This window comes from Muntiacus reevesi, chromosome 3 (genome assembly GCF_963930625.1).
Source record: "Muntiacus reevesi chromosome 3, mMunRee1.1, whole genome shotgun sequence".
In the NCBI taxonomy this organism is placed as follows: domain Eukaryota; kingdom Metazoa; phylum Chordata; class Mammalia; order Artiodactyla; family Cervidae; genus Muntiacus; species Muntiacus reevesi.
Window position 1 is genome coordinate 166,762,614 of NC_089251.1, and position 144,179 is coordinate 166,906,792.

At 40.4% G+C, this 144,179-nt stretch overlaps 1 pseudogene; it reads right to left on the reverse strand.

Annotated features, from left to right (window-relative positions):
- Positions 1-23,651: 23,651 nt before the first annotated feature.
- Positions 23,652-90,197, reverse strand: LOC136164151 (H/ACA ribonucleoprotein complex subunit 1-like; annotated as a pseudogene).
- Between the last annotated feature and the right edge of the window lie 53,982 nt (positions 90,198-144,179).

The following is a 144,179-nucleotide window of genomic DNA, read 5'->3' on the forward strand; positions in this document are numbered from 1 at the left end:
TCTCCTTGTCTTGATTTCTATTGTATTTGATATTAATGTTCCCCCTCCCACTCTCTTTTACTTACTCTTTGGTTGCTATACCCTCTTCCATTAAAATTTTTTCAACCTATAACATAAAGGTTAGTGCTCTTTTTTCATTAAATGAGCATGTTTTGTAAACAACACTTAGTTGTGAATAGCTTTTTCTGTTTGCTGTTTTTTTTTCCTATTTGTTCTGTCAGTTTCTTCTTCCATTCATCCTTGTTGCCCTCTTTTGTGATTATCAAATAATTCATTATTTCATTTTATTCCTCTATTGGATTTTTAGGTATACCTCTTTACTTTTTTAGTGGCTTTCCTAAGAAATATAGTGTGCATCTGTAGTTTACAGTGTCTTTTTAGAGTAAACACTTGGTCATTTTCAGAAGGTATAGCCTTGCAATAGTACTGTTCTATTTGTTCTTCATACTCTGTGTTATCATTATACATATTACTTTTACACATTTTAAAATCCTTAGTCAATAATATAATTTTTGCCTTAAAGAGTTATGATTTTGAAGATATTAAAAGAAAAATTAGATGTCTCATATATATATGTATATTCACAATCATCACTTTCAGTGCTTTTCATCCCTTTTCATAAGTTTGAATTTCCACCTGGTATCATTTTCCCTCCAGCCTGAAGAACTTCTTTTAGAATTTTCTTAGTAAAGATTTGGTGGTGACAGATTTTCTCACTTTCCATCATGGGAAAATGCCTTTTATTTTGGGAGGATAGTGTCTCTGGATATCAAATTCTTGAATGTCATTTGTTTTTCCTTTAGCACTTTAAAGATGCCATTGCATTTGTTTTAATGGATTCTGTTACTTCTGATGAGACATTAAATATTATTTATACTGCTGTTTCCTTATGTATAATATATGGCTATTCTCTATCTACTTTAAGATTTTCTCTTTAACTTCTTTTTAACAGTTTGACTACAATGTGCCTAGATGTGGTTCTCTCTGTGTTTTTCCTATTTGCATTTTACTAGCTTATTGGGACTCTATGTTGATTTTTTTTTGCCTAATATGGGAAATTTTCTGTTAGCATTTCCTTAAAATTTTGTTCTATTCTATTTTCACTATTATCTCCTATGGATTATTGAGGTTCTATTCATTTATTCTGACTCTTTTCTCCTGTGTCCTTAACACTGGATAAATTCCATTGATCTTTTTCAAATTCATAGACACTTTTCTCTGTTCCTCTTTCTTCTGCTGCTCCAATTCTCCAATGAAGCTCATCCAGTGAATTTTTCATTTCATATATTGTACATTTCTTTTATTGAAATTACATTTAATTATTTTTTTACAATACTTCTCTGCTAAATTTGGATCATTTTTCATTATAATCATATTTACCTTAAGACCTTAAATATATTTGTAATAATGGCTTTAAAGTTTTATCTGCTCTGTCCAACAACTGGGTTATTTGGAGACCTATTACTATTAACTATTTTTTCTCTATCTCTTGGGTCAAATTTTCCTAGTTCTTTGCATTCCTACTAATTTTGGACTATATACTGGACATTCTGAATGATATGTTGCAGAGAGTATGGGTTATATCATCTTGCTGTAAAAGATGGATTTCTTTTTTCTTGGAAGATCTTAAATTCAGTTAAACTATTTTGATCCTGTCAGGATTATTTTTATTATTTGTGAAGATTGGTCTATTTCAGTTTGGGGCCAAATTGTATGGTGTACGTTTTACTATAGCATATGGTTATTATCAGCTGAATGTCCACTGTACTCAGTGTATAGTTTTTTTATTACACTGAGATGGCATTCCAGCATCTCCTAACACTGCACAACCTCAGGTATCATTGGCTAGCTCTCAGCCTTGTAGCAGGCCATCTCTGTGTGGTCTTGCAGAATCTCACCCTGTTAACAATCAGTCCAGTCCTTAACTTAAAACTCCAGTGAGTCCTCAAAAGACTCCTCCCCCACCACACACATACAACTCCCTTTTCTTATGTACCCTGCTCTGAAAATTCTCCCTGCTTCTGCAGCCTGGAATTCCAATATCTGTCTCCTCAACTGAACAAGACTGTTGTTCTGCTTGGTTTCACTTTCCTGATCTATAACAGAATACCACTGGGCAGAAAAACAGGGCAGCTGTGGAACAATAGCTGGACTTGCATGTTTCCACTCTCCAAAGGATTGCATCTTGTAATACCTCTTTCTCAGTGTCTCTATTTTGTCCACTTTCATAATTGTTGGGAAGGCAAGTTCAGTACCAGTTAAGTGATCATGACCAGAGGAAGAATTTATATAAAGAAACAAATACAAAGCAATAAAGAAAATAAGAAACATTTGTAATCTGATGCCTAGTGATTATCATTTCTTATGTTTTATTATATGCATGTGTACATATATATGTATGCATTATGTACATCATTCTCAATCTTTCATAATAATATAACTTGAGAAATTTAATTAAATATTATTTTAAAAAATACTTTTTAGACTGAAATCTATAAGAACTGATAAAAGAAATTGAAAAGATAAAAAATTGGAATTATTTTATGCTTATAGATTAAAATAATTAATATCACTGAACTGTCCATTTTATACAATGCAATCTACAGAGTCAATGTAATTCCTCAAAATGGCAATGACATATTGCACAGAACTAGAACAAATAATTCTAAAATTTGAATGGAGTGACAAAAGACCTTGAATAGCCAAACCCATCTCGAAGAAGAAGAATAAAGCCGGAAGTACCACACTCCTAATTTCAAACTAAACTACAAAGCTATAGTCGTAAAAAGAGTATGCCACTGGCACAAAAGCAGACACATAGATCAGTGGAACAGAATTGAGAGCCTAGACATAAGCCCACTTATATATGGACAGTTAATCTATGACAAGGGATCAAAGAACAGAAAATGGAAAAAGGACAATCTTGTCAATAAGTGGTGCTAGAAAAACTGGAATGTCACATGTGAAAGAATGAAACTAGACCAGTAACTTATACCATACAAGACCTTACTGTAAGACTGAAAACCATAAAATTCCTAGAAGGAAACATAGGCTGTAACCTCACTGACATCAGTCTTAGACATGTTTTTGTAGATCTGATTCCAAAGGCAAGGGAAATAAAATAAAAAATAAACAAATGGGACTATATCAAACTAAAAAACTTCTGAGCAATGAAGGAAATCACCATAAAAATGAAAAGGCAATGTACAGAATGGGAGAATATATTAGCAAATTTTCTGTTGGATAAATGATTCATATACAAAATATATAAAGAATTCATACAACTCAACAACAACAAAACAAACAACCTGATTAAAAAATGATCAGAGGCTCTGAATAGACATCTTTCCAAAGAAGACATACAGATGCCCCACAGGCATATGAGAAGATACTCAGCATCACTAATTATCAGGGAAATGGAAATCAAAATCACAATGAGATGTTACCCCACATCTGTTAGAATGGCTATTATCAAAAAGGCCAGGATTAACAAAATGTTATATAGGATATGGAAAAATGGGAACTCCAGTACACTGTCAGTGGGATTGTAAATTGGTGGAGCTACTACTACAGAAAACAGTATTAAAAGTCCTCAAAAAGTTGAGAAATGTGACACAAACACTACTGTAATGATCTATTGCACTTCTGTGTGTCTATCCAAAGAACATAAATATAATAATCTGAAAAGACAAATTCATCCCTATGTTCATTTCTGCATTATTTAAAACAGCCAACATATGGAAACAACCTGAGTGTCTGTTGCCACTTGAATGGGTAAAGATAATGTGATATATACATACATACAATGCTGGGAAAGATTGAAGGTGGGAGGAGAAGGGGACGACAGAGTATGAAATGGCTGGATGGCATCACCGATTCAATGGACATGAATCTGAGTAAACTCTGGGATTTGGTGATAGGGAGGCCTGGTGTGCTGCAGTCCATGGGGTCACAAAGAGTCAGACCCAACTGAGTGACTGAACTGATATATACACAATGGAGTACTACTCAGCCACGAAAAGGAATGGCTTTGTGACAACACACAAATGTTTGTGATAAACCTTGAGAGTATTATGCTGGGTGAAATAAGTCAGGGAAGGATAAATACCATATGATGTGACTCATATGTGGAATCTTAAAAAAATAGAACAAACCAAACAAAAACAAAAAAATAGAATAAATTAGTGGTAACCAGAGAGGAAGAGGATAGAGGTGAGAAAAATAGAGACGTGGGTCACCTGTATGGTGATTAATGTTAATTAGACTTTTGATGGTGATCACTCTGTAGTGTCTACAGATGTCAAACATAATGGGGTGAATTGGAAACTTATATAAAATGATTATTTCAAATTATATCATAAACTTCCATTTTATGACATACCTTATCCTAATCAATCCCTTGTTCTTGCAAACTTAGGCTTTTTTTTTTTTTTCACTATTTGAGATAACATTTGAGGGAACATCTTTATATATAAACTCTGGGTAAATGCCCCAGTCCTAATCAACTTTTATTGAATTCTGTAAAATGTATTGAATTTAGGAAGCAAGAATATCTCCTTTGGATTTAAGGCTTGCCTATGTTCTAAATCTGAGGTGACCTTAGATTATGATGTTCAATTTAGTTAAAGCAAGTTGGAGAAAGTAGCATTTATAGAGTGATTTTTAAAATCTCCATTCCTTTGGAAGCCTGTGGGCTCCCTAAAAAGGAACTGGACTGTTCCTGGCCAGCCCAGCATTTAATCCCAACCTGTCACTAGTTTCTATGAAGTGAGGTTTCTATTACTTCCTGGATTGCTCTAGTCTATCAGAGGTCACCATCTCCAATTTAGCCTAGATGTGGATGGGAAAATACCCTGTACAGCCCTAGCATCCAAAGAACATTGGTGTCAAATTCAATTACTGGAGAAGGAGACCTTTTTTTTCAAAGGTCTCTGAATCCATTTAAAAAGCTTCTCAGATTCCTAGCCCTTCTGCTTATGGCGAATGTATCTCCCACACAGACCTTCTGACAGCTTTTTTTGCAATTTCACATTGTCAACTGCTTTTGCGGTTGGAGTTTCATTTATTGTAAAGAGTCTCAAATGGAGGTAGAGACAGTTATGTCTTTAACATATGTCTGAGTGTGCCTGAATGAGGCGAATGTTGTAGGCACATAATGACCCAAGATGATTTCATTTCACGTAGCTTTCCTCTTTTCAGATTCCCAAACATGTTGATTTTCCAAATGTAAGATATTAATTCTGGATTGCTGTGGCCACAGTTCCCATTAACTCCCTGGTGGGCCTCTGAGGAATGAAAGTATTCTTGAAGTCCTTTTCTCATTTTATTTTAAAATTCTCTTTTGTGGAAATCCCCTACATTTCCTTTTGTTCAGTTTGGAGAGCTTTTTTCTTTTCTGTGATTAAGAACTAAATGAATTCATTTTGAATTGAGGAAATGGCACAGCATATTTTTTTTTCTGTACCTGAGAAATTTGTTTTCACAATTACATTTCAGTTAAACCACCTCACAGTCATGAAAGATTAGTGGTGTTTTCTCTCTCTGCCATACAGCCTTATAATTTGAAACATAAATGAATCAAGAAATGCAGCTTTGCAGACTGTTTTCAGTATTATAGAATATTACTTTTAACTATTGGGTCAGTCAGTCCAGGATAGATAAGCCTGCCGTTTAAATTGTTAAGAACCATTTCCAGAGAAGATACACTTTTATACTACTGATTGAGCTTCCCTTTCATCCTTTTAAGTTCAGATTTCATAATTAGAACAGGATGAACAATAGAATTCTCACAGAAGAATAAAGACATCTTCCTGGCTTCCTTTCTACTATTGCTTTTGAACATGGAATAAATGACTTAGTCCGCAGCCTTGCTAAATCTTCTATTCCTTCTCAGACAGTTATATTCCTGACCATTTCAATGAGAAAAGGGGAGGTACTCACATGGTGTTACCCCCAGACAAAACTTCAAAAGTTCAGACTAAATAGTACTAGCTCACTGTGGCCAAAAGGAATTATTTTGGAAGACAATATTCCAATATATTTAGAATATTGTTCTCTAAGAACAGTTGCCATTTTGTCTCTCCAAATATGTCCTTCTTATTCTCCTTTTCTTTTTAGTAGAAGTTTTACAAACACTGTCTCATTTTAAGCAAGTTTTTTTTTTTTTTTAAATTCTCATGAACTGAATCTTTCATTCTGACCTGTATGAATTCAGCCCATGGTGATAAACCTTGTAGAATGGAAAGTTTGATTTCAGTCGTGAGATGTCAGGGCTTCCCTGGTGGCTCAGCTGGTTGAGAATCACCTGCAATTCAGGAGACCTGAGTTTGATCCCTGGGTTGTAAGGATCCCCTGGAGAAAGGAATACCCACTCCAGTATTCTTGCCTAGAGAATCCCATGGAAACTCAGGAGCCTGGCAGGCTACAGTTCAGAGGGTTGCAGAGTCGGACACGACTGAGCAACTAAGCATGCAGGCAGGCAATGTCAAGTTTAACTATTAATAGAACCCACGTTTGGAATTGAGAAGCTACCATCATAAGAATGCTATATTATCTGGGGGAGCCAAATGATTTCCCCAGATATGGATCAGTTGAGCATCCACCTAAAGTTGTTCTGTGAACATTTAAGTTTTCGTTTTTCTTGAGACAATGCATAAGAGTGTTTGTTGGGTGTAAGTGGGTTTGCTAAGTTGTAAATGTAAACCCATTTTTGTGGTTAAAGAACTTGCCAAACTCTTTTTTCAAGGTAGCTGTATCATTGGTGTTCCTACTACCAGCCATGAGAAATCCATTTTCTCTGCATTGTCACCGGTATGTGATGTCGCCACTTTTATTTCAGATATTTTAATAGATGTGTCATGATAACTCGTCACAGTCCTTCTTTGTGTTTTCTGTTATTCCTGGTGATGGCAAACATCTTCTCTTGTGTTTATCCACCATTTATGTATCCTCATGGGGGAAATGTTACTGGCTGTGATATGTCCCTTTTCTAATTGGATTGTTTGTTTTACTATTGAGTTTTAAGAGTTTTGTACATTATAGAAGTGAGTCATTTGTCACATATGTAGTTTGCACACATAATCTTCAAGTTCATAGCAAATCACTTCATCTTATTAACAGGATCTTTCACAGCACAAAAGTTGTAAATTTTGATGAACTGCAGTTTGTTGATTTTTCTCTTTTATAGATTGTGCATTTGGTGTCATATTTAAGTATTCTTAAATAAGCCCTGGGTTCCAAATATTTTATCTTGTGTTTCCTTCTGACAGTTTTATAGTTTTACACGTAAATTTATGATCAATTTGCAGTTACTTTTTGTATAAGATGTGAGATTTAGGTAGAAGTTTATTAGTTGCCTGAGGATACGCAATTGTTCCAGCACCACTTGTTGAAAAGACCATCTTTCTTCCATTCAGTTACTCTTGTACCTTTGCCAAAAGTCGTTGGCTGTGCTTGTGTGGGTCTGTTTCTAAGATTTCTGTTCTGTTCTTTTGGTTGTTGTGTTTATCCCTCAGCCAACTTAACATAATCTCAATTATTGCCTCAAATCATGAATATCGAAATTGGATGGCATCACCGACTCAATGGACATGAGTTTGGGTAAACTCTGGGAGCTGGTGATGAACAGGGAGGCCTGGCATGCTGTGGTTCATGGGGTCGCAAAGAGTTGGACACAACTGAGCGACTGAACTGAACTGATTCCTCAGACTCATGGACCTAACATTCTAGGTTCCCATGCAATATTGCTCTTTACAGCATCAGACTCTACTTCCTCACAGGCCACTTCCACAACTGGGCATTTTCGCTTTGGTTCCGTCTCTTCGTTCTTTCTGGAGTTATTTCTCCACTCTTCTCCAGTAGCATATTGGGCATGTACCAACCTGGGGAGTTCATCTTTCAGTGTCATACCCTTTTGCCTTTTCATACTGTTCATGGGGTTCTCAAGGCAAGAATACTGAAGTGGTTTTCCATTCCATTCTCCAGTGGGCCACATTTTGTCAGAACTCTCCACCATGATCTGTCCATCTTGGGTGGCCCCACACAGCATGGCTCATAGTTTCATTGATTTAGAGAAGGTAAGGAGCAGTGGCTGTGCTTTGCTGGAGCAGCCGTGAAGAGATACCCCACGTCTGAGGTAAGATAAACCCAAGTAAGATGGTAGGTGTTGCAAGAGTGCATCAGAGGGCAGACACACTAAAACCATAATCACAGAAAACTCGCCAATCTGATCACAGGACCACAGTCGTGTCTAACTCAGTGAAACTAAGCCATGCCGTGTGGGGCCACCCAAGACGGTCGGGTCATGGTGAAGAGGTCTGCCAGAATGGGGTCCACTGGAGAAGGGAATGGCAAACCACTTCAGTATTCTTGCTTTGAGAACCCCATGAACAGTATGAGAAGGCAAAATGATAGGATACTGAAAGAGGAACTCCCCAGGTTGGTACGTGCCCAATATGCTCCTGGAGATCAGTGGAGAAATAACTCCAGAAAGAATGAAGGGATGGAGCCAAAACAAAAACAATACCCAGTTGTGGATGGGACTGGTGATAGAAGCAAGGTCCGATGCTGTAAAGAGCAATATTGCATAGGAGCCTGGAATGTTAGGTCCATGAATCAAGGCAAATTGGAAGTGGTCAGACAGGAGATGGCAAGAGTGAATGTTGACATTCTAAAATCAGCGAACTCAAATGGACTGGAATGGATGAGTTTAACTCAGATGACCATTATATCTACTACTGTGGGCAGGAATCCCTTAGAAGAAATGGAGTAGCCATCATAGTCAACAAAAGAGTCCGAAATGCACTACTTGGATGCAATCTCAAAAACGACAGAATGATCTCTGTTCGTTTCCAAGGCAAACCATTCAATATCATGGTAATCCAAGCCTATGCCCCAACTAGTAATGCTAAAGAAGCTGAAGTTGAAAAGTTCTGTGAAGACCTACAAGACCTTTTACAACTAACACCCAAAGAAGATGTCCTTTTCATTATAGGGGACTGGAATGCAAAAGTAGGAAGTCAAGAAACACCTGGAGTAACAGGCAAATTTGGCCTTAGAGTCCGGAATGAAGCAGGGCAAAGGCTAATAGAGTTTTGCCAAGAGAACACACTGGTCATAGCAAACACCCTCTCCAACAACACAAGAGAAGACTCTACACATGGACATCACCAGACTGTCAACACCGAAAGCAGACTGATTATATTCTTTGCAGCCAAAGATGGAGAAGCTCTATACAGTCAGCAAAAACAAGACCAGGAGCTGACTGCGGCTCTGATCATGAACTCCTTATTGCCAAATTCAGACTGAAACTGAAGAAAGTAGGGAAAACCACTAGACCATTCAGATATGACCTAAATCAAATCCCTTATGACTATACAGTGGAAGTGAGAAATAGATTTAAGGGACTAGATCTGATAGACAGAGAGCCTGATGAACTATGGACGGAGGTTCGTGACATTGTACAGGAGACAGGGATCAAGACCATCCCCATGGAAAAGAAATGCAAAAAGGCAAAATGGTTGTTTGAGGAGGCCTTTCAAATAGCTGTAAAAAAAAGAGAAGCGAAAAGCAAAGGAGAAAAGGAAAGATATTCCCATTTGAATGCAGAGTTCCAAAGAATAGCCAGGAGAGATAAGAAAGCCTTCTTCAGTGATCAATGCAAAGAAATAGAGGAAAACAACAGAATGGGAAAGACTAGAGATCTCTTCAAGAAAATTAGAGATATCAAGGGAACATTTCAGGCAAAGATGGGTTCGATAAAGGACAGAAATGGTATGGACCTAACAGAAGCAGAAGGCATTAAAAAGAGGTGGCAAGAATACACAGAAGAACTGTACAAAAAAGATCTTCATGACCCAGATAATCACAATGGTGTGATCACTCACCTAGAGCCAGACATACTGGAATGTGAAGTCAAGTGGGACTTAGAAAGCATCACTACGAACAAAGCTAGTGGATGCGATGGAATTCCAGTTGAGCTATTTCAAATCCTGAAAGATGATGCTGTGAAAGTGCTGCACTCAATCTGTCAACAAATTTGGAAAACTCAGCAGTTGCCACAGGCCTGGAAAAGGTCAGTTTTCATTTCATCCCAAAGAAAAGCAATGCCAAAGAATGCTCAAACTACCGCACAGTTGCACTCATCTCACATGCTAGTAAAGTAATGCTCAAAATTCTCCAAACCAGGCTTCAGCAATACATGAACCAAGGACTTCCAGATGTTCAAGCTGGTTTTAGAAAAGGCAGAGGAACCAGAGGTCAAATTGCCAATATTCGCTGGATCATCAAAAAAGCAAGAGAGTTCCAGAAAAACATCTATTTCTGCTTTATTGACTAAGCCAAAGCCTTCGATTGTGTGGATCACAATAAACTGTGGAAAATTCAAGAGATGGGAGTACCAGACCACCTGACCTGCCTCTTGAGAAACCTGTATGCAGGTCAGGAAGCAACAGTTAGAATTGGACATGGAACAACAGACAGGTTCCAAATAGGAAAAGGAGTGCATCAAGGCTGTATATTGTCACCCTGCTTATTTAACTTATATGCAGAGTACATCATGAGAAACGCTGGGCTGGAAGAAGCACAAGCTGGAATCAAGATTGCCAGGAGAAATATCAATAACCTCAGATATGCAGATGACACCACCCTTATGGCAGAGAGTGAAGAGGAACTAAAAAGCCTCTTGATGAAAGTGAAAGAGGAGAGTGAAAAAGTTGGCTTAAAGCTTAATATTCAGAAAACTAAAATCATGGTATCTGGTCCCATCACCTCATGGGAAATAGATGGGGAGAAAGTGGAAACAGTGTCAGACTTTATTTTTTGGGCTCCAAAATCACTGCAGATGGTGACTGCAGCCATGAAATTAAAAGACGCTTACTCCTTGGAAAGAAAGTTATGGCCAACCTAGATAGCATATTAAAAAGCAGAGACAGGGAATACATGTAAATCCATGACTGATTCACGTCAATGTATGGCAAAAACCACTACAATATTGTAAACTAATTAGCCTCCAACTAATAAAAATAAATGGAAAAAAAAAAAACAAACAATGGCAAGAGAGATAATACATTAATGGTAAACAAGATAAATTTGTCCTATAGCCTCTCTAGAGCTAATGGCCATGGGGAAATATTAAATAAATCTTTCTTATTAGAAAGAAAATTAAGCATACAAGTAGATAATAAAAATGACAGGTATATATTTATCATAGGAATAATATGTTTGCTTGTGAAAGGAACTAATTTAAAAAAAATAAAAAAATAAAAAGCAGAGACATTACTTTGCCAACAAAGGTCTGTCTGGTCAAGGCTATAGTTTTTCCAGTGGTCATGTATGGATGTGAGAGTTGGACTGTGAAGAAAGCTGAGTGCTGAAGAATTGGTACTTTTGAACTGTGGTGTTGGAGAAGACTCTTGAGAGTCCCTTGGACTGCAAGGAGATCCAACCAGTCCATCCTGAAGGAGATCAGTCCTGGGTGTTGATTGGAGGGACTGATGCTGAAGCTGAAACTCAGTACTTTGGCCACCTCATGCGAAGAGTTGACTCATTGGAAAAGACTCTGATGCTGGGAGGGATTGAGGGCAGGAGGAGAAGGGGATGACAGAGGATGAGATGGCTGGATGGCATCACCCACTCAATGGGCATGAGTTTGAGTAAACTCCGGGAGTTGGTGATGGACAGGAGGCCTGGTGTGCTGCGATTCATGGGGTCGCCAAGAGTTGGACATGACTGAGCGACTGAACTGAACTGAACTATGCTCTATGTGATCAATTTGATTCGTTTTCTGTGATTGTGGTTTTCATTCTTTCTGCCCTCTGATGGATAAGGATAAGAGGCTTATGGAAGCTTCCTAATGGGAGAGACTGACTGTGGGGGAAACTGGGTCTTGTTCTGATGGGTGGGACCATGCTCCCTAAATCTTTAATCGAATTTTCTGTTGATGGGTGGGGCTGTGATTTTAGGAATCAGTGAACTAAAATAGATTGGAATGGATGAATTTGACTCAGATGACCATTATATCTACTACTGTGAGCAAGAATCCCTTAGAAGAAATGGAGTAGCCATCATGGTCAACAAAAGAGTCTGAAATGCAGTATTTGGGTGCAGTCTCAAAAATGACTGAATGATCTCTATTTGTTTTCAAGGCAAACCATTCAGTATCACAGTAATCCAAGTCTATTCCCCAAGAAGTATTGCTGAAGAAGCTGAAGTTGAACGGTTCTATGAAGACCTACAAGACATCCTAGAACTAACACACACACAAAAAGATGTTCTGTTCATCATAGGGGAGTGGAATGCAAAAATAAGAAGTCAAGAGATACCTGGAGTAACAGTCTAATTTGGTCTTGGAGTATGGAATGAAGCAGGGCAAAGGCTAACAGAGTTTTGCCAAGAGAACGCACTGGTTATGCACCCTCTTCCAATAAAACAGAGAAGACTATACACATGGACATCACCAGATGGTCAACACAGAAATCAGATTGATTATATTCTTTGCAGCCAAAGATGGAGAAGTTCTTTACAGTCAGCAAAAACAAGACCGGGAGCTGACTGTGGCTGAGATCATGAACTCCTTATTGCCAAATTCAGACTGAAATTGAAGAAAGTAGGGAAAACCGCTAGACCATTCAGATATGACCTAAATCAAATTCCTTATGATTATACAGTGGAAGTGACAAACAGACTCAAGGGATTAGATCTGATAGAGTTCCTGAAGAACTGTGGATGGAGGTTCATGACATTGTATAGGAGGCAGTGTTCAAGATCATCCACAAGAAAAAGAAATGCAAAAAGGCAAAATGGTTGTCTGAGGAGGCCTTATAAATAGCTGAGAAAAGAAGAGAAGCTAAAGGCAAAGGAGAAAAGGAAAGATATAAGCATCTGAATGCAGAGTTCCAAAGAATAGCAAGGAGAGATAAGAAAGTCTTCCTCAGTGACCAGTGCAAAGAAATAGAGGAAAACAGTAGAATGGAAAAGACTAGAGATCTCTTCAAGAAAATTAGAGATACCAAGGGAACATTTCATGCAAAGATGGGTACAATAAAGGACAGAAATGGTATGGACCTAACAGAAGCAGAAGAGGTTAAGAAGAGGTGGCAAGAATACACAGAACTACACAAAAAAGATTTTCATGACCCAGATAATCACGATGGTGTGATCACTCACCTAGAGCCAGACATCCTGAAATGCAAAGTCAAGTGGGCCTTAGGAAGCATCACTATGAACAAAGCTAGTAGAAATGATGGAATTCCAGTTGAGCTATTTCATATCCTAAAAAATGATGCTTTGAAGGTGCTGCACTCAATATGCCAGCAAATTTGGAAAGCTCAGGTGTGATCACAGGACTGGAAAAGGTCAATTTTCATTCCAATCCCAAAGAAAGGCAATGCCAAAGAATGTTCAAACTACTGCACAGTTACACTCATCTCACACACTAGCAGAGTAATGCTCAAAATTCTCCAAGCCAGACTTCAACAGTACATGAACTGTGAACTTCCAGATATTCAAACTGGATTTAGAAAAGGCAGAGAAACCAGAAATCAAATTGCCAACATCCTTTGGATCTTAGAGAAAGCAAGGAAATTCCAGAAAAACATCTACTTTTGCTTTATTGACTATGCCAAAGCCTTTGACAGTGTGGATCACAACAAACTGGAAAATTCTTAGAGATGGGAATACCAGCCTTATCTGCCTCCTGAGAAATCTGTATGCAGGTCAAGAAGCAACAGTTAGAACTGGACGTAGAACAACAGACTGGTTTCAAATCAGGAAAGGAGTACATCACAGCTGTATATTATCACCCTGCTTATTTTACTTATATACAAACTACCATGCAAAATGCCAAGCTGGATGAAACACAAGCTGGAATCAAGATTTCCAGGAGAAATATCAATAACCTCAGATACACAGATGACACCACCCTTATGGCAGAAAGCGAAGAACTAAAGAGCCTCTTGTTGAAAGTTAAAGAGAAGAGTGAAAATGTTGGCTTAAAACTCAACATTCAGAAGACTAAGATCATGCCATCTGGTCCCATCACTTCATGGGAAATAGATGGGGAAACAATGGAAGCAATGACAGACTTTATTTTGGGGGGCTCTAAAATCGCTGCAGATGCTGACTGCAGCCATGAAATTCAAAGATGCTTATTCCTTGGAAGAAAAGCTGTGACCAACCTAGTCAGCATATTAAAAAGCAGAGACATTACTTTGCCAACAAAGGTCCATCCAGTCAAAGCTATGGTTTTTCCAGTAGTCATGTATGCATGTGAGAATTGGACTGTAAAGAAAGCTGATCATTGAAGAATTGATGCTTTTGAACTGTGGTGTTGGAGAAGACTCTTCAGAGTCCATTGAACTGCAAGAAGATTCAACCAGTACATCCTAAAGGAGATCAGTCTTGAATATTCATTGGAGGGACTGATCCTGAAGCTGCAACTCCAATACTTCGGTCACCTGATGTGAAGAACTGACTCATTAGAAAAGACCCTGATGCTGGGAAAGATTGAAGGCAGGAGGAGAAGGGAATGACCGAGGATGAGATGGTTGGATGGCATCACATGCTTTATTCAGATTTCCTTAATTTTTACCTGATATACTTTAGCTGTTTCGTGATACCATCCAGGATACCACATTGCAAAATATAGAATTCGAATTCCTTTCAGATACACAAGGAACGTTTACCAAAATTGACGACATGCTAGGCTTAAAGCAAAATACAGAATGCTTTAAAGGATTTAAAGCCTATGTTCTCTAATCAGAATGAAATGAAGTTAGAAATCAGCAACAGATACAAAAACTGTCTAAGTTTAGAAATTTAAAAATACTTTTCTAAATAGTATGCTCTGTCTTTGTGGTTTCTATATATTTCTATTAGGTTAAGTTTTGATTACACTGTTCAAAATTTATATTTTAACTGTTTGCTATGAACAGAGTTATTGATATCTTAGGGTCACTGAAAATCTAACACTGAGAAAACTGCGTGGGCTCAGATGGTATTTTTCAGTGGTAATTCTTGAAATTTCAGGAAGGAAGTAGAGAAAGTGAGACAGAAAGGAGCAAAAAGTCAATGGAAGAACATACCACTAACCTAGATCGCACCTTGAAAACTGGGACTTACTGCTATGGGGTCGCACAGAGTCAGACACGACGGAAGCGACTTAGCAGCAGCAGCAACTGCTGTTTGAGAAAAATGTGTATCACCGCCCTCAGAATTTTCCCACTCTTGTACAGTAAAGCAAAATAAGTGACCTCCTAAGTTCCATCCCGTTTCTCACAATACAAGTCCTGCAGCATACTGAGATTGTTAGATGAGCTGAGAGGAAAGTGGCACAGAATGTTGGGATAATGCGGATTTCACTCCCTTTTCTCCAGCATCATGACCTCGCAGGTTCTGGGTAATTTGATAGTTCTCTGATAATTCATCTTCGTTGCAAAACCTTTTTATTTGTATTGTGCTTATTTATTTTGTTCCTTTTTGTGGGATGACTAGTGTAGTACAAGATAGTCTGTTATAGCCAGAATAGAAGTGTATATGTCTTGATTATTGATTTCTAACTATTCTTCCCATTGATGTTCTCTTGCTCTGTCTGAATTTTATTATTGATTGCCCCTTGGATCTTTATTATTTCTTTCATCCTCCTTGCTTTGGGTTTATTAATAATTAGCTTTTCTTTTTCTAGTTTCTTAAAAAAAAAAAAAATATTGATTGATTTGGCTGCATTGGTTCCTAGTTGCTGCATGTGGGATCTTTGTTCCCTGACCAGAGATTGAACCCACGCGCCCTGCATTGCAAGACAGATTCTTATCCACTGGACCACCAGGAAAATCTCTTTTTCTAGTTTCTTAATACAGAATTTTAATCATTGATTTCAGATATTTTTTCTAATGTAAGTATTCAGTGCCACATCTATTTAAACACTGCTTTATCTACATCCTACATGTTTTGATATTTTGCATTAATGTTCTATGAAGACGTACAGTATCTTCTAGTGAGGAAAAAGTGAAAAGTGTAGTCACTCCATTGTGTCCAACTCTTTATGACCTGTGGTCCGTAGCCCACTAGGCTCCTCTGTCCATGGAATTCTCTAGTCAAGATTACTGGAGTGGGTTGCCATTCCCTTCTCCTGGGGTTCTTCCTTACCCAGGGGTTCAACCTGGGTTTCCTTCATTGCAGGCAGATTCTTAACCATCTGAGTCACCAGGAAGCCTTCTAGAGCTAACATGATAAAAAGACATACTCTTCATTTTAGGGGATTGGAATGCAAAAGTAGAAAGTCAAGTGATACCAAGAATAACAGGCAAGTTTGGCCTTGGAGTACAAAATTAAAAAGGGAAAGACTAACAGAGTTTTGTCAAGAGAAAATGCTGGTCCTAGCAAACATTCTTTTCCAACAGCCCAAGATATGACTCTACACATGGACATCACCAGGTGGTCAATACCAAACTCAGATTGATTATATTCTTTGCAGCCAAAGATGGAGAAGTTCTATACAGTCAGCAAAAATAAGACCTGGAGCTGACTGTAGCTCAGATCATCAGCTCCATATTGCAAAATTCAGTCTTAAATTAAAGAAAGAAGAGAAAACTACCAGGCTATTCAAGTATGACCAAAATTAAATCCCTTATGATTAAACTGTAGAGGTAACAAATAGATTCAAGGAATTAGATCTGATAGACAGAGTGCCTGAAGAACTATGCATGGAGGCTTACACTCCATGTACACTCACTGTATAGGAGGCAGTGGCCAAAACCATACCAAAGAAAAAGAAATGCAAGAGCAAAGTGGTTGTCTGAGGAGGCTTTACACATAGCTGAGAAAAGAAGAGAGCTGAAAGTCAAAGGAGATAGGGAAAGATATACCCAACTGAGTGCAGAGTTCCAGAAAATAGCAAGGAGAGATAAGAATGTCTTCTTAAATGAACAATGCAAAGAAATAGAGGTAAGCAATAGAATGGGAAAGACTAGAGAGTTCTTCAAGAAAATTGGAGGTATCTAGGGAACATTTCCAGAGAAGGCAATAGCACCCCACTCCAGTACTCTTGCCTGGAAAATCCCATGGATGGAGGAGCCTGGTAGGCTGCGGTCCATGGGGTCGCTAAGAGTCGGACACGACTGAGTGACTTCACTTTCACTTTTCACTTTCACACACTGGAGAAGGAAATGGCAACCCACTCCAGTGTTCTTGCCTGGAGAATCCTAGAGACAGGGGAGCCTGGTGGGCTGCCGTCTATGGGGGTGCACAGAGTCGGACACGACTGAAATGACTTAGCAGCAGCAGCAGGGAACATTTCATGCAAGGATGGGCATGATAAATGATAGAGAAATTAAGGATGTAACAGAAGCAGAAGAGATTAAGAAAAAGCTACAAGAGTATGTAGAAGAACTACACAGAGAAGGTCTTAATGATCTGGATAACAGGGATGGTGTGATCAATCACCTGGAGCCAGACATTCTGGAGTGTGAATAGACCTTAGGAAGCATTACTATGCACAAAGCTAGAGGAGGTGATGTAATTCCAGCTGAACTATTTCAAATCCTGAAATATGATGCTGTTAAAGTGCTGCATTCAATATGTCAGCAAATGTGGAAAACTCAGCAGTGGCCATAGGACTGGAAAAGGTCAGTTTTCATTCCAATCCCAAAGAAGGGAAATGTCAAAGACTGTTCAAACTACCATAAAATTGCTCTCATTTCACTTGTTAGCAAGTTCTTAGAAGTGCTAAGTTGCCTCAGTCATATCTGACTCTTTGCAACCCTTTGGACTATAGCCTGCCAGGCTGTTCTACCAGGCTATCCTTGAATAAGATTCTCCAGGCAAGAATACTGGAGTGGGTTGCCCTTTCCTTCCCCAGGAGGTCTTCCACACCCAGGGACTGAACCCTCATCTTTTACATCCCCTACACTGGCAGGTGGGTTCTTTACCACTAGCACCACCTGGGAAGCTAGCAACGTTATGTTCAAAATCTTTCAATCTAGGATTCAGCAGTATGTGAACTGAGAACTTCCTGATGTATAAGGTAGTTTAGAAAAGGTAGAGCCAGAGATCAAATTGCCAACATCCTTTGGATCTTAGAGAAAGCAAGGAAATTCCAGAAAAATATTTGCTTCTCTTTTCATTGATTACGTTAAGGCCTTTGACTGTGTGGGTCACAACAAACTGTGGAAAATTCTTAGAGATGGGACTATCAGACCACCGAATTATCTCCTGAGAAATCTGTATGCAGGTCAGGAAGCAACAGTTAGAACTGGACAAGAAACAACTGAATGGTTCAAAGTTGGGAAAGGAGTTTAACAAGCCTGCATATTATCTCCCTGCTTATTTACCTAATATGCAAAGTACATAATGGGAAATGCCTGGCTGGATGAATCATAAGCTGGAATCAAGATTGCAGGGAGAATTGTCAACAACCACAGATATGCAGATGGTATCACTCTAATGGCAGAAAGTGAAGAGGAACTAAAGAGCTTCTTCATGAGGGTGAAAGAGGAGAGTGAAAAAGCTGGTTTAAAACTAAACATTCAAAAAACTAAGATCATGGCATCCAGTCCCATTATTTCATGGCAAATAGCTGGGCAAAAATTGGAAGCAGTGACAGAGTTTGTATTCTTGGGCTCCAAAATCATTGCAGATGGTGACTGCAGCCATGAAATTAAAAGATGCTTGCTCCTTGGAAGAAAGGCTTCTCATACACTTGTAATACACTAGACAATGTATTAAAAAGCAGAGACATTGCTTTGCTGACAAAGGTTCATATGGTCAAAGTTATGGGTTTTTCCAGTAGCCGTGTATGGATGTGGGAGTTGGACCATAAAGAAGGCTGAGCACTGTAGAATTGATGCTTTCAACTTGTGGTACTGGAGAAAACTCTTGAGAGTCCCTTGGACTGCAAGGAGATCCTACCAGTTGATCCTAAAGGAAATTAACCCTGAATATTCATTGGAAGAACTGATGCTGAAGCTCCGATACTTTGGCTACCTGATGCTAATAGTCAACTCATTGGAAAAGAAGCTGATGCTGGGAAAGACTGAGGGCAAAAGGAGAAGAGGGTGGCAGGATATGAGATAGCTAGCACCACCAACTCAATGGACATGAATTTGAGCAAACTCTGGGAGATAGTGGAGGACAGAGGAGCCTGGGTGCTGCAGTCCATGGGATCACAAACAGTCACATACAACTTAGTGACTGAACAAAAACAATTGACATTTTCATTCAATCCCCAATATTTTCTAATTTCACTTAGCTTCCACTCTGCCCCATGAATTATTATTATTTAGAAGTGTGCTATTGATTTCCAAATTTGGGAGGCTGTCTTTCTGTAACTGATTTCAAGTTTAAATCAATTATTGACAGCAAACATATTTTATGTGGTTTCTATCCTTTTAAATGTAAGGTTTATTTTATAACCCAGAGTATGATCTGTCTTAGTGACTATGCCATGTTCACCCAAAAGGAATGTGTATTCTGCTATTGTAGGATGAATTGTCTATAAGTGTTGATTAGAGCAAGTTGTTTGTTCATGGCTTCTATATCCTTACTAATTTTCTGCCTCTGTTCTATCAAAATAACTCCTTTGAGTGTTGAAGTCTTCAATAGTAATTGTAGATTTTTAAATTTTCTCTTTCTTTACTGTAAGTTTTTTTTTGGTCAGTGTTTTTTGGCCTCTGTTGTTATGTTAATACTCATTTAGGTTTGCTGTTTTCTTGTTGCAGAACTTTTCGGCCATTATTTAATGTATTTCTTTATCTATAGTAATATTCATGCTCTGATGTTAACTTTAATATTAATATAACTACTCTTTTCCCATTAAAATTTTTAGCCCATCTATGTGCTAATATTTAAAATATGTATCTTTTAGACAGCATGTAGTGGGGTCTTTAAAAACTGAATATGGCAGTTTCTGTCCTTCATTTGATATGTTAAATCCATTAATCATTTAAACTTAATTAAAATATTGATATTGATGTGACTGAAATTTACAGTTTGTCCTCTTGCTCATAGGTTTTCCTTTTCCTTCTTTCTTTTGGATTATTTAAACTATTTAAATATTTCACATTAACTAATCTCTTTTGTATCTCTTAAGGATTTATTTGAGATTATAGTACATATCTAAATTTTCCTTGTGTTCATGTTTAAGTTTATAATTGATGATGATTTTAAAGATTTTCTCATATAAGTTTTAAATATTTTATCACTTCAAACACAGTGTACATAGAATTCCTAGAACTAAACAGGTTCCTTTACTCTCCCCTGGATCTTCATGTTACAGTTTGCACATGTATTAATCTTACATCTACATTCACTGACAACTCCAGCATTATAATTTTTGCTTTTCAGCAATCAAAGATATTATAATGAACTTGAGAAGAGAAAACTTAATCCTTGATATTTACCCAGATATTTAACATTTCTGCAGCTCTAAATTTTTTTTTTATTAATTTATTTTTATTTGGAGGATAATTGATTTGCAGTATTGTGTTGATTTCTGCCATACATCAACATAAATCAGCTGTATCTATTCATATGCCCCCTCCTTCTTGAGCTTCCTTCCCACCTCCCATCCCATCCCACACCTCTGGGTAGTCACATACCATTTAAGGGACTTTCCAGCTGGTGCAGTGGTAAAGAATCTGCCCGCCAATGCAGGAGGTGCTAGTTTGATCCCTGGGTTTGGAAGATCCCCTGTGGGAGGAAATGGCAACCCACTCCCGTATACTTGCCTGGGCAATCCCATGGACAGAGCACCCTGGCGGGCTACAGTCCATGAGTTCACAGGGTTGGGTGGGGCTGAAACCATCATTGCTAAATTTGGTATGCTAATTTTTAAAACTAAGGTAGAATGTATATAACATAAAACTTAGCATCTGAATCATTTTTAAGTGTGCACTTCAGCAGTGTTAAGTACATTCTCACTGCGGTGCAGCCCATCTTTGGAACTCTTTCATCTCGCAGGATGGAGATTCTGTACCTACTGAACCACAGTTCACCATCCCTCCCTCCCCCCAGCCCTGGTAACCACGGCTCTCCTCTCTGTCTTTATAATTGTGACTGCCCCGGCTTCCTCATATGAGTGGAGTCACACAGTCCTTGTCTTTCTGTAACTGACTGGCTCATTTCACTTGGCCTCTTCTCCTCAAGGCTCATACATTTTAAAGCACGTGTCAGAATTTCCTTCCTTTCTAAGACTACTAATACTTCCTTGTGTGTGTGTGTGTGTGTGTGTGTGTGTGTGTGTATGTATATAGTACATTTTGTTTACCTGTTCCTCAATCAATGAAGACTTAAACTGCTTTCTACATCTTGGCTTTTGTGAATAATACTGCTCTGAGAATGGTGTACAACCATCTCTTTGGTATCCTGCTTTTAATTCTTTTGGATACACACCCGGAAGTAGAATTGCTGGATCATTTTTGATATGTACTGCACCATTTTACATTCGCACCAACAGTGCACAAGGGTTCCAGTTTCTACAGATTCTTGCCAACACTTGCAATTTTCTATAGTAGCTGTTCTAATGACTGTGAGGTGGCGGCTTTCTAATATTTTAGTTTGACTTTTTGCTTCTCTTTTCATGAAAAGTGTTGGCCTATAACACTGTCTTTCATTATTTTTGTCTATTTTTTATCAAAATTATTCTATTCTACATGAAATGAGCTAAGGAGCTTGACCTTTCTATTCTCCAAAAAGTTTTGCTTTATAGAGGGAGTAGCATTTCTTAATATTTGGTAAATCTTTACATTTAAAATGACTTCTCTATATGCTATTCTTTCTTTTTTATTTTTAAGAGTGTTTATTTGTCACATCCATTTTTTCCTTCTGATCAGTTTTTTCCTTTATATATACATTATATAAAACTAGTACTTCCCTCCATGTACAGCTTTAGCTGTGTCCTATGAATTTTGATATAAAGTTATCATATGAGCTTGGTTATTTGTGTTGTTCTGTTTAATATATTCTATAAACTCTGCATTATGATTTTCCCCAAAACTGGTGAATATGGCAGTTTTAAAATTCAAAAAGCATATGCTTTATTTCTAATTTTAATAAGCAGTGGCCTATATGAAACTAAATTTTTATAAATTAAGAATAGTATAAATAAATGTATCTGCTCATATTGTGTTTTAATGAGTGAATGCAAATAAAAATATGGATGTTTATATACGAGAAAGTTAAAAGTAGTTATCCCTAAGTGCTGGAATTTAAAAGTGAAAGTGAAGTCACTCAGTTGTGTCCCACTCTTTGTGACCCCATGGACTATAGCCTACCAGGCTCCTCCGTCCATGGGATTTTTCAGGCAAGAGTACTTGAGTGGGTTGCCGTTTCCTTCTCCAGGGGATCTTCCCGACCCAGGGATTGAACTCTGGTCTCCCGCATTGTAGGCAGATGCTTTACCCTCTGAGCCACCAGGGGAAGTTGGAATTTAAAAAGGTATCTTTAATTATTTTTGCATTTTTCTACATCTTCTTGATTTAAAACGTAGATATGTATCTTTATTAGAAAAATAGAGCTGTTTGCAATTTATTGGGGATAAAAAAGAGCTTAGATGAATTTAAACTATCCATATAAAGAACCCATTTATAACCCTCTACAGATTATAGAGTTCAGATTTTATTCACTGAAATATCAAAAATGAAATAAAATTTTAAAATCCTATTAATTCCTTTGGCATGGATTTAAGGCAAATATGTGATTATTATAAACTTTTTGTTTATATTTGAAGAGATCCTTTAGTTCTTTTTTTTTAGTTTTCTCCAATTAAAAAAATTTTTATTTATTTTTCATTTATTTTTATTAGTTGGAGGCTAATTACTTTACAATATTGTAGTGGTTTTTGCCATACATTGACATGAATCAGTCATGGATTTACATGTGTTCCCCATCCTGAACCCCCGTCCCACCTTAATTCTATAATTGTTGGAAATCAGAGAATTTCCTTTCTTTAGAGTTCATTTAAAAAAAAAACTTTGATTTATTTTATTCAGTATTTCAGCATGTTTCTAGTTGAAGGATGAGGACTGAGTCTATAGGGTCATGAAATCTGGAGGTTTATGTCTTGTTTGCTTGCTTGTTTGATTGTTAATATATCTGAATCAGTACAGGATTATTATGTCCTGCAGGACAGAAATTAGATATTATTATTTATCTCTGTATTCCTAGACATAGAACCTAGCATATTATAGAAACTTAAAAATGTTTCATTAATGGTTATTGAAATAGGTAAAAAAATATAAACTTCTAGCTATAAGTACTACAGATATAATGTACAGTCCGACTGTAGTTAACACTGCTGCGTGGTATACATTAACGTTGCTAATCGAATAGATCCCCGAGTTCTCACCACAAGGAGTATTATTTTTAAAGAAATAAAACACTTTATTTACAAAATTCGAATATGCTCCAAATAAAAGCTGTCCCTTTATTAAACACCCACAAAGTTCCGAACATTGTACAAAATGTTAAAACATTCATACTCTTTTGAAGCAAAGTTGCCTGTTCTGCCGCACTCATTTTTGCCTGACGTTGACATTTTAGCTCCACTTTTCTTAAATGACCAGTTCTTCAAAATTTGCTCAAGAAACAAGTTTCTGATCCACTGAAGTAAATTATGAGGTTAATGCAGAAGTCAACTGGTGAAGTTCTGTCAACTGTTACACTTAATGTCCTCTTCCTCGGAAACCACCACCCCCTCTTCCTCTGAAACCTCCACCTCCTCTTCCACCTCTAAAACCACCACCGCTACAATATTGTAAAGTAATTAGCCTCCAACTAATAAAAATAAATGAAAAAATAAAATAAAATAAAACCACCACCTCTGCCACCTCTGCCTCCCCCTTCTCCTTGACCTCCCCTGCCACCGCCTCTTGGAGGCCCCTTTTCACCAGGAGGTCGAGGTAGAAACCTCTGCAACGGCAGCAGCTTATATGGGTCTATATAAAACTTCTGTAGTGTTTTAAAGGAAGATGCTTTCATGTTCTCTGATAATTTAACTGAAACATAAAAATCTGTAAGCTGTCCAAATATTTCACCCACTTTTCCAATTTGTTCTTTGTTTTCTAAATAAACTGGAGCATTGAAATAAGGTACTTTATTTTCATCGGTGGTACATTTACACACTATGTCATCTTCACAAGGATGCAGGAACTCTCCTAATAAAACTACTTGTTCTGGAGATCCTTGATCTTGGCCTTTGTTAAAGCCTCCGCGGCCGCCCCCTCGTCCGAATCCTCCTCTGACGCCGCCGCCGCCTCTGAAATTGCTGCCACCTCCACGTCGGAAGTGGTTGTTGCTGCTGCCGTCTCGACCGAAGCCGCCACCTCGATTAAATTCCTCCGCGACCTCCGCCTGGAAAAGACGTGCTCGCTCCTACCGGCGCCACGTGCGCCTCAGGCCCGCGTGCTCACACCCACACGCCGGTACTTCCGCCTCACGCGAGCCTCTTCGGCCACCGTACCGGGACCAATCACCTGGAAACTCGAATAGCTGGTTTAGAAAAAGGCAGGCACCTGCGGAAGCAGGTACGCTGTAGCCTGTCTGAAAGAGCCTTCAGTGCTGGAAGAGTATCAGTAATATCTCAACATCAGCCGTTACACTACGACAATCAGCTTTCCTTGCCTATGGCGAGCAGAACAAGGAGTATTTTTTTTCCTTTTTTTTTTTTTAACTATATGAAGTGAGGGATGGTAACTAAACTTATTGTAGTAATCATTTTGCGATATACGTAAGTCAATTCATTCTGCTATGTACCTTAAACTTTACAAGGTGCAGTATGTCAATTGCATCTCAATAAAACCGAAAGGAAAAAATAGAAAAGTGATTTATATGGAGATGCTACTTTTAACTAGTTCTTCCCTGAACTTAAATTCCTTGAGGGCAAAGACTGCATCTCAGAGTCTATTACATCCTCAGCACATCGCTGGGTACCTAGCAGTGCCTCAATAAATATTTGTTGGATGAATGAATGGTTGGCAACTTGACTGTGATCTTGTTCAAGATCACTTGTTATTGAATCAGATGAATTTATACCCTTCTCCTTATTTGAAGGGCGAGCACAGGTAAAGAAAACCAGGATATCAATACTTTGCTTTCTAATCAACACTACTCCATCTGTAAGTCAGACTTATATTACACTGTCCTTCTTTTTATCTATTCTCATCTCTCCTGCAGCACTTGTGTTTACTCTTCCGAAATCAGTAAGTAAGAATTCTTTCAATATAGGCTCAATGGACCGGGACCAACAGAGACAGTGATGTTCCAGTTTAACTTCAGTTTATACTTTCATAGCCCCTTGAACCTCTTCTTTTCCGAGCTTTGCTTTAGGCCCACTGCTGAGAAAAATTTTATGAATCAATAAAAGACCCTCAAATTTTCCCTGTATTAATAATTCCTTACTCTCTACATTTGACAGTGTGCTGACAAGCAAGATTTTTGTGTTTGAGTAGCATTTGCTCCAGGCAGATTGATAGATAGTGCAAATGCCCTCTGTTACCCTCTAGTTGATTGACACACAAGTAGGATGAAGAAGTACCGTGTTTTGTCTTATTGGTCCTTGTACTTGATAACTGTAGGCATATATATGTATATATTATATGGTTCTGATTTTAAATTGTGATCTTTCACATTTTGCGAACTTTCATTCTGACTGATTTCCCCTAATTCCTTTGTATCACCCCATTATACAGACCTATGAACTTGCACACATCGAAAGCTGATTCTAATGCCCTCAAGATTATGCACAGGAGATGAATGATGCTTTGGTATTTCAGTGAGTAGATTTCCTTGGAAGGCGTACAAGAGAAACCAGACTGACATTAAGCTCTGTAGTGGGTTAAGATGTGTTTTGATATACTCGTAACATATATTCATCTGAGTTCCTTTTTTCTTGGGGATTAACATTTACATTTTGACATTTATTCTTTCAGATTTTCTTTCTTAGCATTCACTCATTCAATACAATGTGTAGGTATATATATATGTGTGTGTGTGTATGTATATGCATAAATATTTATATTTGCACTTCTCTATGATCATAATATGCATAGATTTTAACCTGCTTTTCCCACTGAGATCTTTCATTCAACTCTGAATCAATGTGCCTTTGTATAAGCAATTACCTTACCATCTAATATCAAAACACATTTTCCTTCTAAGGCTTTTCTGTGTTTATTATATACTGTTTTGTAACACCTCTTCACTAAGCGAGTGCAAGGCACAGTCTGTAAATCTTTAAGTGAAAACCTCCAAAAGGAGGAATGGAAATATGAAGGCAAGTGAGAAAGAAAGCAAGAGTATAAAAAACAAACAAGGGGGAAGAGATGGCATGTAGCTTTGGAAATGAGGGAGTGGGTCACCTCATGTTTTGAAAATTACTGGATCTCAAGTTCTTCCGGTTCTCTAAAAACATTTAGCTGCTTTAACCCTATTTATGTTACCTCACAATATGTGATATGGTCTCACAGAAGTTCCCCCGGTGTGGGAGATGCTGCTCTCCCCTCAGGCAATGGCTTAGGTCAGCCCCTTCTGGCCTTCCTGCCCTCCTATTTCTTCCCATGTCTGCTAAGGGACACTATGTTGAGGCTAATTTGCATGACTTTCAGGCTATTTTAGTGTTTTCTTAGCTGGTTTGGGCTGCTTTAACAAAATAACCATTTAGAGTGTGTGTCTTAAACAATAGAAATTTACTTCTCATAGTTCTGGAGACTGGAAGTCTGAGGAGAGGGTGAGGGCAGGGTTGAGTTTTGGTGAGGACTCTCTTCCTGATGTGCAGAAGGCCACCTACTTGCTGTGTCCTCACGTGGCAGAAAAAGAGAGGAGGCTCTGGTCTCCTCCTCTTCCTAGGAGGCTACCAGTCTGATCACAGGTGCTCCACCTTCATTGTTGTGGATGTTGTTCAGTCGCTAAGTCGTGTCCAACTCTTTGCAACCCCGTGGACTGCAGCATGCCAGGCTTCTCTGTCCTTCACCATCTCCCAGAGTTTGCTCAAACTCATGTCCACCAAGTTGGTGATGCCATCCAACCATCTCATCCTCTGTCGTCCCCTTCTCCTCCTGCCCTCAATCTTTCTCAGCATCAGAGTCTTTTCCAATGAGTCAGCTGTTTGCATCAGGTGGCCAAGGTATTGGAGCTTCAGCTTCAGCTTCAGTCCTTCCAATGAATATTCAGGGTTGATTTCCTTTAGGATTAACTGATTTGATCTTCTTGCTGTCCGAGGAACTCTCAAGAGTCTTCTCTAACACCACAATTTGAAAGCATCAGTTCTTCAACACTCAGTCAGCCTTCTTTATGGTCCAGCTCTCACATTCATAGATGACTACTGGAAAAGTCATAGCTTTGACTAGACGGACCTTTGTCAGCAAAGTGATATCTCTGGTTTTTAAAATGCTGTTTAGGTTTGTCATAGCTGTTCTTACAAAGAGCAAATGTCTTTTAATTTCATGGCTTCATTCACCGTCTGTAGTGATTTGGGAGCCCAAGAAAATAGAATCTGCCACTGTTTCCATTTTTTCCCTATCTATTTGCCCTGAAATGATGGAACTGGATGCCATGATCTTAGTTTTTTGAGTGCTGAGTTTTAAACCTCCATGACCTCATCTAAACCTGTTTGCCTCTCCAAAGCAAATACAGTGGGTATCAGAGCTTAAACAATTAGTTTTGGGGGTGGGGGGGACATAGACATTGAGTCCATAGCATTTTCTTAACACTTAAAGGTTAGAATTCCCTGATAAACCAAGAATCTTAATGATCTTGTGAAGGAAACTCATCAATGCAACTTAGCTGCTTCATTAGAAATAAAATCGAAAATTAGAAGTGATGGTATTTTGAATGCAGGCTTGATACTGAGGAATAAAGCAAAGGAATAAAATCACTACAGCATATCTTAGAGGGTCCTGAACACAACGAACTCCCTACAGAAGATGATGAAGATGCTGGGGCAGGTGGCGAGGATGTGATCACAGAAACGAATTGCACAGAGAAAGGACTCAGCACTCAGAACAGAGGGGTGAGGTGGGAAGTACCATAATTTTGTAATGCGGAGCATATGATAGCAGAATTCTGAGTCTCTGTTTCCCAGCAGCAAAGTAGGGAGTATACTCTTTGAGAGGTTCATCCCACCTCTATAATGCGTGAAAAACTCTGGAAAGCCTTGGATGCCCTGGAATAGCTTTATAAACTCTCAAAGCAGTAGAAACTCTTTTAATTGACATGTCCAAAGTTGACTCACTAAATGAACGAGTGATTTCAACTGTTTCTTTAAAAGATACTGACTGATGCCCCCCACCCAGTGTAGGCTCTAGGCTCCTTTTTAGTATCTCACCCACATCGGCTCCTTCTAGATCTAAGAGTCAGTGGGTAGATGCTAGTTGAGTTTGTTATTGTAACAATATATCTTAATTGAACATTATATGATATAGTGAAATATAACTGTGAACATTGTTGCTGTGCCCATGAAAACAAAGTTAAATATTTGAATAAGAATTTGAAAAATTATTAAAGCTTTGCTGTTGTTTTAGGTGTGAATTAGAAGAATTTAAATTATCAGGAAATTTTTGAGAGATCAACTCTTCCTTCCATATTCTTTCCCAAGGGGCCTTGCATTGCATCAACTTTAAAGAAACTGAACTTAGAAGTCACAGACTTCTAATGAATTGAATCACACTCAATTCACATTGAGTGTGAATCATGCTTTTGAAATGGTAAAATGGTGTGGAACTTTAATCACTGGTCATCCATGTTGAAAGCAGGGATTGACTATTGATTAATCAAAAAATATTTTTACTTAAAACATGAAATATGTGTATATTTCACATATACTTTACATATATTATTGCTTTCATATATAATTTTAAAACTGATTCTCTGCTTTAATGAACTATTTTGATTAAATGACTATGGTATTCTACAATATTTCACTAAATAAACTGTGTGGGTCATCTGTGAAATAGGATTTTCAGAGCAGTCACCACAATATCATATCCATTCCTAAAGCTAAATGCTTAACTTGGTTCAGAAAGGGATGGTAAGCTTTTAATTTTTATTCATACTAACATACACACACACACACACACATACATACATACATACATACATACATACATATATACATACATAGGCCTTGCCACCCTTGTAAGAGCCAAGTCTCAAAAATGTCTCATTAATACATGCTCACCAACAATGAAAGAATAATACCATTTTAGAAATGAAGACTAAATTATGCAGAACAAAACAAAATAGTCATGGTCTGAAGAGTAATTGGGAACAAAAAGATTAGAACTGAGACAATAGGAAAAGAATATATTTAAAAAATGGATGTGGAGAAAATGATATAGAGAAGAGGAGAAGGAAATTTAATATTTCTATAATTGAAATTCCCCCAAAAGAAAAGAAACACAGTGGAACAAAGAACAAATATCAAGACTATAATTCGTATCATTTTTCTTGAAATGAAACAGATGTTAATGTGTTACCAAAAGTGAAAATTGACCCAAACTGTGAACGCAGACTCAACACTGATTGCAATATTTGATTTGGAAGACAAAGCAAGTGTCTTTATGGCACTCAGGTAAAGAAAAGCCCTTTCAAGGGAAAGAAAATCAGGTTGGTTGGCATCAAGCTTCTCAACAGCAACATCCTATAGCAAACATCATCAAACAATTTATAAGGCATCTGAAGAGGAAAAGTGTAATCTGAGCATTTTATATGCAGGCAAGCTGCTCACAGTTATAAAGACAAATAGTTCTGAACATATATTGCTAAGGAATCCACTAGAGAATGAGCTTTGGCCAAACAAGATGAGATTGACACAATTTTGGGAAAAGAACTAGTGGTACATTTTAAATATATCTAACTCGGAGGAAAGTTATAAGTAATTGTAATAAAATAACATGTACATTTCTCCAAGCCAGGCTTCAGTAGTATGTGAAACGTGAACCTCCAGATGTTCAAGCTGGTTTTAGAAAAGGCAGAGGAACCAGAGACCAAATTGCCAACATTCACTGGATCATAGAAAAAGCAAGAGAGTTCCAGGAAAACATCTATTTCTGCTTTCTTGACTAAGCCAAAGCCTTTGACTATGTGGATCACAATAAACTTTGGAAAATTCTGAAAGAGATGACCACCTGATCTGCCTCTTGAGAAACCTATATGCAGGTCAGGAAGCAACAGTTAGAACTGGACGTGGAACAACAGACTGGTTCCAAATAGGAAAAGGAGTATATTGTCAAGGAGTATACGTCAAGGCTGTATATTGTCACCCTGCTTATTTAACTTATATGCAGAGTACATCATGAGAAATGCTGGGCTGGAAGAAGCACAAGCTGGAATCAAGATTGCCGGGAGAAATATCCAATAACCTCAGATATGCAGATGACACCACCCTTATGGCAGAAAGTGAAGAGGAACTAAAGAGCCTCTTGATGAAAGTAAAAGAGGAGAGTGAAAAAGTTGGCTTAAAGCTCAACATTCAGAAAACTCAGATCATGGCATCTGGTTCCATCACTTCATAGGAAATAGATGGGGAAATAGTGGAAACAGTGGTTGACTTTATTTTTCTGGGTTCCAAAATCACTGCAGATGGTGATTGCAGCCATGAAATTAAAAGACGCTTACTCTTGGAAGGAAAATTATGACCAACCTAGATAGCATATTAAAAAATAGAGACATTACTTTGCCAACAAAGGTCCGTCTAGTCAAGGCTATGGTTTTTCCTGTAGTCATGTATGGATATGAGAGTTGGACTGTGAAGAAAGCTGAGCGCCAAAAAATTGGTGCTTTTGAAATGTGGGGTTGGAGAAGACTCTTGAGAGTCCCTTGGACTGCAAGGAGATCCAACCAGTCCATCCTGAAGGAGATCAGTCCTGGGTGTTCACTGGAAGGACTGATGCTGAAGCTGAAACTCAGTACTTTGGCCTCCTCATGCGAAGAGTTGACTCATTGGAAAAGACCCTGATGCTGGGAGGGACTGGGGGCAGGAAGAGAAGGGAACGACAGAGGATGAGATGGCTGGATGGCATCACCGACTTGATGGACATGAGTTTGAGTAATCTCTGGAAGCTGGTGATGGACAGGGAGGCCTGTAGTGCCGCGATTCATGGGGTCACAAAGAATCGGACACAACTGAGTGACTGAACTGAACTGAACTGAACATGTATATTTTATACCCTCTGAAAATACAGAAGTAATATATCAATAAAAATGGGAGAATGGGAAAAATGATTGAAAGTTCTGTAAGATCATACTTTTCAGAGGTGATAACTGGGAGTCCAAAATTATCATCTAAAGCTGACAAAACAGGCAGTAAATGTTTTAGCTTATTGTATAGCACAAGGCAAAATAAAAGACAATAATTGTATTGCTTAAAATTAGGTGATGAAGGAAAGGAAAGAGGCTTACAAACTAATTGTTGCTTTTAATAAGAAACTAATATATAATATCTAAAGCAAAGAGAGAATTAGGGACATTATATAAAAGTTTAATGTAAAGTAATTCCAAGAACAAATAACTTTCTAAATATTAAACAAGAAAACTAACAATAGCAAACCAAATTGAAAAGACAGAGCACATTGTGAATATTAAACATGCATATTCATACATACACACAAATATAAACATAATATGAATTGGTATTACAGCCTAGCGAACATACTTATCTGTTACATGAGTAAATAAAAATAGACCTAACTCACTTAAAAAAACTCAGATTGGGTTACAAAGCACACATAACTCTATGCTATATTCAAAAGAGAAAACTAAAAACGATTAAGAAAAGTTAAATAGCAGGACAAAGTTATGCCAGGAAAATGCAAACAGAAATAGAAATAAAGATTATAATCTTAATATCAAACAAGGAGGAATTCGAGCCAAAGAGCATTAATAATGACAGAAATGAGACCTTATAATGTTCAAGGCTACAATTCAGACAAGATAAAATAATTAAGAATATTTATACAGCAAATGACAGTGGGAACTTCCCTGAAACAGAAAACACAGCAGATATAAGAAGTTCACTGATTAACTGGAGGCTGAAACTCACCTCTCTTAGTGTTAAAAAAAGAGCCCAAACAATAAAAGAACACAATAAGTTAACTCTTCTGGATATATTTCAAATACCCAAAACTCTTCCTACTTTTTAAGTGCTCATACATCCTTCACAAAATAACTGATCACATGCCAATTAAGACAAAGAAAATCTCAGTAAATTCTAATAAAGTAGAAATATAAAAATAGCACAGCAAAATTATCTGGCAACCATGCATTGAATCTACAGTTCAATTCAGAACAAGGCCCTCTCATTTAGAAAGCAAAATAAAAGTGCTAATTATTGGGTCAAAGAGGGAATGCAAACAAAAAATACAAAATTTAATATTGATGAAACATATGTCAGAATTTTGGAATATAAGTCGTTTTGCAAATGGTCATGACATAAAATGCTTAGATCAATAAAAAATAAAACAAGATAAGATACATATCTGATGTATGTATCACATGACTCCAAATGTTGGAGAAGCAAAAGAAAATAATTATGAAGATATAAGCATAAATTTATGAGTTAGAATACAGAGAACATGTACTTAATCACTTCAATATTTATTATTAAATTATATCTGTTATTATATAAATAATTATTTATTAATAATAAGAAAAGGTTAGAAATAGCACAAATACAGAAGACCAGGTGGATGACTGACCATGTTGACACAACGTGACTTTGGAGGCATAGGAGGCAAACAGGGAAGATCTCTAAGCACTTATATGCAACACATTTATTAACTGGAAAAGCAAGGTGCAGAATGGTATAAAATGAAGAGAATTTAAAGGTACAGTTTCTTCTACTCCTTTTTTCCATCAAGAAGCCTTGGAGGTCCCCAGGAGAAACCGACACAAATGATTTGTTGTCAGGGTCCAGGGGGAAAGAACAGGGGTTGGCATGAGACATTTCACTCAATGCATCGTTAAACATTCTCTTGGGGGACCATCTTAATATAGGAAAAAACAATACAAAGAAGTGAGCCAAATACAGGCAAATAAGAGATATGTTTTCCTACATCTCTGGGCTGAGAAAAAAAGAGCTTGTGAGAAGGTTGAGTGCGAGCCTGGCTATCATTAACCCTTCGGTGGGTGGTCACAGACGGGGAGAAACCCAACTGCTCTATTAACAAGCTGAGTAGTGTCTGTCAACAGCAGCTGCCCCGTCTCATCTGGGCCTTTGTCAAGGGGACTGTGCTCCTGGTTGGACCACCCGTTCCCTTCTCCCCTGCCTGCCATCTCAGGATGCAGAGAGGGAGACAGACTCTGATACTCTTCCTTCTTCCTCTGGGCCGACCCGCCCACCAGCTTCCCAATGGGGACTGAGAGATGGGGGCCCTGAAGTGTGCTTAACATTGCCTTATCTGAATTGGCTTAAAGTTCGTGTATGTGTGATCCGTGAATGAGTATACTGTATATTTAGATAAGTTCGCCCACAGACACAGGCACACACCCAAGGAAGAATTTTTAATCAGAGACTGGCAGTTTGTCTTTTTTTAGAAATCAGAATCTGTTTTCCTCACATAGTAGGAACACAAAATATCAAGGAACTCATGAAGCTCCTGAATTTTATTTTTACACTCACAATTTCGAGAAGAATCTTAACAGATTTAGTCCAAATTTAGTGTTAAAAAAAAAATGCTGCTCTGGGACTGCAAATGTAAGTGCCAAGTTTCAATCCACAGCAAATTTTTACAGCTGAGCTGGCAGGTCTTTAAAGAGGTCTTGTCAAAACAGAAACCTTCAAGAACCAAAAAAAAAAAAAAAAAAAAGAAACACCTCACCTGCCTTACCACTAATGTCTCTGGGTGTAGAAGTGAAGAGATATTACACAATATTACAGAGTTAGAAGGCATACACCTCACTCCAGTACTCTTGCCTGGAAAATCCCATGGATGGAGGAGTCTGGTGGGCTGCAGACTATGGGGTCGCTGAGTTGGACATGACTGAACAACTTCACTTTCACTTTTCACTTTCATGCATTGGAGAAGGAAATGGCAACCCACTCCAGTGTTCTTGCCTGAAGAATCCCAGGGATGGCGGAGACTGGTGGGCTGCCATCTATGGGGTCACACAGAGTCGGACACGACTGACATGACTCAGCAGAAGGCATACCTGTGGCAAATGAGATGTCTCTTTATCTTCTTCCTTCCTTCCTTTTCTCCAAGAAGAGAATTTTTAGTAACACAACAAATGGACATAATCATTTTATTAATAGAAAATACCTGATTAAGAGTCCCTTGGACAGCAAGGAGTTCAAACCAGTCAATCCTAAAGGAAACCAACCCTGAATATTCATTGGAAGGACTGATGCTGAAGCTGAAGCTCCAATACTTTGGCCACCTGATGCGAAGAACTAACTCATTAGAAAAGACCCTGATGCTGGGAAAGATTGGAGGCTGGAGGAGAAGGGGATGGCAGAGGATGAGATGGTTAGATGGCATCACCGACTCAATGGACATGAATTTGAGCAAACTCGGAGATAGTGGAGGACAGAGAAGCCTGTGTGCTGCAGTCCATGGGGTCACAGTCAGTCAGATACGACTTAGTGATTGAACAACAACAATTAGCATTTTCATTCAGCTCCAAATATTTTCTAGTTTTGCTTATACTGACTAAACAACAACCACCACCCAATCAAGGTTTTGCTGGGAGGGTGATTCATATTAGTAAGAAAAATCATATTTGTTTAGACTGCAGAAGCTCTGCTCTGGACTATCTGAGTCAGAAATCCTTGCTCAGAATCTTCCTTTGGAGATGATGGAATTTTGGCTGGGTGGGGAGAGGGAGAGGGATAATGTTGAAGAGAGAGATGAGAGGTGCAAAGGGAACAGTCTAGGGGGCTGCTCTAGGATGCCTGCCTCAGGTAGATCACCTCTGACAGACTTTTGTGTGGACCCTGCCTGTTTGGTGACTGACTCTGGAATGGTTGGTCGTGTGGAAGTGGCCTGGACCTGCCCAGACGGAAGGTGTGATTCTCACTGCATCACTTCCTTCACTGTAATTGACAGGGCATCACTTCCTTCACCCTTCACTCCCATGGCTCTCTGGAGTCTAACAGTTGGTCCTTAAGAGAAAGAAGAGGGTTTGTGTTTTAGGTATTGAAAGCAAGGTAAAAGGACGTCGCAAGTTTTGATAGATTTGGAGGCGGGGTACACATTTTACCATTAAAATTCTTTTTAATTGCTCTCTAGATTAAAGCATAAGCATAAATCAATGAAGTTAAACGTCTTAATAGTTGTCTCTTAATAGTGTTTTCCAGTTTCCTTTGATGCCCCTTCCCTGAAACAAAGAAAACAAATAGAAAATAGTGGGATATAAATGTATTTTCAGCTTCCCGGCGGCACTAGTGATGAAGAACCCACCTGCCAGTGCAGGAGATGTAGAAGATGCAGGATCAATCCCTGGGTCGGGAGTATTCCCTGGAGGAGGGCTTGGCAATCCACTCCAGTATTCTTGCCTGGAGAATCCCATGGACTCAGGTGCCTGGTGGGCTACAGTTTATAGGGTCATAAAGAGTTGGACACAACTGAAGCAACTTAACACACACACACACACACACACACACACACACACACACACATTTTAGTTATGGGGTTGTAGATAGTCAGAGGGTGAAGGCAGAGTTCCCAGACTCCCAACCTCCTCGAACACCTTTAAATAAACACCTCTTTCTCTCTTTCCCTCTCTCCCAAGGGAAATGGCACAACTCTGTTCTGCTTTCACTCCTTCGGCCTTGATCCTCTGAGAAAGGGATCTCCCCTTCTCCTCCGCTGTCCTCTGCCTCGCCTTCCCCGCACCTCTTGCACCTTTCAGGCTGGTGTCTTTGTCCTCCAGTCTAGACCTGTCAGTGATAAGCACCACAGAAACCCTTCATGAGAGGCCTAGGCGCCTCAAATCTGCAGAATCCTACCTGTATATAAAAACCGGCTCACAAATCTCTTCCTGTCTCCTCTCGCTAAATGCCTGGTGTTCAATATCTGATTCCCTCTGCTTGATTTGTGATGTCCCCAGCATTCCTGGGAAAACCTCACCTGTGTAATGAGAGCAGGCCTTCCTGTCTCGTGTTTTTTCCTGCCGATACGTCCCCTTCTCAACTTAGCTCTGTTTGCTTCCCTGCATCCCTGGAGCCTTTGGGCGGACATGGATCATCAAAACTCCAACCTTCCTCATGCACTTAAAAAGAAAAAAAAACAAAACAAAAAACATGTAGCTGCAAACAAACCAGAGAGACCTGGGAATTAAAGACAAATCGACTGGCAAGTGGCAGTTCTGTTGGGATATTAAAAAAAAAAAAGGTGAAAAAAATGGTTTCAGTCTCTTAATTCAACAAGCCCAGTTGAGGTTATTTTGAAAGTCACTAACTGCTCTGGCTGTAACAGGAGTGTCGACCAAACGAAATCATTATTCCCTTCTTGTTGAGTTTTTCTTATTGAAGTTTCTAGCTCTCTACTCTCTGGTGGTAAAACAGTAGCTACAAATAACATCCTTAAAGGTGGCGTTCTCTATGAGATGACTTTTTTTTTTTTTCCTAAATAAACTTTAGCACCTTCATCCTCCAGGAGGAAATGTTAGCAGAGCCAAGATGTGGAAACTTCTGAGGGAAACTTTTAGAATTTGTTCCCTTTGGAATTTGTGTCAATTATAGGGTCAAAAATCAGGTGCAGTGGTAAAGAACCCGCCTGCCAATGCAGGAGGTGCGCGAGATGGGGGTTTGATCCCTGGGTAGGGAAGATCTCTGGAGGAGGGAATGGCAATCCGCTCCAGTATTCTTGCCTGGAGAATTCCATAGGCAGAGGAACCCTGGTGGGCTACAGTCCACAGGGTCTCAAAGTCCGACATGACTGAGCATTTACAGTACGGTAATAAGGCCACATGCAGTGCCAACCCAGTCCCTTCTATGGGCTACATATCACTTGCTTTTTAATTTCCTTTTGCACACAGGTTATGGGAAGACTTTATGTTCTATGGTGATTCATATATGAAATATAACAATATTCTTTCCCTTTTGTTTCCCCTCCATGCTCCCAAATCTGCTATCTACAGTTCTACAGCAGAGATCTTTTCAATCACACATTTGGTTACTTTGCTTTGCCCGTTTGTAACCTCCGAAGTCTCCCCCTCAGCTGCTGCAGACATGGCCAGATGATTTCATCCTGCCTTCAGACGGACTGAAACGGACTCCCTAGAGACACGGGTGGGGGTGGGGTGGGGAGAAGGATTCGCAGGCTGCCTCAGGGTTCCTGGGAGTGCTGTGATCCATTAGCTATGCCTGCTGTAGACCTGGGAAGAAGGTGCGGTGGTGGGAATGTCATACTTAGGGTACTGTGTTTAGTCAGACCATGGCCATGGCATCTGTCTCCACAGGATATGCCACTGTTAAGCAGTACAGAAAATTCTTCCCGTTTTCTAAAGACAACATTATTTCCAGGCAATTTCAAGAGTGATCTAAGATTCACTTCTTAGAGAAATCATTTTTCTCCTCTCTTTGATTGTTGACCAGGTCCTAAGCCTATATGCTGCTGTTGCAAAAACTGTGTTTTTGCCTCTACCATTATTCTTAACTCACTGTTTGAGGATTACCTATGAAGGTGACTGATACCTTCATGAGGTAGACTTCAGAAGCCTCTGAGGGCTGGAGTGTTAAATTTTCTCATTAATTACCTAGCATAGGGCTTGAACTCTTAGTTGGCATACAATAATTGTTTATTAAAAAAATAATAAATGCATGAATGAATGAATGAATGGCATATTTCTTATGGGGTAAGAGGAAATAAAACAGAACTTACTGGTATTTGTACTTTATAATAGCCATACAAGCAAATGTCAAAAATGAAATTCTAAAAAAATAACAAATGGAACTGTTGGATGATTTTAGTAACTTCTAGTAACATTTTTTAGCATTTTTTGGTACATTGATTTAGTGTTAAATTCAAGATTCAAGGTGGTTCTTTTTTTTTCCTCTTTTTTTTTCTTGTAATATTCTTGAACCCTTCAGGTGAAAATCAGCTTTCTATTGCCTGTCTTACTGTTTCTTCAAATAGCATTCATATGTGTCTTAGTCAGCTTAGCCTGCTATAACAAAATACCGTAGATTGACTTAAACAACAGATATTTAGTTTTCATAGTTTGGAGGCTGACAAGTCCAAGATCAAGGTGCTGACGGATTGAGATTCAGATTCTGATGAGAGTTCTCACCCTGGCTTCTTCCTATGACCTCACTTGATGGAGACGGGAGAGAGAAAGCGTGGTGTTTCCTGGTTATTCTTATAAGGGCACTGTTCCCAGTGCTCCATCCTCATGACCTGTCTACTCCCAAAGGCCCCATCTCTAAATCCCATCACATTGAAGGTTAGTGCTTCAGCACATGGATATATATATACACATGTATTACATGTATGTATGTGTGTATATATATATAGTGTGTGTGTATATATGTGTATACATATATATGTATATATGTATACACATATATGTATATATATAGTGTATATATGTACACATAGGTATATATGTATATATATAGTTCTTCCTTGGTGGGTAAGACAGTAAAGAATCTGCCTGCAGTACAGGAGACAGGGATTTGAACCCTGGGTCAGCAAGATCCTCTAGAGAAGGGAAGGGCTACCCACTCCAGTATTCTTGCCTGGAGAATCCCATGGACAGAGGAGACTGGTGTGTTATAGTCCATGGGGCCACAAAGAGTTGGACATGACTGAGTAGCTAACACTAGCTCTATAAATACATACATATGTGTGTGTGTGTATATATATATATATTTCCTTTGTTTGTTTACCATATATACTTATATATGTAAATAGAGTAAATATGGATTCCCAGAGTTCTTTACTATATTTATTCACTCTTCAAATATTTACTGATCGCCCACTATATTCGATGTACTGGGAAAACAGTGATGAAAATACAGATGTAATATACAACCTGATGCAACTTATAGCCAGATTTGCCCTGCCTACATTTCTCCAATTTGAATGCCTTGATGAACTTCTGTTAGCAGTTATCTTGTACCCATTGACCATCCCCAAGAAAAAGAAATGCAAAAAAGCATAATGGCTGTCTGAGGAGGCCTTACAAATAGCTGAGAAAAGAAGAGAAGCTAAAGGCAAAGGAGAAAAGGAAAGATATTCCCATTTGAATGCAGAGTTCCAAAGAATGGCAAGGAGAGATAAAAAAGCCTTCCTCAGTGATCAGTGCAAAGAAATAGAGGGAAAAAATAGAATGGGAAATACTAGAGAACTCTTCAAGAAAATTAGAGATACCAAGGGAACATTTCATGCAAAGATGGGCACAATAAAGGACAGAAATGGTATGGACCTAACAGAAGCAGAAGATATTAAAAAGAGGTGGCAAGAATACACAGAAGACCTATACAAAAAAGATCTTCACAAACCAGATAATCATAATAGTGTGATCATTCACCTAGAGCCAGACATCCTGAAATGTGAAGTCAAGTGGACCTTAGGAAGCATCACTATGAACAAAGCTAATAGAGGTGATGGAATTCCAGTTGAGCTATTTCAAATCCTAAAAGATGATGCTGTGAAAGTGCTGCACTCAATATGCCAGCAAATTTGGAAAACTCAGCAGTGGCCACAGGCCTGGAAAAGGTCAGTTTTCATTCCATCCCAAAGAAAGGCAATGCCCATGAATGCTCAAACTACCGCACAATTGCACTCATCTCACACGCTAGCAGAGTAATGCTCAAAATTCTCCAAGCCTGGCTTCAACAACATGTGAACCATGAACTTCCAGATATTCAAGCTGGTTTTAGAAAAGGCAGAGGAACCAGAGATCAAATTGTCAACCTCCGCTGGATCATCAAAAAAGCAAGAGAGTTCCAGGAAAACATCTATTTCTGCTTTCTTGACTATGCCAAAGGCTTTGACTGTGTGGATCACAATAAACTTTGGAAAATTCTGAAAGAGATGGGAATACCAGGCCACCTGATCTGCCTCTTGAGAAATCTATATGCAAGTCAGGAAGCAACAGTTAAAACTGTACATGGAACAACAGACTGGTTCCAAATCGGGAAAGGAGTGCATCAAGGCTGTATATTGTTACCCTGCTTATTTAACTTATATGCAGAGTACATCATGAAAAACACTGGGTTGGATGAAGCACAAGCTGAACTCAAGTTTGCTGGGAGAAATATCAATAACCTCACTTATGCAGATGACACCACCCTTATAGCAGAAAGTGAAGAAGAACTAAAAAGCCTCTTGATGAAAGTGAAAGAGGAGAGTGAAAAAGTTGGCTTAATGCTCAACATTCAGAAAACTAAGGTCATGGCATTCGGTCCCATCAGTTCATGGCAAATAGATGGGGAAACAGTAGAAACAATGGCTGATTTTATTTTTCTGGGCTCCAAAATCACTGCAGATGGTGATTGCAGCCATGAAATTAAAAGATGCTTGCTCCTTGGAAGGAAAGTTATGACCAACCTACACAGCATATTAAAAAGCAGAGACGTTACTTTGCCGACAAAGGTCCATCTAGTCAAGGCTATGGTTTTTCCAGTGGTCACATATGGATGTGAGAGTTGGACTGTGAAGAAAGCTGAGCACCGAAAAATTGGTGCTTTTGAACTGTGGTGTTGGAGAAGACTCTTGAGAGTCCTTTGGACTGCAAGGAGATCCAACCAGTCCATCCTAAAGGAGATCAGTCCTGGGTATTCATTGGAAGGACTGATGCTGAAGCTGAAACTCTAATACTTTGGCCATCTCATGTGAAGAGTTGACTCATTGAAAAAGACCCTGATGCTAGGAGGGATTGGGGGCAGGAGGAGAAGGGGATGACAGAGGATGAGATGGTTGGATGGCATCATCGACTCAATGGATATGAGTTTGAGTAAACTCCGGGAGTTGGTGATGGACAGGGAGGCCTATTGTGCTGTGATTCATGGGGTCACAAAGAGTCGGACATGACTGAGTGACTGAACTGAACTGAACATGAAAGTTACTAATATCTCTTTGAAATTCTTATTTCAATTCTTTTAAACTAGTATGCAAACGTGAGATTACTGAATCACTTGATAATCTTTGTAAATTTTTTTTTTTTGAAAACTGAGTGCCCTTTTGCATAAGTTACACTGTATTGCATTCCTACCAATAGGTGTAAAGGTTTCAGTTTTCCACTTCCTCACTGACATTTGTCGTCTTTTTTTTTTTTTTTTTTTAATATTATTTTATTAGTTGGAGGCCAATCACTTCACAACATTTCAGTGGGTTTTGTCATACATTGACATGAATCAGCCATAGAGTTACACGCATTCCCCATCCCGATCCCCACTCCCACCTCCCTCTCCACCCAACTCCTCAGGGTCCTCCCAGTGCACCAGGCCCGAGCACTTGACTCATGCACCCCACCTGGGCTGGTGGTCTGTTTCACCATAGATAATATACATGCTGTTCTTTTGAAACATCCCACCCTCACCTTCTCCCACAGAGTCCAAAAGTCTGTTCTGTACTTCTGTGTCTCTTTTTGTTTTGCATATAGGGTTATCGCTACCATCTATCTAAATTCCATATATATGTGTTAGTATGCTGTAATGTTCTTTATCTTTCTGGCTTACTTCACTCTGTATAATGGGCTCCAGTTTCATCCATCTCATTAGAACTGATTCAAATGAATTCTTTTTAACGGCTGAGTAATATTCCATGGTGTATATGTACCACAGCTTCCTTATCCATTCATCTGCTGATGGGCATCTAGGTTGCTTCCATGTCCTGGCTATTATAAACAGTGCTGCGATGAACATTGGGGTGCACGTGTCTCTTTCAGATCTGGTTTCCTCAGTGTGTATGCCCAGAAGTCATTTGTCGTCTTTTTAAAGAAATAATAGCCACAGTGACAGTTATTAGGTGGTTTGCATTTTAATTGTAATTAGTGACATTAAGCATTTTTTTGTGTATCTGTAGACCATTTGTATGTCTTCTTTGGAGAAATGTTTATTCAAATCCTCAACCCATTTTAAAATTGGGTTATACAAATGGGACCTAATGAAACTTAAAAGCTTCTGCACTACAAAGGAAACTATAAGTAAGGTGAAAAGACAGCCCTCAGATTGGGAGAAAATAATAGCAAATGAAGAAACAGACAAAGGATTAATCTCAAAAATATACAAGCAACTCCTGAAGGTCAATTCCAGAAAAATAAATGACCCAATCAAAAAATGGGCCAAAGAACTAAACAGACATTTCTCCAAAGAAGACATACAGATGGCTAACAAACACATGAAAAGATGCTCAACATCACTCATTATTAGAGAAATGCAAATCAAAACCACAATGAGGTACCATTACACGCCAGTCAGGATGGCTGCTATCCAAAAGTCTACAAGCAATAAATGCTGGAGAGGGTGTGGAGAAAAGGGAACCCTCTTACACTGTTGGTGGGAATGCAAACTAGTACAACCACTATGGAAAACAGTGTGGAGATTTCTTAAAAAACTGGAAATAGAACTGCCATATGACCCAGCAATACCACTTCTGGGCATACACACCGAGGAAACCAGATCTGAAAGAGACACGTGCACCCCAGTGTTCATCGCAGCACTGTTTATAATAGCCAGGACATGGAAGCAGCCTAGATGCCCATCAGCAGATGAATGGATAAGGAAGCTGTGGCACATATACACCATGGAATATTACTCAGCCGTTAAAAAGAATTCATTTGAATCAGTTCTAATGAGATGGACGAAACTGGAGCCCATTATACAGAATGAAGTAAGCCAGAAAGATAAAGAACATTACAGCATACTAACACATATATATGGAATTTAGAAAGATGGTAATGATAACCCTATATGCAAAACAAAAAGAGACACAGAAGTACAGAACAGACTTTTGGACTCTGTGGGAGAAGGTGAGGGTGGGATGTTTCAAAAGAACAGCATGTATATTATCTATGGTGAAACAGATCACTAGCCTAGGTGAGATGCATGAGACGAGTGCTCAGGCCTGGTGCACTGGGAGGACCCAGAGGAGTCGGGTGGAGAGGGAGGTGGGAGGGGGGATCGGGATGGGGAATACGTGTAACTCTATGGCTGATTCGTGTCAGTGTATGACAAAACTCACTGAAATGTTGTGAAGTGATTGGCCTCCAACTAATAAAATAAAATTAAAAAAAAAAAAAAGAAAGAAAGAAGAATTTACAAGAATGAGGAAACCCGGATTACAGTTTTCATTCTTTTTTTAAAAATATTTATTTTTGTTTATTTCATGGCACCAGGTCTTAGTTGTAGCACAAGGATCTCTCCTCTTCCTTGCATCATGTGAACTTTTATTTGCAGCATGTGGGATCTAAGTCCCCAACCGGGAATCAAGCCTGGGCCCCCTGCATTGACAATGCTGAATCTTAGCCAGTGAATCACTAGGGAAGTCCCCCAGTTATCATTCTGAAGTTTGCTGGCATTAGGCACCCAGAATTATTAACTATTACATATAATGCCTGGTGAACTAGACTATAAATTAGACCATGGTACCATCCCACTGTCCAGAGGGACAAAAATGATGCACTCTTCTTGGGAATAAAGAATAAAAATATATCATAATAATGATCATTATATATAACTGTCTTCATCTTATACACTTTCTGATCAAGGAATATATATACATTCTTATGTCATTTTAAACCTTAGAATTAGGATACAACGGGATATACTGTAAACACTTACTTAGTGCTTGGAGAGAGAATAAATGTTGGATGAATAATTGAAAAAAAAAATAAAATTGGGTTATAAATTTTCTTGCTATTGAGTTATAGGAGTTCTTTATATATTTGCAGATTAATCCCTTTTATGATATATGATATGCAAATATTTTCTCTCATTTCACAGGTTGCTTTTTATAGACATCCCATGTTCATGATTTGGAAGACTTAGTATTATTAAAATGTCCATGCTACCCAAAGCTCTCTACAGATCCAGTGGAATTTCTATCAAAATCCCAGTGGCATTTTTTTTTCAGAAATAAACAATCCTACGTTCCATATAGAACTACAAAAGACTGCTTCTGCTGCTGCTAAGTCGCTTCCGTTGTGTCCAACTCTGTGCGACCCCATAGATGGCAGCCCACCAGGCTCCCCTGTCCCTGGGATTCTCCAGGCAAGAACACTGGAGTGGATTGCCATTTCCTTTTCCCATTGCTTGAAAGTGAAAAGTGAAAGTGAAGTCGCTCAGTCGTGTCCGACTCTTAGCGACCCCATTGGACTGCAGCCCACCAGCTTCCTCCATCCATGGGATTTTCCAGGCAACAATACTGGAGTGGGTTGCCATTTCCTTCTCCAGTAAAAGACTAAGGGTAGCCAAATAATCTTGAGAAGGAAGAATAAGGCTGGAGGCATTAACTTCCTATTTCAAAATGTGTTGCAAAGTTGCAATAATCAAAATAGTATGGTTAAGGCATAAAGTCAGACATAAGAGCCACTTCACTGGAAAAGACCCTGATGCTGGGAAAGATTGCAGGCAAAAGGAGAAGCAGGAAGCAGAGGATGAGATAGTTAGATAGCCTTGCCAACACAGTGGACATGAAATTGAGCAAACTCTGGGAGATCGTGAAGGACAGAGGAGACTGGTGTGCTGCAGTTCATGGCATGGCAAAGTAGGACACAGCTTCATAACTGAAAAGCAATCAGTCAATGGAACAGAATAAAAAACCCAGAAGTAAATCCATGAACATATGGTCAACAAATCTTAAGGATGCTAAGAATGCACAATGGGTAAAAGATAATATCTTCAACAAAAAATAAAAAGACTATTTTAACCAAAAGAATTAAATTAGACTCTTATCTTACACTGTACACAAAAATGATGCTCAATCTGGCTTAAAGACATAAGCATAAGACCTGAAACTATAAAACTCCTAGAACGCAAAAGGGGGAAAGCCTTTTGATGTTGGTCTTGGCAATAAATCATTCAAGAATTCATTCATGGATAGGACACCAAAATTTCAGGCAACAAACACGAAATAAAAAAGTGGGACTACACCAAATGAGTAAGATTCCATATGAGGGGAACTATCAATGGAGTGAAATGATCCAATTTACTATTATCTTGGGGAACTTGCTCTAGGAGGGTAGAAGTAAGTGTGTGACTATTTATTCCCTGTTGTTGTGTGACAATAACGTTACATTTTGTGCTTTCAAAATTGATTCTCAAAATAGCTTTATGAGCAGAGTTATTACAGTCTTTCTATGGATGAAGAAGAATCAGAAAGTTCTGCTGTTTACTCAAGGCAGCCCAATCTGAGAAACCGGGGTGCTTGCCAAGACTTCAACAACTGTTGGGTGTCTCTTAAGTCCCCTCTGCCCCACAAGCCATGCACAAGCCTTCCTGTGTTCTCTTTTTCTAAGACAAGGATGATGAAATGGTGGCCAAGAGTACTGGTTGGTAGACTCTGGTAGTAAATGGAAACCTCTTCACCTCTCCTGTCACCTGCTGGCTCAGATCTTTGCAATTACTCATCTGTTTTGCATTTCTGGTGGGAATTATGAGTAAACTAAGGGCTAGATCAGTAGCAGGAGGATAGAATTGTGCAATCCTCATGTGGATCTTTTGGATAGCTCGATGGGCCCAGTCTACTGTGCCTCGCTTTGAACCCCCTGCTTTCTACTTTCTTGGACTCCCCTCTCCATCCTCTTTGCCCCTGCACTCAAAAATGTTTTAATACTGTTCACTCTCTTCTCTCACCCCATCCTCCACTCTGAGCCTTCTCTCTACTTCACCAATCTTTTTTCCCTTAAAAAATGCTTCCTCCCAAGTGAAAATGAATAGGTAGGCTTCCCCTGAGAAAAATCCTCTCTTGCCTGAATAGCTATGCTTTTCCTGAACTATCAGCCTGTTTTTATCTTGTGGAAACTGAACTGTGTAACTTATCAAGTTTTCTTCATTGGGTTCTCTGTTAGAAAAGTGAGAACCAAGTTCATTAATTTCCTGTAGCAAATACCTGGCTCTCTATCATAGTTATTATTTTATTAACCTCATTTGAGGGTTAGCTTAATATCCCTGACTGTGTGTCACTTTCTCCATTCTCACTTATTTTAAAACAGGCTCTCTTGCTATAATTTATGTATCTTTCTAGGCTACTAGAATCTTGTCTGGAGCAAAGTGAGGGGAGAAATAGTTTTATGGGAAACTACACTTGTTTTTCAATGTTTTGTCTCTCCTATTCCCTTGCTTATGGAATCTTTGACTTTTTAAAATTGAAATTATGGCCATTTGGAATAAATACTGTATCTTCTGATCTCCTTTGCAAGGTGTGGTTTTGGAATCAGATCTGACCAAGAGGGATCTTTGGAAGTATCACTGTGTGACTTTGGGGAAGTGTCTTAAAAGGGAGGGCATATGCCCTTACTGTTTTTCTTACTGCTTGTTGAAATGTGAGTGTAATGACTGGAGCTCAAGCAGCCATATTGGTTCATGAGTCAATAGCCTAGGTTAAGAAGCAATAATATAGAAGAAACCTGGTTTTCTTATGGTTATGAAGTGTCCTCATGAGTTCTGTATTGTCTGCTTCTATGCTGTCTACATGAGAAAATGAAACTTGATATATTTAATACACAGTTAACTGGGTTTTATTTCAGTTGCACCAAGACATAATTCTAATATGATGGACTTCGATCTTGCAGGTTCAGACAGAGAATGTATCTGCCATGACATGACTTGAGCCCTGAATAGACTAAATTTCTGTGGGCAGTAAGAATGTCTTTAAGGGATTTGATTCTTATATTTGTGCTGCTACTCATGTTTTTATGAAACTGCATTCTTATATTTTTCTCCTGTATTTATCACTCTTGCAATTGTATATATTAGACTAGAACTCTTATAATCTTTGCACAATGCCCAATACGGTGCATATGGTTCCACATACATCCCTACTTTCATGCAACCTTCTTTACTTCTTCTCAATGTGTCTTCTGGAAAGACTCATAACAGGTTGGACCTTTGCATCTTGTTTTTTTCACAAAGGTAAGTAAAAGATCATCTGGTTGAGGTGATAATCCATAAAACTTTAACAAAGCCTGAAAATGATAAGTCCCATGAGAGAAGCTGAGATAAGTAGAATTTGGGTCCCATGGTGCTTTATCTGGTTCCTGGTAATCTCTTTGATCTCATCTTCTGTTCTTTCCTCTCACTTACCCTCCTCCAGCCAGAGTAGCCTACTTGCCACCCACAAACATATGCGCCTAAGGTACTCCTGCCTAAGGGCCTTGGCACATGCTATTCCCTCTACCAGGAATATTGTTCCCTCAATTTATAGCCTTCTCTCAAACTGGACCTTCAGTCTTGTGTCTCTGTTTTATTTTCCTCCATGGCCCATGTCAGTAAGGGACATTCTGTTTATTTAACCTGTTTATTTGGTTATTGCCTCTCTGTACTGATTGCATATGACTGCAATTGACTGCATGCGACTCTACTAAGGATTTATTTATTTATTTTTTGTTTACTGCCAGACCTCCAGAATCTGTAATAAGGGTTATAATATAGTGGGGACTCAGTAAGTATTGTTTGAATGAATGAATGAAAGATTCAAAGAGAAAGTATATTTCTGATGGCAGTTTACTTGTAGTGGTGGTATTTAGGTTTGAATTTGACATGTATGGTAGAATTAAGTTGGCATGAAGATGCTTTCCAGAGCACTGATTTTACTGGCTAGCAACTGGAGACAACTTAGATACTTACATTAGAGGATGGGGATGAGTAAAAGTAAAAATGCAACAGATGGAGATAATGACCTAGATTTACAAGGCATTACACTCAAAAGGAGGCAAATTGAAGAGATCAGAAAACTACTATAACATAATATCATTAATGTAAGTTTCAAGTTCACAAAAACAATATTCCATGTTTTACAAGAAATGTATATATATCTAGATAGTATTATATATATATATATATATGTAAATAAATATATACATACATAGATATCATAGAAGGATATGTATTGTGTGATTGGAGATGAAAAAGACGTGAGGATGAGAGATAAGTAATACAAACAAATATAAACAGAAGAAGGACCTCACAGAGACCTTCAGTGAAGTATGCCAGGCCTAGAGGGTTCACTTAACTTTCACACTGGTCACACAGCACTAAAAACAAATGGAGGGAAATTCTCTGGGGACCAGGAGGCTAGAAGAAAATGGGAAATGAGTATCCTCATACTGATAGAGCCATGGCCAGGAAATACCAAGGAAAGGAACAATTAGGACAGTAGTGGGTAATAAAGATGGAAAGATAGGTTGGGCCTAAAATTTAAAGAGACCCACATGCTAGGCAAAGGAGATTTTCTCACTTCATTAAACAAGGAGGAACCATTAAGAGTTTTTGGACAAGATGAAATAACAGGAAAATTAATGTAGTGTGTAATGTATTAGATAAAATAACAGATTCACAGGCAGAGAAAAAGAGTTAAACAGGAGAATGCAATAGTCCAAGCAGGAAGTACTGCTTAGTGTGAACCTAGAAAACAGTGATATGAAGAAGCCTGTGATTTAATCTCTATCTGATATTTACAAATTTTGATGAATTGCATACATCTGCCTGTGTTAAAAACTAGAGGAAGGAATCAAGTGTGGGATATTTAAATGACCTCTGTACAGTCCTTTGGTGGGAAACCAGCATGGGGACAAGTGCTTTGACATCTTGTGGGTGTTACATAAAATTCAGAAGGAACAGAAAGGACTACATTTGGTGCATGCAATGGAATGACTAGGGCTTCCCAGGTGGCTCAGTGGTAAAGAATCTACCGACAACACTGGAGATGCAGGTTCCTGGATTTGATCCCTGGGTTGGGAAGATCCCCTGTAGAAGGACATGACAACCCCCTCTAGTATTCTTGCCTGGGAAATCCCATGGACAAGAGGAGCCTGGCGGGCTACAGTCCATGGGGTCTCAAAAGAGTCAGACATGGCGACCAAACAACAATAAATGTAATAACTATGTGAGTTGCCATGTAGCTGAAAACACAGTTGTCGGGACCTGAGGACAAGTCTGATTTTGGTGGAGAAAGCAAGCAAAGGAAACTAGAAATGTTCTACCTTCATGTCTAAAGAAGCTGATATATGATTAACAGCTAAAAGCTGGTGAGCTGTTTTAGGGGTAGATGCTTTTGGTTTGTGGGAGAATCCTATTTAAAATTATGCCAAGTCACTGCAATAGATAGGTAAAGTAGGCTGTTGGGCACATGAGATTAGTATTTGAAGAATCCAAGGCTGTCACTATTGATCTGGGACCCACTCTCTCAGAGGGGACTGTCAGAGCCGTGGTCATCACCATGGTTACAGAAGCAACAGATCAGAATGCATTTGTGTGATGGGACTGACCAACAAGGGGTAGATCTTTCTAAATGTGAAGCGATGGAAATATGAATCATGAATTTTTCTAACAGTAGAAGATTAATAACTTAGCATATTTTTAAAAGTAAGCTCTTTTAAAAAGGGGAATCTCCACGAAGGCCCTATGAAGCCCCATCCAGAAGCTTTTGGCTGAGAAGTCATATAAAATGCTCTGGAATGAAAAGTCATAGGAAAAAAGCAAAAGGACAAGAGACCAGAGTAAGATTTTCAAGTCAAATTATAGGGAAACTAGAGTTTGGAAATGGTTAAGCTGAAATCAGATCAGGTGACACTTATATTTCTGTTCAAGGGTTGTACTGAAATTCAAGGTCTGAACTGGAGCAGGGTTGGTCCAGAGAGGACCATTTCTGACAGAGGGATGGGTCCTTTGTAAGAGGACGTGCTCTTCAGAAGCTTCCTCACTGAGATGTGCAGGGGAACCTTTCCACCACGTGGGAGATGGCAATGTATTCTGTCTGCATTTTATCCTCATTTACAGATAAGCTGACATTACTTTGCCAACAAAGGTCTATATAGTCAGTTATGGTTTTTCCAGTAATCATGTGTGGATGTGAGAGCTGGACTATGAAAAGGGTGAGTGCCGAAGAATTGATGCTTTTGAACTGTGATGCTGGAGAAGACTCTTGAGAGTCCTTTGGACCACAAGGAGATCAAACCAGTCAATCCTAAAGGGAATCAGTCCTGAATATTCATTGGAAGAATTGATGCTGAAGCTGAAGCTCCAACACTTTGGCCAACTGATGCAAAGAGCCAACTCATTGGAAAAGACCTTTAGAGAAGATTTCCTAGAAGGGGCAACAGTTTTGCTTTGGTTAAAAGGGTGTGAGAGAGTTTGTTAAGATGGGCAGGCAGAGTGAGGCCTGGGGTGAAACTCTTTAGGCCACGACATGTGCAAAATATATGGATGTTTGAGAGTGGATATGTTCAGGGAATGCTGGCTTAGTGTTCATGGCAGGATTGTTGAGAGATTAGACTGGAAAAAAGCAGGCAGGGGTCAAACAAAGCAATTTCTGTTCTCTTGTAGAATTTAGTCTTCCTTACATTTGAAACTGAACCCATTGATGAGAGACGGTCCTAATTCCAAGATACTAATTCTAATGGTTCCTATTGATTATTAATTGATAAAAATTAACAACCAGTAGTCTCTGAGTCGATTTTTATCTATGGCACTTATAAACCCGCATTGCAGTTTGACATGGAAAATAACTTTAAAGCAACTGCCCTATTACTTCTTAGTTCATTACCGTCAGAATTGATTTGAATCCAGAGTGGTGTCAGAAAAATGGTACAAAGTGAATCTGGTCTCTGAGCTTCATCTTAACAAAGACAACACACCATTTAAAATTTCCTCCTTACAAAAAAGGAGCTATTGCTTTTACTATTGCAGGATGTTAAAATACCTGTCAGTACACCCTTGGCCACAACTATGACTTCACATTTTTTTTTCTGAAAAAAAAAAAAAAAAAAAAATAAGGTAAGAGAAAGGACATGGATGAAAATCTTAGGGACCATGAGATTGATTTTGTTTTCATTAACTGTGCTCAGGTTTCTTCTTAAACACTAAGATTATACAGAATGCAACACTTTATTTAAAACTAAAATGTCAGTTGTTGTGTTTGGTATAAAAATGTAATGACTCCAGGACCCACTGACGATTTTCAGTCTGAGCTCTGAGACTGTGCTTCTTGTTCAGTTTTTAGACTCTCCACAAAAACATTTCTATAAAAAAATATCCTCAACTAAGGAACATGGGGGAACTCCAGGCTCTTAGCTGATCTCGGTGAATTGGCAAGCTTGGAAAAACATTTTCCAGCTGATTTTCAGTTACAGCATTAGCAATCAACAAATATTTTCTGAACTTGCACACACACATTAGGGATTTCTTAAATAAGATGCTAGAAAAATAGGATGTGCTATTAAGGGCAGTGTGGACCCTGCTTCTTCATGGAGACATAATATATTTGTTTTCACTCTTTAATATAGCCTTGTAAAAGCACCACGAACCTTTTGGGGGAAAATGATATCAATCAAATAAACATCCCTTTATGTAGTCTCAAAGAGAACGGTACAATTTAAACTATAGGTCACTATTAAAGGAAATGGGCTCCATCCTCTATGGTGTGTGTATGTGTTTCTATTTTGAGGTAGCTAGAAAGTTGAGTTAAAAACAATGTGAGTGGTTAACTTTTCATGTTTCTTTCTTTGCAATACTGGATTTTATCCCTCTAGTATGTAAACAGTGTACTGTGAAAGAGGAAGGAAAAGCCTACTCTTCCCATAGCATCAGGAGATGCCAGTGAGCATTGCTGTCATCTGTGTCACTTGGAACTAAGTGTATAATCACTGCTGAATCAATTTTCTTTATCATTGCAGTGGATGTGGGTCTGATTCACCACACCAAAGATATTTGGCTCTGCTAGTCAAAAGATACCTAGGAAGAGTAGTGTCTGCAATCCAGCCGCCGAAACCATGAGCCATGGGGATCCGAGGCTGGGATTTGGGGGTGCACAGATGGTGGTGCTGCTAAGAACCCACCTTCCAATGCAGGAGACGCGGGTTCCATCTCTGGGTCAGGAAGTTTTCCTGGATTAGGAAATAGCAACCCACTCCTGTATTCTTGCCTGGAGAATCCCACGGACAGAGGAAGTCTGGTGGGCTACAGTCCACAGGGTCGCAGAGAGTCAGACACAACAGGCCTGCAGCACAACAAAGAGATTTTGCTGCAAAGGGGTGTTTAGACCCAGCTAAGTGAGTTTCTGAAGATTCACTCATTTTTTCTTCCTTTTTCTTTTTAACAAGTTCATGTTGACAGTGATTTCTTTTGATTTGTGTTGTTGGGAATGCGGACCTTGTATGTTTCTCATCCTTAATCAAGCCTGATAGATGAGAGATTCTTTCTGGAGTTAAAGGAAAATTAATAAAATTGACCTGAAGCGCCTATTTGGAAGTGAAACACAAGTATGAGCTGACTGTTTAAACTTTCCCTTCTGAGGGGGAAGTCTTCATGGAGTGTATACACGTGCAAGTGTGTGCGTGTACATGCGTGTCTGAACTCTGCTGGCGAAAGCCTCTGCATCCTCTGCCAGGGAAGGAAGGGCTCCGCTTCCTTTTGTGTGGAGCGAGGTCACACCCAGTGGCCAGTTAGGTTAATGGCACGTGTGTGTTCCCCGAGGTTACCTGAAAAAGAGCAGCTGGCCCCAGCCGCTTCCCAGAGTGGGTGCCAGAGGCCAATTTGGATAATAGCAGAACCTCCGTGTTCCTTTCCTTTGTTCCTGAAGGTGGAGCCTGGGTAGGAAAAAGCCCCACACCATTCATGATGTTAACAATAGCGGCATTAACGTTCATTGGACTCCCACTGGGTCTGTTATTCTTTAAATGAGGGCCCAAGAATATAATGAGATGGATTTTCACAGGCTGAAACAAAGAGGGATTGCTTTTTATTCTTATTTCCCTTTATTTGGGCGTAATTGAAATATGTTGAACTTAACTATTCTTTTCATTTTGTTTTATTTTTAAGTTGGGGGTGGCAATTGCCAATAATATTTTTTAAAAAATGACTGTAACTTTTTAGCATACAAATCGAGGCAGAAACCCTAATTATAAGTTTTTAAACAACTAGTTGACACAACTCCAAACTGACATATCCTCTAGGAGCACCAAAATGACACTTGCCTTTCTTGTGAGCTTGCTTTTAAAAACTCTCTTAGTAGACACCGCTGAGGTCCTGTTTTCACTCAGGGGCAGGCATGATCTGTGGGGAAAACTCTGGGAAGTGAGTTTGTGACATGTACCTTCTTGCTAGACTGAGGAGAAAGTGGAGTTTGTGACCATGCGAGATGGCTTACCAAGTGAAAATTCAGCCCATTTCTTTTTAGGAGAGAGCCTGTTACAGGCTTCCCAGGTGACCCGAGTGGTAAAGAATCCACCTGCCAAGTCAGGAGACATAGGAGATTTGGGTTTGATCCCTGGGTCGGGAAGATCCCCTGGAGAAGGAAATGGCAGCCCACTGCAGCATTCTTGCCTGGAGAATCCCAAGGACAAAGGAGCCTGATGGGCTACAGTCCACATGTGCCTGTTACAGCCTTGTTCCTTGGGCTGGAGATACAGTTTTCAGACTCTATGAGGTTTGCAGGGCATCCTGTACAGCCAGGTTCTCACACCTGCTCTGATACTCATAGTTTAGAGCCTAAATTAAGCCTCATTTTTCTATGAATAATTGAACTGACCCTAGGACTTCTAGTCCATAATGATCTCTCCTGTCTGAAGTTCAGTCATTAGCACTTTTCAGAAAAAAATAGGGACTTTAACCACTCAAATCAAATCGAACCTGAGAGACCATGGTCTGAGTCCACAGCTCTGCCCCTAATGAGCAGTGGAACTTGGTTTGAAAATTACTTGGTTCCAACCACAACCTGATTTCCTTCTATAGGTTCAGGCAGTTGCACTAGAAGGTACATATCTTCCTTCCCGTGCCTTTAGAGGCTAACTTTAATCACACCCTCTCTCCTCTTAATTCACTTCTGCAACTTGATTACTTTCTGCTTGAAGTTATTCATTTCTCGATGAAGAATAGCTCTTTATGCTGAGCCCTGCAGTCTCTAGGCTGGTGCTTGGATCCCCTGGTCCCCCACCACCCCACCCTCGTTTATGTGCTTCTTATGGATCCTGTGCGTGCTAAGTCACTTCAGTCGTGTCTGACTCTGTGTGACCCTATGAACTGCAGCTCACCAGGCTCCTCTATCCATGGGATTCTCCAGGCAAGAATACTGGAGTGGGTTGCCATTTCCTTCTCCAGGGGATCTTCTTGATCCCAGGGATCGAACCCTCATCACTTACATCTCCTGCATTGGCAGGAGGCTTCTTTACTAGGGATCGAACCCAGGTCTCCTGCGTTGCAGGCAGATTCTTTACATCTGAGCTCCTCAGGGAAGCATGGATCCTCTGCCATGTTGTATTACCAAGGTTCACGTGTGTGCAAGGTGATACCTGTTCTTGTTTTATGTTGTCCTAACTCCAGGATCATCCCCCACTGGTTGCTCAGAAGTGGGAGACCCGTAATACTTTACTATTAAAAACACAACCCTGACTTCATTGTTCACGTTTGCTCCTCCTTCTCCACCTGACTCTTGCCAACGTGACCTCTTCCGAGAAGCTGTTGTGGCCCCAAATGACTGGCCTATTTGAAGCATTTCACCAGGAAGACGTTTAACGAGGTTACATGGAAAGTAACATGGCATTCTTGTTGCTGCATAAAGATAGACTTACTTCCTGTTGTGCCTCAAAGCAGGTGAGATATTTTCCTGCCAGAGGAACTTTGAAATCCTTCTTTGGCCATAGTGATAACAAAAAACAAAAAAACAAAACAGAAAATCTGATATACTGATAAGAATGCAGGTGCCAAAGAGAGCATCAGTACAGCCACAGTGAGCACATTTTACCAGCTGGGGCAAAGTCACTGCCAATAACCAGCTTTGGTAGAATTTATAAAAAGAAAATCTTCACCAGAAATCCAAGGTTAAAGGCTCAGTGCTTAAAGACTGAAGTTTGACTAAGTGGGTAATAGATGCTAAGAGAAACTATATTTCTTAGGCAAGAAGACCATACTTTTGATCAGTGGTTCTCAAATTTTAATCGTCAAAATCACTTTGCTATCCCCTGGTCAATCTGAGTTTCTGATTCTGTCCATCTGGGGTGGGGCATGAGAATCTGCAGTTTTTAACCCTTTCCCAGATCATGTTGATGCTGCCCTTCCTAAGATCACACATATCTCATACAGTCATTGTATTAGATGAGCTTGTATTTTTGAAATACTCAGATCATGTTGAGTACTCAAAAAATGTAACAAAAGTTTTAGGAGCCTGATTTTCAGAATCTTTTCAATTACTATTACACATAATGTCTGGATTCTGCTACAAAGGTTAGACCAAATCAGATAAACGCTACATAGAATTTTGTTTGAACAAAGCTGATTACTGTCTGATTATGCTATCTGATGCTCTGTCGCACTGTGATTTTACCTGCCTATTAGAGAATGCCTTGCTATATTTTAAGACCTGAATTCTTTGCCCCTTGAGGGCATGTGTCTAGACTTATTCTGGTTCTCCGACTGGAGCTAATCTCTAGTTGGTGCTCAGGTTGTGGGTTTATCTCTATCATTGCCCCTCTAAGCTAGATAAGAGGGGCTTCCCAGGTGGCGTTAGTGGTAAAGAGTCTGCCTGCCAATGCAGGAGACCTACAAGACACAGGTTCGATCCCTGGGACAGAAGGATCCCCTGGAGGAGGACATACCAACCCACTCCAGTATTCTTGCCTGGAGAATCCCATGGACAGAGGAGCCTGGCAGGTTACAGTCCAAAGGGTCTCGTGGAGTCAGACACTACTGAAGTGACTTAGTACAAATGCATAACATAGATGAGAGGGGCAAGAATATGGCAGACACAAAGAAGAGACATCCTCTGGTCCCTGGGAAACGTGTTCAGCATGCGTATTTAGATACAGAGAACAAACATCTAGAACACACAAAGAAATCTTACCACTTGATAATAAGAACACAATACAATTTAAAAATGGACAAAAGTTTTGAATGGAAACTACTAAAGCTATCTGAATGGCCAGTAATCACATGGAAAGATGCTCAATTATCATTAGCCATTTGGGAAATGCAAATTAAAGTCTTAATGATAAACCATTTCTCCCACTAGAATGGCCGAAATTAAAACTGTGGACAATACCAAGAATGTGGAACTACTGGGTCTCTCCCTCTTTGCTGGTGGGAATGTAAAATGCGATAACCACTTTGGGAAAGTTTGGCCGTTTCTCACAAAATAAAACATCTACTTACCATACAAACCAGAAATTCCATTCCTAGGTTTTCACCCAAGTGAAACAAAAGCTTATGTTTTATTCATAAAAGCCCCAAACTTGAAATTCCCCAAATGCCCATCACACATATTGTGGCATATCTCACAAACACAGAAATGAAAACTTTCAAAAGCATTATGCTAAACAAAAAAACAAGACACAAGGTAATGAATACTGTATTATTCCTTTTATATGAAATTCTTAAAAAAATCTAAAACATCACAATTAAAAGTAGATTGGTGGTTCCTGAGACTGGAGGTGGGACGATGATGAAAAGTTTCTATATCTTGATTGTGATGTTACTTTTCAGTTCAGTTCAGTCACTCAGCCGTGTCTGACTCTTTGCGACCCCATGGCCTCCCTGTCCATCACCAGCTCCTGGAGTTTACCCAAACCCATGTCCATCAAGTCAGTGATGTCATCCAACCATCTCATCCTCTGTTGTCCCCTTCTCCTCTCGCCCTCAATCTTTCCCAGCATCAGGGTCTTTTCAAAAGAGTCAGCTCTTCACATGAGGTGGCCAAAGTATTGGAGTTTCAGCTTAAACATCAGTCCTTCCAATGAAAACCCAGGACTGATTTCCTTTAGGATGGACTGCTTGGATCTCCTTGCAGTCCAAGGGACTCTCAAGAGTCTTCTCCAACACCACAGTTCAAAAGCATCAATTCTTCGGTGCTCAGCTTTCTTTATAGTCCAACTCTCACATCCACACATGACTACTGGAAAAACCATAGCCTTGACTAGACAGACCTTTGTTGACAAAGTAATGTCTCTGCTTTTTAATATGCTATGTAGGTTGGTCATAACTTTCTTTCCAAGGAGCAAGCGTCTTTTAATTTCATGGTTGCAATCACCATCTGCAGTGATTTTGGAGCCCAGAAAAATAAAGTCAGCCATTGTTTCCACTGTTCCCCATCTATTTGCCATGAAGTGATGGGACCAGATGCCATGATCTGAGTTTTCTGAATGTTGAGCTTTAAGCCAACTTTCTCAATCTCCTGTTTCACTTTCTTTTTTTTTTTTTTAATTTTTTTTTTATTAGTTGGAGGCTAATTACTTCACAACATTTCAGTGGGTTTTTGTCATACATTGACATGAATCAGCCATAGAGTTACACGTATTCCCTATCCCGATCCCCCCTCCCACCTCCCTCTCCACCCGATTCCTCTGGGTCTTCCCAGTGCACCAGGCCCGAGCACTTGTCTCATGCATCCCACCTGGGCTGGTGATCTGTTTCACCATAGATAATATACATGCTGTTCTTTCGAAACATCCCACCCTCACCTTCTCCCACAGAGTTCAAAGGTCTGTTCTGTACTTCTGTGTCTCTTTTTCTGTTTTGCATATAGGGTTATCATTACCATCTTTCTAAATTCCATATATATGTGTTAGTATGCTGTAATGTTCTTTATCTTTCTGGCTTACTTCACTCTGTATAATGGGCTTCAGTTTCATCCATCTCATTAGAACTGATTCAAATGAATTCTTTTTAACGGCCGAGTAATATTCCATGGTGTATATGTGCCACAGCTTCCTTATCCATTCATCTGCTGATGGGCATCTAGGTTGCTTCCATGTCCTGGCTATTATAAACAGTGCTGCGATGAACATTGGGGTGCACGTGTCTCTTTCAGATCTGGATTCCTCAGTGTGTATGCCCAGAAGTGGTATTGCTGGGTCATATGGCAGTTCTATTTCCGGTTTTTTTAAGAAATCTCCACACTGTTTTACATAGTGACTGTACTAGTTTGCATTCCCACCAACAGTGTAAGAGGGTTCCCTTTTCTCCACACCCTCTCCAGCATTTATTGCTTGTAGACTTTTGGATAGCAGCCATCCTGACTGGCGTGTAATGGTACCTCATTGTGGTTTTGATTTGCATTTCTCTAATAATGTGTGATGTTGAGCATCTTTTCATGTGTTTGTTAGCCATCTGTATGTCTTCTTTGGAGAAATGTCTGTTTAGTTCTTTGGCCCATTTTTTGATTGGGTCATTTATTTTTCTGGAATTGACCTTCAGGAGTTGCTTGTATATTTTTGAGATTAATCCTTTGTCTGTTTCTTCATTTGCTATTATTTTCTCCCAATCTGAGGGCTGTCTTTTCACCTTACTTATAGTTTCCTTTGTAGTGCAGAAGCTTTTAAGTTTCATTAGGTCCCATTTGTTTATCTTTGCTTTTACTTCCAATATTCTGGGAGGTGGATCATAGAAGATCTTGCTGTGATTTATGTCGGAGAGTGTTTTGCCTATGTTCTCCTCTAGGAGTTTTATAGTTTCTGGTCTTACATTTAGATCTTTAATCCATTTTGAGTTTATTTTTGTGTATGGTGTTAGAAAGTGTTCTAGTTTCATTCTTTTATAAGTGGTTGACCAGTTTTCCCAGCACCACTTGTTAAAGAGGTTGTCTTTTTTACATTGTATATCCTTGCCTCCTTTGTCAAAGATAAGGTGTCCATAGGTTCGTGGATTTATCTCTGGGCTTTCTATTCTGTTCCATTGATCTATATTTCTGTCTTTGTGCCAGTACCATACTGTCTTGATGACTGTGGCTTTGTAGTAGAGTCTGAAGTCAGGCAGGTTGATTCCTCCAGTTCCATTCTTCTTTCTCAAGATTACTTTGGCTATTCGAGGTTTTTTGTATTTCCATACAAATTGTGAAATTATTTGTTCTAGTTCTGTGAAAAATACCGTTGGTAGCTTGATAGGGATTGCATTGAATCTATAGATTGCTTTGGGTAGAATAGCCATTTTGACAATATCGATTCTTCCAATCCATGAACACGGTATGTTTCTCCATCTGTTTGTGTCCTCTTTGATTTCTTTCATCAGTGTTTTATAGTTTTCTATGTATAGGTCTTTTGTTTCTTTAGGTAGATATACTCCTAAGTATTTTATTCTTTTTGTTGCAATGGTGAATGGTATTGTTTCCTTAATTTCTCTTTCTGTTTTTTCATTGTTAGTATAGGAATGCAAGGGATTTCTCTGTGTTAATTTTATATCCTGCAACTTTACTATATTCATTGATTAGCTCTAGTAATTTTCTGGAAGAGTCTTTAGGGTTTTCTATGTAGAGGATCATGTCATCTGCAAACAGCGAGAGTTTCACTTCTTCTTTTCCTATCTGGATCCCTTTTACTTCTTTTTCTGCTCTGATTGCTGTGACCAAAACTTCCAACACTATGTTGAATAGTAGTGATGAGAGTGGGCACCCTTGTCTTGTTCCTGATTTCAGGGGAAATGCTTTCAATTTTTCACCATTGAGGGTGATGCTTGCTGTGGGTTTGTCATATATAGCTTTTATTATGTTGAGGTATGTTCCTTCTATGCCTGCTTTCTGGAGAGTTTTAATCATAAATGAGTGTTGAATTTTGTCAAAGGCTTTCTCTGCATCTATTGAGATAATCATATGGTTTTTATCTTTCAATTTGTTAATGTGGTGTATTACGTTGATTGATTTGTGGATATTAAAGAATCCTTGCATTCCTGGGATAAAGCCCACTTGGTCATGGTGTATGATTTTTTTAATATGTTGTTGGATTCTGTTTGCTAGAATTTTGTTAAGGATTTTTGCATCTATGTTCATCAGTGATATTGGCCTGTAGTTTTCTTTTTTTGTGGCATCTTTGTCTGGTTTTGGAATTAGGGTGATGGTGGCCTCATAGAATGAGTTTGGAAGTTTACCTTCTTCTGCAATTTTCTGGAAGATTTTGAGTAAGATAGGTGTTAGCTCTTCTCTAAATTTTTGGTAGAATTCAGCTGTGAAGCCATCTGGTCCTGGGCTTTTGTTTGCTGGAAGATTTTTGATTACAGTTTCGATTTCCTTGCTTGTGATGGTTCTGTTAAGATCTTCTATTTCTTCCTGGTTCAGTTTTGGAAAGTTATACTTTTCTAAGAATTTGTCCATTTCATCCAAGTTGTCCATTTTATTGGCATAGAGCTGCTGGTAGTAGTCTCTTATGATCCTTTGTATTTCAGTGTTGTCTGTTGTGATCTCACCCTTTTCATTTCTTATTTGGTTAATTTGGTTCTTCTCTCTTTGTTTCTTAATGAGTCTTGCTAATGGTTTGTCAATTTTGTTTATTTTTTCAAAAAACCAGCTTTTAGCTTTGTTGATTTTTGCTATGGTCTCTAGTTTCTTTTGCATTTATTTCTGCCCTAATTTTTAAGATTTCTTTCCTTCTGCTAACCCTGGGGTTTCCTCTTTCACTTTCATCAAGAGGCTCTTTAGTTCTTCTTCCCTTTCTGCCGCAAGGGTGGTGTCATCTGCATATCTGAGGTTATTGATATTTCTCCCAGCAAATTTGAGTCCAGCTTGTGCTTCATCCAGCCCATCAAGGCTGTATATTGTTACCCTGCTTATTTAACTTATATGCAGAGTACATCATGAGAAACGCTGTGCTGGATGTTACTTTTACCTTTTGCCGAATTTCATAAGGCTGTATTCTCCAAATGGGTGGGTTTTATTGTATGTAAATTGTACCCAAATAAAGTTGAAAAAAAAGCTAGATAAAAAGAATAAGATTTTAAATATTTTGCTCTTTAAACTTCAGTGTCAAGGGTGAATCTTCAGCCTCCTCATTTAAGTGACCTCTCTGGAAGTCCTCTCAGAGTTCAGCCAACTGACCTTCTCTGGTTGTACCAGGACCCTGAAGGCATCCTAGTCCATACAGACCTTTCTGTTCCTTTTTTCATCTCTGCTTTTATCTGAACTGTGGCCAGAGAATCTTCATCTAGGTCTTTTGATTATGTTTTAAAAATGGGGAATGATTTTAGAAGATCTTGTTACTGACTAATGATGAGGAAATGTTAAAAAAGGAAGGCATATCTTCACAAAAGAGTATCTTTATCTATGTATGCATGTCGGTTGGTAGGTATCTACCTATATTTTCTCCCAGGGTGTGGATTACCTTTTCATTCTCTCAGTGGCATCCTCGGAAGAGCAGAAGTTTTCTTTTTAATCAAATGTATTGTTGGTTTTTCCTTTTATATTTAATTTTTTGTGTGTCATAAGAAATCTTTACCTATGCCAAGATTGTAAAGATTTTTCTCCTGTACACATTTCTAGAAGTTTTATGCTTTTACCTTTCACGTTGAGTCTTTAATACATTCCAAATAGATTTTTGTGAATGAGACAGGGCTTGAGGTTCCTTTTTTCCATACCAAAGTCCAGTTGTTTGGCACCACTTGTTGAAAAATCTATACTTTCTCTATTGAAATGTATCAATGCCTTTGTTAAGAATTAATCGACCACATGAGTTTAGATTTATTTCTGGAATCTATTCTGTTTCATTATTCTGTGTATCCTTACACTGAAACCATGTCTTAGTTTCTGTGCTTTTAGAACTTTTGAACTCAGTAGTGAAAGTCCTCCAATTTTATTCTTTTCCAAAATTGTTTTGGCTCAGTTCTATGTCCTTCATATATCCCCGTACATATTTTAGAGTAGCTTTTTAATTTTTGTAAAAGAATCTGATGTGATTTTAATCAAGATTGCCTTGAAGCTGAGATCAATTTGGGGAGAATGCTTATCTTAATACTGTGTCTTCCAATTTATGAAGATGATGTATTGTTCCATTTATTTATATCCTTTATTTCTCTCAGCAATGTTTTCTGGTTTTCAGCACATAGGTCTGACACAAACTTGGTTCAATTTATTCTTGACTACATTTTCTCATTTTGTTTTTGATGCCAGTATGAGCTTTATTATTTTTTTTTAATTTTCAATTGCAATTGTATATTGCTGGTGTATTGTATTGCTGGTATGCGTTTGAATTTATATATTGACCTGACCCATGACTTTATTAAATTCACTTAATTTTAGTAGAGTTTTTTAATAGATTCCTTAGAACTTTATATATGGACAATTGTCTTTCTTACTTTAAAATTGTGTACTTTTTATTGATATTGTTGCTGTTTAGTTGCTAAGTCCTGTTTGACTCTTTGCAACCCCAAGGACAGTAGCATAGCAGGCTCCCCTGTCTTTCACTATCTCCTGGAGTTTATTCAAACTGACGTCCATTGAGTTGGTGATGCCATCCAACCATCTCATCCTCTGTCACCCCCTTTTCCTCTGGCCGTCAATCTTTCCCAGTATCAGCTTCTTTCCCAGTAAGTCAGCTCTTTCCATCAGGTGGCCAAAGGATTGGAGTTTTAGCTTCAGCACCTGTCCTTCCAGTGAATATTCAGGGTTGATTTCCTTTAGGATTGACTGATTGGATCTCCTTGCAGTCTATTGATCTCCTTGCAGTCTAAGGGCCTCTCAAGAGTCTTCTCGAGCACCTCATAATTTGAAAGCCTTAATTCATTGGTGCTCAGCCTTCTTTATGGTTCAACTCTCACATCCATACATGACTATGGGAAGCACATAGCCTTGACTATACGGACCTATGTCATGAAAGTGAAAGTGAAAGTCACTCAGTTGTGTCTGACTCTTTTCGACCCCATGGACTATACAGTCCATGGAATTCTTCAGGCAAGAATACTGGAGTGGGTAGACTTTCCCTTCTCCAGGGGATCTTCTCAACCCAGGGATCGAACCCAGGTCTCCTGCATTGCAGGTGGATTCTTTACCAGCTGAGCCACAAGGGAAGCCCAAGAACACTGGAGTGGGTAGCCTATCCCTTTTCCAGTGGATCTTCCTGACTCAGGAATTGAACTGGGGTCTCCTGCATTGCAGGCGGATTCTTTACCAACTGAGCTATCAGGCAAGACCTCTGTCATAAAGGGACCTTATTGAACTTCAGTATAATATTACATCATAGTGAAGAGTAGTGAGAGCATATATCCTTATCTTTTCTCTTCAGGTGAAGCATTTTTTGTTTTTTTACCATTATGTGAGGTTTTCTACAGATGCCTTATGTTTGGATATGGAAGTTTTCTTGTATATCTCCTTTGCTGAGAATTTTAGAATGCTTGTTGAATTTTCCAAAATGCAACTTATGAATCTATTGAAATACTTCAGTGATCTTTTTCTTTATTCTGTTAATGTGGTAAATTGCATAGATTGATTCTCCAATGTTGGGCCAACATTGCATTCCAGAATGAACTGTGCCAGCTCATGACATCATAGTCTTTTCATACATTGCTGGATTCTATTTGCTAATATTTTGTTGGTGATTTTTGCACATATGTTCATAAGGGATTTTTACGGTTTTCTTTTCTTGGAATGTCTCTGTTAGTTTGATTTCAGCATAATGGTGGGCTCATGGAAAGGTTTGGGAAGTGTTTGGTCCTCCTGTATTTTCTGAGAGTGTCTTTGTTTAAAGACTGGTATTAATAATTTCTTAAATGTTTCATAGACTTTAGCATTAAAGTCAGCTGGACTGAAGTTTTCTTTGTGAAAATATTTTGATTATGAACTTAATTTCTTTACTAGATCTGGGGCTACTTAAATGTTATATTTCTTCTGCAGTCAATTTTCTTACATTGTGTTTTTTGGGAAATCATTAATTTTTCATTTAAGTTATCAAATTTACTGGCCTAATAGTGTTCATGATGTTTGCTTTTTTAACCATCTAATTTCTGCAAGAATTTTAGTGCTGTCTTTTCTATAATTCTTAATTTTGGTAATTTATATTTTCTCCTCTAGTTTTTCTTTTTTTTTTTTTTTTTTGGTAAGTATGCTGCTGCTGCTAAGTTGCTTCAGTCGTGTCCGACTCTGTGCGACGTCATAGACAGAAGCCCACCAGGCTCCTCTGTGCCTGGGATTCTCCAGGCAAGAATGCTGGAGTGGGTTGCCATTCCCTTCTCCAACGCATGCATGCATGGCAAGAGATTTATCAATTTTATCAGCATTTTCAAAGACCCAACTTTGTGTCTCTTGTTTTTTGTTTTCTACTTCATGCGTTTTTTACTATAATCTTAATTATTTCTTTGCTTCTGCTTTTTCTGGGTTTACTTTACTTTTTCTGACTTCTGGGGATGGAAACTTAGATTCCTGCTTTTACAGCTTTATTATTTTGTACTATGGGTATTGTTAGCAAATTTTTGCCACACACACCACTACTGGCTTCCATTTGAGAGACAGAGAAACTGAGGCTCAGAGAGCTTGTAACTCTTCTAGGGTTAGAGGGCTACAGTGGGTGGAACCTAAATTCAGACCCAGGAAGCAAGTCTCCTCAGCCTGCTTGTGGGCCCTTGAAACCCAAGGATGAGAGAGAGGCATTGCACCTTGACTGAACTGGAATGGTTCCTTCAGTCATTTTCTGCATGCCTCCCAGTGGATTCTTTTCTCCAGCTTCTTTCTTCCCTTCTTGAGCAGGCTGTATGATGAAGGATGCTAGACATCACCAGCACATGCTTGGGGAATTCAGATCCCAGCGGGTGGCTTCCACACTCCTGTCAAATGAGGCCTGTTTTTAATGCAGCACCATCAATTATTAACCCCACTTTCTGTTCCACCCCACCCCACCCCCCAACCCCCCCACACCCTCACTTGCCTTCCTCCCTCCTCCAGCGTGGATGCTCGAGGGCTGCTGGGTGGGGATCTCACTGTGATCAGCCAGCCAGTCTGTAACATCCAGGGGGCTGCGGGGACAGGAGGGCAGGAAGTTTTCAAGGTCTGTGCTCCAGGCTGTGTGAGGCATGGGCTACTCCCTGAAGAGCCCTCTGCTTATAATTGCCGAGTTTTTGGCATGTGCTGCCTGACAAAAGAACAGATGTTTCCTTCAAGAACAAAAGAACAGGGCATAGCTGTTGGCCTAACGGTTTGCCACGAATAATGTTGAATGGGGAAGCAACAAGTCCTAACGAGAATGTCCCTACAGGATCACGCAGCCAGTGCCAGGAATCAGAGTGAAATGAAAGGACTCAGCGCTGCTTTTACGTTTTAATGGGCCGAGTGCTGGTTGTTTTTAGCCCCTTTAGATAAGAGGCAACTGAATGTTCTTTCTAGCTGTGTTCAGGAACCGTGTAGCTGGACGCTAATGACGGCTTCATGAATTACTTGACGAGATCCCAAGGATGTGCGGTCATTTTAGAAATGCAGTTAGAAGATGACTTACAGGCTCTGCTAAACCTGCGGCCTCGGCGTGCAGCGCATATATGGAGGAAGCCTTCCCTAAATCACGGCTCTCCGTCAAACGAAAAACACCAGCGCAAGTTTTTCTCTTCTTCATTGCTGGCTAGAACTTCAAAGCACCAAGAGCCCACACACACAAATGAAAAACAACAGGCCTAGCTTCAGAAACCCCCCTCACCCGCCCACCCCCAAATCAGCAAGCCTCTCTTGTTAGAAACCTCCACCCATCACATCACGTGTCACCCAAGCTTCAGCATTCCTGAAGTATTAATAGTTCCTCCGAGTTTTTGTCTCTGAAGATGATCTTTGAGGTTGTCCTTGGCTTTCGCCCAAAAGAAAGAGTTTCTTTTCCCCAGCCTCCTATTCCAACTTTTTTTTTTTTTAATTAGCAGAAGTGGGCAAAATATTCTTTTTATTGTCTTAGCTTCTTTTACCAGGAATCAGTTATCACACAAAGAGACCAGTGTTAGAGTTTTGTTAGGTCATGGTCAGATAAGAATATTCACAGCATCTCCTGTTAAAATCTGTGCTCTGTCAATATGGTCTTTGCAGACCTCTCCTCCAATCTGCTCCGGACTTGAGCTAGAGGGACAGTACAGTCCAATGTTTCATCTGGGCGGTTCTAGCTTGTGTTTGCAGTCCTAGGTTATCCCTCTTCTCCTGACATTCTGTTTGCTGCTTTAGACAATTCATTACATGATCATAATCTCTTTAGCAAATGTTTTTGAAGATGTTTATCATTATTCTGACAATTTATATCAAATTTTCTGGTGTTGTCCTAATACTGGTGATGTGGGACCATAACACTTGGAGTGACTTAAAGTTTTCATAAAGTGAATCTCTTTAATTATGTATACATTTGAGCTCATATCATTTTCCTTTACGTATTATTGATGTAATGTGATTAGGAAAATACTTTTTGGAAATTTTAAGGTTTTAAATTCAGTAAGGTACATAACAGCAGTTGCAAGTACTCTCATATTTGGGTTCTAAACGTGGGTTATATTTTGGGTTGAATACCAGCTCACGAATACATTAAAAAACATGGCTATATTATGGTTTTATTTCTTATAAGGTGTAATGTATAATGATGTATTCTGTGTTATAGAGACCAAATATCAGCAGCAGATTCCTTTAGAAACTGGGAGGGGGCGGCGATGAATTACACGGTGACAAATCTTAACATTCTAAGATGGTGGCAGAATTGATTTAGGAGTTTCTATAGAAAATCGGTCAGTACAAAAGTCAGAAGCATCAGTGTCTACTGCTAGGCTAGTCTCTAGTCAACAGTGTGGCTCTGGGTAACCAGCTTCCTCCTTCTGTCACAGTTTCTAATCTGCTCTTGAGAGTCCCGTGGACTGCAAGGAGATCCAACCAGTTCATCCTAAAGGAAATCAGTCCTGAACATTCAATGGAAGGACTGATGCTGAAGCTGAAACTCCAATATTTTGGCCACGTGATGCAAATAACTGACTCATTGGAAAAGACCCTGATGCTGGGAAAGATTGAAGGCAGAAGGAGAAGGGGATGACAGAAGATGAGATGGTTGGATGGCATCACCGACTCAATGGGCATGAGTTTGAGTAAACTCTGGGAGTTGGTGATGAACAGGGAGGCCTGGCATGCTGCAGTCCATGGGGTCGCAAAGAATTGGACACAACTGAGTGACTGAACTGACCTGACTGAACTGTTCCCAAATGCTTTCTCTATGACCCCTCACAGAAGTCTGGTAAAGATAAACCAGCCTCTATTTGGGATAGCGCTTTGGAAGTATCAATACAACATGTTATACATGTTACTGTAGTAGTACTTTATATAATTCACTGTGATTCAGTGACAGCCATATCGCAAGATGTTAGAACTCTTGGCCTCTGCAGGACAGCACTCAGGTTGAATTAAAAGTTGTAGTTGGAAGGGCCCAACTGCTAAATGACTAATTTTCATGTTCCAGACTGTGGGTGAAATTCCAAAAGTGTCTCTGTTTTATTTTCATGACTTGACACTAAAACTTAATAAAGGCAAATATGCATCAGTTGCAATTCAAAATTGAACTTCCTGAATGACTTGGGGCGGGAGCAAAAGATAGATATGAGGGAGCGGAAAACTTACATTTCTATGATGATTATGAAATAGTGTTACAAAGCTGAAAGCCATGGAAATTGAGCTAATGAAAATGGTTTACTACAACCAACTGAATTCCTGTGATTGGAAGCAAACTAGGACTTTGTGACTGTATTTGGTTCTCTCCCTTCTTTTCAGAATACTGGATGCCATAGCTTCAGGGAATACACACTGCTATGTTGATTTTGTTCAGTCACAAGATCATGCCCAACTCTTTGCCACCCCATGAACTGTAGCACGTCAGGCTCCTCTGTCCTCCACAATCTCCTGGAGCTTGTTCATACTCATGTCCGTTGAGTCAGTGATGCCATCTAACCATCTCATCCTCTGCCACCCCCTTCTCCTCCTGCCTTCAATCTTTCCCAGCATCAGGATCTTTTCCAATGAGTCAGCTCTTCTCATTAGGTGGCCAAAGTATTGGAGCTTCAGCTTCAGCATCAGTCCTTCCAATGAATATTCAAGGTTGATTTCCTTTAGGATTGACTGGTTTGATCTCCTTGCAGTTCAAGGGACTCTCAAGAGTCTTCTCCAGCACCACAATTTAAAAGCATTAGTTCTTCAGCTCTTAGCCTGAAATGTTTACATTTTAGTTAATAACAAGACACATACCTATCCCTATTTAGTCCAGAATGAAAGTTCTGGCTTGAAAATATCCCTGAGCAGATGAAAAGGAAAAATATAAAAACCATAGAAGTCCAGGACTGCTGTCCTGATGGCTGATGGGCAAGTGATTGGATGTTGTTGTTTCTAGCAGGAATGATAACTTGAACTCAAGTTATTTCCCCCTTTTTCCTATGACTTCTTATGAGTGAAGGCTTATATTGTCAAGGCAGCTACTGTGTCAAGAATCCTAGTCTATGACAATGGGTTTCTGGGAGAGTTAAGTGTCCCTGGTAGGGTGTCGATATACCCTAGGTTGCCTAGGACAGTTGGGTTTGTGCTGATGGCCCAGCGTGATTATTCACAGCACCCCCTCTGGATCTGGGTGACAAATTACTTGATCACACCACCTCTCCTGGATGCTGAGCACACAACCTGGGCTTTAAGTATTCTCACCCACCCGGTGACATCAACCCGATACCAATGCATGACATCGGGGTGGACCCAGAAGTCTTGATGACAGTCATTTTGTCAGTCTGTGCTCTGCCTTTTCATACATATTCCCAAACTAATTGTCTCACTAAATTCGCTAAGTGCGTTTTCTGGCTGCAACATTTCTATTTGGGAAAGATGCCAGAATTGTCAGCCAGTAAAGACTTCAGCCCTTTCTTGGCCAATTTGCCAAAAAAACATCAGAGGGAGTTATTGATCCTTTCCCTTGTACTCATTCAGCTAATTTTTTTCTTCAGTTTCCTTTCTTTTCTTCTTCTTAAGCTGACATCCAATAAAAGCTATTTCTTTCAGGTGCCAGCTCCGTGTCAGCACCGGCACCATTCACAATATGAGCTGCTGGTTCCCCTTTGCTCTACAAAACCCTTTTTCTTGTTTCTATTGACAACTCAGGTATCTGTCAAGCTTGCTTCTCTCCTGTATTTATTCCTCCTCTTCCTTGGGTGACTGTGAGCCTTAACTGATATATTCCAGTCCACATGGATTACACTTGGATACTATTGCAAGTTACACTTTTTTTTAAAAATTACACAGTATACAAGTTATCGGGGCAGTCTTATTTTATACTTAATTTGTAAAAGAAAGTCTAGAAGATTAGTCAGGGACATTTAAATAGCTAATTAGTTTCTCAACAGGAGTAAGTTTGGGATTTGGCTTTCAGAAATAGGAACTATTCTTTCAAAATCCCTGACACTGGCTCGAGCTACGCGCCCCCTTGTGAGAGCTCTTCACCTCCGGCCTTTTCTTAGCTGGAGGCCCAGTCTCCTGCAGTCCTATTAGGTAAGATAAAAGAAGGAGGCCTTGGGAATTGCAGCAGAATTACCAGAGAGATGAGCCAAGTGGTTATGGGGATAATAAATATTTAAGGTATCTGGGAAGCTGCGAAGAACGGATACTGACAGCTGTTAGCAGATGCTGGTGAGCACCATGCAAACAGAGTTAGGCTGGACAAATCTGCCGCCTATTTGCTGAATTATCCCAAGGACAGCTCACCCGTCCACTTGAGCCTGCTGTGCAGAGCTGCCCTGATGACTCTCGAATTCATGGTCACATGGACGCTCCACAGTGAGCACAAAACTGTGGACCGAAGGTGACCAGATGTCAGCAGAGCTCTCACTCCATTATGGGTCAGCAGGAGAAGAGCTGCGACCAGCATCACATTTCCTACATCGACAGTGGAGGATGCTGCTTGTCAAACAACCTCGTCCAAATGCCTCATTCCTTTTGATGCTTCCTGATGCTGCTTTGTAGAATTTCAACTCCATGGGAGCTCCAACTAGCAATCTTTTCTTTTTCTTGTCATTTTTTTCCTTCTTCCTGCCCACTCCTCTTTCTGGTGGCCCTGAGGAGTAGGACTCCTGAGGTTACAAAAGTCAATTTGGGTGAGAATTACTTGGAGCTGCAAAAGCAGTGTTGATATGGTGATATATAAGTAATTTACAAATTGATATATGCATTCTAAAAATATGCCTGTGAAATTTTTGTAATTCTAAAATGGGAATGGAACCAAAATGTTTAGTCAGACATGATAATTATAGCTAACATTTATTGAATGCTTACAATGGGCCAGCTACTGTTCTAATTGCTTTACATTTATTAGCTAATGTAGTTCTCACAATAGTCCAATGAGACCACTATTATCACTATTTTACAAAGCAAGGAACAAGCACCAAGAGGGTGGAACATACGGAAAGTCACAGCTGATGGATGATGGAATCAGTGCTCTTAAGGGCAGACTGTGCTGCCAAACAGTTTCAAACTGCCCCTTCACATTCAGAGCTTTGCAAGGATAGTTCTCATCAGACATGAAGAACAATATTTGAATTTCTTGCCTCAGAAGTGTTAGTAGACGGGAAATAACATTGTAGAATAGATTATCGTATCATATTCTGCTAATGCTCAGTCGTATCCAACTCTTTGTGACCCTTTGAACTGTAGCCCACCAGGCTTTTATGTCCATGGGATTTTTAAGGTAAGAATACTAGAGTGTGTTGCCATGTCCTTCTTCAGGGGATCTTTCTGACCCAGGGATAGATCCTGAGTCTACTGTGTTTCCTGCATTGCAGGTCTATTCTTTATCTGCTGAGCTGTTGGGGAAGTCCAGAAAAGATTATGGCTGGATATTAATTGCCTTGCTTATGTGTGCATTAGTTTCCTAGAGCTAGTCAGCTTAAAACAACTAATCAGCTTAAAATAACAGAAATATATTCTTTCACAGACCTTGGAGACTAGAAGACTAAAGTCAAGGTGTGGGAAGAGCCCTGCTCCCTCTGAAGACTCTAGGGAAGAATCCATCCTTGCCTCCTCCAGCCTCCAGTGGCCACCAGCAATCCTTGGCTCTCCTCGGCTTATAGATGCAAACCTCCTGTGTCTGCCTCCGTCATCACATGGTGTTCTCCCTGTCTGTATGTTTGTGTCCAAATTTTCTTTGTATGAGGACACTAGTCATTGAGTTAGGGTCACCCTTATCTAGTATGACTTCACCCTAACTTGGTTACATAAGCAAAGACTCTATTTCCAGATAGTCATGTTCACAGGGGCCAGAGATTAGGACTTGATCATATCTTTTGGGGGGATGCAATTCCACTCACAGCAATATGTTTCAGAAAATTTATTTTATTGAAACATGCTTGATTTACAATGTTGTGTTGGTTTCTGCCGTATAGCAAAGTGATTCCATCATACATACACACACACACACACACATATATATATATATATATATATACATTCTTTTTGTATTATTTTCCATATGGTTTATTGCAGGATATTGAATATAATTCCTTGTGCTACATAGCAAGACCTTGTTGTTTATCTATTCTATATATAATAGCTTGCATCTACTAACCCCCAAATCCCAGTTCATTGCCCGCTGCCTCCAACCTTGGCAAGTACAAGTCTGTTCTCTGTGTCCGTGAGTCTGTTTCTGTTTCATAGATAAGTTCATTTGTGTCATATTTTAGATTCCACATATCTGTGATAACATATGGTATTTGTATTTTTCTTTCTGACTTACTTCACTTAGTATGAGAGTCTTTAGATCCATCCATGTGGCTGCCAATGGCATTATTTCATTCTTTTTTAATGGATGAGTAATATTTCGTTGTGGGTATAAAGATACACACACACACATACCACATCTTCTTTATTCGTTCATCTGTCAATGAACTTCTATGTTGTTTCCATATTTTGGCTATGATAAATAGTGCTACAATGAACATTGCGGTATGCAACTCATAACAATATTCATATCTGCTTCAGTTCAGTTCAGTTTATTTCAGTCGCTCAGTCGTGTCTGACTCTTTGCGACCCCATGAATCACAGCACGCCAGGCCTCCCTGTCCATCACCAACTCCTGGAGTTTACCCAAACCCATGTCCATCGACTCAGTGATGCCATCCTGCCATCTCATCCTCTGTTGTCCCGTCTCCTCCTGCCCTCAACCTATTCCAGCATCAGGGTCTTTTCAAATAAGTCAGCTCTTCACATTAGGTGGCCAAAGTATTGGAGTTTCAGTTTCAACATCAGTCCTTCCAATGAACACCCAGGACTGATCTCCTTTAGGATGGACTGGTTGGATCTCCTTGCAGTTCAAGGGACTCTCAAGAGTCTTCTCCAACACCACAGTTCAAAAGCATCAATTCTTTGGTGCTCAGTTTTCTTTATAGTCCAACTCTCACATCCATACATGACTACTGGAACAAAACCATAGCCTTGACTAGACGGTCTTTGTTGGCAAAATAATATCTCTGCTTTTTAATATGCTGTCCAGGTTGGTCATCTTTCCTTCCAAGGAGCAAGCATCTTTTAATTTCATGGCTGAAATCACCGTCTGCAGTGATTTTGGAGCCCCAAAAAATAAAGTCAGCTAATGTTTCCTCTATTTCCCCGTCTATTTGCCATGAAGTGATGGGACCGAATGCCATGATCTTAGTTTTCTGAATGTTGAGCATTAAGCCAACTTTTTCACTCTCCTCTTTCACTTTCATCAAGAGGCTCTTTAGTTCCTCTTCACTTTCTGCCGTAAGGGTGGTGTCATCTGCATATTTGAGGTTATTGATATTTCTCCCGGCAATCTTGATTCTAGATTGTGCTTCCTCCAGCCCAGTGTTTCTCGTGATGTACTCAGCATATAAGTAAAATAAGCAGAGTGACAATATACAATCTTGATGTACTCCTTTTCCTATTTGGAACCAGTCTGTTGTTCCATGTCCAGTTTTAACTGTTGCTTCCTGACCTGCATACAGATTTCTCAAGAGGCAGATCAGGTGGTCTGGTATTCCCATCTCTTTCAGAATTCTCCACAGTTTATTGTGATCCACACAGTCGAAGGCTTTGGCATAGTCAATAGAGCAGAGATAGATGTTCTTTTGGAACTCTCTTGCTTTTCAATGATCCAAAGGATATTGGCAATTTGGTCTCTGGTTCCTCTACCTTTTCTAAAACCAGCTTGAACATCTGGAAGTTCACGGTTCACATATTGCTGAAGCCTGGCTTAGAGAATTTTGAGCATTACTAGCTTGTGAGATGAGTGCAGTTGTGTGGTAGTCTGAGCATTCTTTGGCATTGCCTTTCTTTGGGATGGAATGAAAACTGACCTTTTCCAGGCCTGTGGTCACTGCTGAGATTTCCAAATTTGCTGGCATTTTGAGTGAAGCACTTTCACAGCATCATCTTTTAGGATTTGAAATAGCTCAACTGGAATTCCATCACCTCCACTAGCTTTGTTCATAGTGATGCTTTCTAAGGCCCACTTGACTTTACATGCCATGATGTCTGGCTCTAGGTGATCACACTGTTGTGATTATCTGGGTCATGAAGATCTTTTTTGTATAGTTTTCTGTGTATTCTTGCCACCTCTTCTTAATTTCTTCTGCTCTGTTAGGTCCATACTGTATCTGTCCTTTATTGTGCCGATCTTTGCATGAAATGTTCCCTTGTTATCTCTAATTTTCTTGAAGAGATCTCTAGTCTTTCCCATTCTGTTGTTTTCCTCTATTTCTTTGCATTGATCGCTGAGGAAGGCTTTCTTATCTCTCCTTGCTGTTCTTTGGAACTCTGCATTCAAATGGAAATATCTTCCCTTTTCTCCTTTGCCTTTCGCTTCTCTTCTTCTCACAGCTATTTGTAAGGCCTCCTCAGGCAGCCATTTTGCTTTTTTGCCTTTCTTCTTCTCGGGGATGATCTTGATCGTTGTCTCCTGTACAATGTCATGAAACTCCGTCCATAGTTCGTCAGGCACTCTGTCTGTCAGGTCTAATCTAATGCCCTTAAATCTATTCCTCACTTCCACTGTATAATCATAAGGGATTTGATTTAGGTCATACCTGAATGGTCTAGTGGTTTTCCCCACTTTCTTCAATTTAAGTCTGAATTTGGCAAGAAGGAGTTAATGATTTGAGCCACAGTCAGCTCCCAGTCTTGTTTTTGCTGACTGTATAGCGCTTCTCCGTCTTTGGCTGCAAAGAATATAATCAATCTGATTTCAGTGTTGACCATCTGGTGATGTTCATGTGTAGAGTCTTCTCTTGTGTTGTTGGAAGAAGGTGTTTGCTATCATATCTGCTTAGCCCTTATTATTTCCTAAGTTCTAATTTGGGAATAAGTCAGTAAAGATATTTTCCCCATACAATTTCTTTTTCCTTTAACACATGCACCTAATTCTTTTATTTCCTCCTTCAAACAGCATCTACATTACCTATAGATACTTTTCCCATAAAAACAAGCAGATAATACCCCACTTGAAGCACCTAGGATCACGTTGAAGCAGTTTTCCTGACAGACTTTTAATAGCACTTCTATTTTGTCTTAGCTGCTTTTCGTTTCTCATCCATAGTAAGTATAACTGTAGCTTAGTAGTCATCTTACAGTAGTCATTATGCCACAGGGACTTCTCCATTCTATAACAAAAACTTTGGTTATGACTTAATCTACCTCAAAATTTCAACAACTAAAAAATACATAATTTAACCACTTTTGTATTTAACAGGTTGTTTCCATTTTTTCCTTTGCTTTAATACTGCAATGAATATTTGTGCATATATCTTTTTTGTTGCTTTTGATTTTTTTTGGAAGGGAAATTTCTAAAAGAATATGTTATTTGGTATATCTTGATGACTTATTGTTTGATTCAGATTGGTATTGGGATAGCAGAATCCTTCCAATATTGTTATTATTGAGCTTATCATTTAAAATTTTGTTTTAAATCATCTTTAGTTATTTTAATTCAAAGTTGAAAAACAGGACTGCTTATCTTTCTTTCACAGTTGTTAAAAACCCTTGAGAAGGAAGTAAGATTGAATTAGTTGCATAACCCAGTATTTAAAGTTTCCTGAGTTGATATGGTTGCAATAAGTTTTGTTCATAATGTTCACATTTTCAAATTTCATAGTTAAAATTAGGTAAGAAATTAAAATACATATGCTGTTTTATTAGCATAATTATGAGTTTGTGAGAGAAAAGACCCAGGACGTGTAACTTCTTATTTTAATTGAATAGCATTGTTGAAGTGTCTGCTAAGCTTGGTGATATTTTCCCCCTAATTTGCCGTGGTAAACACATGTCCTAAATACTCACTACAAACTTTTTGAATAGAAGATGATTCACCCCTTAATGAATTCATAAGTATCTGCTTAAGTTAGCTGTAGTAAATAAAATTGCCACCATATCATTCACTTTCCTAAGATGACTGCTGCTAAATTAATTTGCAGGTTTATCAAATTTCATTATGATTTAAAAATGTATAGTGATCCACATTGATTATGAATTTCCCTTTACATGGGATTTCTGACATGTGAACATTTAAGATAGTGTGTATAATTAAAGTTCAGGGCTTCCCTGATAGCTCAGTTGGTAAAGAATCCATCTGCAATGCAGGACACCCTGGTTTGATTCCTGGGTTGGGGAGATCTGCTGGAGAAGGGATAGGCTACCCACTCCAGTATCCTTGGGCTTCCCTTGTGGCTCAGCTGGTAAAGAATCTGCCTGCAATGCAAGAGATGGGTTTGATCCCTAGGTTGGGAAGATCCCCTGGAGAAGGGAAAGTCTACCCACTCCAGTATTCTGGTCTGGAGAATTCCATGGACTGTATAGATCATGGGGTCACAAAGAGTCGGACCTGACTGAACAACTTTCACTTATGGTTCAAAAAGTATATATCCTCAGTGATAGATGTTTTAAATCATGTCTACTTTATGTCAGTTATTTATTGTGATTGAATCCAAGAGTAGTCTGCTGAGGACTGACTGGCAAAATGGGATTTTATTTAACCATTATACTTTATTTCAAATTAATTATGTTTTTCCAATTCTGCTATTTTTTACTGAAAGCATGGAGTTAGCCCCAAACTCAGAGTCAGTCTGGATACTCAATCTTATGTTTATTTAATGCCAGTCTCCTTGTTGGCTTCTACCCACAGACGCAGAGTTGCCTTAGGTTTAGGAGACCTGGCCACTGCCAAATAAGACAATAACATCAATCTCTATGTACTGAACTCAATATATAGTAGGTCTTGATTCTGGTGCTCTTCTAATCCCAGAACCACACCACAGAACCAAGCAATCACACTTCCTTCTTATATATATATATATATATATATATATATATATATATATATGTGTGTGTGTGTGTGTGTGTGTGTGTGTGTGTGTGTGTATATACATGTGTGTGTTTGTGTATATTTAAATTTCCATCTTATCTCTCATGTTCTAGTCTTGTTTTGCAATTCTAAAGTGGGTGGATAATCAAATGTTTGTAATAGAAAAGTAAAAAGAATGCTATTATAACTAACTTTAACTCCAAAAGGGAGAATCATCATTTATTCTTAGGCCAGATACCTTTTTGTTTAAGTGAAATATCTTGGCTGAACACATGCTGCCACATTTGAATGCTCAAGAGACTGAATTGGGAAGAAACAGTGACCCCAAGAGAGAGCAGAACTCCTTTGCCTGAAAAATGAACTTGACTTTGTGCAGATGGGTGAGGCAGAAAAGAGGGGATGGGAAGGAGAAAGGGTGAGAATGGGAGGGGCCATCTGGAAATCTGAGGAGATGCTTAATTTCTCTTAATGGTCATGACCAGAAGAAATTAGAAAGACAAGGAAGGTCTAACATTTAATTTGAACTTGTTACTTTAGTGTGTTCCTATTTCCATCTCTCCATGTCTTTGGGGAATCCAGAGAAAGAGCCCGTGTTCCCTACTGGGGTTGACATGAGCGCAGTGAATGGAAACTAGGCAGGAAAGATATTCTACTTCTTGAGAAATAATGCCCTTGGTTTTATGGACCAATCACTCCCTCCCTTGAACTGTGTTTATTACAGAGTTCTTCCATTAGCTGAGAAGGCCTCTATTTGAGTCGACACTATTCCCAGATAGTTTTGTCTGATCCCAGATGGTTCACCTGAGGGTAGCATGGCTTGGCCTCAGCTTGTCCAGCACCAAGCCAGGTCCAGGAGGCTGCAGGGCATTGCGCATCACGCAGCTGACATTCAGGTCCACACTGACTGCAGTCTGCCACATGGGGCTGTGGAACCTTCCAGGGCCTGTGATTCCAGTGTCTACCTGCTTACTCTTGAGCTGTTCCTGGCCACGTGGAACCTGCTGGTCATCAAGATCCCAGTTTAGACAAACTGGTCCTTGGACTCTGTTCTCTCACTTCTCTGGTATTTCTTCTTTATGCTTTTTCTGGTTTAAACTCTATGTTTTGGATCTACCTCCATATTTGTCTGTAGAAAAACAGATGCCCACTCATGTTCCCTGATAAATAGTTCGCCTTTGCCCACAGCTAAAGGATAGCCCCTAAATTTTCAGTCTTGGCCTTCCGTAGAAGGACTGTCAGAGGCTTCTCCCTAATTATTACACAAAGTAGGACTCAAACCAGATAAGGACTCAGGCCTGTGTCTAGCAACATCCCTAGACACAGCCCTCCTGACTAAGCTACCACTCAGCATTGGTTCAACTGGCTCCATCACCTCATTTTCCCCTAGTGCCTTGCAAATAAAATGCACTCAAAGTACATTTCTGAATAAATGGATGAATGTTTTATTCTGATGGGAAAACAAAGGGAAGAAGAGAAATGGCAAAGGCATTCTAGTTGAAAAGGAATGCTATTAAGGCTAAATGTATTCATTTGTCTTTTTACCTAATAGGCAATAAAAGATTGCCCCGTTCGAAGAGAAACTCAAGGCTGGATGAGATGCCAAAGGGACTTTTGTACAAAGTTTCCTGATATCCGTAAGCTTGTCATAGTTCCCCCTGGAGCATCTTTTTTAAAGTTCAGAGGCATCAATTATAGATGCAGGAGGAAAAACACAAAAAAGGGAAACAAAAACATAAAGTTATATTCAGCAGAAATTAAGTAGGAATAGAAATTCATTACAGAGATACCTGCCTTTACAACAGGTTTGAATTTTTATAGAACACACTCTAAATTATCCATTAGTGTTTGGGAGAGAGGCTTGAGATGTGGAAACAAGCAAGCAAAGAGCCATGATTTAGGCTTTGGTCCATTATCTATAAGTTATTTTATCTTAAACAATCACCAGCCCGTTGAAGCCTCATCAGGGCATTGGAAATAAAAATCATTGCTCTACTTGCTTCCAGAAATAATATTAATTATCAAGATGAAGATAATAGTAACTGGTTCAGTTCAGTGGCTCAGTTGTGTCTGACTCTTTGTAACCCCATGGACTACAGCATGCCAGGCTTCCTGTCCATCACCAACTCCCAGAGCTTGTTCAAACTCATGTCCATCGAGTTGGTGATGCCATCCAACCATCTCATCCTCTGTCGTCCCCTTCTCCTCTTGCCTTCAATCTTTCCCAGCATCAGGGTCTTTTCCAATAATTTAGTTCTTTGCATAAGGTAGCCAAAATATTGGAGCTTCAGCTTTAGCATCAGTCCTTCCAATGAATTTTCAGGACTGATTTCCTTTAGGATTGACTGGTTTGATCTCTTTGCAGTCCAAGAGACTCTCAAGAGTCTTCTCCAACACCACAGTTCAAAAGCATCAATTCTTTGGCACTCAGTTTTCTTTATGGTCCAACTCTCACATCCATACATGACTAATGGAAAAACCATAGGTTTGACTAGAGCGATCTTTGCCAGCAAAGTAGTGTCTCTGCTTTTTAATATGCTGCCTAGGTTGGTCATAGCTTTTCTTTCTAGGAGCAAGCATATTTTAATTTCATGGCTGCAGTCAGTCATCACCTGCAGTGATTTTGGAGCCCAAGAAAATAAAGTCTGTCGCTGTTTCCATTGTTTCCCCATTTATTTGCCATGAAGTGATGGGACCAGATGCCGTGATCTTAGATTTTGGAATGTTGAGTTTTAAGCCAACTTTTTCACTCTCCTCTTTCACTTTCATCAAGAGGCTCTTTAGTTCTTCTTTGCTTTCTGCCAGAAGGGTGGTGTCTTCTGCATATCTGAGGTTATTGATATTTCTTCCAGCAATCTTGATTCCAGCTTGTGCTTCATCCAGTCTGACATTTCATATGATATACTCTGCATAGAAGTTAAATAAGCAAGGTGACAATATACAGCCTTGATCTCAATTTGGAACCAGTCTGTTGTTACATGTCTGGTTCTTGACCTGCTTCTTGACCTGCATACAGGTTTCTCAGGAGGAAGGTCAGATGGCCTGGTATTCCCATCTCTTTCAGAATTTTCCACACTTTGTTGTGATCCAAACACTCAAAAGCTTTGGTGTAGTCAATAAAGCAGAAGTAAGTGCTTTTTGGAACTCTCTTGCTTTTTTGATGATCCAACGGATGTTGGCAATTTGATTTCTGGTTCCTTTACTGTTTCTAAATCCAGCTTGAACATCTGGAAGTTCATGGTTCACATACTGTTGAAGCCTGGCTTGGAGAATTTTGAGCACTACTTTGCTAGCATGTGAGATGAGTGCAATTGTGTGGTAGTTTGAGCATTCTTTGGGATTGCCTTTCTTTGGGATTGGAATGAAAACTGACCTTTTCCAGTCCTGTGGCCACTGCTGAGTTTTCCAAATTTGCTGGCATATTGAGTGAAACACCTTACTAGCATCATCTTTTAGGATTTGAAATAGTTCAGCTGGAATTCCATCACCTCCACTAGCTTTGTTCATAGTGATGCTTCCTAAGACCCAATTGACTTTGTATTCCAGAATGTCTGGCTCTAGGGGAGTGATCACACCATCGTGGTTATCTGGGTCAAGATCTTTTCCATGTAGTTCTTCTGTGTCTTCTTGCCACTTCTTCTTAATATCTTCTGCTTATGTTAGGTCCATACTCTTTCTGTCCTTTACTGTGCCCATCTTTATGTGAAATGTTCCCTTGGTATCTCTAACTTTCTTGAAGAGATCTCTAGTCTTTCCCATTCTATTGTTTTCCTCTATTTCTTTACACTGATATTTGAGGAAGGCTTTCTTATGCCTCCTTGCTATTCTTTGGAATCTGCCTTCAGTTGGGCTTATTGTTCCTTTTGTCCTTTGTCTTTTGCATCTCTTCTTTTCTCAGCTGTTTGTAAGGCCTCTTCAGACAACCATTTTGCCTTTTTGCATTTCTTTTTCTTGGGGATGATCTTAATCACTGCCTCCTGTACAATATCATGAACCTCTATCATAGTCCTTCAGGCACTCTGCCTATCAGATCTAATCCCTTGAATCTATTTCTCACTTCCACTATATAATTGTAAGGGTTTTGATTTAGGTCATACCTGAATGGTCTAGTGGTTTTCCCTACTTTCTTCAATTTCAGTCTGAATTTGGCAATAAGGAGTTCATGATCTGAGCCACAGTCAACTCCCAGTCTTGTTTTTGCTGACTCTATAGAACTTCTCCATCGTTTGCTACAAAGAATATGATCAGTTTGGTTTTGTTACTGACCATCTGATGATGTTCATGTGTAGAGCAGTCTCTTGTGTTGTTGGAAGAAGGTGTTTGCTATGATCAGTGAGTTCTCTTGGCAAAACTCTGTTAGCCTTTGCCCTGCTTCATTTTGTACTCCAAGACCAAACTTGCCTGTTACTCCAGGTATCTTTTGACTTCCTACTTTTGCATTCCCGTCCCCTGTGATGAAAAGGACATCTTTTTTTGGTGTTAATTCTAGGATGTCTTGTAGGTCTTCATAGAACTGTTCAATTTCAGCTTCTTTGGCATTAGTGGTTGGGCATAGACTTGGGTTACTGTGATATTGAATGGTTTGTTTTGGAAATGAACAGAGATCATTCTGTCATTTTTGAGATTGCACCCAAGTACTGCATTTCAGACTCTTTTGTTGACTATGATGGCTACTCCATTTCTTCTAAGGGATTCTTACCCACAGGAGTAGATATAATGGTCATCTGAATTAAATTTTCCCATTCCAGTCCACTTTAGTTCACTGATTCCTAACATGTTGATGTTCACTCTTGCCATCCCCTGTTTGACCACTTCTAATTTACCTTGATTCCTAGACCTAACATTCCAGATTCCTATGCAATATTGTTGTTACAGCATTGCATTTCACTTCCATAACCAGTCACACATCCACATCCACTATTATTAATAACTGGCTATTCATAGTAAATAACTTCTTATTAATAGTAACCTGTCAATAATTATACTCCTTTAATATAGTTGTTTTGGGTTAAGATTGAGTGAGGTGTGGTCCTTACCCAAACTTGGGCTAGGGATTTGAGATTTCTACTGGGAAGGGAAGTTGTAGGATGAGAATGTTAGGTCTTGGGCAGAAAATAGGATTTAAAGAACCATAGCCAGTCTCATGTCTATGAAAATCTTTGTTGTTTCTACTTGAATAAAACAATAAAGAGAGCACACTGGGCTTCCCTGGTGGTCAATGGTTAAAAAAAAAAAACATCTGCCTGCCAATAAGAGACACAGGTATTTGATCCCTGATCCAGGAAGATCCCACATGGGGCATAGCTATTAGACCCATGCTCTAGAGCCCAGGAGCCACAACTCCTGAGACCTTGCAGTGCAGCTACTGAAGCCTGAGGGCCCCAGAGCCCATGTTCTGCAGCAAGAGAGGCCCCCACACCACAGCTGGGGGGTGGCCCCACTCCCCGCAACTAGAGAAGAGCCTCTGCAGCAGCGAAGACCCAACACAGCCAAAAATAAATAAATAAATAAATAAAATTGTCTAAAAAAGACAGCCCACTAAGAAAAGGCAATCTAAGTGCCATTTTACATTTATAGCAGATGGATGACTCTGGGTCCTAAACTTTCTAAACCTCAGTGTCCTCATAAATAAAATGACAAAAATACCGACTCATACATTTGTACATCTCCTTTCAGCCACTTCTTTTCTGCTAGACACTTTCCAGGATTTTTCAAGGAGATTATTTTGTTTTGCTTTATTTTTTCTTTCAAAGATGTATATATTAAGATGCGCTGTTTTTTTTTTTTTTTTCTATACAATCTTTTTACAAGAGACTCAATGCCTCTTGGATATTCTTGGGATATTTTCCCAGTCCTGCCCCCCCCCCCGCCCCGCCCCCTGGGCTCTCCCAACCTCTAAAATTCCCCCCAAATGCAAGGTAGCTGAATGCTTTAGCTGGGAAAATCTTTAGTTCCATACACATCTTAAGTTTTTTTTTTTTCCTCATAGCTATCATTAAAGTGTGCTTCTAAGCATGAGTTGACTTTTCCTATTTTTCTTTTCTGCCACTTTCATCCCCCCACCTCCTCGCAACTCAGCCACTCCACAGCTGAAGGCTGAGATGCAATCTTTTTCAGTTGGAATGAAATGTTAAAATGTTGAAGATGCCTCAAAGCCATGTTGAAATAAATTGGTATACACTAGAACTTCGTGTAAGAGAATCTCTCATTTTTAGGAGGTTTGTTATATTGGCTTAACTGCAGGTGCTTCCTTTCATGGGGTAAGGAAACTTGATCCAGACTGGGAGTCTAGTGGCCTGAGGGGCAAATTGCAAATCTGGTCATTGGAGAAAGTCATAGCATCTGACGACTGCCAGCTACACCAAACTCAACACCCCAGGAGGAAAAGAAGCTGCCTCCTCTCCTCCTCCTAGCCCTCCACATTCCTGTTCTCCTCTCTTCTAAACCTATGTGAAAGGAAATCAGATCCACTTTCTTAAAGGAATTCTCTCTCTTCCGAGTTCACTTTAAACCTATATATGTAATCTTTCAGACTATTATCACCATGACAATTTGATATGGACTTGGCAAAATTAGTGACAAACATTATTTCACACTTTTGATTCCAAGGTAGTAGTCAATGTTCAGTGTCAAGACAGTTTTACCCATATTTTGAAGGTTAGGAGAAAACATTCACTCAAGTGGAATGTCTCTGCAGCACTGTGATTTCCTTCTTCTTCTTTTTTTTTTTTTTTATAGTTAACTACTCTTTAAGTTCACACCTGAAGGACAGGTGAGGGTAAGTAGGGTTTCTTATTTCAGTTCTATCAAATGTTGAGCACTAATTACATCATCAGTTCAGTTCAGTTCAGTTCAGTCACTCAGTCGTGTACGACTCTTTGTAACCCCGTGAACTGCAGCATGTCAGGCCTCCCTGCCCATCACCAACTCCCGGAATTCACCTAAACCTATGTCCATTGAGTCGGGGATGCCATCCAACCATCTCATCCTCTGTTGTCCCCTTCTCCTCCTGCCCTCAATCTTTCCCACCATCAGGGTCTTTTCAAATAAGTCAGCTCTTTGCATCAGGTGGCAGAAATATTGGAGTTTCAGCTTCAACATCAGTCCTACCAATGAACACCTAGGACTGATCTCCTTTAGGATGGACTGGTTGGATCTCCTTGCAGTCCAAGGGACTCTCAAGTGTCTTCTCCAACACCACAGTTCAAAAGCATCAGTTTAAAAAAAAATTAAAAAAAAAACATTAATTATTCTGCACTCAGCTTTCTTTATAGTCCAACTCTCACATCCAAATTAGATGATCAGATCTCTAGATTTATAGCACAAATGCACAACCACACATGCGCATATGAATAATTACAGCAAACATTTTTCTTTTCAAAGTGATCAAATTTTAAGTTAAAAAAAGAAGTCAGCATCTAACAAATAATTAAATTATTAAATCAGAGTTGATTATTCACATTTATGAATGCTTTTACTTTTTGGCTTTAAAGAAGTGCTCAAATCAGGAAGCTTTCAAGTTTCTACCATGCAGTAGAAGTTAGTCATGTATAATACAATGATCTAATATTAGACAGCAATGGATCTTATATAAGAAGTGAAACAAGTTAGAATTGAAACGATTTCATGTGAATGTGAGGGGGTTGGAAATATTTTTAAAAGAATGTTTCTCATTGTTGCATGGATAGTGAGAGTAACTGCCAAAATGTGGGCAAAATGAGAGAATTATACAATGGGAGGAAAGAAATCAAAACATGTAACATAATTTTGAATCTATTGTTATCAGACCTTTTTTAAAAAATTAATAATAAAATCGAGCAGGTGGAGTGATTCAGTTGATGACTCAGGAAGACCCATAGGAAACTTCAAACCGTTTAGCAAAACACTCTTCCTTAGCATAAATTTCAGTTTCTTTAAATGGTCTTCCAACAGAAAACTTTATCTGTAAGGAGATCTGTCCACTGGGGTTAGCATCAAGCCCCCTAGCCCCATCTGACTCCAAACCTTTATGACAATGATAGACTCCTGGGACAGATTGTTGTTCACACACTGTCTTTCAAACTCAGGAAAGCAAATGTTTTTAGGGCATAGCCTAGCAGTCCCCTGGGGAGAAGGAGATGTGGGGGATTTAACCTAGGAAATGGCCTCTATTTTGTATCTTTTTGTTTTCTTTTATTAAAATTTTTTTTCAAATTTAGTTGATTTACAATGTTGCATTAATTCCTGCTATCAGCAAAGTGATTCTGTTGTACATATACACATATATATGCATTCTTTATCATATTTTTCCATTATAGTTTATCACAGGATATTGAATGTATTTCCCTGTACTGTACAGTAGGACCTTGTTGTTTATCTACTTTGTATCTTAAATCAAGAAGGAGATCACTCTTGGTTTAGGCCTTTACTCTCACCTGTGCCCTGAAATGGTTTTCTAACGTGTCTCCTGCTCAGTTCTCTCCCCTGTGTTCCCAATATTATGCAACAAGAATTTTTTTTCTAGACTGTCATGGTGATCATGATGAAAACTCCTCAGTAGCCAGTCCACGGCCACCCCAGGTTCTGGCGACAGGGATCTCCTTCCAGCTGCTTTCAGGCTCTGTCCAGCCTTGAGCTCCGGGGACACACTGTGGCCCCATCAGAGATACCCTCGCTTCATCTATCATTTCTTCTTCGTCCTTTCAAGCATTACCTTGAGGTCTTCTCTGATCTCGTAACTGACATGCCGTCCATTGCGCCTTCCTCTCTGTTCTCACGGTGTTTTCTATGCACCTCGTTTAGCACTTTATGGGGTTCTACAATCTATCACATGGCTCCTCCACTTCTGGATTGTGCGTTCCTGGCCCCTATGGACCAATCTTTCTGTTTTGGTGACCTTAACATCCCCTGGGCCCCTGCTAGGTTTCAGATGAAGCCATGCGAAGGGTTTAGTGTAGATTCCGCTGGCTGATGCAGAACCTCAGCTTTCCTGATGGAATCTCTTCTTGACGTTCTTGGCCTCCGGAAATGCCTCCTGTGGGTGGATGTCACCCACCAGGCCTCCCTGCTTGCACTTTTGTGGAATCCGTACAATAGGGACTAGGGCTGTGTAGGAGCCCTATCCAGGTTCCAACTCCTCAAGGCCTCAAATGTCTTCTCATGCCACCCCTACTGGCCCCAGAAGGTCCTGTGTTCTGTGTAGCGATGGGGGCAATGTTTTCTTCATCTCAAGGGTCAACCTTGGTCTGTGGGGCCAGAGCCAGACTCAGAACCACATACTTGATTCTCTCTATTGTTTTTTCTGCAAATCAACTCCTGTGCAGACGCTCCGGAGGAGCCATTTACCAACTGCTTTATCAAATTCACCCAAGATGTGCATCCAATTTCCATCTCAGTGGGGAGCCCCCAGTGCATTTTTATTTCCCTCATCACTTTGACAATGGCTGGTATTTAGGGGCTTTTCTAGGCATTTCTGGGGCTCTCTAAAGAAGGCTTTCATGTTCCTCAAAGCCTGCCTATTGACACTGGCCAGTTGGCCTGGGATTCAGTACCCAATGCTTCCATTTTTCTTTGTGCTGATCGTAATCCATACCCTTGGAGCTGAATTCTCAGGCTGAACCTTACTTCTGGCTAAACCTTACTACTTTAGCCTTAGCTAAAGGCTGGGGAGTAACCTATAGAAAATAATACAAAGCAAGAAAGAAAACTCTTAAAACCAGACACTGGAAACAGCTGCCTCATGAGGGCCTCTCAGACCTGCTTTGATGAACTCTCTGAGAACCTCAGAAAATAAAATATTTTATTCTAAATGAAAACCACATATATCAACTGTGCCTTTTTGTACATTATTAAAATTTAGATCTTCATTGACATCTCAGCTCCCTCTTCTAGGAAAAGATGTTTACTTCGTTTTGACATATTTGAAGGGAATCCCTAAAATAATCCCACAGAAACACAGTGATAATTTGCTTCCATATCCCAATCTCCTTTCAGAAGATACACTTTCAGTTTCCAAGCTGTCAAAACCTCCTGGGAGACCCTCACTCACAGTACGGGTGGCACAACCCATGACGAATCAGTCAAGGTGCCCCTCTGTTATGATAGGGATGTGTCTAGGATGGAATGTTATGTTTTAGAAATGCTGATCTGGAAAAGCGTTAGAGACCTCACATATATTACCACCATCATATGGACAGAGGAGCATGGCAGGCTACAGTCCTTGGGGTCGCAAAGAGTCCATGGGGTTACAGAGTCCATGACAGGCTACAGTCCATGGGGTTCAGACATGCCTGGGGTGACTTAGCACAGTAAAATAATAGATCATATTAGTAATGATATTATTTTTATTCACCACTAGACTTTTAAATGGAAATTTGTCAGTATTTTGCCACAATCCTTTTTCTGAAAAATGTTCATGCCAGATGTATTTCAGAGTCCAGAATTATTCCAATTTTATAATTTCTGTAACATTTCCAGTGAGGTAAGCAGTGCCCCTAGTCAGACACCACCATTGCAGATGAGGGATTTTGTGGTCAATGGCATAAAAGCAGCAGTGTCCAAGGCAGGTTTTGGAAAACATTCTGAAGAGACAGCTGACACTCATCCTTGCTCTCTGCATCTTCATCCTTGTCTCTATTTGGCTGCCTAGAAGATGCATGCTGCCATCTTGGATTCTGAGGATGAGGAATGAGGAGTGTGAGCTGAAAGGATCATCAAGCTTCATTTGCATAAGGAAGAAAGCAATTTTTATCTTTTAAGCCACCATTATGTGTGTATGTATGTATTTTCTGTCACATATAACCAAAGTGAAAGAGAAAGTCGCTCAGTCATGTCTGACTCTTTGAGACTCCATAGACTATACAAATAGATGGGGAAACAGTGGAAACAGTGGCTGATCTTATTTTTCTGGGCTCCAAAATCACTGCAGATGATGATTGCAGCCATGAAATTAGAAGACGCTTACTCCTTGGAAGGAAAGTTTTGACCAACCTAGACAGCATATTAAAAAGCAGAGACATTACTTTGCCAACAAAGGTCCATCTAGTCAAGGCTATGGTTTTTCCAGTACCCATGTATGGATGTGAGAGTTGGACTATAAAGAAACCTGAACACTGAAGAATTCTGAACTGTGGCATTGGAGAAGACTCTTAAAGACCCTTGGATTGAAGGGATATCCAACCAATCCATCCTAAAGGGAATCAGTCCTGGGTGTTCATTGGAAGGACTAATGTTGAAGCTGAGACTCCAGTACTTTGGCCACCTGATGCAAAGAGCTGACTCATTTGAAAAGACCCTGATGGTGGGAAAGATTGAGGGCAGGAGGAGAAGGGGTCGACAGAGGATGAGATGGTTGGATGGTATCACCAACTCAATTGACATGAGTTTGGGTGAACTCCGGGAGTTTGTGATGAACAGGGAGGCCTGGTGTGCTGTGGTTCATGGGGTCGCAAAGAGTTGGACACGACTGAGTTACTGAACTGAACTGAGACTGTACAGTCCATGGAATTCTCCAGGCCAGAATACTGGAGTTGGTAGTCTTTCCCTTCTCCAGGGGATCTTCCCAACCCAGGGATCAAACCCAGGTCTCCCACATTGCAGGCAGATTCTTTACCAGCTGAGCCACAAGGGAAGCCTAAGAATACTAGAGTGGGTAGCCTAACCTTTCTCCAGAGAATCTTCCCCAGGAATCGATCCGGTGTTTCCTGCATTTCAGGCAGATTCTTTACCAACTGAACTATCAGGGAAGCCCACACACAACCTAACCTAACCCTAAATAATTCAGATCTAATAGAGAACGTAAGTTCTAGATTTGTAATTCCTTACTGGACTGCCACATCTCAATTTGTGTATAGAGAAAGCCACATATCAGTGTATTATATTTAGAATGCATAGTGCAGATAATTAGATTTTATCCATGAAAACAAGAAGACACCACAATAGAATCCAGAGTAGAGTAGGTCCTTTATAGGCTTGAGGTGGGCTCTCTTTATTTTCCTCATTTATTTTTGGAATGACAGTTGTTTTTATTTTTTTAAACAAAACAAAACATGTTATACAAAATTAAGTCATCATAGTACCAGAAACTATTCCCTCATCCTAATGGTAACTTTAACAAGTAGTTTATTTTATCTCCACGTTTCTAATTCTCACTGCATTGGTGATTAAACAGTGACCAAAAGACACATTCAGCTCAGAGCAGTCAAGGAGAGGTACCTACTTGACCACATTTACTATGGAGAAGGTTAAGAGCAATCCTAGAACAAAATTTCTTCTTATTCATTTAGGGCTTGATTCTTCCTGTGCATGGACGTCACAACTATTATGTGTATCTAAATTCCGGTTGCCCATAGCAGAATGGTTGACCACTCTCAACAGCTCATTCCAGACTCCTTTAGAACTTTTTTGAGAGGTCATGGTTGGCAGAGTCTGGAACAGAAGGGCTCCAAACAACTCTGAGTCAGGAGCTGCCAGTGTTGGCATTTGGCTGCTCTTATTAATGGATTTTATTGCTATTAGTATTTTTAACAAAATATTTTCTCTCCTAAAAAGGCCCAACTTATCCTTCAGTCTTATTTTATAATTAATGCATATGCTTTTCCAAGATAGCTCCTTTGACTAAGGGCTCAGATGGTTAGCATGCAGCACTCATGATATATATACTGTCTGTGCATAATGAAGCTTTTTCCTTGTTACCACAAGCTCTCTTGTGCATGCATTGGTTTGTTTTGCCTGAATGCCTGGGGCAGAGGTCTGCAAACTCTGCCCTCGGAACTGGTAGGATTCCACAGAGATCTCTCATGTGCTGCCAAGGAATATAAGATGGTTCCTGATCCCACTACCTACTTTTCTCATAACAGATCAAATTTTGTCTACTTTATGTACTTTACGTATCAGACTACCATGTACACTTCTGTTTGAATGAAAGGGTTCTGCTGCTGGAAGATAAAATAAATTGAAAAGTACTGGCAGGGGGAAAATCCATCACTGCTATTGAAAAACAGCCTCTGATGTATATTCCATTAAGTGTGGATAAACATGACTGGTAATAAAGCATTTGAAGTACAACAGATTAATTTAATCAGTTTTGATATGTCATGGGTCGATCGAAACAAAGAAAATAGGTTATTACTTTCTGTTCTTAGCAGGAAAGCCGTTTTCCAATACTTTCCTTGTGAGTTAGGGATGCTGGGAAATCTAAGGGGTTTCAGGGCAGAGAGATTTAGGAGACACTCGTGTCCTGAGCTGCTGCAGTGACCTAAAGAAGACTGAATCTATTTCCACGATGCTTACCGCAGGGTAAGACATAGACACGGAGGGTGAATTGGATGGATCAAACTCTAATTTAAATTAGGAAAGTGTAAGTAGAATCATTCTTTCCTTTCTGAAGGACACGAGACGACTGAACCTCAGCATGACTATCTTGACCACATCCATTTATCTGGATTTTATTAAGGCCTTTGGAGAAGCCCCTCAAGCACCATCAGGTTCCCCTTCTCAACACAGTCTGACCATCTTTTTCTCCTTCCTCGTTGAGGCAGTTCTTCCCTTAGCATTCTCTGCCAGTCTCCTTAGTGTGTCCCACCCCTTTGCTCTCAGCTGCTGCCCTTGTGTGTCTGAGATGAAGCCTCTAAGAGGGATCCCCCTCTGTTCTTATTTCCATCCTGCCTAGCACTCAGGGAGCCTGATTGCCCTGGTTTGCCTGGAATGGAGGTGCTTACTGAGACTTGGCACTTTCAATGCTGAAATGAGGAAGGTCCCAGGCAAACCAGGGAGTTGGTTATCTCACCAGCATCCATACTCATCTTCTTATCTTTGGCAACTGACTACCTTTAAGACTCTGTCTTTGGCTCAAGAAAGCTCACCAAGAACCTGCTTGAGAGGTTCTTTGTTGTAAATCCCTGAATTCTTGCTCTCACCATTGAACTGTCCAGATTCTTCAGCTCATACCTGGTTCTACTCAAATGACGTCTCACTGCTGGCAGGTCCCATTTGTCTGTCTTGCTTCTGCTGAGACCTGCTAGATCAGAAAAATTCCTCTGTCCCTGCATTCTGGTCAGTACTTCTGTGGCTGCAGCTCCTGGTGATGATGCCTGGCTTGGCAAATCCTGGCTCTCCACCTCCATTTTGATGCCTCTGGGTGTTGACAGGTGTATCATCTGTCAGTGGCCATTGAATGCATTTATATCAGGAGTGAATTGAAATTAATAATAACCTTTATGTTCAAATTCAAATAAGTCTCTCTACTCTTAGCAAGAACTAAAGTCTATAAGATTCTGGAGCCCCCGGTAAATCATCAAAAGGGGATGTGATGTTCAGAAAAGTTTAGGCTGTTTTGGTTAACCTTGAAGTGAAGTCGCTCAGTCATGTCCGACTCTGCGACCCCATGGACTGTAGCCTACCAGGCTTCTCCATCCATGGGATTCTCCAGGCAAGAATACTGGAGTGGGTTGCCATTTCCTTCTCCAGGGGACCTTCCTGACTCAGGAATCGAACCCAGGTCTCCTGTACTGCAGGCAGACGCTTTAACCTCTGAGCCACCATGGAAGCCATGGTTAACCTTAGTAACTGAAAAGTGGGCTTCCCAGGTGACATTAGTGGTAAAGAACCCTGCCAGTGAAGGAGACTCAAGAGACATGAGTTTGATCCCTGGGTCAGGAAGAGCCCCTGGAGGAGGAAATGGCAACCTACTCCAGTATTCTTGCCTGGAGAATCCCATGGACAGAGGAACCTGGGGGGTTACAGTCTATGGGGCTGCAAAGACTCAGATACAGCTGAGCACACAGCACACACACAATCTAAAAGCTATCGCCTGATCAGGTAATGGGAATGGTGGCAGTTTTCCAAAGATAAGTCCTCTGAGCTTTGCATAATGAGTCAAGTCTCAGTTTTGGTTGACGCGGCATTGGGGACTGAGGAACCCTCCGGGTGATTAGTGACAAGGCTCTTACTTAGAGAGGACACAGATGAGGAATAACACGCTCTCACTGTCTCTCAAAAAGAATTGCTGCAGCAGGTCATCCTTCATTCATGCATCCACTCAAGAATTATTTTTGAGCCAGTGCAGGCACTGTTCCAGGCCCTGGAGGTATGGTGGTAACCAAAATAGACAAGTTTCTTTGTCCTCATGGAGCTTACCAGTGAGGGAAAGAGGCAGACAATTAACAAACAAAGAAATAAAATGCTGTTTTTGTGATCCAGTCACTCAGTCGGGTCCAACTCTGCAACCCCACGGACTGCAGCACACCAGCTTCCCTGGCCTTCACTTCTCTGGGGTTGGCTCTAACTCATCTCCACTGGGTCGGTAAAATGCTGTGGAGAAAAGTAAAGCTGGTAATGGAAAAGCATGAGGCTTGGAGAGGGGCTGAAGTTTTAAAAGGGCAAAGGGCATCCTCAATGAGAAGGTGATATTGACGCAAAGACGTGAAGGATGTGAAAGGGCCGGTCACACGGACATGGGCTGGTGGAGGGAGGGGGTTACTGTCAGAGGAGGGGCATCGAAGCCAGTGTGCTGGTCAGAGGGAGGAAGGGGGACTGAAGACAGCAGTGCCTTGCTCTGAAGCCTGCCTGGCTGCAGACTGGCCCAACAGGCCCCCACCCATCTGGGTTGCGTGGTACGACCAATGCCCCTTTTCCTGGGCACTTCTCTTTGCCCATTGTGGGCCATGGAGCACAGACTAGGCAATGGGTTTGAATCTTAGCCTGTATCTAATTCACAAAACCCATGTGACCTCTTTTGGCCCAGATTTCCTCATCACAGGATAGAAGGTTGGGCTAGTAGATTTCCAGTTCCTCCCCTTCCCAACATTGAAGTTCGCTGTTTTTTCAGAAGCACACCTTAAAATGACAGCATTTTATTTCATATGCTAATATGCCCTTTTCTAAACAATTTATTGTGAACATCCTTAATACCTACAATATACAAGCAAACAACAAAAGCAAGAGCTTTTGAGCTACAATGAAATATTTTGCATTTTATTATTAGTATTAGTATTATTGTTGGCACATTTATAGCAGAAGCTTGGTTAGAGGAGAAGACGAAGCAGAATTTAAGGAAATTCAATGAGACTATCATTTCCCTGTACAACCACTAAATTCTGTCACATCGATTAGTTCTTTTTTTTTTTCCTAAACCTCAAAACATGTGAGATAAAGTAGAGGAAAAAATAACACCAATGACTTTGACAGCTGAGGAAACTGACAGTGAGTAAATTTCAGGACAACATTCAACCAGTTAATGGCAGAAGCAATATTAGGAATGATGTCTCTTGGGTCTGAGTCTTATGATTTTTCTACCAAGTTGCAGTGAGAAGCACAGAGGCATTTAATGAGAATGTCAGCAGACATTGTCACTAAAATAACACCAGTGACGAAGCTGAAACAGTCAACTAGCTTTTGGCTCCTTGATTCTAGGCTGTGTGACTCCTTACTGCAACATACTTTCTCCCGTCTTGGGTGACCTTCATTCCTCCCACCTGCAAACACGGATGGAACACGCAAATTTAGCACAGTCCAGAGGGGAAAACAGGATAAGACATCTTCAGTGCACAAGTGAGATGGGGGCTGTGTGCAGGGAAAACTGCTGGGGGAACCCGTAACAACTGTGGACTGCGAGCTGGAGAAGGCTTCACAGAAGATGACATTTCTGCTGGCTTGGAGGAGATGAGCAGGAGTCTGTCTGCCAGGCGCAGAGAAGAGCAGACGCCACGGAGGCAGGCATCACAGACAAAGTATGTTTCCGGGGAAGCGCGCGGCACGTGGCATTCAGCGGTGATCCATCCTGGTAGGGCCCAGAGTAGGCTGTGTGTGGAAGGGGAATGACTGGAGAGAAGTGTCCTGAGATAAATGTCGCATATTCTACGTTTTAACATCTGGGAGGGGCCTCAAAATTCTCATGTCTCTTATGGGTGGGCAGTCCGGGTGTCCTGCTGTTTTCTCCCTCCTCCCCGGGGTGTGAAGTGACCTTGAGGCATCTCTTCATTCTCTGCCCTCCTTTGCTGTCGCATCCTTTTCTACCTCTGATCACCAGGCTCCAAGTAGGTACACGCTTTCCTCTTCTCTGATTTTCTCATGTTCCAGTCCTTCTGAGAACGCTGGGTTATCACAGATATGTGGTTATTTCTAACTCAGTTCCTCTGAGTGCCAAAATCCAGGAGGGAGCATTGGGCCTGATGGAAGGCCTTCCTCACAGGGGCTTAATGTTCTGGGAGGGCCCCTTACCAAGGGCAGAGCGTGAGGACTGCCAAACATGCCCATCTCTCACCCGCCGTGCTCCTCAGGAGCTCCAGAGCCACTGCTTCTACAGAGAAGACTCTTAATCTCTGAACCTAGAAAAAAATACCTGCCCCTGGACCCATAATATACTCTTCCAAGTTGAAAAAAAAAAAAAAAAACAACAATCGTTCTCTTTAAATGGGGTAACATCTCTGGAATATATCATTCCCAAAATAAGATCCTCCAATTTGGAAAAATCTAGCTGAAATAAATGAAAATAACAGATGGAAGAGAAATAACAGAAGCTTTCCAAAGAACAGCAAGAGATATGACGGGGGGAATCATCTGTCTAGAAAATGGTACTCAGTTGTACTTTTGAAATTAAAGGTACATTGACTTCTGAAGAGATTGCGATGTTTCTCTTGACAGTTCCCCTTTACACATTATGTCCTTTCAGGGCCAAGGTGAGCGCAGGAGAGGTATGGCTTGCTTTGCTATTCCTGTGTCTCCCATTCGTGCACTTTCCATCTGTTCAAAGGTGTTAAGATCAACCGTTCTGGTCTCCTGGATAAAGGCTTGGGCTTTTGGCAGAGCGCTGGATAAATACAGACTCGTGCTGTTAGCATCGGGATGTTTAATAACAGATTTTTATGCCCTCTGAGGCTTGCCTGAGTGCAACCGCAGGCAATCCGGGCCTCCCCCGCAGCCTGCTTGGGCCCATGACAGCAGGGCTGGGCCTCCCATCCCAGCTCAGCTGCGGGCGCCCGGCGCATGGCAACAGCACGCGCATCCTCCGCCAGCTCCTCCCACGGTCCTCCTCTGGAAGAACACAGTCCGGCTCCCCCCAGAGACAGAGGAGCCTACGGGTTACATAATTCATGACCACATTCCTCCTTTTCCTTTAACTGTGAGCCCTGGCACACTGCCTACTCCCTGGGTTGCCTGCATACCCCTGGCACTGCACCCCCTTAACCTCCCTCCTGATGACCCAGGAAAGCCTTTGAGGGGTCCATGCACCCTGGGGCACTAGGTGGGGCTTTGTCCTTGGCTCCTCGGGCACCCTTTCCAGCTGCTGGCCTTTCCCTTGGGTTGCTGAGAGAGGTTGATGCCTGGGAAGGAAGGGGAGAGTTGGTCAAACCATTGAGGTCTCCAGTTCCTAAGCTGTTGTGTCCCATCTAGTGAAGGCCACCTCTCACTTAAGTTTAGGAAGAATGGGTCATGAGCCACTAGTCTTTTTCTCCTCCCCTTGCTGACCCTGTTGCCCCCCTTTCTTCCCCCAGCTCTCTGCACCCCTCCACAGACAAAAGCACTCCTGGCTGGAACGCTCATTTAAAATGTCCCTGTAGAAGGAGAAGAGAGAAAGAGAGAGAAAGGTATCAGGACCATTTCAGCAGTCCAGCATTTCCCATGGGAACTTGCCACTTAATGTTTCTGAGATTTAGAAGGTCCTGCAGAGACAACTGCTTATCAGTCTCAGAGGAGGTGTATTTGCACCTTAGCCCCCCCGGTGTCCTGGAGAAAGCTTCTGAGACTAGGGTGAGATTCACTAGGGTGACATGGCCATCATCATTTATTTACTTCCCACTTCTTACAGAATAGGCGTGAAGTAACTTCAGGGCAATTTTAAAATGGGGCAACTGGAGCATCTCCCTGAAGTTTCCATGTAATCTCTTCCAGAGTGAAAGCTGAAGAGAGGTTCCTGGAAACAAGATACCGTAGAGCTTCTAACTTTCCCGACTCCTCCTTTCACAACTTCATAAGGTCTTAGAGCAACAAGTGATATAGGTACATCCTCACTCCCCAGTGTCAGGGGCAGGTCCTGAGGTCCATGTTCCCTAGTTACCATCTGAGGCAGGGAGTTACCCATCACTCAGCTTTCTGAAATGCCTTGGCTCTTTCTGCCCTATTCCTCACCATCATAAGCTGGCAGGTGACGGCTGTGAGAGAAGGGCAAGGAGGAGGTGCTGAGAGCTAGAATGAACTGTGGTGTGGAGCAGAGTGGAGAAGAAGCAGGCAGCTAACTGCCCCCTGGAAATTCCCAAGCAGACAAACTGTTGGAGCAATACTTTGGCATCGAGTCTGAACGTTAGGCCGAAGCGGTACATCTGCTTGCCATCAAAGCCTCCCAGATCATTGCTTTTCTTTTTGTTCCCTCCAGCTGCTAGGAAAGAGCATGTTCTTTCCTTATAGTCTGCATCTTTGGAATTTGACATCACTATTCTGCCTTCTGCAGCAACATTAACTCAACAAAGACAGCAGGCCAGGGGAGCCAATCTTTTTCTGCAAGGAGACGAGAGAGACTTTGAAGAAGAGCAAACTCATGTCACTCTGTGTGAGGAAGACTTTTTTCGCCTGTCTCCATTTCTTGTTTTTCACGTTGTTTTTTATCTTAATCATCAAAACATCTGACAACATTGGACAGTTGCCTCCCTCAAGTTGTCGGTGGCCAGTTGTTTTTTCCTGATGAGGTCTACCCATCAGAGGTCAAATTCCTGTCTAGTTGATCCATGGAACCCAGGTTCTTGCTACTAAACTTCAAAAAGGATGTAGCATCCTCTGTGCCCATTTACTCCCAGTCACAGTCCCTTGCTTCTGCTTCTTAATGCATGGCTTCTCCCTTTGCTATTCTGTTGCAACTGCCCCTGTAAAGATCACCCTTGGTCCCTGAATTGTAGACTGTTTCAATATCTGCCCTCTTTAACTCTCTGCAACACTGGCACTCCTTCCTAAAAATGTCCCTTCCCCCTTTTCAGAGCCTCTCTCTTCTCTACTTCCTGCCCTAGAAAGAGGGTTATCTCTCACAGCTTTATCTTCTTCCTTTTTTCTCTCCCCCTTGGTAATTCCATCCACACCATGATCTCCCCATTTACCTCTCTGCCTCCAGAGTTGAATCATGCCTCTTATGAAGCAGTGCATGTGTGCATGCATGAGTGTGTGCTAAGTCGCTTGCATGCGTGCATACTAAGTCGCTTTAGTTGTGTCTGGCTCATTGTGACCCTGTGGACTATAGCCCAGCAGGCTCCTCTGTCCATGGGATTCTCCAGGCAAGAATACTGGAGTGGGTTGCCATTTCTTCTTCCAGGGGATCTTCTGGATTCGGGGATTGAACCCACATCTGCTGCAGTTCCTGCCTTGTAGGCAGATTCTTTACCGCTGAGTCACTGGGGAATCCGCCTCCTCTCCTCGTAAGCATCTCTAAAAAACTGTCTACCAAGCAACTCAAACTCATGTTTCTAAGTGAACTTGCCTACTTTTCTCCAACTGATCTATGTTCCCTATTTCCAAGGCATTCAGGACCATCACTGAAACCTTTAATTTACCTTCTTTCCATTCCATTCCCATTTTCATTACCCAACTTAAGCGCTTTTTATCTATTGTCCACATCATTGCAGTGATGAAGCTGATGTCCTTTCCTCCATGCTTCTCTCTACTCAAGCATCACCATAGTTTGCACACTACGGATAGGTCTTCCAAAATATAGCTCTGGTTATGCTTCTCTTCCTGTTCAGCAATCTTCGGTGATGGCTCTTCATTAACTCTCAAGTTACATTTTGCCTTAGCTTTTAATATGCTTGGTGATCTAATGTCAGTCTACTTTTTCATTTTTGTTTCCTACCACTCAACTAAAACCTAAATGTTTGATATTTCCTCTCTATAGTTTATATTTCAGGAGTGTTTGCCTCTACCTTAAGATGCATGGCCGTTAATGCTGTTTTAAATTTTTTATTTGATAATTCCAGCACGTGAGTCTTTTCAAGTTTGGGACTATTGATTGTCTATTATGATAACTGGTCAAATTATCTTGGGAATTTCAATCTTCCTCCTGAGTAGAGTACCACACTCTATTCAACCTATTCTTTCCGCATTTCCTCCAATAATTAGAATTCAGAATCTCACTTTTCCTTGAAGGATTCCATGTTTTCATGAAGTTTATGTTGATTGTCCTATTCTCCCTTTCATTTCAGAATACCCGTTATGGTTAATACTGATAACTTGGTGTTATCACACTTCAATGTATTTTAAAACTATGGTGTATAAGTTACTTGTCCTGCCAAACTCCTAGAAATAGGGAAACCTGCCTTACACATTTTTTGAATTTCCTCCAGCATGTATTACACAGCCTTCCTTGCCTAGTAGGTGTTTTGTTTGTTAGAGAAATGGAATTCATCTTGCTTTTTCTTACCATACTTGGTTAACAATCAAAACTACCTTTATCTCCTTCTCTCACTCCTCCTCCTCCCCCTACCCCATTTATATATAAAACACAGACTGCAACCATATGGTGCCTTTCTAATCACACACTCGTAGGAGAGGAAGGGACATGTTCTTATAGACTACCGAGCCTTCAGCTGTATGAAACAATTCTAACTTAAGAGTAGATGGTTAATTTAAAGTTTGTAGTTTCAGTGTTATTCTGGTGGACTCTTGAACTCCTTTATAAGGAAGTTGAATGATGGACACGTATCATAAAGATTGTGTTAATGTAACTTTACAAAGATTTTAACCTATAATGCCATTTAACAAACTGGAAAATCAAAAGCCCATGGTGGGTGAAAAGTGAAAGTGTTAGTCACTCAGTTGTGTCCGACTCTTTGTGACCCCATGAACTGCAGCCCACCAAACTACTCTGTCCATGAAATTCTCTAGGCAAGAAGGCTGGAGTAGATATCCACTCTCTTCCCCATGGGATCTGACCCAGGGATCAAACTTGAGTCTCCAGCATTGCAGGCAGATTCTTTACCATCTGAATCATGAGGGAAACCCTCATGGTGGGTGCAGGCTAAGTTGCTTCAGTCACGCCTGACTCTCTGCAACCCTGTAGACCACAGTCCGCCACGTTCCTCTGTCCATGGATTTCCCAGTCAAGAATATCAGAGTGGGTTGCCATTTCCTCCTCCAGGGGTTCTTCCTGATCCAGGGATCAAACCTGAGTCTCTTATATCTCCTGCATTGGCAGGCAGGTTCTTTACCACAAGTGCCACTGGGAAGCATAGATATAATTCTTGAAGGAACATTACTTTCTCTTAACTTTAAAGTAAATGCTGTTACAATTAGAAAAAAAGTCCGTTAAGTGATGAGTAAGAAATAACAATGGGAGAAGCCAATAGACAAAGTGCTCTATAGAGTGAGCCTATGACATACTTCTAGTATCAAACAAGTGGAGTTGGTCTTCCTACACCTACTGCTTCTCTTCTGTTGCACTTATAAAAACACAGACCTCTGGACAGAATACAAAAGGCAGTTACCTGAAGACTCAGAATAGTAACAGCAGTCAGGCAGGGGAGAGGAGTCAAAAATTTGAAAAACAGTCAGTACTGGTTGTTACTGAAAAGTCCAGTGGTATAAAAACCATAGAGAAAATGAAAGAAACTTTAAAAGAAAAAAGTAGTGATGAACTTCTGGCTAGACTGACAAAGGGAAGATGAAAGACACTACAAATGACAGAAATCAGGAAGAAGAGGGAAGCATTTGAAATATAAAAAGTTAATAATACAGTTTGTGATGAAGAAATCTTTGTGACTTGAGGTTAGACAATGAGTTATTTATTGTTGTTGTTCAGTATCTATGTTGTGTCTGACTCTTTCCAACCCCATGGACTGCAGTACGCCAGGCTTCCCTGTTCTTCACCATCTCCTGGAGTTTGCTCAGTTCATGTCCATTGAGTCAATGATGCTATCTAACTGTCTCATCCTCTGCTGCCCCCTTCTCCTCCTGCCTTCAATCTTTCCCAGAATCAGGATCTTTTCCAATAAGTTGGCTCTTCACATCAGGTGGCCAAATTATTGGAGCTTCAGCTTCAGCATCAGTCCTTCCAATGAATATTCAGGGTTGATGTTTTTTTAGGATTGACTGGTTTGAACTTCTTGCAGTCCAAGGGACTTGGACAAGAGTCTTCTCCAGCACCACAGTTTGAAAGTACCAATTCTTTGACACTCAGCCGTCTTTATGGTCCAACTCACATCTGTACATGACTACTGGAAAAACCATTCCTTTGAGTATATGAACCTTTGTCAACAAAGTGATGTCTCTGCTTTTTAATATGCTATTTAGGTTTGTCATAGCTTTTCTTTCAAGAGGCGAGTGTCGTTTAATTTCATGGTTGCAGTCACTGTCCACAGTGATTCTGAAACCCAAGAAAATAAAATCTGCCACTGTTTCCATTTTTTCCCCCATCTATTTGCCATGAAGTGATGGGACCGGATGCCATGATCCTAGTTTTCTCAATGTTGAGCTTTAAGCCTGCTTTTTCTCTCTCCTCTTTCATCTTCGTGTTTGTTTTCTTCTTTAGTTCCTCTTTGGTTTTTGCGATTAGAGTGGTTAAGTTCAGTTCAGTCGCTCAGTTGTGACTGACTCTTTGCAACCCCATAGGCTGCAGCACGTGAGGCTTTCCCTGTCCATCACCAACTCCCAGAGTCCACCCAAACTCATGTCAATTGAGTCAGTGATGCCATCCAACCATCTCATCCTCTGTCATCCCCTTCTCCTCCCGCCTTCATTCTTTTGCAGCACTGGGGTCTTTTCCAATGAGTCATTTCTTCACAGCAGGTGGCCAAAGTACTGGAGTTTCAGCTTCAACATCAGTCCTTCCAATGAACACTCAGGACTGATTTCCTTTAGGATGGACTGGTTGGATCTCCTTGCAGTCCAAGGGACTCTCAACAATCTTCTCCAACACCACAGTTCAAAAGCATCAATTCTTCGGAGCTCAGCTTTCTTCACAGTTCAACTCTCACATCCAAACATGACCACTAGAAAAACCATAGCCTTGACTAGATGGACCTTTGTTGGCAAAGTAATGTCTCTGCTTTTTAATATGCTGTGTAGGTTGTTCATAACTTTACTTCCAAGGAGTAAGCGTCTTTTAATTTCATGGCTTCAATCACCATCTGCAGTGATTTTGGAGCCCAAAAAAATAAAGTCTGCCACTGTTTCTACTGTTTCCCCATCTATTTGCTATGAAGTGATGGGGCTGGATGCCATGATCTTAGTTTTCTGAATGTTGAGCTTTAAGTCAACTTTTTCACTCTCTTCTTTCACTTTCATCAAGAGGCTCTTTAGTTCTTTTTCACTTTCTGCCATAAGGGTAGTGTCATCTGCATATCTGAGCTTATTGGTATTTCTCCTGGCAATCTTGATTCCAGCTGATCTATGGGGTACATACACACATGATGTACTCTGCATAGAAGTTAAATAAGCAGGGTGACAGTATTCTGCTTTGATGTACTCCTTTTCCAGTTTTGAACCAGTTCATTGTTCCTTATTTGGTTCTAACTGTTGCTTCGTGTCCTGCATACAGATTTCTCAGGAGACAGATAAGATGGTCTGGTATTCCTGTGTCTGAGAATTTTCCACAGTTTGCTGTGATCCACACTGTCAAAGGTCTTGGTGTAGTCAATGAAGCAGAAGTAGATGTTTTCTGGAATTCTCTTGCTTTTTCTATGATCCAGTAGATGTTGGCAATTTGATCTCTGGTTCTTCTGCATTTTCTAAATCTAGCTTGTATATCTGGAGGTTCTCAGTTCATGTACTGCTGAAGACTAGCTTGAAGAATTTTGAGCATTACCTTGTTAGTATAGAAAATGAACACAATTGTCTGATAGTCTAACATTTTTTGGCATTACCTTTCTTTGGCAATGGAATGAAAACTGACTTTTTCCAGTTCTGTGGCCACTGCTATTTTCCAAATTTGCTGACGTATTAAGTGCAACACTTTAACAGCATCAGTTTTTAGGATTTGAAATAGCTCAGCTGGAATTCTGTCACCTCCACTAGCTTTGTTCATAGTAATGCTTCCCAAGTCTTGCTTGACTTCACACTCCAGGATGTCTGGCTCTAGGTGTGTGACCACACCATTGTTGTTATCATTAAGACCTTTTGTTTTGTTTTAATAGTTGTTCTGTGTATTCTTGTCACCTCTTCTTAATCTCTTCTGCTTCTTTTAGGTCCTTGCTGTTTCTATCCTTTATTGTGCGCATTTTTGCATGAAATGTTCCTGTGATATCTCCAGTTTTTTTGAAAAGATCTCTAGTCTTTCCTATTCTATTATTTTCATTTATTTCTTAGATTATGAGAAATCTGAGAAAATAAGATATTTGATTTAATTATCAATAAAATTGATAAATTTAACTTCTTTGAAATTAAAAACTGGTTTTTCAAAGGACACTAGTGAAGAAAATACTAGCCATATGTTAAGAGAAAATATTTTCAGAGTATATATCTGTTGAAGTACATGTAAGCCAAATATATAACCATTTCTCAAAACTCAACAATAAGAAAGTGAGTATGTTAATAAGAAATGGGCAAAGGATTTGGAAAGATATTTTTAGCAAAGAATATATATGGGTGGCATTTAAGGACCTGAAAAGATCATTCAACACTGTTAGTTATTCAGTTCAGTTTAGTTCAGTCACTCAGTCGTGTCCGACTCTGCGACCCCATGAACCTCAACACGCCAGGCCTCCCTGTCCATCACCAACTCCCGGAGTTTACCCAAACCCATGTCCATCGAGTCGGTGATGCCATCCAACCATCTCATCCTCTGTCGTCCCTTTCTCCTCCTGCTTTCAATCTTTCCCAGCATCAGGGTCTTTTCTAATGAGTCACCCTTCGCATCAGGTGGCCAAAAGTATTGGAGTTTCAGCTTCCACATCAGTCCTTCCAATGAACACCAGGGCTGATCTCCTTTAGGATGGACTGGTTGGATCTCCTTGCAGTCCAAGGGACTCTCAAGAGTCTTCTCCAACACCACAGTTCAAAAGCATCAATTCTTCAGCGCTCAGCTTTCTTTATAGTCCAACTCTCACATCCATACATGACCACTGGAAAGACCATAGCCCTGAATAGATGAACCTTAAGATAACTCAAATTAAGCCATGATGAGATACCACCATACAATTATTGAAATAAGAAAGAAAAACAAACAAAAACTAACCTGATAAAACCAAATGCTGTTGAGGCTGAAGAGCAATTTGAGTTCTCATACATTGCTTGTAGAAATACAACGTGATAGGGCTTCTTTGGTGAACAGTATGATGTTTTTATGAACTAAAAATACATTTAGCATATGACAGTAATCTCACTCCTAATTTACTAAAGAGAAATAGAAACTTATTTTCACACAAAAACTTAAAGATGTGTTTTTATTACAGCTTCTTTCATAATTTAGTCTCCAAATTGTGGACAGCCCAAGTATCCTCCAAGTGGTTTTATTAGTTTTAATTTATTTGTTTAGTTTATCCCAGTCCTGTTATAACAAAGTGCTATAAACTGGGTAACTTAAAACAAAACAACAGAAATTTATTTCTGACAGTTCTGGAAGCTAGAAGACAAAAACCAAGGTGTTGGCAGGGTCATAGCCCCTTGGAAGGCTCTAGGGAAAAATCCTTACTTGTCTCTTCTCAGCCTCTGATGGCACTCAGCAATAATCCTTGATGTTTCTTGGCTTGTAGACGCTTCTCCCATAGGTCCATCTCCATTTTCACATAGCCTTCTTCCCCACGTCTCTCCCATGTCCCTGTATTCAAACCTCTCTTTCCCTTTTCTTATAAAGATGACAGTTATTGAATTTAGGTTCCTCTCTAAAGTGTATAGTCTCATTTTAACTTGATTCATCTGCCCAGCCCCTAGTTTCAAATAAGATCACGTTCACGGGTAATGGCAGTTAGGAGTGGAATAAATTTTTTTTTGGAGACTTAAGTCCACTTGTTAAACTGAGGATGGGATAAATACACTGTAGTGTAATATGCAATTCTAGAATATTACTCAGAAATAAAAATGAGTGAACTGTTTATACATGCAACAACATGAATAAATTGGAAATGCATTGTACTAATGAAAAAAAGCTACATATTGTATGATTGCATTTATATAATACTTTGGAAAATGTAAAATGACAGAGAGGGAGAACAGGTCAGTAGTTGCCATAGGTTAGAGGAAGAGGGAGGATTTGATCACAAAGGGGCAGCGTGAGGAAACATTTGCAGTGAGGTTTCTGGTTTCCTGGTTGGGTTGAATGTCACACGAGTCTGTGTATTTGTTAAAACCCATAAACCATCTACCAAAAAGAGTAAATTAAAAATAGAAAGCATACCTGGAAATTGGACTTATTTTGATGATTTTTTTGCAATATATGCAAATATCAAATCTTATGTTGTATATCTGAAACTAATAATGTTATATGTCACGTATCTCAATTAAAGGAAATAGAAAGCATAAGGACAGAGTTTGGAGAGTATAGAAAGCCAGATGCTCAAGGAGGATCACAGATGCAGTGAGACAGAGATTGCTCTGAAGGATGGAACTTTAAGGAAAGAGAGTAGTGGAATAAATACCTTTTTATAAATCTCGTTGATGGCATGAAATATTTTTCCTGCTTCAGCATTAAAAGAAAAGTTCTGTTTGGATGTGTGCTATTCATCAGTGCCTTTGGAATTACATTTTTGTTTGTTTGTTTTTGGAATTAAACAATTTTGAGTCTGGCTAAGAGAAGAGCAAGTTTATTATTGGTTATAAAGTAATCAGGGGCTTAAATGAGTTGAGGCCCTTTTTCATGTCAGTTATTTTCAAATGTGATGCACAACTTTGTCCCTGGAATGTTGAGCTAGGATGAGTTTCCTACATACAAGAGCACAAGGTATACCATCTATATATACACATTTTCAAAAATCACTTCCACGTGTATTTTAGACCATCAAGGAAAGAAGCAAAATCCAACATATAAGACAGGAAATTTCTTGGTTTAAAAGAATCTGCAGAGTGAACCTCAATAATTATAAATGTAAGGATTTATAATGTTTGAAAGTGTCTAACACTTTAGTGTGATTTTAAAACCTTTGAAAGAAAAGTTACATAATGTAAAATTATAATTCAGTGGAACAAAAAGGTTTAAATTTTATATTTAAATTCATGAATACCAAGAATTAAAATGTGGTTGTGTAGGAGAGGGGCTGTGGGAGAGCAGAAGGAGCAGCAGGCAAAACACTTTCCCTCTTGACTTGGGCAACCTTAGAAATAATGGGTAAGCAATTCTGTTCCGCTAAAATATATTCTCCCTTTTTCCTTACTGAGGAAAACCCAGTTTTGTCCAGACTGACAAAGTACCCAGATAAAAATCCTCTTTGCTAGCCTCCTTGCAGAGAGAAATAGCGTGTGGTGGAGTTCTAGGCAGTGAAACGGAAGGGAGAGCTGACTGAGGTTTGGGGTGAGTGTCACAGCACGGTATAGACAATGCCTCTTCCTTCCTGTGTGTTCCTTCTCTGTTTTCTCTTCCTCCTCTTTCTTTCCCTTGCTCCTTCCCTCCTTTTTCTTTCCATTTGGAATGTGGATGGGAGGTCGAAGATATACCCATCCTTTTGGACATTGATGGCTTTGTGGGATGAAAGCTTATGCTTAGGATGATGAGACAGAGAGAGAGAGGAGGAGCCTGAAATATGGGGGACCCTGGGGAGCAGCTGCACACGTCCTCACTGTTCTGACTTCCTGTTTCATGAGAACAGTGAGTCCTGGTCTGGGTGATTTTTCTATTTCAGTAATTGAACTCAGTCCCTAACGAACAATGTTTTTGAATGCATAAATCTAACCACTGTGAGAGTCATAAATAAAATATATACTTACCCACTACCAAAGAAGATAAAGGTAGAAAAATGTTCTCTGAACAGCAAAAAACCAAAAATCATCTCCAAAGAACTTAAAAATAAAAGTGATAAAATGATAAAAATAAGTCCACATAGATCATATATGACAATAGAGAACAAAGATTAAAGTAAAATAAAACTCACTGTAATCTGTTTAGAGGAGTTGCTTCTCAGTTAAGAACGAACAGAAAAGTTAAAATCTTTTTCAAATATCAGGGAAGCAGCAACAGCAAAGCATATGTGATGGCAGAATTAACATCAGACAAACAGAAATTGAGGCACAAACATTAAGACAATGTTCCTTTATTTAGATAAAATATACATTAATTATGAAAATGTTCTTTTAAGAGACATTTATCTAAACTAAACACATTAATTAAAATTTATTAGAAGAAAAAGATGAATTGATTGAAAAGTCTTGTTAAAGTCTTTAGGATACTCTTCAATGATCTTGGAGATAAAAAACAAATAATTGCATAAAAAATTTCAATAACATACTTCAATAATATACTTGAGATTGAAATAATGATTTATCTTATGCTAAGAATGCATGTTCTTTTTGAGGGTTGAGTGCATTTTCAAAACTAAAAAATTTTAAGAATATCTTAGGTTATATATGTATACATATCTTAGGTTACCACTGACTTTTATGCAGTTGAAAAGCACAAAACTTGAGTTGTGTGGCACTGCAAACCACATTTTGATGATCTGGGAAATGTTCCTAATATTATGAAAATACAATGTTGTGGAAAAAGTACAGTTCAAAATTATGTATCTTCTTATGCAAATTTTTTTAATGTGAAGAATGAAATAGCACAATTTTCACAGTGGCTACCTTTTGTGAAATTCGAGGAAATATAACTTCTGTACTTCTGAGCTTTATGAATTTTCTACCAGTGAGTAGGTACTATATTTAGAATACATGAAAAACAGTCATCCGTCATAACAACAGAAAACCAAACTGAATGTACAGCAAGAAGTAATCTTTTCAGCATGTGTCTGTGTGTAAATTTATAGACATGAAAGTTTGAAAGAAATATGCTGAAGTATTAACAGTGCTTATCTTAGAGCTATGGGCTTTATACATTTCAACATTTTCCAAATTTTCTGCAATGAATATCCATTATTCCTCTAATTGGGAAAAATAAGCACTCATTAGAAGCCCCCCTCTCAGAATGGCATAGAGGTTCATGCTTCAGAGCACACTGTCTTTCCAAATATACAGCAATTTAAGATTAAACATTTTTTAAAGGAGCATAGAAAAAAAATAGCTGGGCTTAAAAAACAATAGTGATTTACTGTGCTGAGTGGAGTTGACCTATAGATCTATAAGCCAGAAGAGGGGATCCATGGCTGAGAGTTTAACTTCGGTGGGAACTAACATCTAAATGTGTTCCCTATAAGACAAGCCTGAACAACAATGATAAAGCAAGCCATGTAAACCACACTCATTGATTAGAACCTAGGGTACCACCCACTCCCCAGGCCCCATGTCCAAGAGAGGCATCTGGACATGTGGCACCTGACCAGCCTAGGATCTATGAGAACCTACTGCCTAGACCTGTAGTACTGGGAGCAAGGATGGACTAGGACAAAATGACTACTACATGTCCAAGGAATGAGCTAGGTGGCCAGCTGGGTGGCCGGCTGGGTGGCCAGTTGGACTGGAGGTTGGATCTGGGATAGCCCTGGTATCACCATGGATTAGGAGCCCAGAAATGTCATTTTTAGAACTAGCTCAATGGTGATGGGTGTGCTGAGAAGGAGGCAGAGAGAAGTGGTCACAAAAGTTCCAGACAGAAGTGGAGGGGTGGTTATTAAATGAGGAGCAGAGAGAAAGAGAGATAGAGAGAGAGAGAGGAAAAAAAAAAAAAAAAGAAAGATTGAGAGAGAGGGGAGAGAGAATAACAGATAACGTCTCAGTCAAAATTCCTAAACACATGTGTCAATCTAAAGAAAGACCCAATAAGCTCATCAGTCAAGGCATGAGTTCATTCCATATGAGTTGTTGCAGTGGATGTCGAGGAAGTCCAGTAAGCTCAGCATTAATCCTGTCCATCATTCATTAGAACTTCTTTAGGGAGTGGTCAGTGCCTGTTAAAGGCTTCCCAGGTGACACTAGTGATAAAGAACTCACCTGCCAATTCAGGAGATGCAGGAGACTCAGTTTCCATCCAAGTGCTGGGAAGCTCCCCTGGAGAAGGGAATAGCTCCTCACTCCAGTATTCTTGCCTGGACAATTCCATGGACAGAGGAATCTGGTGGGCTCCATGGGGTCTCAAAGAGTTGATGGAACCAATGCAGCTATTCTAGTTTTCTAATGTCTGGTCTTGTGAAGTGCTTAGTGCAAAAAAGGCTAACTTAACATGGTTATATATAATTTTATATATAACAAAATTACACATATTTTTTACAGATTAATCAAAATAAAACTTTGTAAGCCTTATCTCCTATTTGGGAAATAATTGAAAGTAGATAGCCAAGGAGAACATTCTACACCTTTAGTGATCTTATGACTCAACAAGACACTCAGGTTCCTACCTTGTGAGAGACTCGGTGATTTAATAACTTTTTAGAAAGTCAGAGGTCCAAAGGCAAGTGTTTGTGCAGAAGTTATCATTACTTACAAGGGCAGTGCTGCCTTGGAGTTCAGCCTGATTCTGCTTCCTCAGAGGACTCCTCAGGAGATTGCATGATGGGACTCAGTTTGACCCTACAACCCAAGAGGTCACTGAATAAAAGTGCTTCTAGGGAGCCACCTGTTCAGTTCAGTTTAGTTCAGTTGCTCAGTCGTGTCCACCTCTTTGCGACCCCATGGACGGCAGCACGCCAGGCCTCCCTGTCCATCATCAACTCCTGGAGTTTACTCAAACTCATCTCCATCGAGTCAGTGATGCCATCCAACTATCTCATTCTATGTCATCACCTTCTCCTCTTGCCTTCAGTCTTCCCCAGCATCAGAATCTTTTCAAATGAGTCAGCTCTTCGCATCAGGTGGCCAAAGTATTGGAGTTTCAGCTTCAACATCAGTCCTCCCAATGAACACCCAGGACTGATTTCCTTTAGGATGGACTGGTTGGATCTCCTTGCAGTCCAAGGGACTCTCAAGAGTCTCCTCCAACACCACAGTTCAAAAGCATCAATTCTTCAGTGCTCAGCTTTCTTTATAGTCCAGCTCTCATATCCATACCTTGACTAGATGGACCTTTGTTGGCAAAGTAATGTCTCTGCTTTTTAATATGCTATCTAGGTTGGCCATAACTTGCCTTCCAAGGAGTAAACGTCTTTTTATTTCATGGCTGCAGTCACCATCTGCAGTGATTTTGGAGCCCCAAAAATAAAGTCTGCCACTGTTTCCACTGTTTCCCCATCTATTTGCTATGAAGTGATGGGACCAGATGCCATGATCTTTGTTTTCTGAACGTTGAGCTTTAAGTCAACTTTTTCACTCTCCTCTTTCATTTTCATCAAGAGGCTTTTTAGTTCCTCTTAACTTTCTGCCATAAGGGTGGTGTCATCCGCATATCTGAAGTTATTGATATTTCTCCCAGCAATCTTGATTCCAGCTTGTGCTTCTTCCAGCCCAGCATTTCTCATGATGTACTCTGTATATAAGTTAAATAAGCAGGGTGACAATATACAGCCTTGATGTATTCGTTTTCTTACTTGGAAACAGTCTGTTGTTCTGCGTCCAGTTCTAACTGTTGCTTCCTGACCTGCATACAGATTTCTCAAGAGGCAGGTCAGGTGGTCTGGTATTCCCACCTCTTTCAGAATTTTCCACAGTTTATTGTGATCCACACAGTCAAAGGTTTTGATGTAGTCAAGAAAGCTGAAATAGATGTTTTTCTGGAACTCTCTTGCTTTTTCGATGATCCAGTGGATGTTGGCAATTTGATCTCTGGTTCCTCTGCCTTTTCTAAAACCAGCTTGAACATCTGGAAGTTCACAGTTCACGTATTGCTGAAGCCTGGCTTAGAGAATTTTGAGCATTATTTTACTAGCCTTTGAGATAAGTGCAATTGTGCGATAGTTTGAGCATTATTTGGCATTGCCTTTTTGGGATTGGAGTGAAAACTGACCTTTTCCAGTCCTGTGGCCACTGCTGAGTTTTCCAAATTTGCTGACATACTGAGTGCAACACTTTCACAGCATCATCTTTTAGGATTTGAAATAGCTCAACTGGAATTCCATCACCTCTGCTAGCTTTGTTCATAGTGATGCTTCCTAAGGCCCACTTGACTTCACATTCCAGGATGTCTGGCTCCAGGTGAGTGATGACACCATCGTGATTATCTGGGTCATGAAGATCTTTTTTTTGTACAGTTCTTCCCTGTCTTCTTGCCACCTCTTCTTAATATCTTCTGCTTCTGTTAGGTCCATACCATTTCTGTCCTTTATTGTGCCCATCTTTGCATGAAATGTTCCCTTGGTATATCTGATTTTCTTGAAGAGATCTCTAGTCTTTCCCATTCTATTTTCCTCTAGAACATAATTCCACCAAGTTGTGCCCCTGTAGGACTGTCTGCGCGCTTCCTTCTGGCTGCTCCTCCCAGAGGCTCACCTCACCTCCACTTCACCTCCATCTGCCTGTAGCCCGGGCTTGGTGATCTCCAATTCTATTTGCTGTCTCCTGAATCTTGCCACTTGTGCCCTTGAACTCATGCTTTCAGTTGGACTCCCTGTTTCAGGAGCATGTATGCCAGGGGCTGTCTGGGAAGGGCATTTGGGACACACGCTCTGAGCTGTCCTCCAAAGTCTTGTCCATAACACTCATCCCTAGACTTTCTCATACCTGGAGATGGCTCCCATCTCCCCAGAGCCACTTCTCAGCTGTTTATCAGGATGACTTTTGGCTCTCCTTTAACAGAGCTTTAATCTAGGCCTAAGAGAACCTGACTGTCAGCCACAGGGTATCCCCCTAACAAAGGTAGGAAATAGAATAGAATCCCCAGGAAAATAAGTTACTCCTCTCTCACTGCCTGACTCCATTTCCCAGGGTTCAGATGGTAGCTGTCTGAACCGCTGATGAATCACACAGGAGAGGGTGTGGCCCATTTCCCTCTTCAGTAAAAACAGAGCAAGGAAGAAAGGGTCTGACCTGTAGCAAAGAGAATTTTAGGTAGACTGTCAATAACAGTTTTCTACTATCAAAGATTGCTAATCATTAGAATGCCCGTGAGAGATACTTTTCTAAGTGAATAGATCCACCAACAACTGATCCTCACGTGCCCATCCTCTAGGGGCTGAACATTCAGAGACATCTAAGAAACAGTCTCCGTGGGCTTATTGGGTTTGGGTGATGGTTCTTCTGCAGGAAGATTTCTCAACCTCCTCACCACTGATATGTGGGACCAGATACATTTTTGTGCCAGGAGGCTGTTTTGATAGTTTGAGATAGGGAGCAGCATCCTTGGTCTGTACCTACTAGAAGCCATAACAACCCGCCCCCCAAGTAGGGACCACTCAAAATGTCTCCAGAAATTCCTAAATGTCCTCTGCGGAGTGGGCATGGGATTGAGGACACAAATGCCCATGTTTGAGAATTGCTAGTCGAAGAATACATTAAAACCCACCAATCCTGATTTTTCCCTCATGGGACGTGGATTTCAGGGAGAGAGAATTCTCTTCATAAATGCTTGTATCTTGAACTGACCAACTAAACGGGTAAACGAAGATAGAGAGGAGGCAGTAACCTGTTGGAACCCCAGTGTTATAACCCTGTCAGGCAGAGTTTAGTCTTCCCCTAAAATAACATGATGGAACAAGGGCTACAATCCCTCATGGAGGATAGGGAAGGCGCCTGTAGTGATCAATCGCATCCAATGTAGCATTAAGGACCAAGAAGGCAAGCCGTGAAAACAAGTCCTCACTGGCACCAAATAAAAGGTTTTAAACCACATGGAGCAAATCGTTCTCTGCACTGTGCCAGGAAGGAATCTGGAAGGGACACAATTATGGAGATTATGACTAGAGAGATGATTAGAGACTTGGGGAATTCTTTTTTCAAGGACTTGCTAAGGAAATGGGACTGTAATTAGAAAGGGAAGCAGAATGAAGGCTCCCCCCCCCCCCCTTTTAGGTGAACTAAAAAGCTTCTGTAAATACATAACAAGAACCTACGAAACTTCCAAATCAGTGGGAAAATGTTCTGACTTCAAAAGTCACTAATGAATACATCCTAAAGCGAAGTATACTGCATGTGAAAAATCAGTCTCTTGGTTACCTGTCATGTCCAAGCCTTCAGGAGTTTTAGGTGTTTCCTGAAATGGCAGATGACAAGCGATTGAAATGAAAATTCTGAATAAAATTAGGGCAGCCCATTAGCCCAAACAGGGGGAAACATGGTAAAAGATTTAACAGATTTGTGAGCTGTGATAGTTTGTCATTGATATTCTTACTTTAAAAAAAAGTGTAGAAAGTAATTTTGGCCCTTTTTTTTCGAGGGGTGGGGTAAGGGGGGTGACTGGTGGATAAGAACCCAAGCTAAGATATGAGGTTTTTCTCTTTTGGCAAATTTCAAAGATATGAAAGCAGAATTTTTGGCACTCAAGAATTGAGAGGCAAATGACATCATATGGCTTAAGGGAAATAGAGAGCTAAAAAAGTACATTTGGAGACTTTCAGAAGCTGGCTGCCGCTGAAATAATTTTGAATTTTTTTCCAGTAAATTTAGTTGTCACAAAAGGTGCTAGATTGACAGCCCCACAGAGGAAATCGTGCAAGTCTGGGGGACGCGATGTCAACTCCTGACTGAGAGCATGATGGCCAGGATCTCTGCATGTCGCCCATCAGAGCTGGCCTTCTGGGGGCAACTACCCACCTTAGTGACACATTGGGGAGAGATAAATGATACACCTGCAGTCCTGCTGTCTTGTGGAGAGGAGTAAAGCAAATTCTCATCAGCCAGACTCAGTTTCTGGAGCCTTGTGGCATCCCAGAGTGTTACTGGGGTGAATTGGAGTATTATTCACCTGGGGATCAGTGTGGCTCCTCTCTGGAAGCTTCTATGTTAGCACTGCATTCCCTAGAGAGTTCATGGAAATGGTATCATCTTCGAAACATGGCAGATGAACTCAAACACGGAACACAAAGATGGTGAGAAAGGATGAGTGGGCATAGTATTGCCCCCAAAAACCATTATGAACTTCTTTCCCTACCCCCAGTGAGTGAGGGAAAAACAATGGCAAATGGAGACCATCCATGGTCAAAAGCTGAAGTGGCACAAACATGGAGGAGAGGAGTTTTTCTGTCCTCCCATGCCCCCCAAGTCTGTTAATTCTCAACAACTGTCTGATAGCGTGTGGCTTTGCAGAGAGATGGCGAATGAAAAGTCATGTAAGAAGCATCCTTAAATGGGAAAAAAAGGATGACAATGGGATAAAAATAAAGAGGAAAGGATAGAAAGTGCACTCTTAGAAATGGGAAAACTCTGAAGGCACCACACAAAAAGTCAGGATGAGTAACAGTGATTTTCTGTAACATCTGACCTGTGTTCTGATGTTGTGTTCCGTCCTCCAAGCTGAGCTCTGGACTGTTTGGAAAATTCACCTTGGTGTTGATCCTCAAGTTGGAAATACAGAACTGGGCCATGGGCTATGCTCACCTATGTGTGTGTGTATTAGTCGCTCAGATGTGTCTGACTCTTTGTGACCCCATAGACTGTAGCCTCCCAACCTCCTCTGTCCATGGAGTTCTCCAGGCAAGAGTACTGGAGTGGGTTGCCATTGCCTCCTCCAGAGAGTCTTCCTCACGGAGGGACAGAACCCAGATCTCCTGCACTGCGGGCAGATTCTTTACCATCCGAGTCACTAGGGAAGCCCAGCTCAGCTATATATTAATATCCAATCTATGTCCTACTTTTCAAGTTTTCAAGTCTTGATTCAAAATATTTGATTTCCTTCCCTTATTGTCTGCCATGGTGCTGGACTGTCCACAGCCGTGACCAGCTAGGACCTGTGTTAAGCTTTCCCCCCTGTAACCAGCTCAGGAATATTGCTTTCTGATTGCCGGCCCCTCCTTGTACTTCCTCTCCAGGTTCCACCCCCCCCACCTTACTTGTTCCAGGATCTCACTCAAACTGAAGAAGAGAAAAGTTCTGAGCAGTGGAAACTGAGAATTCTCTCTCTGTTTCCCTTCCCTGTTGCCCTGAAACCATGGGGATAAATGCCATCTACTACTTGCCCTCTGATTTACCAGCTCAGGTTTTGTTTTGTTTTTTCTATTCCTTCCTTTCCCTTTGGTTGCAGGCTAACCCTGGCACTTGTGGACTTGATTTTATCTCCTTTTGTTTCCCCAAAGTCTGCTACATCAATTATTCCCTCTTTTTCTTAAATCTTCAGTTACTCTTTCTCTACACTGGCTTCTTCTGCCTCCGGCCACAAATATACTTAGATATCCTTCATCTTTGGAGAAAACCTATCCTACAAAAACTTCTGTGTCTCCCTCAACTATTATCCTTTTCAAACTCCCTCTGAAAGGAATGCTTCTTTTTCTTGACCTACACTTGACACATCAACACAATTTGATTCTGCTGCCAGCCCCGGCCCCTCCCCACCCCTTTCCATGGACACTGCTCTGGGAAAGGTCAACACTGATCAGCTCCTAATAGTCAAATCCAGTCATCTGCTGTGGTCTTCCTTTTACCTGGCCTCTCAATAGCCTGACTTCAGCATTTATTTTTCCTCCTTGGAAATCTTTCCTTCTGATGTTCCTTCCACTATGGATACTCATTCATGTAATCCTCACTGGTGCCTTGCGTGCGTGTGTGTATGTGTGTGTGTGCACGCGCGCGTGCATGCACACGCTCCATCATGTCCTACTCTTTGTGACCGCATGGACTGTAGCCCTCCAGACTCCTCTGTCCATGGGATTTTCCAGGCAAGAATACTGGAGTGGGTTGCCATTTCCTCCTCCAGGGGATCTCCCCAACCCAGGGATCAAACCTATGTCTTTGCGTCTGCTGCATTGCAGGCATGTTATTTACCACTGCACCACCCCCAGCACCTTTCCTCCACCTAAATGTTGACTCTCCCCTTCACCTGCTTTGCTTCTCAGTCTATAAGTTCTGTCTGGGCAGTTCTATTTACTCCTTTGTTTTCAATAGTGTCTTTCCTGTGTGTGTGTGTGCAGTTACTCAGTCGTGTCTGACTCTTCGCGACCCCATGGACTGTAATCCGCCAGGCTCCTCAGTCCATGGAATTTTTCAGGCAAGAATACTGGAGTGGGTTGCCATTTTCTTCTCCAGGGAATCTTCCCAATTCCGGGATTGAACCTGAGTCTTTTACAGTCTCCTACATTGCCAGGCGAATTCTTTATACCACTGCACCACCTGGGAAGTCTTCCCTGAGAATGACTTTAAAATCATATCTCCAGTCCTGACCTTCTGCCTGATCTCCCCTCTAGTATTTCCCATTGTCTTCTGATAGTTCACATTCAAAGCGGTCAAAAACTGAGCTCATTATCCCAGAATCTAGAGTGCTGCTTGGCATGAGACGGTCTTGCTGACACAGACCAGAAGAGCTTGCAGGTTGGCCACATCTGCATTCTCCTTTCCCCTGGAGAGCTCAAAATCAGGCAAAAACAAACTGGCAATTCCCATCCTGACTTATTTCAGATTCTTCACTAATTCTGTAATTCCAGAGAACAATGAATTCAAACTCTTATATAAACAGATGTGTTGGCCCACTTTGTTGTAGGACCAGAAGGCCTTGAGCAGCCTGACTTCTGGGCCTATATAGAATTGCTAGAAGCTTCAGAATTATATCTGTGTGTCTTAATCTTTTCTTGTTACTTCCCTTCAAAGAGATAACAAGCACATCCTAGAAATTCTGGCTCTGGAATTCTGCATGGATGTACATTGCTGAGTCTGTTATGTGTCAAGGTTCAGCTCTGCTATTTTCCTACTACAGCATTTATTAACCAAGTTCTTTTAGTTTGGGTTCATTATCCTTTCTGGTAGAGACTGACAAGTCAGTCTTGACCCGAGATTTTGAGAGGCAGAGGGGGGCACTCTGTCAGCACGTGGTACCCCCAATCTCAGATCTCATCAGATGAATGGTGGCTCTCCTGAATGCGTGTCTCATGAGACCCAGAGAGCAGAGCAGTAGAAATGTGTTTAGGGTGAAGCTCTGGGGGCTCACCCCAATCTCCTTTAAAATACAAGGTGTCTGTATCACAGTGGTCACATCTTTAGTTAGTGCCTATTTATAGTAAAGCTTAGTGTTAGCAGTGGTTAGTTGGGGCTGCTTGCAGCATTCCTAAGGCTCTTTGTGGGGTAGTGCGTGTGTGTCCTCAGCCATTCAGTCATGTCCAACTCTTTGTGACCCCACGGACTGTAGCCTGCTGGGTTCCTCTGTCCCTGGAATTACCCAGGCAAGAATACTGGAGTGGGTTGCCATTTCCTACTCCAGGGGATCTTCCTGATCCAGGGATCGAACCTGTGACTCCCACATTGCAGCCCAAGAATACTGGAGCCTATACCTTCTCCAAGGGATCTCCCTGACCCAGGAATCGAATCTGGGTCTCCTGAATTGCAGGCAGATTCTTTACTAACTGAGCTATCAGGGAAGCCAAAGGAGTCTTGAACCAGTATTAAAAAAAAAATCAAGATTAGGAGACATTCGGGACACAAGGACAAACACTACTGCACTAGTTTTCCTTGGGGTCAGCAAAATCACCCCAAGATTTCTGGCAATAAACAGCTTACAGAGCATCAGGGGGTGGAGGATTCATTAGTTCCCTTGGGAGCACTGTTCTATATTTGGATTTGTGCCGCATCAGATCTAATAATGATAAAGATACCTGTGGATCAAGCTCACATCAGGTTGTCAAGGTTTTATATTAATATTAGAAGTGAGTGTTACCAATGGAAGTTTTATTCTATGGATGGAGATGAATGTTGGCGTCCTTCTAAAAATACAGAGAGCTTCCTGGCTTGATGGGAGGGCAATGCAAACAAGGATAAAATACACAATGATTGATTCCATAATTCCTTTCTGTCTTTAGTATTTTTATCTGGACCCACATTTGAAGGTGTGGTTAGGAGATCTATCAAAGACAGATGCCAGATGCTGCTCAGGGGGAGCTGAGCAGAGAGGTGGAGAGGGGGAAGGCAGGCAGGCTGTGCATGCAGGAGGGTGGCATGGCTCTGCTAACTCTTGGAGAGCACTTTCTAGGGAGACACGTGGAACCTTGCTTAATCCTCTCGTGGCATTTCCATCTGAATGCTCTCAGATCTTTTGAACTCAACGCTTTTATCTTACACTGACTCAGTGATGCAGATGAGACTGTCCTGTGAGCCAGTCATGTCACCAAAAAACCCTCTGTCCTCAGCTCTTATTGTCGTAATTGCATCTGCTCCGTCAGGCATTGGAATTGACACAGCCCGATCAATAATGACGAGTCTTAAGTGAGGAACCTTTCTGGGAGACGCTGCCACGGCATTGCAGATTTACAGATATTTTCTCATTCAATTAAGAAGATGGAGACTGTTCAACTCCTGCTGGCCTGAGACCTAGACTTCCTGTAACAGACTTCTACCCAGCTAAATTTGGCTGCAGAATTCCTTCAGAAGAGAAATTTTGGGCCTTGGCCCCTGACTTGACGCCCAGTGCTTTAAATACTCAAAGGAACTGTGTGTGACGCGTAACAGAATGTCCTTCCAGTCTACCGGGAAGACAGTCTCCTCTTCCAAGCTCTCCTTCTGACAACGTTGTTGGCAGAAGGGAAAATGGTGTCCACGAATGACGTCTCTTAACAGCTTGTATCTTCTCTTTGTGACCAAGGAGAGGGGATCGCCCAAACTGTACTGTCCCATAGAGAAGCAGAAAGGGTTCAATCTGAGTATGGGAAATAATTTGAATTTCTCAACTTGGTTATGGTTATGATATAAACTCTGTCTACCTACCATGGACAGAAGGGTTTCCAACTGTAGAAGAGGCCTCGAACCTGAGGTGGAGACCATGCAGGTGAAAGGCAGCAAGAGTAACTGAGATACCCAGGGTTCAAGGGTGTAATCATTTAAGCAATTAATTCTGTTAAGGTATAATACATACACAGCAGAGTGCTCAAATATTACTTGTATAGTCTGATGAATCCCCCCAACCCCACATACCCAAATCAAGTCATACGATACTGCCAGTATTCCAGAAAATTCTATCTTATCTTCTCCCAGTAAATACCCACTAAAGCATGAAATTAAAAGACACTTACTCCTTGGAAGGAAAGTTATGACCAACCTAGATAGCATATTAAAAAGCAGAGACATTACTTTGCCAACAAAGGTCCTTCTAGTCAAGGCTATGGTTTTTCCAGTGGTCATGTATGGATGTGAAAGTTGGACTGTGAAGAAAGCTGAGCACTGAAAAATTGATGCTTTTGAACTGTGGTGTTGGAGAAGACTCTTGAGAGTCCCTTGGACTGCAAGGAGATCCAACCAGTCCATCCTAAAGGAGATCAGTCCTGGGTGTTCATTGGAAGGACTGATGCTGAAGCTGAAACTCCAATACTTTGGTCACCTCATGAGAAGAGTTGACTCATTGGAAAAGACCCTGATGCCGGGAGGGTTTGGGGGCAGGAGGAGAAAGGGATGACAGAGGATGAGATGGGTGGATGCATCACCAACTCGATGGACCTGAGTTTGAGTAATCTCCGGGAGTTGGTGATGGACAGAGAGGCCCAGTGTGCTGCAATTCATGGGATCACAAAGACTCAAACATGACTAAGCGACTGAACTGAACTGAACTGAACTGAAAGCATATCATTACTTTGAATCTTTCTTCCCCATACATTACTTTTGGCTGTTTTTGAATTCTTTTGTATTTTGCTTTTTTCCTCAACATTGTGTTGGTGAGATTCACTATAATGCTGTTTTTAGATTAAGTTTGTTCCTTTTTATTGCTACTTAGTATGCCACTGTATGAATATACTGAAGTATATTTACTTATTCTACTGTTGATGGACATTTGAATTGTTTCCAATTCTTGGCTCATGAAAATAACTGCTGTGAATATTCTTATACCATTGTATACATGGTCAAAATATTCCCCAAATGGTTATAATAACTTATATTTCTACCATCACTGGAGGAAAAATTCAAATGTTCTCCATTTTCATCAATACTTAGTATTTTTAGTCTTTTAAATTTTAGCTATCTTGACAAGTGTGTAAGTGATAGCTCATTGCGGTTTTCTTAAAAAGAATTATTTTGATGTGGATCACTTTTTTAAAAGTCTTTTTTGAATTTATTACGGTATTGTTTCTGTTTTATGGTTTGGTTTTTGGCTGTGAGGCATGCAGAATCTTAGCTTCTCCACCAGAAATTGAACCTGCATCCTGCACTGGAAGGTGAAGTTTTAACCATGAACTGCCAGGGAAGTCTCATCATTGTGGTTTCAATATGCATTTTTCTAATGAATATACCACTTTGTGTTGAGCATCACTTTACGTGCTTATTGGGAATGTGGATGCCCCATTTTTGAAGTATCTGTCCAAGTGTTTCTCTCATTTTGAAAAACTAGATTGTGTAGTTTTTTCTTATGGATTTGTAGTAACTCTGTGTATAGTCTAAGAATATTGTGCCAAGTATACGTATATGGCAAATATCTTCTCCTAGACTATTAGTTGCTTCAAAAGTGTTCTCTCTCCAGAACTCTCTCCTGTTGACACTGATGGTTATGCATAATTCCAGCCTTCCAGTACTGAAATCCAATGGAAACAAGGACTCCCCAATGGGGGTGTGGACATTCTCATATTAGGGGTTATCCAATGGGAAGGTGCATTTTCTGTGAAGCTGTCCCTGACCCTCTGCACCTCATGTTCTTGCCTTGTGTGCATGTCTGCTGGCATACACATCACATTGCAGCGGGTGTCGTGTGAGTCTCTCCATCGGGCTATGAGCTCTGGGAGCCCCAAAATAGCTCTTTTTATCCATGCAGCCTCAACAACCTACTTGAGGCCAGGCGCAAAGTCTTCTTCATTATTACTCAAATGCCATGCTTGGAGCAAATAAATGAATGGGATGATTTTAAGCATGGAAGGGACCTGACCGTATGTGCGTTTTAAGTAGGTAATTCTGGCAACAGTACAGAGAGAGAGAGGCAAGCGGTCTCAAATATTAAGTGGCAATTTAGATCACACTGGTTTAGACAGTAAAGTCAGAAAAAAATATGCTGAACACTAACAGAAAAGGTCTGCCTGTGTTTTTCTTCTACAGCTGAGAGATGCACAATCAACCTCAAGGCAATGATGATGTCAAATTTTGTTAGAAAATTTACCGGCTTTAACTCTGATAGATGACAATACAAGACCAAATAATAATAATAAAATAATAATAATAATAATAATAATAATAATAATAATAATAATAACAGATTTGTCACCAAGCCCCGGATGCTAAATGCCAATTGAATGATAAAGATAGTCAAAGCTAAGAGTTCAGAGGAGCTGGTAATTATGAGTCATGATGATCAGGATTTTACAGTCGAGTTTTCCCTTAATAGGGCTTCCCTTGGGGCTCAGCTGGTAAAGAATCTGCCTACAATGTGGGAGACCTGGGTTCGATCCCTGGGTTGGGAAGATCCCCTGGCGAAGGGAAAGGCTACCCACTCCAGTATTCTGGCCTGAAGAACTCCATGGACTGTACAGTCTATGGGGTCGTAAAGAGTCGGACGTGACTGAGCACCTTTCACTTTCACTTTTCACTTTTTCCCTTAATATTTTGATGTTAGCTGACATGTATTTTTTTAAATTATAATTATGATAGAAATCTGGGACTAGAGTGAGTTGAATGAGAAAATATTAAAGATGAAGCTTGCTGTTTCTCCAATCTCTCAGCCTAGGTATCAACCCTGGGGAGGGAGTGATGAAATCTTCCAGAGTCATAAGGATCAGAACCTTTGAGCTTGGAACAGAAGCTGTTCACTGCAAACTGCCGGTTCTTGGGCATGGGTGACTCACCCTCTCTGGGCGGTGGGCCCTCCCTCTGTGCTTCTGGTGGGTTCAGTGGATCTAGCCAAGAGGATGCGCTGTGGGCCCCTGACAACTCTGACCTAGGCTTTCTGGGGCTTGACACGTGGGGGACTGCATGGCTTGGAAATTCTTAGGTTATATTTTTAACTCAGAATTGCTAACATTCAGAAGATCACACCAACTTTAATTAACTTAAAAAAAAGAGGTACGTTCCTTTTTATTATTGCAGTAAAAGATACATAACACACAAGTTATTATTTTAACCAGTTTAAAGTGTGCAATTTCATGGTTCAAGTACATTCACACCACTGTGCCAGGATTACCACCATCCATATCCAAAACTTTGTCATCTTCCCAAACTAAAACTCTGTCCCTGTGAAACAACCCCTTCTCTTTAACTCCTCCCCCTAGTCTCTGGCAACCACCCTTCCACTTCCTGACTCTATGACTTTGATTACTCTTGATGCCTCATATAAAGGTAATCATTCAGTACTTGTCCTTTTGAGGTGACTGGCTTATTTCACTTAATAATGTCTTCCAGATTCATCCATATTGTAGCATGTGTCAGAATCTCCTTCCTTTTCAAGACGAGGAATATTTCATTGTATGCAGGTACCACTTTATGTTTATTCCTTCATAAAGTTTAATTATATTACTCCTACTTCTCTGAAATGAATATCTATATTTATATATCTTTTAATATATTATCATAAGAAGAAATAAACTAAGGAGGGAGGGGAATGAACATTTATTGAGAAACTATTATATGCTTGGCATTGAGCACTATTCTTTATATTGCATGTTGGACCACAAAGCTCATTCATTTCTCATTTCTTTGCTGTCCATAAGACAAAGCCCAGCAAAAGTCAGCACTGTCCAATTTTGAAATGCATAAAGTTTATATTTGGTTATTCCTTTCACTTTTACCATCTCCCCACTTTCAGTACCATCTCCCACATCTCCAGGCAATCTTTCATCTGAGTCAACCCTGATTCTAGCATTATTTTTTTTTTTTTTTACTTTTTAATTTTTTTATTTTTCAGTGGGTTTTGTCATACATTGATGTGAGTCAGCCATAGAGTTACACGAATTCCCCATCCCACACAAATTCCCCATTCCCCATCCCACCTCCCTCTCCACCCGATTCCTCTGGATCTTCCCAGCCCAACAGGCCCGAGCACTTGACTCATGCCTCCCACCTGGGCTGGTGGTCTGTTTCACCACAGATAATATACATGCTGTTCTTTCGAAACATCCCACCCTCCCCTTCTCCCACAGAGTTCAAAAGTCTGTTCTGTACTTCTGCGTCTCTTCTTCTGCCCTGCATATAGGGCCATCGTTACCATCTTTCTAAATTCCGTATATATGTGTTAGTATACTGTAATGTTCTTTATCTTTCTGGCTCACCTCACTCTGTATAATGGGCTCCAGTTTCATCCATCTCATTAGAACTGATTCAAATAAATTCTTTTTAATGGCTGAGTAATATTCCATGGGGTATATGTACCACAGCTTCCTTATCCATTCGTCTGCTGATGGGCATCTAGGTTGCTTCCATGTCCTGGCTATTATAAACAGTGCTGCGATGAACATTGGGGTGCACGTGTCTCTTTCAGATCTGGTTTCCTCAGTGTGTATGCCCAGAAGTGGTATTGCTGGGTCATATGGTAGTTCTATTTCCAGTTTTTAAAGAAATCTCCACACTGTTTTCCATAGTGACTGTACTAGTTTGCATTCCCACCAACAGTGTAAGAGGGTTCCCTTTTCTCCACACCCTCTCTAGCATTTATTGCTTGTAGACTTTTGGATAGCAGCCATCCTGACTGGCGTGTAATGGTACCTCATTGTGGTTTTGATTTGCATTTCTCTGATAATGAGCGATGTGGAGCATCTTTTCATGTGTTTGTTAGCCATCTGTATGTCTTCTTTGGAGAAATGTCTGTTTAGTTCTTTGGCCCATTCTTTGATTGGGTCATTTATTTTTCTGGAATTGAGCTTCAGGAGTTGCTTGTATATTTTTGAGATTAATCCTTTGTTTCCTCATTTGCTATTATTTTCTCCCAATCTGAGGGCTGTCTTTTCACCTTACTTATAGTTTCCTTTGTAGTGCAAAAGCTTTTAAGTTTCATTAGGTCCCATTTGTTTATCTTTGCTTTTATTTCCAATATTCTGGGAGGTGGGTCATAGAAGATCTTGCTGTGATTTATGTCGGAGAGTGTTTTGCCTATGTTCTCCTCTAGGAGTTTTATAGTTTCTGGTCTTACATTTAGATCTTTAATCCATTTTGAGTTTATTTTTGTGTATGGTGTTAGAAAGTGTTCTAGTTTAATTCTTTTACAAGTGGTTGACCAGTTTTCCCAGCACCACTTGTTAAAGAGATTGTCTTTTTTCCATTGTATATCCTTGCCTCCTTTGTCAAAGATAAGTTGTCCATAGGTTCATGGATTTATCTCTGGGCTTTCTATTCTGTTCCATTGATCTATATTTCTGTCTTTGTGCCAGTACCATACTGTCTTGATGACTGTGGCTTTGTAGTAGAGTCTGAAGTCAGGCAGGTTGATTCCTCCAGTTTCATTCTTCTTTCTCAAGATTACTTTGGCTATTCGAGGTTTTTTGTTTTTCCATACAAATTGTGAAATTATTTGTTCTAGTTCTGTGAAAAATACCGTTGGTAGCTTGATAGGGATTGCATTGAATCTATAGATTGCTTTGGGTAGAATAGCCATTTTGACAATATTGATTCTTTCAATCCATGAACACGGTATGTTTCTCCATCTGTTTGTGTCCTCTTTGATTTCTTTCATCAATGTTTTATAGTTTTCTGTGTATAGGTCTTTTGTTTCTTTAGGTAGATATACTCCTAAGTATTTTATTCTTTTTGTTGCAGTGGTGAATGGTATTGTTTCCTTAATTTCTCTTTCTGTTTTTTCATTGTTAGTATATAGGAATGCAAGGGATTTCTCTGTGTTAATTTTATATCCTGCAACTTTACTATATTCATTGATTAGCTCTAGTAATTTTCTGGAAGAGTCTTTAGGGTTTTCTATGTAGAGGATCATGTCATCTGCAAACAGCGAGAGTTTCACTTCTTCTTTTCCTATCTGGATTCCTTTTACGTCTTTTTCTGCTCTGATTGCTGTGACCAAAACTTCCAACACTATGTTGAATAGTAATGGTGAGAGTGGGCATCCTTGTCTTGTTCCTGATTTCAGAGGAAATGCTTTCAATTTTTCCCCATTGAGGGTGATGCTTGCTGTGGGTTTGTCATATATAGCTTTTATTATGTTGAGGTATGTTCCCTCTATTCCTGCTTTCTGAAGAGTTTTAATCATAAATGAGTGTTGAATTTTGTCAAAGGCTTTCTCTGCATCTATTGAGATAATCATATGGTTTTTATCTTCCAATTTGTTAATGTGGTGTATTACATTGATCGATTTGCAGATATTAAAGAATCCTTGCATTCCTGGGATAAAGCCCACTTGGTCATGGTGTATTATTTTTTTAATATGTTGTTGGATTCTGTTTGCTAGAATTTTGTTAAGGATTTTTGCATCTATGTTCATCAGTGATATTGGCCTGTAGTTTTCTTTTTTTGTGGCATCTTTGTCTGGTTTTGGAATTAGGGTGATGGTGGCCTCATAGAATGAGTTTGGAAGTTTACCTTCTTCTGCAATTTTCTGGAAGAGTTTGAGTAAGATAGGTGTTAGCTCTTCTCTAAATTTTTGGTAGAATTCAGATGTGAAGCCATCTGGTCCTGGGCTTTTGTTTGCTGGAAGATTTTTGATTACAGTTTCGATTTCCTTGCTTGTGATGGTTCTGTTAAGATCTTCTATTTCTTCCTGGTTCAGTTTTGGAAAGTTATACTTTTCTAAGAATTTGTCCATTTCATCCAAGTTGTCCATTTTATTGGCATAGAGCTGCTGGTAGTAGTCTCTTATGATCCTTTGTATTTCAGTGTTGTCTGTTGTGATCTCACCCTTTTCATTTCTTATTTGGTTAATTTGGTTCTTCTCTCTTTGTTTCTTAATGAGTCTTGCTAATGGTTTGTCAATTTTGTTTATTTTTTCAAAAAACCAGCTTTTAGGTTTGTTGATTTTTGCTATGGTCTCTTTAGTTTCTTTTGCATTTATTTCTGCCCTAATTTTTAAGATTTCTTTCCTTTTGCTAACCCTGGGGTTCTTAATTTCTTCCTTCTCTAATTGCTTTAGGTGTAGAGTTAGGTTATTTATTTGGCTTTTTTCTTGTTTCTTGATGTAAGCCTGTAATGCTATGAACGTTCCCCTTAGCACTGCTTTTACAGTGTCCCATAGGTTTTGGGTTGTTGTGCTTTCATTTTCATTCGTTTCTATACATATTTTGATTTCTTTTTTGATTTCTTCTATGATTTGTTGGTTATTCAGAAGCGTGTTATTTAGCCTCCATATGTTTGAATTTTTAACAACTTTTTTCCTGTAATTGAGATCTAATCTTACTGCACTGTGGTCAGAAAAGATGACTGGAATGATTTCAATTTTTTTGAATTTTCCAAGACCAGATTTATGGCCCAGGATGTGATCTATTCTGGAGAAGGTTCTGTGTGCGCTTGAGAAAAAGGTGAAGTTGATTGTTTTGGGGTGAAATGTCCTATAGATATCAACTAGGTCTAGCTGGTCCATTGTATCATTTAAGGTTTGTGTTTCCTTATTGATTTTCTGTTTAGTTGATCTATCCATAGTTGTGAGTGGGGTATTAAAGTCTCCCACTATTATTGTGTTACTATTAATTTCCTCTTTCATACTTGTTAGCGTTTGCCGTACATATTGCGGTGCTCCTATGTTGGGTGCATATATATTTATAATTGTTATATCTTCTTCTTGGATTGATCCTTTGATCATCATGTAGTGTCCTTCTTTGTCTCTTTTCACATCCTTTATTTGAAAGTCTATTTTATCTGATATGAGTATTGCGACTCCTGCTTTCTTTTGGTCTCCGTTTGCGTGAAATATTTTTTTCCAGCCCTTCACTTTTAGTCTGTATGTGTCTCTGGTTTTGAGGTGGGTCTCTTGTAGACAGCATATATAGGGGTCTTGTTTTTGTATCCATTCAGCCAATCTTTGTCTTTTGGTTGGGGCATTCAACCCATTTACATTTAAGGTAATTATTGATAGGTGTGGACCCGTTGCCATTTACTTTGTTGTTTTGGGTTCACGTTTATTCAACCTTTCTGCATTTCCTGTCTAGAGAAGATCCTCTAGCATTTGTTGAAGAGCTGGTTTGGTGGTGCTGAATTCTCTCAGCTTTTGCTTGTCTGTAAAGCTTTTGAATTCTCCTTCGTATCTGAATGAGATCCTTGCTGGGTACAGTAATCTAGGTTGTAGGTTATTCTCTTTCATTACTTTCAGTATGTCCTGCCATGCCCTTCTGGCCTGGAGGGTTTCTATTGATAGATCAGCTGTTATCCTTATGGGAATCCCTTTGTGTGTTATTTGTTGCTTCTCCCTTGCTGCTTTTAGTATTTGTTCTTTGTGTTTGATCTTTGTTAATTTGATTAATATGTGTCTTGGGGTGTTTCGCCTTGGGTTTATCCTGTTTGGGACTCTCTGGGTTTCTTGGACTTGGGTGGCTATTTCCTTCCCCATTTTAGGGAAGTTTTCAGCTATTATCTCCTCGAGTATTTTCTCATGGCCTTTCTTTTTGTCTTCTTCTTCTGGGACTCCTATGATTTGAATATTGGGGTGTTTCACATTGTCCCAGAGGTCCCTAAGGTTGTCCTCATTTCTTTTGATCCTTTTTTCTTTTTTCCTCTCTGCTTCATTTATTTCCACCATTCTATCTTCTACCTCACTTATCCTATCTTCTGTCTCCGTTATTCTACTCTTGGTTCCCTCCAGAGTGTTTTTGATCTCATTCATTGCATTATTCATTTTTAATTGACTCTTTTTTATTTCTTCTAGGTCTTTATTAAACATTTCTTGCATCTTTTCAATCTTTGTCTCCAGGCTATTTATCTGTAACTCCATTTTGCTTTCAAGATTCTGGATCATTTTTATTATCATTATTCTAAATTCTTTTTCAGGTAGATTCCCTATCTCCTCCTCTTTTGTTTGACTTGGTGGACTTTTTTCATGTTCCTTTACCTGTTGGGTATTTCTTTGCCTTTTCATCTTGTTTAGATTGCTGTGTCTGGAGTGGGCTTTCTGTATTCTGGAGGTCTGTGGTTCCATTTTATTGTGGAGGTTTTACCCAGTGGATGGGGTTAGATGATTGGCTTGTCAAGGTTTCCTGATTAGCGAAGCTTGCGTCAGTGTTCTGGTGCGTGGATCTTGATTTCTTCTCTTTGGAGAGCAATGGAGTGCCCAGTAATGAGTTTTGAGATGGGTCTATGTGTTAGGTGTGACCTTGGGTAGTCTGTATGTTGACGTTCAGGGCTATGTTCCTGCGTTGCTGGAGAATTTGCGTGGTATGTCTTGCTCTAAAATTTATTGGCTCTTGGGTGGTGGTTGGTTTCAGTGTAGGTTTGGAGGCTTTTGGATGGTCACTTATTACTTAAAGATCCATGTAGTCAGGAGTTTTATGGTGTTCTCAGGTTTTGGGCTTAAGTCTCCTGCCTCTGGATTTCAGTTTTATTCTTCCTGTAGTCTCAGGACTTCTCCAACCATACAGCACTGATAATAAAACTTCTAGGTTAATGGTGAAAAGTTTCTCCTCCGTTAGGGACACCCAGAGAGGTTCACAGAGTTACATGAGGAAGGGGAGAGGGAGGAGGGAGGTAGAGATGAGCAGGAGGAGAAAAAGGGGGACTCAAGAGGAGAGAGACAGATCTACGAAGTTATCTGATCCCAGAGTGTTCTCCGTAGCCCAGACACCCACAAAGATTCACAGAATTGGATTGGGAAGAGAAGGGGAAAGGAGGAAATAGAGGTGTTCTGAGGTAGAAAACAGAGAGTCAAGATTGGGAGAGAATAATCAACACACTCCTGAATAAAAATGGGAGCTGAATATTGGATTCTTAAATGTTCACAATTTATATCATATACTGAAAAACAAAAATTAAAAATCTAGAGTAGAGGTTAGACTCTTAAAAAATACTATATTAAAAACAAAAACCAAAACATTAAAAAAAAAATTTAGAAATATATATGAAGTTTGGTTTAAAAATAGGGCTTCTCTTCTTCTTCTTTTTTTTTTTTCCCTGTAAGGTTATAGTGTATTGAAAATGAAAATTAAGGAGTAGTAAGAGGAGTACTAGATGACTTTAAAAGAAATGAGAAAAAGAAAAATAAAAGAGAAGAAGAAAAAAGAAAAGGGAAAAAAAGAAGAAAAAGGAAAAAAAAGAGAAAAAAAATTGTTTTACCTAATAAAAAAAATCATAAAAATCTTATGAAAATGAAAGTTAAGGAGTAATGGGGGAGTAATAGGGAATTTTAAAGGAAAATAAAAGAGAAAAAAGAAAAAAAAATTCTTTTTTCTTACTTAAAAAAAAAAAAGAAAAAAGAAAAAAATATATCTAGGAATTTCTCTGGAGCTGTTTCGGTCAGTGTGGGTTCGGCTCAGTTTCAGATATCTCCTCATTCCAGCTTATACTTCTCGATATCTATAGGTCCTTCCAGTGAAGTCGGTGTTTTCTTCAGGGATTTTAATCTGTTGCACCGGTCCCTTCTGAAGCGGTTCCCTTTGTTTATTTGGCTTCTGTTGCCGGTTTCTTCCGCGCCTAATTTCCGCCCTGACACAGGTGGGCGGAGGTGGATTCTTATTCAGGTAGCTAGTTCCGTCGCGCTCCGGGGTGGGGCTGGCGCTGCAGGGAGGGGCTGGGGTTATTTTCTCCGTCTGGGCTGCTCAGGCTCTAGGCGGTTCCAGCCCTCGGGTGATTCACAAAAGCGCGGAACACAAAGCTGCGCCCGCGGTTTGTCCCCACACCGCACGAGTGGCTCAGGCAGCCAGGCGCTTGTCGGGCGCTCTCTCCCCCGGTGCGGCGCGCCTTCCGCCCTGTGCGATCCCAGCCTCAGTTTCCGCCGCGCCAGTCGGGTGCGTGCGCCTTCTGCCCTCCGCGTCCCCAGCCCCAATCCCGCCCGCACTGGCCGGGTGCGTGTACTGTGTCTAGCCACGACCCTCCTGGTGGATGTCGACCATCCAGAATCTCCGGAGGTCTTTGATTAGAAGGCGGAGGCCCGTTTGCAGTGTGGCAGGGAATGCGGTCCTTGGGGCGGAGCCTGCCCCCTTCCCCCTTCCCCCCTGCCTCCTGCCTCCGGTGGGGCTGGGCCAGTCCGCAGCCTGCGGGCTCTTCTCAGGACTTTCTCGGTCCCTTTGTTCTGCGAACGGCTGGCAGTGTGTTCAGGCCGGTTAATTTTCTCTCTCTTTTGCTGTCCCACAGTTCAAGCTGGGAACTCACAAAACCTCCCTCCGATTGTCCTCAGGGCACTCAGGCCCGGACCCTGCCCCAAGCAATGCCGCCCGCTCCTCTCCGTTCCGCCCCCACTTGCTGGTGGCGGATGCGGGCGTCTGGGGTACTTTTCTGCTGGGAGTTGCTTTTAGGCTCGTAATCTGTGGGTTTTATTTATTCTATCCCTCCCAGCCAGATTCAAACTCCGAGACTCAAACACTTCCCCCAGGCCCGCCAGTGCGAGGGTTTCCCGGTATCTGGGAACGTCCTCTATTAAGACCCTTCCCTGGACGGATCTCCGTCCTTAGCTCTTTTGTCTCACTTTTTAACTTTTATATTTTGTCCTACCTCCTTTCGAAGACAATGGGCTGCTTTTCTGGGCGCCTGGTGACCTCAGCTAGCGATGAGAAGTGGTTTTGTGAAGTTTGCTCTGCGTTCAGTTATTCTTCTGATGAATTTGTAGGAGAGAAAGTGGTCTCCCCGTCCTACTCCTCGGCCATCTTGGCTCCTCCCTCTGATTCTAGCATTATTAAAGAGGAATCATTTTCTTTTATTGAATAAGCACATGGCTGAATTACAGAAAATCATATGATTACTTCAATCAATGCTGAAAACATTTTAATTCTTCACATTAATTATTTTAAAAAACCAACAGCAAACTGAAGCAAAAAACCTTAGCAAACTGAAGGACAACAGCCAACTCCCTTGACCCCAAATTCTTCATCTGTAAAATGGGAACTGGGTCTCTCCAAGTCTTAAACTTCCCTTCTCTCTTTTAATTCAACGCTGTGCTTTTTTGTTTTGTTTTGTAAATTACATTGCCATTTGTTTTTGTTATACTTTACAATCCTGGAAGGTACTTCAATGATGGAAACACTGAATCATGCAGAAGAAAGATTGTGTTTGGGGGCTGGGAGCTTGCACTGTAAACTAATTGTAGAAAGCATCAACCCAAGAACATGGACCCAGTTTTTGACTGACTGAGAAGCTAAGCCATGGAGTGCTGCTGACTGATGCATTCATTCGATTTTGGTGGAGGAGTCTTATGACTGACTTCAGGCCTCTCCGATAGCTCTGCCCTATGCTACGTTTTTGTGTTAATTACTTGGATGACGGGTCTGCTAGCTAAATGATCAAATTTATAGATGACATGAAGCTGGAAAGGATAACCAAATTAGGATTCCAAAGTTTTTATAAGCTGGAAACATGACTTGAATCTAAGAATATTAAATAGATGTCAGAACCAACACTTACATCCAAAAAGTCAAACCAATTGTTCAAGCAGAGATAAGGTAGCAGTAACTTAGAACTCCTGGGGTCACAAGTGACAGAATCACAACTTTCCTGGACACGAAAGAGGGAGGTTTTTGGCTCTTACAAGCAAACTATGAGGGCGTTAGACTTTGAGTGCAGCTGTAACTCGATTTGTCTCATTTATGATTCTCCTTTGTGTTTTTTAGTTTTCTCTATCAGGAGGGAGGAACTCTGGCCTCAAACTACATTCAGACTCACATGTTTCTGATTTAGTTAAGAGGAATGAAATAAATCTGTTGCTACACTTAAAAATATCCCTGGGAAGGATTCGAATTGACCTGAGTCAAGTCCCACTCTGGGCCAAGGAGGGGTGTATCTAAAGAGCAGTCGCTTGTCATGCGAACACACAGTTATACAGTTTTTCTAGAATGCTAGGGCTTCCCAGGTGGCATGAGTGGTCAAGAATCTGCCTGCCAAAGCCGGGGATGCAAGAGACACATGTTCAATCCCTGGGTCGGGAAGATCCCCTGGAGTAGGAAATGGCAACCCACTCCAGCATTCTTGCTGGAAAATCCTATGGACAGAGGAACCTGGTGGGCTACAGTCCATGGGGTCACAAAGAGCCGGACAGGCCTGAGCGCTGAGAAGCAGCACAGAAGGAGAGGAAGCATTAGATGAAGGTCGGAAACAAGAGCCACTTGGTGAGTTTGTTGACTGTAAAGATGAAAGGAGTTGATGGTGCTTTGGGGTTGCCCAAGAAAGCTAGACATTTTCTAGGATGGATGCAGAGTAGCCAGAGTGAGGACAGGATGGGAGGCTGTTCTCTACTCTTCAGGCCATGTCCTGGTGAATTGGATCTAGTTCCGGTTGCCATGCTTGGAAAGAAACATGGGCAAGCGAGGATGTATTCATAGAAGTGTCCACAAAAAGGTGAAGAAACACAAATTTTATGATGTGCACAAGACAAATGAAGGATCGGGGATATTTAACTGGAGAAGAGAATGTCGGTGACACGGTGATCATGTATTTGAGGAGGCGTCCTATAGAAACAAGATTGTGTATGCCCTCTGCTGTCTGAGCGAGACGATTTGGTACCATCGCCACCTGAGGCCTGTAAGTCCTGCTATGCAGCGGGAAGTGAAAGGGACTTGAGCCACATAGACCGGCCACTTATTAGCTGTGTCCTATTTGATGTCCCATGTGAACACGTGAGTATCTCATAAGGTTGCCTTAAAGATCCTATGATGTAGTGAGTCTCCCGCTGCTAGTAGATGCCTCACATCTAGTGGTAGCTTCATTCCCAGTAGCATTAATATTAACAGACTTTGCATAAACACAAGGAAGGCATTTTCAGTATGTAGTGTGATCCCACAGTAAATGAGAGCCTTTTCAGATAGTGAGATTGCTGTCACTGGTGGCATTTAAGCAGAGGCTTGAAAACCATTTGGTATAGTGAATTCAAGCACCTCCTCCAGTATTGGACTAGGTGGCTTTTGAGGTCCCATCTGACTCAGAGAATTAGTGATTGTAGATCTTTATCCATTTCTTAACTCCTTAAATAATTTTTCAAATTCATATTCATAATTTATCTGTTTTCAAAAATTTAACAAGTAACAGTTTTAGCGATAATTATTGCATTTCTATATTTATAGATAACTGGCACATATGGAGGTGGAATAGCACAATTTGATATTTTCTCATGTGCCAGATTCCTTTTAATAAATATAGAAAACCCTATAGTTATGAAAAACTATTTGTTAAAATTAAACATATATGCAACTGGGCATCTGTTCTGATATATCCAATCTCTTGAGAACCAGTTTTCCTGTTGCCATTGATTGGAATCCAGTGTTAGCCCAGAGTTTAAGGGCCTTAAGGCTCAGAGTGCTCAAAAATGAAGAAAAATTTTAGTAATCCCTGCATTTAATGCATTCTTATTTATTCTGGTTAAAATTTAACTTTGAATCTATAAAAATTTAAAAATTTCCCTCCCAACAAAAAGCTATTGTAGGATTTTTTCTGTCCTTTTATCAATGATAAGAATTTCATGTGGACTGCTTGGTAGAGTGGAACAATTGGATTTTAGAGTCAAGTAGGTTTGGGTATAAACTCTGGATCTCTTTCTACCTGTGTAATCCTGGGCAAGTTGTTTAACATTCTTGCATATTCTTTTCCCATGAGGAAAACATATAGAGTAATAACTATGCTTGCGTGCTCAGTCACATCCCACTCTTTCTGACCCCCACGAACTGTAGCCCACCAGGCTCCTCTGTCCATGGGATTTTCCAGGTGAGAACACTGGATTGGGTTGCCATTTCCTCTTGCAGGGGATCTTTCTGACCCAGGGATCTAACCTGCCTGCCTTGGGTCTCCTGAATGGCAGGCAGATTCTTTATCACTAATGCCACCTAGGAAGCCCTACCTTTAGGTATATTTTAAGGGGAAAAGAACATCAACAAAATGCTTTGCTTGCAGTAGACATTTAAAAAAATGTTGATTCCCGCTTTGATATGCGTGGGCCTAAGCATTTTGGAAATCATGAAAGGGACTTAATTGACCATGGCAATAGTTATTAAAGTCATATGTGCTTAGTCACTCAGTCACGTCTGACTCTTTGCGACCTCATGGACTGTAACCAGCCAGGCTCCTCTGTCCATGGGGATTCTTCAGGCAAGAATACTGGAGTGGGTTGCCATGCCCTCTTCCAGGGGATCTTCCCAACCCAGGGATCAAACCCAGGTCTCCCACACTGTAGGAGGATTCTTTACCATCTGAGCCACCAGGAAAGTCATGTCTACCAATTATTGAGTACTTTCTATGTGCTAGGTACTTAGATTTAACATTCAAAATGTGTTATTTATGATCACTTTCTCAGTTGTGTCTGATTCTTTGCAACCTCATGGACTATAGCCCACCAGGCTTCTCTGTTCTTGGAATTTTCCAGGCAAAAATACTGGAATGGGTTGCCGTTTCCTTCTCCAGGGAATCTTCCCAACCCAGGGATCGAATCTGTGTCTTTTGTGTCTCCCACATTGGCAGATGGGTTCTTTACCACTGAGCCACTCGGGGAAACCCAGCGTCTAAAATACATCTCTTTTAATCCTATCAGCAGTTCCATAGGCTATATGGCAGCAAGACCATTTTACAAGAGAAGAAAACTATTAAAGGAATTAACTTCTTGAAGGTCCTGAAAGTTCCAAGTGGCAGAATTAGATTTCAGACCCAGGGCATGCTGATTTCCGAATCTGATTTTAAACTTAATGCTATAATGCTTAGCTAATATTCTAGAAGATTCTTTAAATGAACTGAAGTCATGGTGCTTTATACCGAGCATAGATGATGCTCTCCTTTTCATTTCACTCAGGTGACAGTTTTTCCTTTGCATGGTTAAATTTTCATGACCTGCCATCTTTTTTGTAATCACAATCCCCGTAGATTTTGATAGGTAAGCACTGGACCTGGGATTCCTTGCTGTTGCCATGGTTTTCAGTCTCCCATTAGGTCTGTTTCTGCCACTTTTGTGTCTTACTTATGGTATAGAACCAAAAATATGTATTTACTGTTCTCAGCTTCTTCATATGCAGTGTGAAATATTCCAGGCAATGTATCTAGACAAAATTAGGGATTAGCGAGTTTTATCTTTTGTCTCCCTTCACTTGGAGGATTTCCACTTTGTCTGTTGTGCCCTCTGCCTTCATCAATAGTTAAGTTCAGATGTGTTCCTTCCCATCCGCATGCCCATAGGATGGGAGGCTCACCCCTGCTGGGCTCAGTAGAATGGCTGGTGCTTACTGCCTGGGGGGGCTCCCTGCGACCACAGGCAGCTTCCAGAGGTGCTCAGAACACCTATTCTTTCGCGCTAGAAGGACACAGCTCTCAGTTTTCACTGAATGTCAATGTTTAATTTGTTAGCTTCCAATTTGGGCCTCTTTTTGAGAATTCAAATCTCCTTTCCGACAAATGAGGTTAAACTGCTCATGGTGAGGGAGCTGCTTGACCTTGAGTCGTTTTCTTTTTCCTTCTTGAAGGAGAGTTGACAAAGGGGCTGACAGATGAGATTTAACATGCTCTGGAGAAACCAGAGTGAGCTTATGATCATAAACATACAGATCAGGGAGCAAGTAAATATGTCAGAGACGGGTGCCATCATCTCCAAAACAAAAACAACCCACACCTTTTCGATGATTATGTCTAGGGCCAAACGAATTTCATGGTATGTATTTTAAGTGCTTTTCTGTGTTTGACTCTTTGATATTTAACAGATTCTAAACAAAATTATAGCTAGGTAACATAAAAAATATGAAGAGACCCAAGAATGGCAAGTCTAGTATCCTATGTAAAATATAATTGTACTTCTTTTACTTTTAGTTAGATAAGCATTTTCCCTACATCCATAACAAATATGTTGCTTTTAGGTTCAATGAACTTGTGCCTTTAATGTCACACAGAAGGTCCCTAAAGAAAATCACGTGGTGCTTTGATCACGAACTGTCGACCACCTTGAAGAGAACAGGAAGATTCATTTCAAAGGGAATATATGATGGTCAGGAGGGCTTGTTAAAGAGGTGACTGGGCACCACCCCCCCCACCCCAACTAGATTTGGTGAGTTTGGAGTGGGGCCTGAGAGCTTGCATTTTTAGTAAGCTACCAGGTGATACTGACACATCCTACTTTTGAGAACCACTGATCTAGAACAGTGCTGTCTAATAGATTTATAATGTGAGACACATACGGAATTTTAAATATTCCAGTAGCCTTCCAAAAGCCTCATAAAAAAGTTAAAAGGAACAAGTGAAATTAATTATAGCAATATATTTTATTTAACCTAAAATATCCAAAATATTATCATTTCAACATAGAGTCAATATAAAAGTGATTAATGAGATATTTTGCATTCTTATTTTGGTATTGAATCCTGAAGGTCTGGTGTGTATTTTATGTTTACAGCTCACCAGATTTCAGACTAAACACATTTCAAGTGTTCGCTAGTCACATGTGGCCATTGGCTACTGTACTAGAGAGTGAAGAGTGAATAGTCTCATAAATTACATCGCAAATAAACAGCTTAGAGAGGTCAAGAGTGATTATTTTTAGCTCTGGCAGCACATTAGAATCACGCAGCGAACTTCTGAAATCTACTAATGCTTCAGGCCCACTCCCAGAAAAATCTCATGTAGTTGGACTGTGGTGGGGAGTAGGCACCAGTATTTTAAAAACTCTCCCCCCAAGTGACTCTAATGTACAGCCTGGTTGAGGTTCACTAGGGCCAATGGAAATACACTGAAGATGGGACTGACCTGCATACCTAGGATCTGCCTCACGTGTTTTTGGTGATTTGGTCTAAATGATTATGTCCCCCAGAAATTCATATGTTGAAGCCCACAAAGGTGATGGTATTTGGAGGTGGTGCCTTCAGGTTATGAGGGTAGAGCCCCATGAATGAGATTCATGTTCTCCTGAAAGATACAGCACAGAGCCCCCCTGTAGCCCCTTCCTTTCATTGCAGGTGGACACATAGAGAAGCGGTCAGTCTGCAACCCAGAGGGCCTTCTCCAGAATGGGACCACACTGGTGCCATAATCTTGGGCTTCCCGCCTCCAAAACTGGATGAAATAAATGTCTGCTATTTATAAAGCCCCCTAGTTTATGTTTTTTTGTTTTTTGTTTTTTTTTGGTCATAGCAGCCCAAATGGACTAAGACATTTGGCAAAGGGGAAAAGAGAAAACTACTAATATGAATAGGACATCTATCCAATACAACTGAGAGGCAGACACTTTCAAGAAGAGTATTTAACTCTCATAACTCTGTGAGCCCATGTCATTGCTGCTCCTCAGAAGAGTCAGAAAGCATGGTCTGCCAGCTTCAGTGGTACTGAATCAACTGCAGACACTAAGTTGCAGATGAAGCAACTAATTCTAAGACCCCCCTCTTTCTACAGTATTAATATTAATCTTATCTGAATTGTCTTACTTAACTCAAACTCAAACGTCCGTTCAACTAAAACTGTGGGTTCAAGCTCCCTTACTCACTGTGGGACCGGATGCAATTTCCTCACTTTAAAGGAAGTGTTGTTAGTCACTCAGTCGTGCCCGACTCTTTGCGACCCCATGGACTGCAGCCACCAGGGGTTTTCCAGGCAAGGAAAATGGATTGGGAAAAAAAGGACAAATTTCATCAGTAATAAGAAAACGTAGTCAGTGGCTCCTTTCCACGGAGAATCTAGATGCTTTTCCAAATGTCTGGGGTTGGGGGGGAGGTTGGTAAAAATAAGATGATTAAAACAAGCTGACTATTTCCACTAACTTCCTCTGGGTCATCTTTATATTAACATTTGATTCTCTGAGTTGAAAGAGATGTCCATGGGATGTCTGAGACACTTTCTAACCTTGACCTATGTATTTAAAGTTCCCTTCCTTAGAACTTGCCAGTCCCATGGTTTTCAGGAACATAGGACCATTGGCAGTGGGGTGAGCTATGGTTTCTGGCATTGTGGTCAGGGGAGACGCTGCAGGACATCATTCTGGGCGTTGCTGGCACTCGGGGTCAAGGGCAAAGGGCTGCTGACTCACTGGGAACTACTGTTCACATTCTCACATATCTTTATAATGAGCTCTCCTGGATTAAAATGTTTGTCTAAAGGTCTTTTGTGATTTTTCCCCTGTATGGAATTTAGGATATTTAATATGTAATTTGAACTTCAGAACCTAAGTGACTTACGCCCTTATTTATTTCAATTTATTCTCTTCTGCTTGCCCATTTTAAGTCTAGATTATGTCTATTTGATGCTAAGAATTATAATTACCTTCCAGTATTTCACTTATAGTGTTTTCCTGGCCCATTTTTCATGTACTTCAAAATGATTTTAAAAAATAGGAATTTGGGTCTCTCATTGATTTTGATTGTCCTCAATTTCTCCTTTAATATTAATAGTGTAAGTAGACCTACCTAATGAAACCGATTATTTGTTATTCTTGCCATTTAGGCCATGAGTGTGACCTTGGAATCCCACTGCTAAGAACCTTAGCCTTGAAATACTTTCTTGAAAACTATTTTTGAATGCCTGGATCTAAAAAAGAAAAAATAATCCAGTAATAACCCTGTTCAAATCCATGTCACACAATTCTAAAATCTGGTGTCTACTGGTTCAAATAAAGGCATTTAATTGATCCTTTTTAAACTTATTAACAGATGGTCTTCATTATGAATCTCAGGAACTGTCAGGGAGGTAGGAATTTTGAAAGGTACTAGTATGGAGGTTTGGCCAAATTATACTAGATTCAAGTCAACAACAATAAAAAAGAAAAAAAAGAGAGAGAGAGAAAGAGAGAGAAAATTCCAGTTTGTGGACAATCTTGCCCACAAGCAGAAAATGAGGTTGAATGGTTAGGTCTGATTCAATTAGGTAAACTCAGATAGTTACTTTTCTTTAAAATTTTGTTCTTGATAAGAAAAGGACATTGCAAGTTATCTCATCGGGTGAGTTATGGAAGCGAGTTTAAGTCACATGCCAAGAGCTGCTTGGTGGTCGTGTGGAGGGGCCCTCAGCCTAACAGATGAAAACAGTGTCTTGCTCTCTAAGTCCCCTAGGTCCCTCCTGGTCAGACTAGATTTCCTCCTTATGGGACAGGATGCTAAATGTGACTTCTCCTGAAATCTGTCCTTTCACTCAGCTCAGGCTTCCCAAGCTGAGGACCACATGAGACTTGTCAAGCATCCCCCTCTCTAAAGGACCACCTCCTGCACACCAGGTCACGAGTCTAGCTGTCAGCATCAGCCATCCACCCACAGCCTTTCCAAAGAGGTGTGGTCCTGAGGACTGTTTAGGGTCAGGGTGTGATATATTTTCCACCACCCCCAGCAGACATTTGTCACTGAAGAACTTCAAGAAAAGCCAGCAGCCAGTTTGCCATGTCTTCTGATGTTTGGGAAACACAGACCCTCTGGGAGGTGTGTGCTGGTCAGAGATGGCAGGGACAGAGAGGCCTGAATTCCCAGCAGAAGTCATGCCCCCTGGGGCAGGGGGAAGGTGGCAAAGGCCACTCAAGGGCCTGACAGATGGTGTCAGCCTGGAGCTGACTTGAAGGGCTTTGCCCAGGAAGGCCACTGGGAGGGGCAACCTGACCTCAAGGAGGGATGGACTTTCACTCAAGGTCAGGAAAGAGTAAGCCCAAGGTAGGCATTTGAAAAGAATGCAACAGAAAATACAAAGTTGATTTCTGTTAGCATCCTACAGAATGATGCTTCAATAAAATATTTATCAAAATGCAATTTCAAGTCACCCCCATGTAAAGATATAATAAAAGTAAAATTATGGCTCGGGGCAAAGAATCCACCTGCAATGCAGAAGATACAGGACACATGGGTTCAAGCTCCAGGTTGGAAAAAATACCCTGGAGGAGGAAATGGCAACCCACTCCAGGATTCTTGCCTGGGAAATCCCATGTCAGAGGAGCCTGTCAGGCTACAGCACATGGGGTCGCAGAGTCACAACAGCAAATGGAGCGCAAAGGCATGGGAACTTCACTGGTGGCCTGGTGGTTGAGAATCCATGCTTCCACTGCAGGGGGCTAAGGTTTGATCCCTGGTCAGGGAACTGATTCTACATGCTATGTGGCAAAAAAAAAAAAAAAAAAAAAAAAAAAAAAAGAAGAAGAAGAAGACAAAGAAAAGAAAATTTCTTGAACTGAATAAAAAATTAAAATACAACACGTCAACTTCAAAAATTATTTTAAAAAAGGAAAAGTATGGTTAATTTTATAGCTCCCCTTGCTTTCTCTAAATCAACGGTCCCTAAGGAATTTTGGAGCTGTTCCACTAATTGTATTGCACTAGAAAGATTTGTTTGCAGTGGTTGGGGGAGCTAGATGAGAGATTAGAATTCCTGCTTCTCTTGGTCTTTCCCTTTACTTCCCCCACCATAAGATGTCCTCATGTGGAGCTCCCATAGTAAGCATCTACCTATTCTATTGTTGCACTTGTAAGAATTAGTCTTAGTTAACTGACTATGAATTATCTCCTGAACTAGATGCCCAGCACAAAAATGATAGGGACTCATATTTTGATTCATATTCACAGCACCTAGGACAGCTCCTGTCCCATGTTTGTGTTCTAGGAATGCCAGTTGTAAAGATGAATGAGTCTGCATTCTGCCTTTTAAGGTTGGGACCTTCTTTGAAAATTTACTTTACTGGGACCCCGGTATTCTCAGTTGAAGAAGGACTGGCCTCAGTCTCTAAGTTTCTTTCAAAACACAAATCTTCAAAGCAGTAAGTAAAGAAGGATCAATAAACAGTCAAAGATGATGCCATGGCTGTCAACTTGAAAGAATATGGGAAGAAAGTGCTACCAATAGACAAAACTGATTTCAGAACTAAGTTTGGACCCTAGGAAGAAGCTTGAGGGAGCATGTTTATCTGAAATAAAGGGACCATATCTAGTTTTAAAGACCATTCTGTATATAAAGTTTAAGTTGGAAATTTGGGGAGCTATCCTTATATTTTGAGCACCGAAAAATGGATGCTTTTGAATTGTGGTGCTGGAGAAGACACTTAAGAATCCCTTAGACTCAGTTCACTTCAGTTGCTCAGTTGTGTCTGACTCTTTGTGACCCCATGAACTGCAGCACACCAGGCTTCCCTGTCCATCACCAACTCCCAGAGCCTACCCAAACCCATGTCCATTGAGTTGGTGATGCCATCCAACCATCTCATCCTCTGTTGTCCCCTTCTCCTCCTGCCCTCAATCTTTCCCAGCATCAGCGTTTTTTCAAATGAGTCAGTTCTTCGCATCAGGTGGCCAAAGTATTGGAGTTTCAGCTTCAACATCAGTCTTTCTAATGAACACCCAGGACTGATCTCCTTTAGGATGGACTGGTTGGATCTCCTTGAAGTCCCAGGGAGTCTCAGGAGTCTTCTCTAACACCACAGTTCAAAAGCATCAATTCTTCAGTGCTCAGCTTTCTTTATAGTCCAACTCTCACATCCATACATGACTACTGGAAAAACCATAGTCTTGACTAGATGGACCTTTGTTGGCAAAGTAATGTCGTTGCTTTTTAATATGATGTCTAGATTGGTCATAACTTTCCTTCCAAGGAGTAAGTGTCTTTTAATTTCATGGCTGCAGTCACCATCTGCAGTGATTTTGGAACCCAGAAAAATAAAGTCAGCCACTGTTTCTACTGTTTCCCCATCTATTTGCCATTAAGTGATGGGACCAGATGCCATGATCTGAGTTTTCTGAATGTTGAGCTGTAAGCCAACTTTTTCACTCTCCTCTTTCACTTTCATCAAGAGGCTCTTTAGTTCCTCTTCACTTTCTGCCATAAGGGTGGTGTCACCTGTATATCTGAGGTTATTGATATTTCTCCCAGCAATCTTGATTCCAGCTTGTGCTTCCTCCAGCCCAGCATTTCTCATGATGTACTCTGTATATAAGTTAAATAAGCAGGGTGACAATATACAGCCTTGACATACTCCTTTTCCTATTTGGGCTGCAAGGAGATCAAAGCAGTCAATCCTAAAGGAAATCAACCCTGAATATTCATTCATTGGAAGGAACATTGGAAGCTCTAATACTTTGGTCACTTGATGCAAATAGCTGACTCATTGGAAAAGACCCTGATGCTGGGAAAGACTAAAGGCAAAAGGAGAAGAGGGCAGAGGATAAGATGGTTAGGTGGCATCACTGACTCAATGGATATGAAATTGAGCAAACTCAGGGAGTTAGTGAAGGACAGGGAAGCCTGGTATGCTGCAGTCCATGGGGTTGAAAAGAGTTGGACCCGATTTAGTTACTCAACAACAACAATCCTTATACAAGTGATTTGTTGTTGTTGTTCAATCGCTCAGTTGTGTCCGACTCTTTGCAACCCCATGGACTGCAGCATGTCAGGCCTCCCTGTCCATCACCAACTCCGGAGTTTACTCAAACTCATATCTATCGAGTCGGTGATGCCATCCAACCATCTCATCCTCTGTCATCCCCTTGTCCTCCTGCCTTCAATCTTTCCCAGCATCAGGGTCTTTTCGAATGAGTCATCTCTTTGCATTATGTGGCCAAAGTATTGGAGCTTAAACTTCAGCATCAGTCCATCCAATGAATATTCAGGACTGATTTCCTTTAAGATTGACTTGTTTGGTCTGCTTGCAGCCCAAGGGACTCTCAAGATTCTTCTCCAAAACCAGAGTTCAAAAGCATAAATTCTTTGCCATTCAGCCTTCTTTATGCTCCAATTCTCATATCCATACATGATTACTTGCAAAACCATAGCTTTGATTATATGGATCTTTGTTGGCAAAGTAATGTCTCTGTTTTTTAATATGCTGTCTAGGTTTGCAGGAGACCTGGGTTGGGAAGAACCTTGGGTTGGGAAGATCCCCTGGAGAATGGAAAGGCTACCCAGATCAGTATTCTGGCCTAGAGAATTCCATGGACTATAAGAGTTGGACAAGACTGAGGTACTTTCACTTTTACTTTTCAGGTTTGTCATAGCTTTTCTTCCAAGGAGCAAGCATCTTAATTTCATGGCTGCAGCCACCATCTGTAGCAATTCTGGAGCCCCCCAAAATAAAGTCTGTCACTGTTTCCCTTGTTTCTCCATCTATTTGACATCAAGTGATGGAACCAAATGCTATGATCTTTGTTTTTTGAATGTTGAGTTTTAAGCCAGCATTTTCACTCTCCTCTTTCACCTTCATCAAGAGACTCTTTAGTTCCCCTTCATTTTCTGCCACAAGGGTGGTATCATCTGCATATCTGAGATTATTGATATTTCTCCCAGCAATCTTGATTCCAGCTTGTGCTTCATCCAGTCTGGTATTTCACAGGATGTACTCTGCATATAAGTTAAATAAGCAGGGTAATAATATACAGCCTTTACGTACTCCTTAGAAGGTTGAAAATCAAGCCAATTTAAAGTTGAGGATAGAGTTGAGGGTAGACTGAGAATTGGTAATTAGAAAAGGGAAGAATTCTTTTAAAAGGAGAGGACCATCAAGGATGGAGATCAGGAAGGCACTGTCCCATGGGAACTTGAGGAGAAAAATAGCTCAAAGGACTTTTTTTGCATGTGTGCAAAAACTGAACATTTTTAGTGCTTACAAATTATGATAAGAAAATGAAGCTTGCTTTGAATGAATCTACAAACTCCTCACCAATCTCAGGGATCAGTGTGACCTCTTTACCACTACTGTCCCACCAAGCACTGTCAATCTGGTATTTTTACTGTAATGTTATGTACACACAGGACAGAAAGTGCCAAATTGAAAAAGAAAACAAATAGCGATATTTTCAGGTTTACAATTACTGGGACAAAAAACATGCTAATTACTTCAGGTAGATTTTTCATGGATTATTCTTGGAGTGGAACAGTGAGTGATAAAGGGGTTAATAAACTCTTATCCATGCCCGAAGGACACATCTGTTCTTCCTCCAAACATCTGTAGCATGTCATGTTGTCAGGCAGATGGGACTAAGTCTAGTTCTTTGAAGAAGAAGAACAACAAAATCATTTCCCTCAGCAGTTATGAGGATAGGCCCCAGCATACAACCAGGAATTCAGTGGTTGAAGATGCAATTCAGAAGTTGAAGATGCAACTTCAAGAGGGCAAGCAAGGGCTTAGCTTGGTGAAACTAGATGAACTAACACAGTGAAGGGATGACCAAAAACTTTTGAAGGAAAACTAGTATGGGGAAGAAATATGGTAAAAATAATAAAAAAATGCATTTATTGGACATTATAGAATTTATTCCTTTCTTCTTTTCTGACTTTGGGTTCAATATACCTGTAGGTGATGTCTAGTAACTTTGAAAGATTCAGCAGAATCTTGATGGGAGAAGCATTGGTGGGAGTTCAGTACAGTTCAGTCGCTCAGTCGTGTCTGACTCTTTGTGACCCCATGGACTACAGCACGCCAGGCTTCCCTGTCCATTATGAACTCCTGGAGCTTGCTCAACCTCATGTCCATCGAGTTGGTGATGCCATCCAACCATCTCATCCTCTGTCATCCCCTTCTCCTCCTGCCTTTAATCTTTCCCAGCATCAGGATCTTTTCCAATGAGTCAGTTCTTCACATCAAGTGGACAAAGTATTAGAGCCTCAGTTTCAGCATCAGTCCTTCCAATGCATATTCAGGACTAATTTCCTTTAGGATTGATGGTTTGATCTCCTTGCCACTCAGGGGACTCGCGAGAGTCCTCTCCAACATCACAGTTCAAAAGTATCAATTCTCTGGCCCTCAGCTTTCTTTATGGTCCAACTGTCACATCTATACATGACTATTGGAAAAAACATAGCTGTGACTAGAAGGGAGATGGGAGAATATGCCCCCAATATTTTTTTTTCCTTATCTTCATAAAGGGGTAAATTATATCCAGGGAAACTTAAGGCAGAGGGAGAAAAAGATGTTTATATTACAAAAGGCTCTTTTGTATATGAGATAGCAAGAAATCCAAGAACAGTTTGAAAATTGCTCAGAACGCTGAGTGTGAGCAAGCTACACTATATCAAAGAAAGCCTTCGAAAGGACACGTCTTCAAAAGGAAAAATTGCCGGCAAAGAGCACGGTGGACCATCAACATGAAAACAGGGGCCGATACAATCCCAGCGAAAGGAACAAATGTTAAGCATTCTCCCTTCAGCCTATTATGCCTCTGAATACCCAGGCTGACAATGCCTCCCCCGCTCCCCCCCATTTCAGAAGTGTCAGACGGCAGACAGTGCCAGCAAAAACCTTCCCCCGGTCTCTTGTTAGCTAACTGCGGTGTTTTGTTCCGCGGTTCCATGTCGGCACAGGCCGCCTTGTGTCAGTCATAATTACCACCTGCTCGCTCGCTGCCTTCAGGCCCCATCACCTCAGCCGCATTCAGCAGCCAGAGGCAGCAAGCGGTGTCGACGGCCCGGGAGCGGCGGCTGTCAGGCTCTGGGCTTCGGCTCTAATTGCTGCCCCTGCCCCAAACGCCCCGGCCCCTCTTCCCCCCCCCTGGATGGGCGGGAGGGACCAACTGGCCTTCTGTAGGCGGTGGAGATCACAGGCACGTCACATGCCACCTTCATGCCGCGAATCAGACCTGAACTCTCACACCAGCTGTCATTCTGGTAAAAATAATAATAATAATAAATTCAGTTAAAAAAAAAAACCAAAACCATGCCACATCTTCTTGCCCCTGTTCTTTTGTTTTCAATAGCATCATCCTCCAAAGCTGTGCATTAGAGACTTTCCTAAAAATGACATTTGGGATGACATCTTTGTATCTTTCTCCACCCCGTTTATATCACATACACAGATAATAGATAACACTAGCTAATGTTAATTGAGCACCTAGTGTGTGATAGGCATTGTTTTAAGCATTCCATATTAAGCACATAATTTAACCTTCACAATGCCTTGATCTGGAGGAGGAAATGGCAAACCACTCCAGTATCCTTGCCTGGAGAATTCCATGGACAGAGGAGCCTGGTGGGTTTCATAGTTCATGGGGTTGTAAAGAGTTGGACATGACTGAGCGACTAACATACACACACACACACACACACACACACACACACACACACACACGTCCTGATCAGGGCATCCAAAAAAACCCCATCTTTTGTATGGAAGTATCAGGCCCTAGGCTGGAAAAGCTCTAGTGGTTCCTTAATGGTCTTTCCTTATCTTTAACTTATCTTTTCTT